We start from the raw sequence: 144,179 nt of genomic DNA, 5'->3' as shown, positions 1-144,179 counted from the left end.
TCACAGTATTGCCTAGCATGGTTACCAATCCTTAAAAGGCTGGGTTTTAAAATATAGTCAGCATTCAGAGCTTCAGTCAGCACTATGTGGGCAAGCAGCACCCTCTAGCGGTCTGGGCGGCATTATCCATTACACCACTCTTATAATGAATTTAAAAGGGGGTTTTGTTCCTTTAGTTAAAACGTTTTATTTTTCCTTGATGTGGTTGACATTTCCTTGGAATTGTCTAACATATGTATGATATGAAATTGTAATGTTATATTATATACAGTACATACTGTGTACAGTACATACACATGCGAGTTCTGTTGTTTTGATCTGCAAAAAAAGAGCAAAAAGGTTTTAGAAGTATTAAATTACCTTTTATTTCATATCAATCATCATGTTATCATAAGTTATTTTTTGTATCTTTTTTATCTTTGTATGTTGCATTTATAGTTCACTGTAACTCTCTTTAAAATTCTGGCCTGTCCATCTTCAATCGAAATTATTTATTGTTAGAACAGTAAACAAGCTTTTATGCTTTTTTGTAAATTTTTAAAGCATAATTCCTAAATAAAACAGTGATCTGATGACAAATTAAGGTAGGTGGCAAAATATTGGTATCGTTATCGGCCTATAATTTTTTGTTAAAATCGTTATCCACTAAAAATGTTCATATTGGTGAATTCCAAACACGTTCATATCGGTCTCAATCAAAAGTCTAAATACTTCTTTAAAAGATCTGAATGCATGAACCTCACAAATTTTGGCACTTTCCATCAACCAGTTAATCCTTTCGGAAGCAATCATTGTAGTAACCTTGTAAACATGACTGTTTCCTGGTAAACTGATAAAAACCTGCACACACTGAGGAACTAAAAAACTCCTGCCTGAGTGCCACGTTCCTTTCACCGATGTTTTCCAGAGTAAGTGGAACTGTTGATTGATTTTTCATATGAGACTGATCCCAGCATTGTACACATTAAAAGTCATGAGATCCATAGTGATGTTGACACATTTTGATTAATGTAAATGTAAAACCCAGCCATAAGCCCAACTAAGATTCTTGAATATTATATTAGTATGAGTTTTATTATTCAAAAATATAAATAAAATCAAAAACTTTAAATAAAATGGCTGGTACTGACCGTCAAGCACATGTATTTTCGACTGAGTTGAAATGCAATACAACATTCCCCCACCCATCTTAGGATAGAGCGTGGAAGGAAGGTGGCCATCTGTCGGAGTCAGCTGACATTCTTAGAGGCCTAATTGGCATTCTCTGCCCATCACCTGTCATTATACTCAAGTATATATTTTGGAGTCCATTTGTGTTTGTTTTTTTGGCCTGGAGCTGCCACCCCAAAGGTAATCCAAATGCTATTACACATGGATGATTCCTGCACTGTGCCACTGATAAACTTCTCAGTATGCAAATGTCAAGCAATTAAAGGAAGTGAAACTCTTTGCATTTATAAGTGATGTACTTTGGCCATTTTACAATCCAGTGCCCCTGTAAATCTCTATATGCAACACTTTGGCATGATGATGCTGGTGCCAGATCGGAGCATTAATCAATCTTATCTATCAGACTATATCTAGAGATAACTCAAGTATGAAAATAAAGCTATTTGTAAAAAGACAAAGGCTCTGTTTGAAAATCTAGTGTGATGTCTAAGTAGGCTGCATCATTCAGGCAACCCACGTTAAATATTTAAAGGAATAGATCACCAAAATAAAAATGATGTCAATATTTACTCAACATCTGGGCATTCCAAACTCACATACTGTAATTTTTTTTCATTTCAGCCATTTTTGAATCTCAAAGTGATCTCAAATGAGATTGAGCTTTAACAGATGGGAAGATTATCACAAATTGTACAGACTATTTTTATGGTGCTTTTTTTATCCTTTTTAGAGCTTCATAGTCGCAGTCACGATTCATTGTTTTTGTATTGCAAAGAGCTGTAGAAAGATTCTTCAAAACGTCTCCTTTAGAGAGAAAAATAACACAGCATATAGGTTTTTTAACAACATGAGGGTAATAACAGTTTAATTTGTATTTGTAAAGGGATTTAGATGGCTAAGGAGTAGGCGAGAACCGGCTTGACAATATAAATAATAGTTTAATGAGAAACTTATACAAAAGATACAAACACACACATGACGGACATGCCCGTAAACGATCTCTCTCTCCCGCACCATCTTCTGCAGTCTGCCTTTATCCCTCTCAGAGGCTTGATTAGCCTGATAAGGGACTGGGTGTGTTGAATCACCACCCGCCCGCCCTCCGCCCTGTCACATTGTTGTTGTTGTTGTTGTTGTTAGCTATGCCAAGTTAAAGAAATGTTTATTACTCAAAAAAAATATTTTGACTTGTTGCGGTTTACAAAATTGCGGTTACAGTTTGGCACTTTCAATGGAAGAGAATGAGGCCAGTCCATTAACATCAAAATGCCCACTGTTTCAAAAGTATAGCAACAAGACGTAAACATTATATGTGTTAACATAATTTTAGTGTGATAAAATCATGTACTAACCTATCTGTGAACAGTTATATCCAATATTACAACTTTGTTGTCATGGCGAAACCTAATGTCGGTAAACCCTGTAATCCCAACGAGTGATACTCAGCCTAAAATAATGTAGAATCAGAATCAGCTTTATTGCCAAATATGCTTACACTTACAAGAAATTTGTCTTGGTGACAGGAGCTTCCAGTGCACAACAATAGAAAAACAATACAAAACAACAGCAAGACATAGATAATAATAATAATTCAAATAATAATAATAATAATTATACACATACGAACATACACACACAGACACACACATACATACTTACACACATACACATACATAGTGCAAATCTAATACAAATCTGCTATACAGTGCAATTATTATTATTTATTTTTTTTAATTTTGAGGAATGAAATGGCAGAAAAGGTTGAATGTGTTGGATAAATATATAAAAAAAGACTGAACTGTGTATTGCACATAGTTATTGCTCAATGGGGCAGTTTTAACAGTTCCAGAGATGGCTAGCATGAGGGAAAAAACTGTTCCTGTGCCTGACGGTTCTGGTGCTCAGAGCTCTGAAGCGTCGGCCAGAAGGCAACAGTTCAAAAAGATAATGGGCAGCCTTTTTCCTCAATCTGGAAGTTACTGAAGTACAGAGGACAGACTCAATGTCTGCTGAGTAGAACTGAATCAGCAGCGCCTGTGGCAGTTTGAAAGTACAACCTCTGCTGGGCCTTTTTCACAATGGAGTCAATGTGTGTCACCCACTTCAGGTCCTGTGAGATGGTAGTGCCAGGGAACCTGAATGACTCCACTGCTGCCACAGTGATGTTTAGAATGATGAGTGGGGTCAGTGTTGGGGTGTGCCTCCTAAAGTCCGCAATCAACGAGTTGGTGTAATTTATTCTGGATTATAGCTGGGATGATGGTGTTGAAAGCCGAACTGAAGTCCACAGAAAGGATCCTTGCATATGTCCCCAGTCTGTCCAGATGTTGCAGGACATGATGCAATCCCGTGTTGACTGCATCATCCACAGACCTGTTTGCTCGATAAGCAAATTGAAGAGGATCTAGAAAGGGTCTAGTGATGTTCTTCAGGAGGGCCAACACCAGTCTCTCAAATGATTTCATGACCACAGACGTCAGGGCGACAGGTCTGTAGTTATTAAGTCCTGTGATTATTGGTTTCTTTGGGACAGGAAAAATGATTGAGTGTTTGCATGGGACTTCACTCTGCTCCAGTGATACATTGTAGATCTGTGTGAAAATGGGGACCAGCTGTTTAGAACAGGATCGAAGACACGCTGATGAGATGCCATCTGGGACTGAAGCTTTCCTCATCTTTTGTTTCTGAAAGACCCGGCTTACAACATCTTTACAGATCTAAAGTACAGTTTGATTAGCAGGAGGGGGGGAGGGGGAGGGGTGCAGGAGGTGTTGATGTTTGTGTGAAGTGAAGATCAGAGTGGGTGTGGGGTGTGAGAATGGGCCTTTCAAATCTGTAATAGAACACATTCAGGACGTCAGCCAGTTGTTGGTCCACCACAGTCATGGGGGTAGGAGTCCTGTAATTTGTGAGTTGTTTCATGCCACTCCACACTGATGCAGGGTCGTTATCTGAAAACTTGTTTTTAAGCTTCTCTTAGTAACTTCTTTTAGCCACTCTGATTTCCTTATTCAGTGTGTTCCTGGCCTGATTATACAAGACTTTGTCTCCACCCCTGTAAGCATCCTCTTTGGCCTGACGAAGCTGCCTGAGCTCTGCTGTAAACCATAGTTTGTCATTGTTGAACTATAAAAAAGTCCTAGTAGGAATGCACATATACTCACAAAAACTGATATATGATGTAACAGTATGATGCTGCAGCCTCAAAAACACTCCAATCCATGCAATCGAAGCAGGCTTGTAATTTGGCTCTGCTTCATTGGTCCAACACTTTACAGTCCTTACTACTGGCCTGTTTGATTTTAATTTCTGCCTGTAGGTTGGAAGAAGATGAACCAGACAGTGATCAGAGAGTCCCAAAACTGCTCTAGGCACAGAGCGATATGCATCCTTTATTGTTGTGTAGTAATGATCCAGTATGTTCCTGTCTCTGGTGGGGCATGTAATGTGCTGTTTGTATTTGGGCAGTTCATGTGTAAGATTTGCTTTGTTAAAATCCCCAAGAATAATAATAACTGAGTCCGGGTATTGTTGTTCTGTGTCTGTGATTTGATCAGTCAGCTGATCAATGAACAGAGATATTATTGCACTGAAATCATGTTAATGCATATAATGTTTATAGTCAAAATTATTTTCTCAGGTAGTCAACATTATACAACAAATGCTGTCGATAACTTAACTTGTACTGAACCAGGCACATTCTTGTAATGGAAACCTTTTTAAGGAAAGCTCAATTCCTGTTACAAGGAAAGGTGTGCTACATCCTTAAAAGTAAAGTGCTGCTTTTGGAGCAACAATAGCATTTAGCTGATGTACAAAAACTCTTGGTTTGATCTTTGCTCAGAGCAAAACCTACAACACTGTTGCCGTGACCTGGATAAATGCCCACATGTGGTTTTTACTCCCTGAAGAGAGGGGTGAGGTCAAAGGAAGGGGAATGTAATGGATCACCGTTAGATGTGCCTTTGCACCGCTTGTGGAGAGCACATTCTTCTAGTTTAAAGAAAGCCCCTGCTCTACTCTCTGAATTATGTATACACTTGATAATTTCTGTATAACATTGAGGTTGTGAGTTCATTAACTGTCTTGAACTGGATTTCACACTAAAAAAATTTTAATTACAATCAAGAACATAAAAAGATGTCTGACAGCCCAATAGCACCTATTTTCCACTTGCCTACTTGCAGCATTAAGATCAAAGAACGCAAATAAATTGGAGGGAAAAAATACAATCACTGAAACATCTATTACATTTTTACAACCCAGCACCTTTTAATAGCATCATGCTTCTGTGTAATTACTCTGAATAATATTTGGTGAAGAATGTGTTGAGTTGCAAATTGCTTGAAGTTGCTAAGAATATTAAACAGCTACTAATATGGTGAAAATTTAATTTATGCAACCACCATAACTGAGTCTTAAGTCTTAAAGGGATAGATCAACCAAAAATAAAAATTCTGTAATAATTTTTCAAACCCGTATGGCTTTCTTCCATGGAACAAGAATAATCCTGTCTGCTCTTTTCAATATAATAAAAGTGAAAGGGAAAGCCAAAAAGGATAACATTATGTTAAAATTTACCAACAACATAGCCATGTATGTTAATTATCATTATATACCGTATTACCTATAGGGGTCATTTACGTGTGGGACATGTCCCTACCATGTTTTGCCTTTGGCAATTTTGTACCAACCACTTTTTGAAGTTGCTTTCATCAGGCAATTGTTTAATGCAGAAGAAACATCTCCAGTTCAAACCATGTGATTAGAGCAATAATTGGATTGCCAATACTGGACCTTCCAAACATATATGGAACAAGACTTGCCAATTTACAGTGGGTTAATTGCAGTTCCTTCTGGAATGAAGTGTCTTGCTCAAAGGGAAAATTATGGCAAAGCTGGATTGTGAATAACCTTCTAGTTGTTGGCTTACTTCCATACCTTAAATAGCTTTGGGATTCTAACCACCAATCTTGCAGTTGATGCCCCAGACCACTCAACCCCCAACAATGATGATACTTTCACTTGGACCTACATACATAGATCTGTTGCTCTCCAAAATGTGAATAATCCATCAGCCACCACAGTTATCCATTGCATTCAATTCCCAGCCATATATATATATATATTATTTTTTTTATTTTTTTTTTTCATTTGTAAGTGCTGTCAGGTTCCAAGGTCACTCTGTTATACTATAAATGTTTTAGGGCTGATTCACTATTTCATTGCTATGAGTCATAATATCTGTAGCTCAACTGGTAGAGCATGGCATTAGCAATGCCAAGGTTATGGGTTTGTTTCCCATGGAACACACACACTGATTAAATGTATACAGTACCTTGAATGTACAAAGTCATTTGGAGGGAAGTGCCTGCACAAAGTTGGGTAATGTAATCTAGCCATGAACTGCTGTTAAATAAGTGCAACACAAACGAAAATGTATTTGATTACATTAAATATATGTATTTTCTATTATAACAGTCATCTGCAGGATTATATTTTACTTATAGATTTTGTAAGACAAGAAAACATGTAGGTTTTATGATGGTCATTGTCAAATAAGGTGATCAAAATTAAAAATGGTTTAAAAATCTTTAAAAAAATAAATATTTCCTACAAAAGATTATTTAATGCTAAGTCCTGTAAACATCAAGTAAAAGGTATTCAAATACTTTCTAACATGTGTACATAACCTGTGTATTTATAACATGTGTATTTATCATCAATTTAAAAAATTTTTTTTTTCAATTTGTAAGATATGAATACAACGTTTTATGAAGGTTTCAACATTTTACCTAAACAAAATGTGCCTTTTCATAAAATTGTCAACATATCTGATATTTCAAATAAAATACAATAAAACAATAAATAAAATCCACACACTTTCATAAGGTCACATGACAACACAATCACTACCTTCATGTTGGTTACACCCCCTGACTTTGGTGAAAAAAAGGTTTTCAAATATTAATTATGTTTTAAAACATAATGGTTTCACTGTTTTTATTTATTTTTATAAATAATAATACAATATTATTCATAACTCATGAGCTAATGAACATAAGTCGTTGACAAAAATGGTTGTTCGAGATGATGAAAAAGATAAATATTTAAAATATCTAGTTTAAAAAGTATGTGTCAAGTTCATTGCAATGTCATATTTTGTCCATGTTTGTTTCATAGAATTTTTTGAAAATCATTTATAGATTGATTTAATGAAAATGTCAAGTGGTGTAACCAGTAAAGTAACATTTATTCAAATACTTCCTTGCTCATTGAACAAACGTGAGTGCACACAACTTAATTATTGACATGACAGACATTTCTAGTGTCCCCATAATTAAATTAGCTTAAAAACATACTAAATTATGTTTTTTTGAAAATTTTAAAATGCAGAAAGGTTTTTGTGAGGGTTAGGTTTAGGGTTAGGGTTAGGGAATAGAATCTATAGTTCGTTCAGTATAAAAATCATAATATCTATGGAGAGTCCTCAAAAAGTGTGGCTCTTTTAAAACAAAAAAACAAAAAACATATTGGCCTATAAACTAGAATAGTATATCACAGTTATTATTTTTTAATGAACCACACTTTTACAATAATTTTGCTATATATATATAATATGTATTAAATAGCATATAGCAAAGTCTGCTAAACTCATTAATATAAAAAGTAATTAAAATATGTTTTCATAAAAAATAATAAGAAGAAGAAATTATGTGACCCTTGAGGCTAAAGCGATCCTGCTTTTCGGCCTCCCAGCTTTCCATATTGCTGCAACCTTGACTTAGGTATTTTTATTAGCTGAAGTTCCAGGAAAAATAAATATATATATATATATATATATATATATATATATATATATATATATATATATATATATATATATATATATATATATATATATATATATATATAAGCTGGGATAGGCTCCAGCCCCCGCGACCCTGTACACAGGATAAGCGGTTGATCGATGGATGGATGGATGGATATATATATATATATATGAAGGTATTGAGCTCAGAAATTGAAAAGAAGTTCATCATAACTGATATGTATTTATAAACTTGAAGCAACATCTTTTTATTAGGACTGTCGATTTAACGCATTAATTCAGTGCGATTATTTTACAAAAAATAACGCGTTAAAAAAATGTACGCAATTAATCACAATGCCCCCGGACCATAATAAGGAAGATTCCTAAGAAATGCAAGCTTGTAGTACCACCTGTTTACTCCAGAGGGCAGTAAGTGAAATTTCAGCTGTATGAGCAACACACAGTTGTGGAAAAAACTTCAGTAGTCAGGACAACACAAACTTTAGTTACATTCTTGCGCTTCAAAACACTTGATGGAGCGCAAATCCCAACTAAGGGATCTCAAGATGTGTTTAAAGATTGAGTATTAAACTATATTGAACTTGACACAGTGACCTAAACATTTTATGTTAATGACACAATGTACCCGAGACGCTACACAAGCATGTCTGACATCTGGTGTAAATTGATGGGTCCTTAAACAAGCCCTCATAATAACTGTTTGACAAATTCACTTGTGAATTGGATTGCTGTGAACTGTATGCCAATGACTGACTTATGTTCAATAATATGGTAATAAACAATACATTGTATTCTAAAGCCGTTTTTTGTATTGCCTTATCAATGATTAACTCTTCTGCTACAGGAATTTAATGCATTGTAATTAACTGAATATTATTTAAGTCTAATTAAAAATGTCTTTTATATTACATTATCATATATCCTGTCTCACAAATAGTATAAAAACCACAAAATAATTAGAACACACTATTCAATTGCCTCAAACAACTCTGTTAGTTGTATTTATATATTATTATAATTAATACTGTTATTATTATTATTACATTTAATCATATTCTTTTCAATTCTGAAAGCTGATAAGCAGTTCCTCCAATAAGAGTTGGTGTAGAAAGACAGCTTTATCAGAGAACCAATGAAGAAAAATGAAGAAAAGAACCAGGTATATTATTCTAAGTAATATGGAAGCGAATATAATAGTGATGGGACGATATGGTTATCTCATGATTCATTTCAATATCAACATCAAGTTCGTGATTCAATATAAACTCATATAAACTGATATAGCCTAATAACACTTAAATGACAGATTTAAAATACACCTTGCATGTGCGAACCTAGACACATCATCAGTGATGTAACCTGGAGTCATCGGGTGTTTCGGGTCTTTCAACATCATACACCCTCGTCCAGGCGACCCAGCCAGGGGTGATCAGTCCCGGACTTGTCACTAGGTAGCATGTGTGATCCACGGATCACCCCTTTTGATCCACAGCCATCTAGATGCCAGTGGCATCCGTGAGTCCCCTTATTCCCAGGAGCTTGAGGGCCTTGTAGAGCGACTGGCTGGTAAACCCTCGGCAGCCAACCTCGATGGGGAGGCAGTGGGTCTTCCATCCCCTGCTACGGCATTCACCAGCTAATTCCTCGTACTTGGCCCTCTTCCGTTCAAATGTCTCTTCCAATCGGTCTTCCCAGGGCACAGTCAATTCCAGTAGGACCACCTTTCTTGATGATTCTGAAAGGAGGACTGTGTCAGGCCTAAGTGTAGTCATGGCAATGGTTTCTGGGAATTTCAGCTGCCTTCTCAGGTCAACCTTTAGCTGCCAGTCCCGGGCTGTTGCCAGAAGTCCCCCTGCTGGGTTCCTGCTCTGTGGTGGTTTCTCTCCAGCCTTGACAAATGCAATTGAGCGCTGTGCTGGTTGCTGGTGCCTGCTGAGGGAGATCCCTGTGCTGATGGCTTCTGCAATGACCCTTAGCACCTGATCGTGGTGCAACCGATAATGTCCCTCTCCCAGGGCTTTAGGGCAGCAGCTTAATATGATCTCCAGGGACCCTCTTTTTTGGCACAGAGGGCCTGGGCAAGAGGGGTGTTTATCAGGCCCCAAAAGAAGAGGTTGGTTGGGCTGGGGAGGACATCGTAGACTGATCGTATAAGGAACTGGATCCGGTGTGACTCTGCTTTCCACAACTCTGACAAAGAGATATTTTGGTCCATTATCTCTTCCCATTGAGTCTACACCCCCTGTTGTCGCATCCCCACCATCCTACTGATGCAGCTTTCCTCCACCCCTGATCGTATTTCTTCTTGGACCAGTCGACGCATGTCCTTTACCTGGGCCTTGTCGTATCGAGGTCTTTGGATACAACCAAGCCCTGCACGTCCTGACACCACTGTCCCCACCAGCTCACTGTGCCGCAGCTGCGCTTCAGCCTGATCGACTGCCTCCTGGGCCCTCCACTTCCTACCTGTCCTCACCTCTATACCAGCCGAGAAGACTTTGGTGTCAGTGGACTCTCTGTACATCAGCACCTCTCTTGCCCAGGAAACCATGAACTTGTAGCTTGTGTTGTAGCTTGTTCTTTCCCCATACAAGGCTATGACAGAAATTGTTGTTTATTTATTTATTTTTTTTTTTATAAAAATGTACAATATAATTTCTTATCAAAATATTTTTTTTTATTACACAATATAAATGTTCAATGTTTTAGTAATAAGAGTTTTCTCAAATACCCTTCTCTATAAGAACAGATCACAAATAAATGAACCTTCAAAAATAGTTACATTCAGGCTGATCAGGTCCAGAATAAAGAGAACAGAACATAACCTGTCCTGTAAAAGTATATATAATAGTAAAATTAGCTGTCCCTGCTTGAAATAATTTGTATACTGTACATTGAGTTTCCATTCATTTGTATAACAAGCGCTATAATAGTACTGTCTCTTTAAGAGTGCAACGAGCACCTTACATTGATCCAGTTCCCCGAATATTAACGAGAGATTAATAATTTGGTTTCTTTACTGCATCCATACTATGTGTGATTAAATTACAATTTTTAAAAGTTTCATTTGACTTTTCTCTCTGGCAGTAAAGAACTGCAAGGTTATTAAAAGACTCATTATTTACTGAAATTGGAGTGCGTGGAACTTATCTTTGATGGAACACATTACTGGAATAAATGTTCCTTTTTAATTTCAAGGGCTTTTAAACTAAACAAGGTAATTTTGCAGGTATTCCAGTACTTACAATTCTAAAAGCTAAATTCAAGCACTTTAAGTACTTCAAGGACCTTGTGCAAACCCTGTAAAACAGTACAGTAGAGGTAAAATCAAGCAACAGAGATTTTGATGTTTTACGGGGCATTTCATTCATGATCCCATTGACAGAATACAATGCTGAAAATTTCTAAATATTGAGTTTTGCCTTAGTATGGTTTTTGGTTTTGCAACATTTCAAAATTCAATATATTTTCCTTCCCCTACTTATCATATATGTATAGATTTTTTTTTGGCACCATTCGGAGAAACTCTAGAGACTCCTGAAAATTCCAGGAGATCAGCAGTTACAGAAATACTCAAATCAACCCGTTTGGCACAACAAGCATGCATGCAATTATCTAAGCAGCCAATCATGTGGCAGCAGTGCAGTACATAAAATCATGCAGATACAGGTCAGGAGCTTCAGTTAATGTTCAAATCAACCATCAGAATGGGAAACAAATTTGATCTTAGTGATTTGGACCGTGGCATGATTGTTGGTGCTTAAATAACTGCTTTTTTTAATTATCGCAATAAAACATTTTTAAAACATGCATGGATGTCTAGTAATGTCTTTTAACCACTTCATAGTATCTTATGGATGTTTAAAAGAAGGCCCAGCTTTTGTTACTTTACTTAAAGCACACAAAGACCACTTATAAATGAGTATGATCACATTATAAGGCCTTATATGTGTTTACATTAGGAAATTGATTTTGTCTCTTTACTTAAAGTGGTCAAAAATGACTCATAAGATGTAGTAAGGTATTGTGCAGGTTTTTATCCCTTGTGGTTATAAAGTACACAATGTCAATATAATTGAGACCTATAATACATTATAACTTGTGGATGAAATGCGGTTTTGATCATGTATTATTATGCATCATGCTCTTAAATGTTATAACCACAAAAATGTAAGTATTATAATGCATTATAACTGTGGTTAAAATTATTTATGAGAAGACACAACATATTATAAGGTTTATTATAAAGCGTTATGCATGAATTATATATAATACATTAAGAATACAGTACATTTAACATGCACAAAGCGAAATCCTCAATGGAAATGCTTGATATGCAAATAAACAAAAACTTTTAATACAATTGAATGCGCTAGGAGGAGGTGGATTCTCTAGAGTTCTGCATTAGTTAAAATGCACATAGATTGTGATGGAAACGGCTTATTCTCAAGAACGATGATGTGTCATGGCCATTTGTAATGCACGATGGCAATGCGCTCATCAGAAGGTATAGGTGTGCGAGAGCTTGAGGTAACTGGCACAACTAAAGGCCAGACCATGGAACATAATTCTTCAAACGTAGCCCTGGTTAGTCCTTACCCACAGATCATTGTTAAAGTGGGTCCTTACAATCCACCAGAACAGTTTTCAGTGTGGGAACTTCCAGGTATATGGAGGCTGTTGGTGAATGGGAATAGCCATTTGAGCCCTCATTATGTGAGATATTGCACTAATTCTGCAATGTCTCCTGGCAGCATTTAATAACATAATGTACAATAGCTTAATTACAGCAAAAGTACCAGGTACCAGGTACTATCCACAGTGAAAAACCCCCAATAAGCGAGCAGAGTCGAGTCGATTCGAGCTGTACCTTGCAGTGGAAAAGCCCCATAAACCTACCTGTACCTCAACCTCAGTTGCAGGAAACTTGAATATTGTGAGAATTTTGCAGAACAACATGTAGTTACACAATAACTACATTTTATTGTATATATTTTAATGTTTGTACATAGTAGTTAAAGACACCTAATATAAAGTGTGATCCTCCTCTTTAAAAAGCTACCAAACAAATTACTTACACCATTAAATTCACATGATTTCACTGACAGGTACTGTCCTAATTACTTTGAAAGATCACTATTACACGATACATGCCACATCTGTGCAGTAATGAATTAAAAAGGGTCCATATGATCAAATTGTATTTGCCTACATGCACCTGAAAGAGGAAGCTGTCAAACAATTCACCAGGGTAGAAAAATGTTCATAGAGTCTTTCAGTATTCCAATGAAGTCCAAAACACGGACAATAACATTGTTTATTTGCGACATGATCACTTCTCATTCCATATGCAAAGTCAACTACTGCACACATTTGCTCTTGTTTCATGGCCACTGAAGAGTAGTACAGAGTAAAAGCACAGTGTTGTTTCACACATTTAGATAGTGTGTAATATGTAGCTGAACAAGACTGTTTGTGGGCAGATGAAATCAGTTATCGTGCTACTGTATATAAGCTATCTTCAGACATTCAGGCTGAATTCAGCTCTACCATTTTACACTGAAAGTTGGCACAACCTTGAAACACAATCAGAGCCAACTGAATAAACAATCCACTCCATGTCAAGGGCCACACAACAATTTGAGATATGAGCAAAGGAAATGGGTAACTTGACTCTGGAAGATCTGAGATTTGCTGGATGAGACAAATGAACCATGTTCCATAAGGCTTAGAATGTATAATGCCAGTAGGTCCATGTCAGAGTGTGTTCACACTTGTAGTTCAGTTCTCTTGGTTCTCTTGGTCTGGACCAAAAAGAAAATGATACATTTAGTTCTGGTTTGCTGAGCGTTCACACTGCCATTTTTAACACCGAACCTAATGATACAAAACAAAAGGCATCAGGAAGGCATCAAAGGCATTGATTAAGTATACTTTGTGATGGAACTTGCCGAAATAAGGCAAAACAATGCTGGCTGCTGGGAGAAATGCGATCGTTGGATTTATATATGTATATATGGTGGTATTTTTACCCGCTGAGAACAAACGAATAGCTAATAAAATGTGTAGTCAAAAATGTGCCAGGAATTCCTCCGTTGCACACACAAACGAAGATATGCTGCAAGAACGGTTGATGGCGGTTCCGACACCTGTACCCAACGGCAATGGGCAACATAGCTCCTATGATGAGAAGAACCAGGTATGCTTGATGTCAGTATTAGTCAAATGACTTACTGTTATTGGTCTGTTTATACATCTTTGGTCCATGCTGCATTCTTATATCAATCAAACCACACCAGAGTTAATTTGGAAGCGGACCGAGACCCAATATTCAGGCGGTCTCGGTCTGCTTGTTTGGTGCGCACAAAGGTTCGGATGGCAGCGTTCACCACTTGTTCAAATGAAACGCACTAACACAGCAATCGCACCAGAGTTAGTTTTAATCGAACCAAACCTGCCAAGTGTGAACACACCCTTAATGTCAGTCAAAGATACCATGCAGCAATTGTGAAAAGTGATATGCACACATTGCAGAGGTTCACTGTGATTTTGATCAAGCTCACTACTGGTAGAATGTGAGAGGTTTGTTTTGGTGGATTTGATTTGAGGTTTGTGTTTGAATCAAGTGCGGACCCATCTGTCTGGGCCTGTGAGAGGCCGGATAAAACAGACAGGAGTGTTAAATCATGATGGGATAAGAATGGGACACCCAAGACTCTGTGAAAATGAAAACTGTAAAAAAAATACACACAAAAAACAGAAAGCAAATCCAAAAAGATTTGAGTAGTTTTAAGAATCACTGCAGAGAATTATTATGAATATGGCTTTCAAGACATTTTGTGCCACATTCTGCAGTTTGTAATAATGCATTTTAAAAGTTTAAAAGGTTAGGGTTAGTTCGACAGTTTGTCATATTTTCTCCTCAACATGCATTGCACCATTATGCCGTTATTTCTCCACTTATAAACAGCCCAATGCTCGTGGCTTGTCACACTTTACCTCTCTAGCATCCTTAATGTGCAGTTAACTTTCAGTCTGACACAAAATGTCATCTTTGATGTCGATTTCACTTGCTGAAAGTGAACTGAGACCCAGAATGCAACAGCATTGAATGCAACACTTTAAGGTTAGCTCTTGAAGATCCCAACAATAGTATGTAAAAATTGTAGGCTGTACTCAAATTACATACATATTATTTGTTTTTCATCCACTAAACAGCTGGTGAGCACAATTATTAGGTGATTCATTAATAAGCAAATCACTCCTTTGAACTGTTTCTTTTTAATGAACCTATCGTGTCAAACAAACAAACTATTCAACCTTTCAAAGATAATTAAACATTTATCTGAATCGAAGCTTTAAAGTTGTTGTAAGGATTACACAAACCTATTTACTCAATGAATAAGTCATCAATTTCATTCATGTCTGAATCAAACGGCACTGAAGTCAGTAAGTGAGCTGATCCCAAGAACACTTGTAGCATTTATCGACTGAAAGAAGATTGCTACTAAAATTAGCCAAATAGCAGAAAATAAGAACATATCATATGACATGCTCAGTTATTGAAATACATACGAAACGAGTCTAGATTTAATAAGAACACACTACAATGAAAATTCCTTTATAGCATATAGATGTAAAAGCTTTGTATTGGTTTATTGGTATTGGTTTATGTAAATGTGAATCATGTATAGGCTATAATTGGCTTTATGTTTTTAAAAATGCACTATTTAGAAAAATAGTTTTTTAAAATGAAGAATTTTTTAGAATTGATTGAGTACATAAACAATTAGTGTTAAAAACAATGTCCTTACCTTACCCTGATTCACTATGGTAAGCCTATACAAATTATTTGTATTTTGAGCTAAGGGACGGATTTGGCTCGAAATCGCGGGCTTATGAAGTTAATCCTTGCATCAATACATCATGTCCGTAAACACAGGAAAGAAGTGCCAGCCGTCATGTGTTCCGGCTGGAGAAACTACGTTCAGTTCAGTCAGTCACACTCACACAGTTCAGGACAGCATAGCAGCTATTTGGATGAATGTTTATCTTTTATCCATTTGGCGAAATTGTTTGCCTGCTATAATGCTTGGATATGTTTTCTGGTAGGGTTGTTGAAGCTTATATTGGTTGTCATGCTTTTATGAATCTAGCATTACTCATGTGTTAACCGATCACTATGTATTTAAGTTCTTGAGGGAAGTTACTGTGACATGTTTACTAATGTTTATGACTTCTGAAATTGACTTCTATCAGGAAGACTTGCAGACTTGAGTGAGATTTAAGATGACATTTATTTGATGAATATAAAACAGAAAAGTAATGTCTCTCTTTAGTGTAGGCCCCATTTGGCGGTCCGAAGAAGTTGTACTTGGAACCGTCCAGTGGGGATTTCTTTAAGACTGCAAGGGAAGCTCAGCTTCCCCTATAATGTCAAAAAAATAATGGTCAAATATGTACTATTGTGTAAACAATTTATTGACTAAAAATGCGTTAGAACACGTTCATCTCGAAGACGAGTTCGTTCAGAATCAGCTACATTACATATAGCAGGTCGGCTGACTCGATTTACTTCTCATACATTCCCGTAGCGTCAGTGCATTTCCCTGTTGAAGCCGAGCGTCCATTGACTTCAATGGGGCTGCTCTGAACAGTTTTTTTTAGTGCTCCGAAAATAGACGGTCATTGGATAAATGCTGCGATTATGTCCCGCCCACGGACGCTCGGCATCTCTGGGGGTGAATGAGGAGTGGGCTGGCCCGGACTCCGGGCTTCCGCGTGATGACTGGAGGATCTGTCAAAAGACTGCATCTCCTTTTGATTGACAGCGAATCTGTACTATAAGAAGTCACTGAAGCTATTTCGCGCTCAGTCCCATCGCGGATTTCTCAAGTGTAGTCGAAAGACAAACTGCTGCAACCTATTTCTTTATATTTGTTTGGCGAAATTGCTAGTCAATTTGCATAATACATTTCACACAATTATACACCACATTCCTTGTTTCAGTTTTACCAAGTTTAATATAATTTGTTTTAGAGCGTTCGTTCGTTCATTCATTCATTCATACAGTAGGCTAGGCTAGTGTCGTACGGGTGAAACTGCGCACGATGGCAGACGGTGCTAATATTGTCGCCCTGATTTTGGCGAAGCCATTTGAAAGTCTTCCTTACGAGGAAAAAATTAGAATTAAACAGCAGGGCAGATCAACACCTAAGATTGAGTTAGTGCAAAAAATAGGGTAAATAAGTTTATAATGTAGGCCGAAAATGAGCTTCCCCTCTTTGAAAGACCAGCAGCCGCCACTGGAACTGTCATATCCTGCCGGAGATAAGAGGCAGGGGCGAGGAACATACCCCCGTGCAGGACGGGACTCAACTTGTGGTGGTGGGGTGGTGGAGGTTGCCGTGTTAGCACACTGAAACAGCAATGTGATAGATTGTGAGCACACTTATAAAGCAACGGCTTACATGTGATCGGCTGGGAATTACCCAGCTAATGGTGCGATGATGTACAGCTGCTAACCTTCCCACTAGAACAACCCTGCGCTTACATTTCTTGTAATTGTTATATTGCTTATTTAAGCATATTATTTGGATGTTTAGTAAAGTATATTTTATCCACGTCGTTACTGAACTTTTGTTTTATGTTTACTGTGTTGTTGTGTGCATTGCACATACTAACTATTGCAATATTATGGTTAACTTTTATTATCAACTAAGGCTATACAAAATATTGTAAAACTAAAATAAAAAGTCTTCTATTAAACTTGTGTCAGCCATAAGACGAGATTCACCTCCTAAATTGATAAGTATAGTAAAATACAAACATTATAAGTAGATAAAACACTTGAATAATCCTATTAAAATATACAGGTATTTGAGTCCCTTGTTCTCTATGTAAATTGCTTTGAGTGTAGTGTTAGAAAATAATTATATGTGTACATTTCCTTCATTCCAAATATGTAAAAAGGATTATATTTTATCTACATCAAAGCAAGTAATATTTCAGTTTTAAATGTATAGAACATGCTATATAACATAATATAAACATGAAAATAGCATGTTATGACTCTGACTGTGAATATCTTCTAGAGATGATGGATGATGGACAGGTGATGTCCAGGTAAGCTCAAAACATGAGATGCATCCGCTAGAAGAGCTGTGCCGAAACACGACTGACGTAAAGCGTTATTCTGCAAATTTCTTGCAATTTTAACTTTCAACCACAGATGTCGCTAGATAGCACAAAGTTACATATTGAAGCCACACTTTGGTGGTGCATCACCAAAACCAGGCGACTTTGCCAGGACATTGCTAATCTGTTCCAAGTAGTTGTTAGCGTAATACTATGGGGTTGCTTTGATGTTTTTGGTTTTCAATACAAGTCAATGGGGGTGGTCAATGTAAGTCAGGGGTGTGTGCTTACACAGTAAAAGTTGTACATCTCTTTAAACAATTTGAGGTACCATTCATTTTCATAGCACAAATGGTGCAGTGGGAGTCTTAATAAGTCAGAATCCTTTGTGCTGACTGTGGTGTGATAAGAATAATTTAATACTATTACATCTTGAGGAATAGTTCTGTTTTTCCATTTTACCTAATCTTTTTTGGAACCCATTCTACACTAAGTCTTGATTGATGTGGTTAATGTGTAAAATTGATTGACTTGTCATTGAAAGACTCACTAAAAGAAAATGTATTGCTTTGATAGATGATTTAGGTATGAGAAAAGGAGAAACTAGATTTTCACTTTCTCTCTTAACTGTAAGTCCGATTTTCCCTATCATGCACCCTTTAAAAATAAAAATGAAAATTCTTCCACTTGAGCTCTAACGTTGTTTATCTCCCCACAAGGTGACTATGGTACATAGATAATGAGCAGCGCCTTGGGACATTGCAAAGTCGCAAAGTTAGATGGTCGTTATGACCTCTGCAAGGGTTAGATCTATCAATACTTTCTCCTCCCCTTCTGTTTGGTAGTCTTATGACCATTATGACACTTTGTTTCTTCAAAGGCATCAATCAAAGCCGTCTGGCTGGGCATTGATTGGCCAGGCTCATTAAGTCCTATCCAAAGCCCCTTTGGTCAGTGAGCACAGAGGAGCCGTAGACCACAGCCTTATCAGTCTCGCCACAAAGCTCCCTCCACCTTGTCATAAAATCCACGGTGAAAAAATACAGCTGCCGTGCTATGTGATAGAGGTCAGTGTCTCTATAGCTCACAGTAGAATTGTTAGATATGACGCAGTCATCAGAGCTTACCCTTCAGCAAGTTATTTCTGTTTTTGTTTTTTATACAGAAACTCAAGGGAAAAATCTCCATCTGTTATCTATTTTATTGGATCATATAGCAAGAATGATGTTGCGACATATGGCAATACGAGCCAGGATGTGACACATGGTCAGAGACACAGAGTCTTGTTATTCTAGTGCCAAACAGAAAACACAAGTGTCATTTTTGTGCTGAAGGCAAAATTTGGCTCAACTAAATGGACTCTTAATCTGTAGTGCTTTACAGTAATGTATTCTGGTTAATCGTCTCAGCTAAATGACTTTAAAACAGAGTTTCAACGGGCTTTGCTTCAAGACCCAGATTTTAAGTTGGACATCAAATGGCAACCCAACCCATTGTAAACAAATTCTGAAATGTCCCTAAGATTAAATATTTAAATGTTGTAATATTACCATAAACTGCATAAGCCCAAACATAAGCAAATTCAGCACATATATCAAATTGTGGTCAGCATAAACCATGTTTATCCTCGCTCAAGTGAGCCCATATTTAATGTAGCCGCCCTGTTAGAAAATCACTAAAGGAATCAATATTAAAGTAAATTCTCACATTTTTAATTCTGGCATGAATGATATTAAAATGAGACAAATAAACCATATCACAGCTTAAGAGTACAGTTCTGTGTGATAATCCAATACATCTAAAATACACTCATCACATTTAGGATCAATGATTTGCATTGAAATACGATAAATGATAATTGATTAGAATATTCTAATTTTATTCAATTTAACGTCACACATAAAACACACAATTGCAGAGATTACTGCTCGTAATCATCACAACACATCATTATGCATGTATACTTACAGATATTGTGCCCTAAAAGGCTTTGAAAGAAATTATAAAGCACATTAAGAATTGCTGCACTGAACAGGTAATCACTTCCTCTCAGAACAGGAAACTACGAAAATTCTATACAAAGTAAGGGAGCATCATGTCAAAGTAAAAGTTCTAACCCAAAAATAAGCAAATCCATTCATCTATTTATTTATGCATTGTTTTGTTCATGGTCTTTAGATGTCAAAAATAAAAGAAATGGGAAGCTGTGGCAGGGCGGAGGGCGGGGCCGGGTCGTGATCATACACACCCGGCCCCACCCTCCGCCCTGCCACAGAAGCATTTTCTCTGCACTTTTAAAAGTTGGTAAGCCTAGTTTTATGCTATGCTAACTGTGCACGATTGTATGGTTAATTTAAAGATTAATTTTTTTTTTTTTGCATTTAGTATTGTTTGATCCATAGTGAACAGACTTATAACCCATTTCTGGGTCACAGCCCACCATTTGAGATACACTGCTTTAAACTACACAGAAATGTTTGGTATCTGATGGCTCGCTAATGGGGCTTTTCCACTGCACGGTACAACTCGACTCGACTCTGCTCGCCTTTTGGGTGTTTTCCACTGTCGATAGAATCTGGTACCTGGTAAATTTTTTAGCACAACCTCGGTCGAGGTTCCAAGCGAGCCAAGCAGATACTAAATGTGACGTCAAAACCCTGCAGATCACTGATTGGTCAGTGAGAATCGTCACTACCAGCGTCACTAGATTTTCGACAAGGGACATCAACCCGCTAGTTTTAAAGTTAGCAACAGCGATAACAATATAATTTGTTCACGCGACTTTCGAATTGTAAAAAGAAATGGCTGTGCGCAAAACCATGCCGTGGTCAATAAACGAGGTGCAGACGAAGAACGAAACGAAAAAGTCTTTCAGGAAGTGTCTCAGCTGTTGGTCTCACAGATGGGACACGGCTACCACCAGACCTACCAACAGTGTAGGGAAAAGTACAAAAAAATAAAAACTTAAAAGTGACTATAGAACCATCAAGGAAAAGTGGAAATGGTTTGACCAAAAGGATGCTATCTAGACTGGCAAGTAATGGGAGGGAGAGTGCCCTGGACACCACGATGGAGTATGGTATGTTAACTCTATAATCTGCTTGAAAGTTTCACTTTAGTTAGTTGAACAGCTACTGGAAAGCTTGCTTCTAAAACAACCAGGCCAATTTAACTGTTACACTTGTGTAAAATCACCATGCAACAACTGCTTTATGCAGCACAATGAGCTAGTAGCTAACAACTAGCTGCTGTGTTATTGTTTATTGTTTTGTGTCGTGTTTAAGATGATGTCATGGCAGTTGAGCCGGTGCAACTATGACGATCAGCCAATAATCTCACCCACGTTGAGGCGGCACTAAACAGCAAGCTCAGAACAGTAAAGCAATTAGAGTGGAGTCGAACCGTAATGTGCTGTGGAAAAGTGAAATAAGTGGAGTGTTTATTTTTGGTCTGAAATTTCAAGACTTATTTGCATACCTTTCCTGAAGGCGTTGCTAGGATTTGACAGCTAGAATCAAGAGGACAAAACACTAATTAAAAACGCTTTAATGACCTGTTTATTATCCTCACAAGTGCTGGCCTTGCCATCTTTGCCAGGGGTGAAACTGCAACACGGTGTGATCCAAATAGCAATTGTCCCAACTTAAATCTCAAAAATATGTGGCACAGAGTTCACTAAGTCAATGCTTAGTACAGAGTTTGTAGAGAATTAAATCACAGGGAATTACCAGTGCCTATAAGGCAGTGAAAGAAAAGTGTTAAAGTTTTAAGCAAGTTTAGGTTCTGCCTCAATGAAATTGTCATTAATGGTCTGCAGAATTTGCCGTATTTAAAATTGTTTTGTATTTTAAATACATATATAGCCGTGTTTCTCAGTTGACAATTAGCACTTATAATAAACCAATGCTAATTTCTTTCCAACTGACATTAAAATATGAATAACAGAATTTCTGTGGAGCAGTGGCTATTTCTTTAAGACTGCAAGGGAAGCTCAGCTTCCCCTATAATGTCAAAAAATTAATGGTCAAATGTGTACTATTGTGTTAACATTTTATTGACTAAAAATGCGTTAGAACGCATTCATCTCGAAGACGAGTTCGTTCAGAATCAGGTACTTATAGCAGGTCGGCTGACTCGATTTCCTTTTCATAGATTCCCGTAGCATCAGTGCATTTCCCTGTTGAAGCCCAGCGTCCATTGACTCAACAGTTTTTTTCAGTGCTTCGAAAATAAACAGTCATTGGATAAATGCTGCGATTATGTCCCGCCCACGGACGCTCAGCGTCTCTGGGGGTGAATGAGGAGTGAGCTGGCCCGGACTCCGGGCTTCAGTGTGATGATTGGAGGGTCTTTTGATTGACAGCGATTTAGTACTATAAAAAGTCGCTGACGCTGAAACTTCAAGCTATTCGAGCTCAGTCAGTCCCGTCACAGATTTTTCAAGTGTAGTCGAAAGACAAACTGCTGCAGCCTATTTCTTGGTATTTGCTTGGCGAAATTGCTAGCCAGTTTTCATCATAGCCTACATTTCACACAATTATACACCACGTTCCTAATTTCAGTATAACCTAATACCCACATTTCCTCCGTCGAGTTTAATACCTTTTTTTTAGATCGTTTGTTCATTCATTCATAGGGAACTAGCCAGCTAGCAAACTGCATGACAGACAGTGCTAATATTGTCGACCTGATTTCAATTTATTTATTTATCAGCAACCAAAAAAATAAACAAAAACTATAATAAAATATATTATTTATAAATGAATTAAGAAAACGGTTTATGCACACACACACACACACACACACATATTTGTATATGTATATATATATATATATATATATATATATATATATATATATATATATATATATATATATATATACTAACATGTATGGGTGTACATATAAAAAATAAATAATGATGTATATTATTTATAAATGAAATAATGAAAATGAGCTTCCCCTCTTTGAAAGACCAGCAGCCGCCACTGCTGTTGAGGTGACATTTTTTTTAATGTTTCCATTTCTTATCTATTAAAATTACAATTAAATCAACAAAAATGACATGATACATCAGATAAATAGAATGCATTTGTCATTTCATGAGATAGCATGCATCAAACATGAGCAATATTTTACTCATTAAAATGCACTCAACTTCATCTCATGTGATTGCTCATGATTTTATACCTGTTTCAAAATTACTATTAATTTATTTAAGAGTAAAACGTTTTTTGTGCACCTTTAAAGTTGTTTAGCTTTGAATGTTGCGCCAACTCGCAACTCTTAGCAAAAAGAGGGAATAAGCAGCAACACAATACTTTATTTACTATTTTTGTATTGTTATTCACATACATTTTAGAGCTCTTTACTCTTACTGTATTCCAAGAATTGTCTAATGTGGGTCTACTTTTATTTCTCTTAAGAAATATCTGAGACAAGGTCGATATTTATGTAGGACCTCATGTATTCCGATACAAGACAAAGGCAGGCCTAACACAGTCGTAAATCTTACTGACAAAATTAAACAAAGGGAGTACAAAACAGACTACAAATCCCAAGAAGCCTTGCTCACTTTACAACTGTGTGAAATTCCAAAAGATCGAACTCTCAACTCCACAGGCGCTCATCAGAACGTCCCTCAACCATGATGTCATTGTGAGTAGAAATACCTCTGAGGTCCTTCTGAGCATTGCTTCCAGCGACTTTGCGTGCCGTACGTAGACGCAGCTCATCGCTGCTCTTAGGTGTAGCCTCATAGCACAGGGAAGTAACGTACAACTTGAAACTGTGGCCATACAATCTCCAGCTTGCCTGGATAAATTGAGATTACTCTGTGTTCCACCGAACACTAACGGATCCGAAGAAGACTGCCGAGCAATCCGCATCTCTGCAATCCGCGAGTAAATGCCTCCCGTCATCACCTGAGCCTCGAAGCACCAAGTCGTAGTCAAACGACGGATGAACACACATTCAACCTGCGTCCTCACACGTTTCAAGTAAGAGGTTACATCTGGGCAGAGATAGAATATTATAGTGTGTTATTCTTGTGTATCAAGGTTATTGCTTGTACAGTTTACGGACCACCGAGTCCGCTCATTGCTGTAATAATACTTTTTGTATTACTGGAACATACTGTTATCACGAATGAGATTTGCTGTGTTGTAATCCAACCACGTTGGACTGTTGTGTATTTATGCCATCGCGGATGAGACCGGCACACTGTGTTCATCCGTTAAAGGACCAAAGACCATGGGACAGGTTATGAGCCGTTCACCGCGTCTTTCAGTGATAAACCAACAGTTGCCTTCTCTCCTACGATCGCGAAACCGGCTTCGGCGACGCCACTTTATTGTCTCTCTCTGTGTTATGTAGGGTGTGAACAGGTCAGGTTTGGGGAATGTACAATTTATATTACTGATTGAAATCAATGATTAATCATACAGTGTGACCCGAACACCCATACATGTAAAAACCCCCAAACGGGCTTATATAGTCCAAGATTCTGCTTCAGAAATATATAGATAATTAAACACAACGGATTATATTTAATTAGGAATATATATTCTATGCAGAAAGGCTATATTCATTTTAATAACCCCGTAATGGAATTGACCCGTAGGCTACCGCAACCAGTCAGTTCGTCCGCCGAACCACTTTATTCGGTTGGATCAATTCTCCAGAAGGGTTATAAGCTTATTTACTAATTCATCCAAAGCACGTTAACTTACTTTGATAATATCAGCTCGTAGCTTAAAATCGCACATTAAAGAGGCTTTGTTCTGTAACCAACACACACAGACAATTATGTGTATAATTGAGTTTAATACAAGGCACTATGATATATCACTTACAATTGACAAACATACATATAACACAGAATAAGCATAAAATAAACTAAATAAATGCAGTAAGGGAAAGTGAAGAATTATTGGAGGTATGGCAAAACTTATTACAACAATTAACCCTTTAAGAGCCAGCAACTGGAATTACACACTTTAACGCGTTGGAATTTGAGGTGAAATCATACTTGCACACTAGACCTTTTGTGTTGCTTGAGCGAGACTGCGTGTCCTCGTGGCGTTCTTGAGACAGAGGACTTCGGTGCGGTGTTTCCAGAGCGTGGAGGTGAATAGTTGACGAGTGTTCCGGGGAGTTGCAGAAGATCGGGAGAAGAAGTGAGAGAGTGTTAGATGGCTTGAAGAGATCCAGGGGAAGTCCAAGGGAGGTCCAGAAGTGAAGTTGGGAGTTGGAAAGACAAGGCCGTAGCCTGGCGCACGCTTGGGAGCCCTTGAGGGCTTCCTAGTTCAGCATCATTCAGCAAGAGGGCAGGAAGCAAGAGAGAGAGAGGAAGAAGATCGGAGCGTTCGAAGAAGAGCGCGAAGGTCCGTTGTTGGTGCAATTTATGCCCTTAGAAAATGTGTCCCCCCTCTCATTGGCTCGACCAATAAGAAGAGTGGAAGTTTCAGGCGGGAATTTGGTTTATTGCCCCTTTGTTCTGAGAGGGGTGGTAGCCGATAAAGAAACTAGAAAATCTTCTTGTAATACTAATAAGTTGTTGTTATCGACATATCATGTACACAGTCATTTCAATCTTCAAAATACCAAGTTATAGAGACCAAATATGCCACACATATGATTTCGGTTAACCAGAGTATGCAACGTCTGAAACATTAACCCATTAGAGTTTGCAAGAAAACATAGATCAAGCACATTTAAGGGAAAATGTGAGATGGCACATTAGATACATGTCAATATTTTTATCACGTGGATTATATATATATATATATATATATATATATATATATATATATATATATATATATATATATATATATATATATCGAATATATAGGATTAAAAGGTGTTCATTTCTCCTTCTCAGTAAGAAAGCAGTGAGAGTCTGCACTCTCTAACATTCCTTTGGGGCCGGAGAATGATTCCTTTGTCAAGGCTCATTTGCATGTTTATGACCGGGTTTATGACAGTAAGAGATTTTGGGCTGAATGACTCAAAAGATGGTAAAAACCTAACAGAACACAGTTCTAAGGTGATCTTATATTTATATTCGGCTAGGGCAAGTCGTAAGGTTTAATTACCAAGAAAAGTATATTTGGTACCTTTAAAAGTGGGTTTAACATTCTTACACTCAGGCTATTAAATATAAAGCCTCTTATTAAATATAATGAGTTTTACTACACTACTAAACAATTCTACTAATTTTGATCTAACACCAAAGATACACAGTACACAGGCATTAAAACATATTTCATTAAAAATAAGCCCTTTTAGGCTTTATAAGAAAGACACACACATTTTTACGTTCAAAGTTTCCCCCTTTCTTTCCACACGATAAGCACGTGGTGAGCATGCGGATGTCACATGCGGTTCTCTGTCAATAGTTCTTTGTCCTCTTTGTCAACAGTTCATTGTACTAACACAGACCATTTCCGTGATCTTACAGAGGCTCTTTTGTCTCCAAAATAGCCGAGTCCATGATTGTCCGTTCATTGATTCCTCCAGACGCTACACATACTAACCACACACATGCGACCCCTCACAAACATTTGGCTAGTAGATAACTTTGTGATAAAGCTCAGCTTTGTCCCCAAGTTATCATACAAGCAAAGACACGCGGTAAACGGGCAGACGCCATTAACCGGCTTCTTTCCGCCCAAATTCTCGGCCATACTCTCTGGCCGGAAATCTTGCTTGATGTACTCTCCATGAGAGTCACGTCCGCCATTTTGTGTGCGTCACTCCTCACACACACACACACACACACACACACACACACACACACACACACACACACACACACACACACACACACACACACACACATGTTGTGTTTCCATGTTTTATGGGGACTTTCCATAGACATAATGGTTTTTATACTGTACAAACTTTATATTCTATCCCCTAAACCTAACCCTACCCCTAAAACCCTCACAGAAAACTTTCTGCATTTTTATATTTTCAAAAAACATAATTTAGTATGATTTATAAGCTGTTTTCCTCATGGGGACCGACAAAATGTCCCCACAAGGTCAAAGATTTCGGGTTTTACTATCCTTATGGGGACATTTGGTCCCCACAAAGTGATAAATACACGCTCACACACACACACACACACACACACACACACACACACACACACATACACAAACACATACATAGCTTCCTCATGTGTTATATGCTTATTTTTGGTTACTATATCTAATCATGTCACTGTTTAGTTTGTAGTTCGGAAGTTTATTGACTGCATTGTACTGATTATTAATTTATATTACTGCATCAATACATTTTGTTATATTTCAAAGAGAAGTGGTTTGGTTTGGTTTGCATACACATGTGTCAAAGGCTGGCAGGTGATGCCAGTGCTCGGATTCAAGCCTTCATTTTTCCCCTTTTGAAAATGTATATTGTCCTAAGAGAACAATCTAATATTGAGACTGTTATACTGTCTGGTTATTAGTCCCTGATTCCAGGGTGGTTCCCCGGCAATATTAATCCTTATCAACATTCTATTGATTTTGATTATTGACAATTATCTTTGATTATTGTTGAATTTGAAGGATCAATAAGCTAGTGTTAATTCTATCAATGTTCCATTAATTGTAATAATTGATGATTATCTTTGATGATAATTAATATTCTATTGAATTTGATAATTGATGGTTGTCTTTGATGATTGTTGATTTAAAGGATTATAAAGCTAACATTGATTCTAATCTGTGTTCTATTGATTTAATAATTGATAATTATCTATGATAATTATTCATTATTGATAATAACCAAACCCGCTCCTAAACATAGAGCCCTACATTTAAATGGAACATAACTGAGAACTCCAAGAGCAACCTTATGAGCAATACAGTTTTCCTCCGGGATAACACTTCCCTGTTATGTCGAGAATGTGAGCAACAAGGTCACTTCCTGTAAAGAAATGCTATGATGTCAGTCCCATCATTCCCTAACTTTTCTGTTTAATGTGATCCATGCCAGGGTGGCTGAAGTGTGATGACAAGCTAAACATCTCTGTTATCCCGGTCGTGACGCCAAGTCAAATGAACTAATCGCTGATGATTCCCCAGAGGAAGGGTGACTACACACGCATCAGGCGCTTGCCGGGATCTTAACAAGGCTTCGTTCTCAGAGTGCCGTTCTCAACTGTTCTCCTCGCTGCAGATCAGCTATATTGTCAGTCTGGATTTACATCAGTGGGGCTGTGCACCCAGGGAGTGTTTTCCATCTCTGATTGGTGATTAGTTAATAGGAGATAATGTGTGCCATCAGGCCCTGGGCTGCAGGAGAGGAAGATGAGAAGACAAGGACAGTGTCTTATCCTTTACTAATCTCAGAGAGACAGCTAGAGACTGCGGCAGCTCTCAACTGGACTGCAGTTGTGGAAGTTTGGCAAGAACAGAAGCCAGTGTCAAGAATCGTCTCCACTCTCACAGTGCAGTGCTAATGGGAAAAGCTGAGGGTCATCCGTGCCCATTTTTATGCTCTGATGGATGATACCCTTCGAGGATTTAAAGAGCTTGAGTCATTTTCTCCATTGGCTAAGGATTACCTTAAATTTTGATGTAGCAAGTACAATCTGGAATATTGTGAGCTTTTTTTTTTTTAGTTTAGCTAAAAAACAACAACACATTACAATGAGGCTGAATTTGTTAAAATTAGTTAATGAATGCATGAACTTATATTTTTTTCAGCATTAATCTTAGATAATGTTAATTTATATATATATATATATATATATATATATATATATAAATACAATTATTCATTGTTTGTTCATGTTAGTTCATAATGCCTTAACTAATGCTGCGTTCCATTCAAAGTCAGATGTGGGATATTCCTACTTGATATCTCCAATCTCAAAAAGAGATTGAACTATAGTCAAAAGGAAATTTTATTTACTGTGTTGTACATGCCTGTCTCTGTCAACATTTGAGAACAACTTTTATTATCATTCAATGTGGAAAATTTGCATAAAAGTGAATGTTTATCATTAATAGGTATGTCCTAATACCAATACTGGTGCTGGAGTCAGGTCCGATGCCGCGCTTATGTACTTGTACTCATGCTCATAAAAATGCTCCAATCCCAAAAACGATACCATCTGAAATACAAGGTCATTACATAAACATTCAGCGTACATTTTTAAATCACGTCATGTCAAAGTAAAATTATTAAAAAGCAAAAGCTGCGATTTAACATTTAACATTAACAAAGTTTGCATGTGCTGCGCTTTAAAGGTGAGTGCTTGTGAATGTGTGGAGCTGGTGTTGTGTTGACATAAAGAAAAAAATGCTTATAAAAAAAGCAGGCAGAGCACTAATTCACATTTTAGCGTGAGTCATATACATACTACATGTTTATTTATTTATAAAGCAGACATTTGCATTTTAATAATCAATTTGAGTCACGTAATGACTGGATTTTCAGGAATGGGATGTCATAACATCAAAGCTACATGGCCAAAACAACACAGAAACACTTCAAAATAAAAGCTGCACCAAAATAAAAGCTCAATTGAACAAAGAACTACAGAAATATATCACTACTGTATAGTTATCTAATATCCACTGTAATACTACTACAACTAATAACAATAATAAATCAATAAAAAAATTTATTATGTTTAAGCAATATCTCACATCTGTGCTGTTATGCAGCACTTTATTTGACCAAAAAAACTGAAATGTTGTATTAAGGATTTAGCTGTGAGGTTATGTATAAGAGCACTTCAGTTGAAACAAATAATTCAATATCATGTTGAAAAGTTTTAATACATGACTAAAAACACAAAGTTGCATACTCTAATATTTCATTGGACCCCCTTTGATTACGGTGTGCATTCGTCTTTGCATAGCTTCGACAACCTTATGCAATGTCACAACATTTATTTCCATCAAGAGTTGCATACATTTTTGGCAGAGATCTTGTATTGATGACGGGAGAGTCGCGCCACTCCGTAAAGTCTTCTCCAACACATCCCAAAGACTTTCAATGGGGTTAAGGTCAGGACTCTATGGTGGCCAATTCTTGTGTTAAAATTATTCCTCATGCTCCCTGAACCACACTTTCACAATTTAAGCCTAATGAATCTTGGCATTGTCTTTCTGGAATATGCTCGTTCTGTCAGGGAAGAAAACAATCCATTGATGGGATAACCTTGTCATTCAGTACATTCAGGTAGTTAGCAGACTTCATTTTATTGCCACATAACATTTCTTAGCCTAGACCTGACCAATTGAAGCAACCAAGATAATAACACTGCCTCCAGAGGCTTGTAAATTGGGCACTATGCATGACGGGTGCATCACTTCATGGGCTTCCCTTCTTACCCTGACGTGCCCATCGCTTTGTAATAGGTTAAATCTGGACTCATCAGACCACATGACCTTTTTCCATTGCTCCACTGTCCAATCTTTATGCTCCCTAGCAAATTGAAGTCATTTTTTAGCCTCACTAACAAGTGGCTCTCTTGTCCCAATCCTGTAAATTCTTGTTGAATTGTGCATGTGGAAATGCTCTTACTTTCACTATTAAACATAGCCGTGAGTTCTCCGATCATGATCATTCAAGATTTTTTTCTGAGCACATTTCTTCAGCGGATCTGACAGTTCACCACTATCCTACCAGTTTTTAATAATGCGTTGGAGAGTTCTTAATCAATTCCAGTGATTTCAGCAATCTCCTTAGTTGTTTTCTTTGCTTGCTGCAGGTGAATAATTTTACCCTTCTGAAACACAGTAAAAAATTTTATCACAACCACAGAATACGTCTTCCAACATGGTTGTTTAAGAAATGAGCTACACACTGCATCAGTTATGGTTAAAATAATAATTGCAGATGAAACACATTAATCACTGCAATAATGGTCCAATCATAAACTCTTAAGTATCTGTTTATTTAAATCCAAAGAGCAACATTTATTTAGTTTTGATAAAACTAATGATGATAATGTTTAAAAAAAAAACTGTTGATATGGAAAAAAACAGGTATCAGACTCTGTATTGGTGAGTAAAAAAAGTAACAGTACTCGTACTTCTAAAAAAATGGTATCGGGACATCCATAATTTGTACATCTCCCTGTGTAGTGATATGTTGGCGTGAGGTGTGGCGAAAGAAGCTGACCCTCAGTCTCATCATTGTTGCCCCGCCTCTTAGGGCCGTCCTTCAGCCAGACTCACGACGGGAGTTGGGCAGGAGAAGAGAAGGCGCATCATTTATAAGCCTCATTGGGGCAGCGTTTGCTGAGGCTCACCTGAATTGGATGGAGCCTCATCAACACTGGCATAAAAACGGAGAGCGTGCCTCTTCACTGGGAGATGACTTCTATTCTCCATGTGTCCACACACTGGTATCTTAGCAGGCCTAGGATCAGAGCAGGGAGGGTACCGAGTTAGATGCGTTGCTGGACCCGCTCCTCTTATCCCTGGCTAAAGTTTGATATATCACCGGGAAGGACAGCACGCATTGCGATGGACAGGCTAGAGGCCAGGCTGCTTTCCCCTTTTCACCTACTGCGGGCCTGGGAAGATAAGCCACAGAAGATGCCGCCACCCCACGTACCTTAGACCCAGGAAGGGAGTGCGTGCGGCCATCGGACGATTTTGCTGAGATGCGGTTGCTTGACCTCTGTGGCGGGGTAAGCAAAAGACAGACACAGTGCGTGTTGAGTCAACCCTCAGAGAGGCATTTATTGAAAATAATACTAAACATAAACTTCAAATGGTGTTTTATTGCACTTTTCCATGTAGAAAGTTGAATGGAACACAAGGCAATGTGAACATATACAACGTTTAATTGTATGTTTAAAAAAACTAAAAAAAATATGTATTAGTAAAAGTTGAAGTTAAGATTAATCAAGATTAATAAGGGCTGTAAAGGTATTGCTAATGTTAACAAATACAACCAAGTGTTACCAAATCATCTTGTCCACTTGATAAAAACTCAGTACATTCCAATAATACATTCAATTCTTATTCACATTCACAAATTCACATTTAATACTCTCATAAATGGTTGTCTTTTAATTATAAAACAAAAAGGTCCAGCTGTACAATCTGATTGGATGAGCCGCGTTCAAAGCCAATGCATATATGGATACAAGGGTTGTGTATTGCGATTACTTTTATTATCAAATAGATGTGATAATGGCACAGTAGCCCAACTGATAGAGCGTTGCAGTTGCTATGTAAGGACAGAGGTGTAAAAATGTAATGTAAAATGTAAAAGTCCTGAAGAGCATGTGAGTCAACAAGTGAGCCAAAAGTATCATACTGTAGAAGCACTATGGCATAGAGTGGTTGCTTTAGCAATTATTAACTGTATTTCCATTATCGGGCCAAATGAGGGCATGCTAGTGCATGCCAGGGCCAGTTTTGGGGCCAAAAGGCAATGACCTTTGGCCCACCGATTACCCTTGGGCCAAAAAAGACCAACTGGGGATTGAGCTTCGTTCATCTGGCCAGGTTGTGTATCCAGAAATGGCAACAATGGTACTAGTTCGGGGAAAAATAAAACGTTGCGGGTACAGTACAAATCCATTTAAAGGACAATGGACAAAGTGATGCCCAAAGGAAGAACTTTCCATGGAGTTGAAATCATGGATGGTGTGCTATGATATCGTCCTGCTGTTAGTAATGAGGCCAATCGGGACACCATGGCAGTTATAACGGTGAGTTGTCAACACTAATTTATCTTGCTAGCTAGCTTATGTTTACATACAATATAAACTCGATATTCTAGATAACCTCAGTTTGAGCTTCACTCTTGCTTGTGAAATGGACATGGTGTGACGTTAGCACCAGGGTGGCATGTTAAGGGTGGGTTTTAGGGCAACACTGTGTGTGCTTTTGGACCAATGGTGGAAATGCAGATTGATTTGGTATCACGGCTCGAGGTCAAAGACTATTTGCCATTACTGGCCAGTTGATAGCCCTGGCTCACACTGGCCCTATAGTGGAAAATTGGCTATTTACTCACCCTCGTGACATTCCAAACCCCTATGACTTCCATTCATCAGTGGAACACAAAAGGTTACATTTTAAAGAATATCCTTGATGAACTATTCTTTAAAGAAAGTGAATTTGGACCTCTGCTGTTGAAATTATATTTTTGAGTGAACTATTACTTTACATTTTCTCAAGATTGTAAGAACTGAACACTTGAGGTGAATTAGGACACAATACAGTTCATTAAGGACAGATGTTTGTTCTGCAGCCAGCTGTAATAAATCTTCCTGAAGTCCTTGTTTTGTATCAAACAAAAGGTGCAGGGGCCATCTGATATGGGAATGTAAATATTCATTCTGATCAGGCTGGTGTCTTTGGGTTTCTAAGAAGAGCGAAAACAATTGCTCAGCTCGCAGGGGGTGCCCAGAACACAGCGAGTGATGAGAATAGGACTGCATACATAATACGATTAGTGATGGGACAACAGCAGAACCAGCGGGACACAGGGAGAAATGACATGTAATCCACGATACAGCGACTGGGTCGGAGGGAAAACAACACATCCCAGGCACCAAACCGCACATGACACAACAGTGCTTCAAGACAGACACAGACACCTTGGATGGAGAAATTAAGAGTTTTATAGCAAACAGTCTATCGATTGTCATGTGATTTATCAATTGAGAAGAGTTTTATTTAGACAAATGTACAAAAAGGTAGCAGAATCATTTAGAAAAAGGCTAATAAACACAGCAGATTCTCAGTTGCTTCAACCTGCTGAATGTTTATGTAGCCTATGGGTTAAACATACTTCAAAACTTAAAAAATACACAAGACATACGATCTTGATTCTATTCTAACTATGGACAATATCTGTGGCATGCTGTCGATTACCACAGACAATATTTTTGATTTGTTCCATGGCCAGTAAAGATGAAAACGGCACACATTTACAGTAAGGCACAGTGGAATCCTAGTAGGCAAGTGGGTAGGAGGGTTTAAAAGCAGAATGTAAAGCTTGTATTTTTACCCTTCTTTGTTACTTTCACAATTCTTTGTTACTTACATTGTTGTTATATGAGCTGCAACGTTGTCTTAGTTGTCATAATAACCACCAGCATCAGGAAGCCCTTTACCTTGCATCCTTTTCTAACAAACTAGTAACTTATGTGCAACTCAACCAAATAAATGTGCTTAACCTCTTCCTAATCCTGTAAAATTAGCCTAAAATGCCTAATCAAGGCATACCCAAAGTAAATTTAAAGCTGTTCTTGAACCGTTTGGAGTACATGCATGTAAGTGCTACTGATTTTGAGTAATAGAAGTTTGAACACAATGAAATAGAAGTTTGTTTTTCCGCCTGAAATTTTTTTTTGCATACAGATGCCTGCAGATGACTATAACTTGTAGCTATTAGCTTGAGAACACAATGGGATCACAGCATGAAGCCTTACCTAGTCCAAGTTCAAATGTTATAACAATACCATAAAAAATGAATATTTTACACGTTTTTCTAAGGGTACACCCAGGCGTTTTACAAAAGTGCCTTTTGGATACTCCAAAAGGACCCTTTGGTAACCTAGGACAAAAAGGCTACTACTTTTGAACGCTTCAACGTACAGTCATAATTTTGGGCTCTAATGAAAGATGACACTTAGAGCTATCATATTCCATATCCAGATCCACTATTAGTTTTTCTGACACAGAGTAACTGATGCATAAACACATTAGAGTGCCTTTTCCTTCTTGAAACTAAATGTTGTGCATATAAAAGAGTCAAAACTAGTGCTATGGTGGACAATTTGTTTATATAAAAAATACACAACAAACTATTTACATGAATTTTTACACAAAGTATTTACAAACCATTATAAAATTGTACATGTTTCTAGCAACATGCCAGTCATTGTAGCAGTCACATTTGGGTACAAAGCACAAAGGCACATCACAGGAAGAGTACTTCACTGGTGTCTTTGCATGACACTGCCTGCACTTGAGACGACCAGCGGTGCAAGATTTGGTGATGTGCAACGGCCTGTGATGTGCTCTTACGTGGAGCAGGAGATACGGGTCTGGCTGTGGAGTGAGACCCCAACTCTGCCAGCTCCTCAGCAAGGGTCTCTCTGAAAGCCCTCCTCTCTTGATGAGGTGCTGTCCTGCTGCTCCACTTTATGTGGCCCGCATCCGGCTCCCAATCGCTATCTGATTCAGTGAGAATAAATAAATGTAATTTACAAAGCTAGACACAACTTTTCCATCTCTTCTGTATTCTCTCTCTCTCTCTCTCTCTCTCTATATATATATATATATATATATATATATATATATATATATATATATATATATATATATATAGTTTTCTTTTCGACTGTGTAAATATGTATTATTGCATGTATATTTACTGTAAATACTGTATACTTTGCCAATGTACTATGGAACAAATAGATGGGCCTACACCTCCCCCCATGAATTCAGCATTGTAACAAATAGATGGAACTACCCCTCCCCCACCTCCCCGCATTGTAACAAATAGACTCTCAAACACGACATATATTCTTATTTTCAACTTATATTTATTGATTTATTTATATAAATATATAAATACATATTTACAGTAAATATACAAAACATCTATATAGCATGTCAATAGATCTGAAAAAAACAATGAACTAAAACCTCACACACGCACAAACAAATACAAAAAACACGCACAAACGGTTCAAACACTCACTGAGGAAACACACGACAAAGGGTAATTACAAAATGTGTATTCATTATTCAAACTAAAGCTTATTTATGCGGAATATACAGTAATATATGTTATAAAACACAAGAAAACACTTACTTGTCCAGAGCAATGTCTCATCTCTCCATAAACATTTCCTCTGCCTCCGAATTATCCGTATTGTTTTCAGAAATTTCATCTCCAAACTCATCATTTGCACAGTAAATGCCTTCTTATATCACATCCTGGGGTGAAAATCCTGTTTTCACGTCCGTTTCACCATATTTAAATCGCCAAATGTGTAAACAGTTCCAAAAAAGCTCTCCAATATTTTCGCAGACGCACAAAACACTCCGTAATGGCAAGGCAATTTTGCGCACACACATTACAGAACCGTGCTCTAATCTTCCCACTAAAACCGCATATCACTGTTTTCAGAATTTCATTCGCTATACGATGCGTCAGTCATTTCCTCTCTTCGATGTAATTGGTTTGATCAGTAAACAAAGGAAAGTGGGTATGCCCTTACATTCGACACAGACTGTGGTTGGGTATTGAAGGCTTTGGACAGGACATGGAAGCTCCTATTGGGTCAAATGAGGTGTCAATCTAAAGGTCAGAGTGCGTGCTTCCATTTTGATACCGGATATAGGAAATGTTTACATTTGAACTGAAGTTATTACCGATAATATGTGAAAGATTAGGTACAGCTGCCAGGTGCTTTGAAATGATGCAACAAGAGTCTGTGGATATTTATTGATGTAATAATGTGATTTGGACTAAACATTTTACTTGATTTGATCGTTTGGACATTTGACAATGAAACAACACCGTTTTTGTCGGGAAGTTATGGATCAGTGGAATACTATGAGGCTTCATAGGTGAGTTGCCTAAATTTTGTTATTGGTTGTTTATATGTTGGTGGTCTGACAAAGATATAGATTGTACCTGCTGTTGTGATTGTATCTTAAAATGGTTTATATCAATAGAAAATCAAGAAATGTAGCTTTCCAAAGATATGTGACATGTGTACCAATGTACACACAGCAGTTTTGTTTATCGCATACTTTTATTTTGTACATTTAAGGGCCCGTCCGCGGGCTGTCTCAGTCCATAAAGTTAATTGTGCGTAAATGACGACAAATTTGCATCTGACAGGTCATTTGTTGCATAGCAACAGCTGAGGTCTTTAAATAACAATCACATAATAAGCGCCTTCCAAACAAAACTGAAAAACATTGGTTATAAGAGATAAGTAGAGAAAATTTGGCAATTTGTTGGCTTCTATTTTGAAATGTATGTAATTGCAGATATTTGCACTATCTTTACTGTTTTATATTTCATTAGATATCATTAATTGTCAAATGTTTGTCTCATATGCAGTATCCCTGTATCACCTGTGACTTAACTGTGTCTTTAGTAATTCATCTTTATACATTGCCTTAGTGTTCATAAGTTTTCTTTGATTATCCTTGATATTATGACAAATGTCTGTTTGTCTGCCATGAGCTCAACGCTTAGATTTTAACAACCATGTTAAAAATGATTTATTGCTCATAAAAACTTAGTGTCAATGTCTAGACTTAAAATGTTAAAATATCAAGTTAAACCAGAATTTTGTTTTAAAAAATTTAGATAACATACTTTATAATGTTAACCTCCTGAGACCTGAGCATGACTGCTATGTGTATATTACATTTCCCTTTTTGATTTTTAACTATAAGCAGCTAATAAACATGCAAAAAAAAAAAAAAATCTCCTAAAAATGTATGTCCATATATGTGGACAGTGAGTCTAAGTTGTGACATTTTTAATAATACCAAGCTAAAAAAAAAAATCAGATTTTGGTTATTCATGTTTTTGAGACATTACAGACATTACAGCTGATTTTCTGTAAAGTTGCTTTAGAAAGTGTATTGAGAAAGCACAAACCAAAAACTATAGAAATACAAATTATTTGACTTGATATGACTTCCATGTTACAGTGATTTTTTTCTACTTTGGCAACACAATCTCAACGGGCCTCATTCATGAAACTTTTGTAAATATATGAGTAAATACAGAGTAATTTGCGTGTAAAATGGACCTTCTCTAAAACTTTCTGCCGGATTCACAAACACTTCATACTCCCCAGATTTGTCAGTAAAGCATGTGTATATTAGTTAATTCCAAACATTTGTAAATAGGGGGCATGTGCAAGTTCATTCACAATAATCATAATCCACGGCCATGAAAACGCCATATAAGGAGGGCACCAGACTCACTAGTAATGCTTTTAACATCTATGCGGAACAGTAATGAAATTATTTTTATGAATGAAGTGCATTTACATAGTCACATTTTAATTTAGCAAGCACAATAGCATCTCAAAGAAAGTGAGTTATATGATGCTGTTTTGTGAATCAAACAAAATGTATAAAAATATATATATATTTCACACGGGGAGGAGGATGTTCTCCACCATTAACCTTCTCTGGTTCAGTTCACAGTGCATCGCCAGCATCATTTGTGAAACTTCTCGGGTAAATCACGATGGTAACAGTGATATTCTTGCAACTGGAAGAATCTTCAGGGAAATTAATAGAATGCCTGAATTCACTAAATGATGAAACCTAAATTATAGGGCTCATATCAAATAATAATGAAAATATTAAATACAGAATTACTTTTTTCGAGAAAAATCAAGCACTTCTGGAAAAAAATTTAAAACAGTAAAGAAACGTTTAGAAATAATAGGCTAAGAGTGGAAAGAAAACAAAGCAAATTATTTTTACTAATTTTAATCTATTTAATCTATTTTTACTAATCATTTTACTAATTTTATTATTTGTAAATTTTTTCATTACTTATTTTATCTAAATTCTATCAAAATGTAGCCATAGCAGTTTGACTGAAACAATGCAACAAGCACGTAAAATTTAAACATCGTCAAGATCAGGTATAAATTTTGTTCGTAACTAACATTCCGAAAATACGAAAACATTAAGGGATCCGAAAATTTTGCTCAGAATGGCTTTCCGAACGATTTTTATGAACAATTTTTTAAGAACGTGGCTCTTTGTTAAGAATAAAGTGGCTCGCCGGGTGTCTCACCATTCACCAACACATGATCGTTTAAATCTTTCTAGAGATGATTTTCCTGCAGAAAGTGTGGGTGCAATTGCAAAGCTTAAAGTCAACGACGCTGTTTTGATTTCCTTTCTTTTGTATTTGTCGTACACCTTCCTGGTAAAAAGGTATGAAATGAACACCCACCAAATGCATATTTTTCATGCTGAGTATTTTGCTGATGTACCAGCCACTGTGGAAGGCGACCTTTAAGACTTCTCGGAGTGATATATTACAAGCAATTAGTCACAAAGATACACATTTGACGAAACATGTGTGATTATATTTTGAAGAACAGAAGAAAGTAAAGCTGCCAATGCATGTCTGATTTGATATGTGTGTGCAGTGAAAGCACTTCTCCTAGACATGCACATTCATAGAGTTATGGGACTCGTTTCCCAATAACTTTTGATCTTAGCAGTTAAGAGCATTTTCTACGAGCAATTTTATGAACGTTCGTTATTTTTATGTGCACCCAGGGTGTGAAATAGCACCCGCCACCCGCAAAATGCAACAAGGCTAAATCCAGTTCCAGCTTGTGTAATTTTGTTCATCTACCCGCAACAGGCAGGTGGCATGTAAGACGTCTCGGAGTGACACATGACACAAAATGCTGTTAGTCAAAAAGATGCTGTGGCAGGGAGGAGGGAGGAGTGTGGTAGGGAGGAGGGCAGGGCCGGGTCATGATGCTGCACACCTGGCCACTAATCAGGCTAATCAAGCCCTTGAGAGGGATAAAGGCGACCGGAGGCAGCAGTTCCAGAGAGAGAGAGTTATGGGCAGCTGCCCGGCATGTGCTTGTGTTTGTCTTGTTGTTTAAGTTTATTAAACTATTACTTATATTGTTAAGCCGGTTCTTGCCTCCTCCTTTCTATTGAACTTTGTTACAACAACAACAACTTACATTTATATAGCGCTTTTCTCAAACTCAAAGCGCTTTACATAGTATAGGGGGAATCTCCTCAACCACCACCAGTGTGCAGCATCCACCTGGATGATGCGACGGCAGCCATAGTGCGCCAGAACGCCCACCACACACCACACACCACACACCACACACCACACACCACACACTGGTGGAGAGGAGATGGTAGAGTGATGTAGCCAATTCAGGGATGGAGATTATTAGGAGGCCATGATAGATAGGGGCCAATGGGGGAATTTGGCTAGGACACCGGGGTTAAACCCCTACTCTTTACGAGAAGTGCCCTAGGGATTTTTAATGACCACAGAGAGTCAGGACCTCGGTTTAACATCCCATCCGAAAGACGGTGCTTTTTTTTTTTTACAGTATAGTGCCCCCGTCACTATACTGGGGCATTAGGACCCACACAGACCGTAGGGTGAGCACCCCCTGCTGGCCTCCCTAATGCCACTTCCAGCAGCAACCTTGGTTTTCCCCAAGAGGTCTCCCATCCAGGTACTGACCAGGCTCAACCCTGCTTAGCTTTAGTGGGCAACCAGGTAATAGCTGCAGGGTGATATGGCATGAAGGAGGAGGGATGCACCGTAGTAGAGTCCTCGCCACTACCAGCCACCTCAACGGAGCAGCCGCGGCCAACCGCCAGGGGACGGAGGAGTCCGGCCACCTGTGAGCGGAGGAATGGCTGCAGACCGCAAAGGGAGGGGCTCCTAGCCGACCGCCTGGAGCGGTCAGGACCGCTGCCAGGGACGGGGAAGATCCCTTCCATCCACCGAAAATGCGGCGGGGTGTTCTGTCCACCAGGGGCCGTAGGACTGGCTCCAATCTGCCCAGGGAAGTGTGGTGTCCACTAGAGGGTGGAGGAGTGGCCAAGGACCAAGCTATGGTGTATCGGAGAACCGGCGAGTAAATTTTTTTTCTCTCTCTTTCCTCTCACCTGCTGTCGCTCCATGTTGATATTTCCCTCTAATTTTTTGTTGTTGTTGTTTTTTCCTCCCCTTGTCACCCTCCCAGGACTGAAGAGGTGAGGATGACCTGCCGGCATGTTAATAACATAATGAATTGCTTTTTCGTTTCGTTTAAAGTGCAATTTGAATTTATAAATGTCTTCTGTTTAAGAATTTAGTGTTTCAATCAATTCATTTAATTTGAAAACAAAATCTTCACGAACCTTGATACAGTCGGATATCGTGATATTTTAAAGGTGATTATCAATCAAATATTGTTTACATATCGCCCAGCCCAAAAAGGTAAGTTACATTTTTCATGAACAATTAAGTAATTTTATAGAGAACACTTGTACTCAATTCTATATTGCTACATGTTACCTATTCATTTTTGCATATTTGTTTGTTTTTGAGAAGTCTATAGGCATAATAAAAATGTTATTTGATTGAAAATAGTATATTATTAATAGTGCTATTGCTCTTTCGCAAAAAATGCATCAACCAAAAATATAAAAAATGGCTCCTAAGTGAAAAAAGGTTCCCGACCCCTGTCGTAGGGGAAAAGTAAATCCAGGTTGTAGTGCTGTGGTAACAAGGGAAACCAGGACTGATCGGACCGAACAGGGGGAATCAAAAACTGGACCAGGCAGGGTATGACGAAAGACAGAGAGACAAGCAGCGATACAGAAACAAATCAAAGCCACGTGCTCACACAAGACAACAAAACACCCGAATGGCAAAAGCGCACATCACCAAGACAATAAATAATTATATGCTCATGCCAACCAACAGAACAGACAAGAGAATGCATAGCAACACCAAACAAAGCGATTTCCACACTAAACAATTCCTGTGCGTACATCGCATGTCAAACGCCATACAATGCATGCAATGGGCAACAAAAGGAGACAGGACACCTGTGCAAGAATTCAGCCATACACACACCCGACACCTCATACCGAAGTGACCTAACCTCATCACAAAGTGATGACGGCTCACGACCCGGGAACGCCTCGCAAAGCAAGCACAACGCTGTCCCAAGTCGTCAGAGACAGACATAGATTATTAACGCGAGTGCATCCCACCAAGATGATAAGCGCAATGCACTCACGCTAATACAAGACAAGACATGTAACATGAGTGTCCGGATCCTGACACTAAAACCGAACCAGATAGAATGGTCAGGATCCAGACACCATGCTCCGGACATGAGACGCGAGACGACCAAAGAGCACACGACAGCGAAATTAAAACCTCAAGCCATGCGCTCAAACAAATACAGACAGAATATGAAGCATGAGTGTCTGGATTTCGACACAGACCGAAACCCAAACAGACAGGTCAGGATTCAGACACCATGCTTTGGAAATTAACAAGACAGACCAAAGAGCGCACGGTGGGAAATCACAACCAGACCCGTCCTCTCAAAACAAAAACAGCACACGAAACACAAGACAGGCATGGGACGAGGTTGTCGGTTGTTCGCTGTCGTTTTCTGCATATCGTGCCGCCATTTTGTGGTCCGTTCTGCATAACGCGGCGGCTCATTTTTGCTTATCATGGTCCATTCGTTTCCCAGCACGTTTTGCGGCAGACCCATCGGCCTGCTCGACCCATCGACCCATTGGTTCTCCCGATGGCCAGTACGCCCCGAACGGCCCCAAAGTGCGTCGGCTCACTGGGAAAATGCCCAGTATGCCAGATTGCCAGTCCAGCCCTGATGTTTGTATAAACAATCAGAAACATGATAAGGAGGTTGTATTTTTGTCCCTAACATTGCATTTTGTCTTCACTAATGGTTAGGCTTCGATTTGGGTTTTAGTTGGGGGGGGGGTAGATTCAATAAAATAAGCATTTCTCTTCACTGTTTTATACCCTGTTCAGCTGAAAACAATTATTTTTACAACTTGCTTCTGGCAACCTCTCCTAGATTTAAATGGATGGCACAACTGTTTACATGCTCTGAAACACTTAATGCTTTAGCCTCTGGAGGCAGTGTTTTCGAATTCGGTCAACATGTACCGATTTCAGCTGAAGAAAAATCAGCACACACTTGCTGATTTTTATGTGAGATCAGGCTGCCTTATCACAAAACAACCTTCGAAACATGTAGAGACAGAATCATATTCAATGGCCTGCCTTTGTTGGCGTGAGTATCATTTCAGGGCCACAAGGGTATACTAAGTACACTAAAGCAGCATGCAAGGTGGATTGTAGAACTAAGGCCCTCTCATAAGTTATGAGAGGCTGGAGATGTTTACGGCGAGGCATGATGAATGTACATCTGGAGGTGTTTATTTAGTGCTCAATAATAAATGCATGAAGATGCCCAAGGGGGACTGTGACCTCAGAAGTGCTGTTTATTTGTCGGGAGATATTCTTGTTGGAATGGACTGGGTCGGGGTTCAAACCATTACAAAAACGGTGCTTAATTAATTCCTCTGAATGTCACCTTAACTGAATGCAAGGAGAATCTCAATTGAATGTACATACTTATGTGTGATATGAGCATTTACAAACTATTCACACAGTCTGAACTGGTGGTAGTTAAATGGGGTTAAAATTATAAAAACTCACGAACACATATTCAAAACCTCTTTCTTCCGCAGTACACAACAGGACTTTTTAGAGTACTATCCTAGTTATGTTTAGGGTCTGGGTAGGTTGTGATTTTCATCAAAACACATTTATTGTACCAAGGAATAAAGGTAATATTGTCGTTTATAACAAGCCGAGGTAAGTGAATGTGATTGGTTGGCCTAAATGTGGTACGATTTCACCATTTCAATCAATGCTTATACTATGCATACTACTGCTTTCTTCTCAATCTCAGTAACTCAGGAGTAGAGGTGGACAATATCATAGATTGCTAGACTGTTCATGGATACTCTAAATTGTGTGCAACATCAAGACAGAATGAGTAATACCCAAGAAACAACGAAATGAAAAGCTACAGATTAGGGTCATTGCATAATATAATTTAGCTGAAAAGAAGCTATTTGTCTCATTCTTCTCGATCCTTTGTGGTGGCCGCCCCATCATTAATATTTCCCAATAAATAGCATTTAAGCAAGGTTTTATATTTATTTATTTCCTTTATGATCCGAGAACCTTTGATGATTAATCTGCATTACTGAGCCTGAGACGTATTACCTGCTTAATTAATTTAATATATGACACATTAATCTTTTTATCTTGCACCTACGCCCAGGCCCTTCCACGGTGGAGGAAACGTGTGAGTGGCTCTGTTAGTGCTCTCTTTTTACAATTCTCTTTTAGAATTTATCTACCAATTGCTGGGCATCACCAATGCCGCATTCATACTAATCTGTTTTCAGGTTCTTTAAATAATCGTTTTACAAAGTATTTGGTTATGGTGAGTCTTTTTGAGTGGAAGACAACGTTATTCCAGTGTTGATGAGAGGCATAGATGAGCAAATGAACAAGGGGGAAATATAGACTTTATTTTTAATTTGTTGAGCGGAAACACAGAAACTTTTCCGTGAAGTATTTTTTAGAAAGTAATTAGATACTTGATTACATTTTTAGAAAAGTAGTTTGAATTGGATTACTATTGTTGAGTGCAAAAATCTGTCGATCCTTTTTAATCATTTAGTAATTTCAAAATAAAGAGTCCCCAGTGTGTTTTGTGCTTGTTTATCCTTAAAAGTCCCATGTTCTGTACCAAACCTTCATTTTTTCTAGTTATTATTAGGATTTTGGTTAAACAAAAACTGCATCTGGGATTATATTTATTTTGGACTCTTTGGCTGTGTCTCGTTTGGAAGTCTGCGTCCTCCGGAGGTCGCATTTGTCGGCCGCATACGTCATCGAGGCTGTCTCGTTTCAGAAAAGAGAGTAGGACACTTCGAATGCAGCCTTCAAATGCAACCTTCTTTCACGGGAATTCGAAGGATGCATGAGGTGTATCCTTCGTGGGCACTCACAACCCACAATTCTTTGCTTCAATGGAAATGTCTAAAACAAATTACGCCAATTTGCCCATAAATATGATGTTCAAATGCAAGTTATGTTAATTCCCAAGTTGAAGTACCTCAGTAGATGGGTGCAGAGTAAATAATATACATAATTATATTAATATATAATTAAAATAAAGTATTACACTAAAAGTACACATGTAACATCTATTTTCTTTTCTCTTAACATCATAACTCTCCTAAAATGTACTTCATGCATTCCCTTCCAGAGGGACTTTGTTCCCTTCTCACTCAAAGCACTCGTGCTTGTTAAAGAGTGGCATGCTGGCATAGCATCCATGTTATGTTCTTTTTCCGTTTGTCCTATGAAGGCCTTCTCGTTTAAAAGAGGCTTGTTTAAAGGAGGACACTTGAAATACTGCAGCCTTCAAAGGACGCGCCCTACCTAGCACAAAGCCTTCGAAACAAGACACAGCCTTTGTCTTTGCCCGCCATGATAAAGAAAGAAAAAAAAATTGTGTTGGTTTTTTACATCCTATAAATCAATTTGAAAAATGATTGGCCGATTAATCAGTTATCGGCCTTTCCCACCACCTTAGCTATCGGTATAGGCAAAATCCACTATCCGCCGACCTCTAGTGAACACAGCATCAGTCTTGTGTATCTAGGCTTTTGATTATTGGCATAAAGTCTGGTCCACTTTGCATCTTATATTAAGCCAAGAACTGCCCACTTAGACTGGAAAGGTCTGGTTGATTGACATGAATAGTAGCCAAGCATAGTTTGTTTTATTTTTACATGTCGTTTAGGGGCAGGTTTATCTAAAGTTGGCAGGGAAAAAAGTCATTAAACAATTACTAAAAACACGGTATGTCCATGATCGACTGAAAAGAAGGAATTATGTATTTAGATTTAGAAACAAATCAGAATGTACAGGCCTGTTTGTGGATAGCTGACTTGCTACTCAGCATATTTCAATCTATCTTTCAAAACTTCTGGCAAACTTTTGCAAATCCAGTTATTAGTTTCTCCTCAAAAGTGCTCGTTGTATCAGCCTGGAAACCTACTAAACAAGACTTTTCAGGCAGACTTGTCTACCATCTTACTTCCTGAAGTTGTGTAACACCAAGCAATCAAATTGGAACTTCCAATTTCAGCCAGTGAACAACAACAGCATACAGGTTTGAATGATAAAAACAGTTAGTTCCGGTCCTCAAATCTGATTGGACGTTCCATGAGCAATTATGGTCTGACAGTATCAGCACTCGGATGCTTCACTGTGTGTATCACTCCGCTTGTGTTCGTGCTGTTCTAAAATAAAGTGTAAGAGCAGTGCATATCTGTTAGGAGTTACTGTCTTTATTTTTGAAATTACATATGTTAGCTAGCAGGTGGTGGCCAAAGATAATTTTTGTGTGTAATATGAGCCAGTTGGTGATGTAAAGTGAATCTGTCATTGTTTACATAGAACAGCGTTCCATGATCGCTTGTATTACATTACATTACTTAAGATAGGACATTGTTTTAAACGGCTTTAAATGAACTATTTCAGGATTAAGGCTCATCACAGCTGAGACACACAAGATACTGTTTGATTACAGAACTCGAGGCACTTACCAAGTTTCCACATTGGATATACACTGTTTAAAATGGCAGAGGATATCGCTGTTTCTATAGTGAATGACTCTTGCGCAGCTACCACGAAATAGGGAGAAATATCCCCGCTTGGACGCTATTTTTCCACTGAGAAAGCTGACCATCAGAAAGCTGACAGCATATCTGCTTGGGAGTGGCAATAGGTGATCGCACACTCACCTTCTCTCTCTCTATCTCTCTCTCTCTCTCACTCACACACACACACACACACACACACACACACAGACACATAGACACGCACACACTCATCAATCCATCCTTGTTTATCCAATAACTAATTTTTCATATATTTAAATATTGAATTACTAATGAAGGCTTGAACGCATCATTTGTTTTGAACCAGCAACGGCAGATTCTGATCCATCGCGTAAGAAAGTAGTTCCATGCACAAATGCATTTTTATGACCGTACTCGTTTTTAAAAAAAAAAAAAATTAATAAATTTTTTCATTGAACTGTTGGCCTGCGGCCTCGTGCCTGCAGCCGAATCACAGCAGTGCTGATATAGGGCCATATCGCACTCTTGCTCATGTGATATTACTTATATATATATATATATATATATATACAGGTGAAACTCGAAAAATTTGAATATCATGCAAAAGTTCATTAATTTCAGTAATTCAACTTAAAAGGTGAAACTAATATATTATATAGACTCATTACAAGTAAAGTAAGATATTTCAAGCCTTTATTTGATATAATTTTGATGATTATGGCTTACAGCTTATGAAAACCCCAAATTCAGAATCTCAGAAAATTTGAATATTACATGAAATCAATAAAAAAAAGGATTTTAAATACAGAAATGTCGGCCCTCTGAAAAGTATAATCATGCATATGTACTCAGTACTTGGTTTGGGCCCCTTTTGCATTAATTACTGCCTCAATGCTGCATGGCATGGATGCTATCAGCCTGTGGCACTGCTGAGGTGTTATGGAAGACCAAGATGCTTCAATAGCAGCCTTCAGCTCTTCTGCATTGTTTGGTCTCATGTCTCTCATCGTTCTCTTGGCAATGCCCCATAGATTCTCTATGGGGTTCAGGTCAGGTGAGTTTGCTGGCCAATCAAGCACAGTAATACCATGGTCATTGAACCAGGTTTTGGTACTTTTGGCAGTGTGGGCAGGTGCCAAGTCCTGCTGGAAAATGAAGTCAGCATCTCCATAAAGCTTGTCTGCTGAAGGAAGCATGAAGTGCTCTAAAATGTCCCGGTAGACGGCTGCGTTGACTCTGGACTTAATAAAGCACAGTGGACCAACACCAGCCAAACCAACACAGACTGTGGAAACTTCACACTGGACTTCAAGCATCTTGGATTGTGTGCCTCTCCATTCTTCCTCCAGACTCTGGGACCTTGGTTTCCAAATGAGATGCAAAATTTGCTCTGATCAGAAAAGAGGACTTTGGACCACTGAGCAACAGACCAGTTATTTTTTTCTTTAGCCCAGTTAAGACATTTGACATTTGACATTTGAAGCCCATGTCCAGGACCCGTATGTGTGTGGTGGCTCTTGATGCAGTAACTCCAGCCTCAGTCCACTCCTTGTGAAGCTCCCCCACACATTTGAATGGCCTTTTCCTGACAATCCTCTCCAGGCTACGGTCATCCCTGCTGCTTGTGCACCTTTTTCTTCCACACTTTTCCCTTCCACTTAACTTTCTATTAATGTGCTTTGATACAGCACTTTGAGAACATCCAACTTCTTTTGCAATTACCTTTTGAGGCTTTCCTTCCTTGTGGAGGGTGTCAATGATGGTTTTCTGCACAACTGTCAGGTCAGCAGTCTTCCCCATGATTGTGAATTCAACTGAACCAGACTGAGAGACCATTTAAAGGCTCAGGAACCCTTTGCAGGTGTTTAGCTGATTAGAGTGTGACACTTTGAGCCTACAATACTGAACCTTTTCACAATATTCTAATTTTCTGAGATTCTGAATTTGGGGTTTTCATAAGCTGTAAGCCATAATCATCAAAATTATATCAAATAAAGGCTTGAAATATCTTACTTTGCTTGTAATGAGTCTATATAATATATTAGTTTCACATTTTAAGTTGAATTACTGAAATTAATGAACTTTTGCACAATATTCTAATTTTTCGAGTTTCACCTGTATATATATTCTGTTTATACGAGATTCTGATTTCTTTAAAAGAACATATAGAAGTGAATTAATAAATGAATGTAGTCACTAAATATTTTGCTGTTATCAAGTGTCTAAGGATGTGAACAGCTCTGAGTAGAATCTATGAATTGTTATCACTTAATTAGCTGTAATTTCAAAAGGAAGTGAACACTAGAGCTAGACCGATATATAGTTTTTACCGATTAATTGGTGCTGAGATGGTTGCTTTTTAGAACTATCGGTTATCATCAAAAATCTGTCAATAGTTTTATTATTTTGTAATATCTAAATAAGAGTCCTCTATTGTGTTTTGGGTAAAACAACACCTTTGATAGTCCAAATCACCTACCATGTTGCAAACACTCAGATTCTGATTTCTATTTTCAAATCTATTTATGGACAAATTTACGAAGCAAAACGCAAAGCACAGAGACAGCTGGGCCACTCTATGGCCAACTCCAGATGTTAATTCTCCGATGGAAATATCAGAGGATAATAATTATTGTCTGAGACTTGTACAAATACATGCGCACACACACAGGCTGTAAACATTTAAAACAACATCACTCCCCTGATACCCCTTCATAAATCGAATTTGCATGACAGAAGTGACGTGATTGATGTGCAGCTTTCCCCAAAGTGTTTGATCAGAAGACAGAAGGTACAGCACTGACATGAAAGAGATAAATATTACAGCCGTGGATTAACATCCCAAGGTCACAGAGCCTGGGCATTTCAATTAAGGACTTTTCAGAGAATGAGATTTCGGCCTACAGGAGCCAAATGACTGTTTAATGAGACTGTCATTCCTGACTGAGCTTTGGAAAAGAATGGGGGGGGGGAAGGCAGCACCTTTAGAACATGATAGAAGAGGAGTATGTTCCTAAAGTGGGGTTCCAAAGAGCCAACATGGAAAATCTGGGATTCAAAACAGAAACATAGGATTTTTTTAAATAAAAATACCTTTATGACATCAAATAAATACGAAATATGTAAAGCTGAATTTTGAAACACCTGTGCCTTGTGACCAGAGCTCAACATTAACTTTTTTGCCTCACTGGCTATTGTTGCTAGTGCTGTTCCAAACTCAATAGCCACTCAGCATTTTCACTAGCCAAAATCCCAGTCACACAAAAAGTAATAACTATAAACCGGAGACTGTAACTGCATTAATTTGTTTGGACATTGTATTTGAATTGGAATGATATGGTTTTAGCAGGACACTTGCCTAATTATTTCAGACATGTCCTGGAATGTCTGACGTAAAACATGGGCTGTTAGAACAGGAGTAGCAAAGAACAAGAGAAAAGCTTTGTCAATAATTTGTTCATAATTCATCGAAATCCAGACTTTAAATCCCTTCATTCTAAATTGCACTTTTCCTTAATGATATTTCAACACTGTAATTATTTAACAGTGACATTTGTAGTATTAAGGCCATAACCTGAGTGGCTAGTGACTTTGGGTAAGAGCATGGTTGGCTCCTCATTACCATGGTTAGGTCAATGTACTGTAGATAGTCTTTCTTAGAAAATAACTATATTATTTGTTATTAAAAGCTAACATTCTAAACACATTTAGAAACTTGACATTCAGAGCTGAAAATTAAGTCTAATAGATAAAAAAAATCTATTATATCTATTAAATCTCACTTAACTCGTCACTAACAAAAAATAAATAATAATTTTGCACTTGTATATTTTTTTAATACTATTCTCCTATGCTAGTGAAACTTTGTAATATGGCACTTTTGTACCACTGTCTCCTTAAGATGATTCGCTTGTGTTTTTCCTCTTTTGTAAGTCGCTTTGGATAAAATCGTCTGCCAAATGAATACATGTAAATGTTAATGTAACTGCATTTAATTACATCTGTAGTTACACTGTTAACATTAACCTAAAATCCTTAATCTAACCCTATCCCAACCTTTACCCTAAACCCGTACCCTAATCTAAACCCTAACTCTACCCCTAAACGTACCCATACCTGAACCTCAGTAGCAGCAAATGTGAGTCTTGTGAGAATTGTGCAGAACAACATGTAGTTACACAATAAATTAATTGTATTGTATTTATTTTAATGTTATGACATAGTGGTTGAAGACACATAATATAAAGTGTGACCACATTCTCTGTAGAATTCAAATGGATCCCCTAATATTTGTGGTCTCTGTCACAATATCAGGTGAAGTCTGATTGAATCAGCTATCTCAGAGCTCTAGCTATCCTGTCTCTGGAGGACGCTACATGTGCTGTGCTGCAGCGGTTCACACAAAACCACACTTCTTTTATAAGAGATGAGAGTTATATTTTGTGCTTGAGAAAAATATAATAAAATTTGCTTCATCTGTGGCCTGACATTCACATCAATAGCATGTTGTGCAAGCAAGCTCAGAGACAGGTTATATCTAGTCCTGTGGGAACCAGGAAGTGACTGTGAACACAAACAATTGTTACGTTCCTGTGTTGTCTGCCCTCTGTTCTTTGTTTCACTATCACGTTTATTCCACGTTTTCTTGTTGTCCGCTCCGTGTTTTCCGTTTCACCCGTCACCGATCCCGTTCCTTGTCACGTTTTCCCTGTTGTCCGCCCTGAGTCTCACTGTCCTTGTGAAAAACTACACTTCCCACAATTCCCAGATCTTCTCACTGCCATCACTGTGTCATTGTTTGCACCTGTTTGTCATTTGTGATCCTCCTGTGTCTGTGTATATAAACCCTGTGTGTTTTCCACTCCTTGTCGATCGTTGTATGTGTTAGCTCCTTGTTTCCTGCCCGTGTTTCCCGTGATTACTCACCCGTTCGAGGTTCCTGTGCCCTTTGTAGATGTTCCCGTGTCCTTTCAAAGGTTCAGTCTCTGTTTTCCCATTGTGGATGTTTTCTTTTGTTCCTGTGTTTTTATGTGATTTTTAGTTGCCATAATAAATACCGCATTTGGATCCGCACCTCTGTCTGTCCTGTCCTGCTTCCACACCCAGCATAACAACAATGGTGTGTATGATACGAAAGTTGCATTTTTACTCTAAAAAGGTTAGGAGGTTGAGTTAATAAAATATGCATTCCTGTTGACTATATTATATAATTTACAAATAAAAAGACAACTCCCCTCTCTGTGTACATTTCACCCGGAAACTTGAGCTCACAATTGTCTAAATATTCAACAACACTTTCAGCTTTGGCCAGTGGGGGGCAGTGATTTTAATTTCAGTAAGCACAGACGGATTTAAGCAGCAGAACATTTGTCCAACTGCTGCCAAATTTATGGTACAACACACAAGGGGAGCCCATGTTCACGTGACAAAAGGTAGGGTAGTATTCCTTATTCATATGGCAAAAAGTAGCATTCCTAATTCAAGTAACGAAATGTAGTGCCCGTATTTGTGTCAAGAAAAATAGCTTCCGGAATTTGTTTGTAGAAAAGTAGCGTCCCATATTTTTGTGATAATAGCAGCATCTCTTATTCACTTGATGAAAATCAACATTCTGTATTAGCATGACGAAAAATAGCTTCCCCTATTCGCATAACGGAAAGTAGAATTTCATATTCATGTTACAAGAAGTACCATCCTGTTTTCGTGTGACGAAAAGTAGCCTCTCTTATTCGAGCGAAAAAAGTAGCACCCCTTAGTCACATGACGAAAATTGGAATCCTATATTCGCATGACGAAAAGAAGTATCCTTTATTCACATGTTGAAAATTAGCATCCTGTATTAGCATGACTTAAAGTAGCATCCTGTGTTTGCATCACGAAAAGTAGCATCCCGTATTTGCATAACGAAAAGAAGCTTCCCGTATTCATGTAAAGAAAAGTAGCGCCCCTTTTCCGCATGATGAAAAGTACATCCCATATTCACGTGATACAAATTTGCTGACCTTAGTAATCTCACGCTATTGGTTGATCCAAAGTTGCTGTGTCGGGCTGGTTGGGATGATCAAACATACAGAGCAATATTTTGAAAGCACCTCAGTTTTTATATTTTCAGGAAAGTCAACCTAAAAATGGCTTTATTGTAGTTTCTGCAAATTAAGCCGAGAACACTAAAATAAGTGTTTCTACATCAGAAACAATTACATGCATTCAGAAATTATTCAGACCCCTTAATTTTTTTTCACATTTTGTTGTGTTGCAGTCTTATGCTAAATGCTTAAAATTATATATAAAAATCAAATCAATCTGCACTCCATACCCCATAATGACAAAGAAAAAAGCTGATTTTTGATAACTTCGCAAACGTATTAAAAAGAAAAAACTAAAATATCACATTGACATTATTATAAAAACCCTTTGCTATGGTAATTGAAATTTAGCTAAGGTGCATCCCATTTCTCCGGATCATCTTTAAAATGTTTCTAAACTTTGATTAGAGTCCACCTGTGTCAGTTTAATTGATTGGACATGATTTGGAAAGGCACACACCTGTCTATATAAGGTCTCACAGCTAAAAATCCATATCAGAGCAAAAACCAAGCCATGAGGTCAAAGGAACTGCCTGCAGAGCTCAGAGACAGGATTGTGTCGAGGCAAAAATCTGGAGAATGCTACAAAAACATTTCGGCTGCATTGAAGGTTCCCAAGAGCACAGTGGCTTCAATAATTCTTAAATTGAAGAAGTTTGGAACAACCAGGACTCTTCCTAGAGCTGACTGACCAGCCAAACTGAGCAATCGTGGGAGAAGGGCCTTGGTAAGAGAGGTGACCAAGAACCCGATGCTCATTCTGGTGGAGCTCCAGAGATCATGTGTGGAGATAGGAGAAACTTGCAGAAAGACGACCATCACTGCAACAATCCACCTATCTGGGCTTTATGGCAGAGTGGCCAGACGGAAGCCTCTCCTCAGTGAAAGATACATGAAATCCTGCTTGGAATTTGCTAAAGTGCACCTAAAAGACTGTGATGAAACGAAGATTGAACTGTTTGGCCTCAATTCCAAGCATCATGTCTGGAGCAAACCAGGCATCACTCATCACCTGCGCAATACCATACCAACGGTGAAGCATGGTGGTGGTAGCATCATGCTGTGGGGGTGTTTTTCAGCGGAAGGAACTGGGGGACTGGTCAGGGTTGAAGGAAAGCTGAACACAGCAATCCTTAATGAAAACCTGGTCCAGAGCACTCAAGACCTCAGACTTGTCCGAAGGTTCGTCCTCCAAAAGGACAATGACCCTAAGCACACAGCCAAGACAACACCAGTGACTGTGAATATCCTTGAGTGGTCCAGCCAGAGCTTCGATTGAACCTAATCGAAAATCTCTAGAGAAACCTAAAAATGGCTGTCCACCGACAGTCCTCATCCAACCTGACATAGCTTGAGAGGATCTACAGAGAAGAATGGCAGAAAATCCCCAAATCCAGGTGTGCAAAGCTTGTCGCATCATACCCAAAAATACTTGAGGCTGTAATTGCTGCCAAAGGTGCTTCAACTAAGTACTGAGTTATGGGTCTGAATACTTCTGCCAATGTGATATTTCAGTTTTTTATTTTTAACAAATTAGTAAAGGTCTCAATAATCTGTTTTTTGCTTTCTCATTAAAGGGTATATTGAAAAAAAATAAAATAATTTAAAGCAATTTAGCATAAGGCTGCAACAAAACAAAAAAATAAGGGGTCTGAATACTTTCTGAATACACTGTATATACCTCAGCTCATAGAAGCATTTTCAACAGTGGTCTCAGACATTTGGACCCCACTTTAAATGTTATGACTATTATACTATTACTCTATAATTCAAACATACACAGAAAACTATCAAACAGCAGAAAGTATTGAGGGGTGGAGAATTAATTGCAGACAGAATGCTATCTACAGAGAACACTGGTTGATTTTAAATCACAACAGTAGTCAGAATTGATTACTGTCCGGCATAAGGTTTGTGAAATTCTGGTGTCCTTGCTTTGCCTATGTGCCATATGTTGATTGATTACACCAATTTGTCAAGCTTGAGATGTAACTGTGCGAAAATGTCAAAAGAGATCCTAAACCAAGATAGATATATATATATATATATATATATATATATATATATATATATATATATATATATATAACAGGAAAAGTACACTAGAAAATGTAAAATCTGTCATCATTTATTCACCCTAATGTAATTCAAATTGTGTATTATTTTTCTTCTTCTGTGAAAAACAAAGTACGATGTTAGGCAGAATGTTTTTCTGTCTGTGCTCAAGTCCTCTGAAAACATTCAACATGCTTTTGTATGGAACAGACCAAAATATAAGCGGTTAATCTTTCCCTCCATCAGAGTTTTCAAATCTAATTTGTGACAGAGTTCAATTTAAAATTAGCACCTTTAGATGCGATGCACCAGGGTTTTTTTTGCCATTGGATGGGTGTGGCTGCAGGGGTGTGGTCAAGCATCCATCTGGAGAGAGAAAGCATTAAGGGCACTTGCACCTGAGCTAGATTATGTTTAACACCTGTTTCTAATTCCAGTGAGCATGGGGTGAGTGGCATATCAGCAACCAAGCCACCAGCAGAGAAGAGAGAGAGACTGGCACAAGGAAGGCCACATGGACATCGCTTTGTATCAGTCCTGGTGGACAATGCTATGCGATATCTGGAAACAGTGCCTCTAATCAACATCTCAGCACGTAGTGTTGCCGAGGCAAATTATCTCCCGGGTGGGAACTCCAAAAGAAATCCTCACCGATCAGGGCACAACCTATATGTCACGGACACTTCGCGAGCTAATGGGCATTAAATCGATCGTACCAGCCTTTAACATCCACAAACCGATGGCCTGGTGGAGCTATTTAATAAGACTCTTAAACATATGATTCGTAAGTTCGTGCCCGAGGATGGTAGAAATTGGGACAAGTGGCTCGACTGCCTGTTGTTTGCATTATGATAGGTCCCGTAAGCCCATACTGGGTTTTCCCCATTCAAGCTGTTGTATGGGCGGTGCCCGCATGGTGTGCTTTACGTCATCCACGAAGCTTGGGAGGAGGGACCTTCAGATAACAAGAATGAAATTCAGTACGTTCTTGATCTTAGAGCAAAACTCCACACCATGGGGCAACTAACACAGAAGAATTTGCTCCAAGCTCAAGAGAGACAGCGCCGACTCTATGACAGAGGAAATCGGCTGTGAGATATTTGCACTGGGAGATAAGGTACTCGTATTACTCCTCACATCGAGCTCCAAATTACTCGCCAAGTGGCAACGACCCTTTTAGGTCACACGACGAGTGGGGGATCTCGATTATGAGGTAAAGCGAACCGATAGAGGGGGTGCACGTCAAATATATCACCTCAACCTCCTGAAATTGTGGAGGGAGGTAGTCCCTGTGATGTTGGCTATGGTAGTTCCGGAGAGGGTGGAGCTCGGTCCAGAGGTGAATACAAAACACAATCATTTCACCCCGGTCACTTGCGGAGACCACCTCTCACCATATCAACTGGCAGAGGTTGCCAAGTTGCAAGAGGAGTTTGCAGAAGCGTTTTCTCCTCTACCGTACAGAACTCATCCATTACCACATTGAGACCGGGGTTGGTGGTACGTAGCCATCCCTACCGATTGCCCGAGCACAAAAAGAAAATTGTCCGGGAAGAATTGGATGCAATTTGTCTAATTGGGGTACGTTAAAAAAAGTGACCTGTAATGATATTTCGAGAACATTATCATTCAACGATAACTTCATATGGAAGAAAGAAAATAACACTTGTTGGAATGTCAATGGAGAGTGTAAATGACAAACTTTTCATTTCGGGTGAACTACTTCTTTAAGGAAGGTTGCATGAATGCATTTGGAATAGAATTATGTTTTCTCCTGTTTTTCTGCAGCAAAGAATGTATGACCTACAACGGTGGTTTCTATCTGAATAGGGCTGTATCATATCAGGTCTTAGTCAGGGCTGGCTTAATTGATTAGTCTTCTGCTCCTCCTTTTCTCATCAATTTTGTCTAAAATATAATCCATTTTAGGCCAATAATTTGGATCTACTTCCATCAAACCTAAAGATGACACATTTTATATAAGGAGAAAAATCTAATTTGTTGGAGGACAATCCATACATCCAGCCATCCATACATCCATCCATTTACCTAGAACTGTATTGTTCTATATATTTTGAAGAGTACAGTTTTGACTGTGTCTGAAAGATTGCAAATTAAATATTTCATGTTACTCTAGAGGTGTTAAAAAAAAGCTAATTAAATTAAATTGTACATTTCAAGGAGAAATTGTCAAATCATCATGATAAGCACTGGTTTTCCTCAAATTGTCAGTTTTAGAAGACAGAATAGATTTAAATGAAGGGAAGCAAAAAAAAAAAAAAAAACGCACTTATACTGAATTATTAAATCAATACTTTTTTAATTTGCACAAACTTTATCACTGCTGTGGCAGAGGGGGTACAGTGAGAAATTTTAATCAAGTTTGGAAAAATATTCTTGGATAAAATCGACTGTAAAGCCATTATTGTCAAAAACAAACAACAAAAACTCCTCCACTCCTAGCAATACTGTCATTTGTAAACTGACTGACTGGACTGATTCTTCATAAATCCTTTTGTGACCATTTTCAGTCTTCAGAGCTTCAACATCTCTTCCTCTGAGGCACTCTGAAACTGTTTGTGATCAGTTCATATTCCTGTAAAAGTCTATTGTGCAGATCAGGCATAGCCAACAAAACATGTTTAAGGCTGAAACATACTCTACACAAGTACGTGAACACAGATGCTTCTAGCTACGCAATCTCGATTTAGTGCATAGTTGCATTCTAAAATGTTTCAGACCACTATTCATAACACAACGTCAGTACACGTTGCATTCTCAACCTCGCCGCAAAGGGTGCAATAGCAAACATTAGTGTGAACTGTCTGCTTTTACAGTGGATGAGGGAGGGGACAAGGGGAGGGAAAAAGACAAAATTGGCACCTACAAGCCATAACGGCGATGGTGCCAAATTAATAAAACATTAAATAAAAAGAGAGGGAAAGGCCAACATGGAGCGGCTGTGGGAGAGAGGAGAGAGAGAGAAAAAAAAAACACTTACTCGCCGGTTCTCAGATACACCGTAGCTTGGTCCTCGGCCAATCCTCCAAACTCTAATGGATGACAGCCACATCTCCTCGGGTGTATCGGAGGTCAGAGCCCCTGGTGCTCAGAATACCCCGCCACATTTTTGGTGGACGGTAGGGGTCTCCCCCTCCCCTGGCAGTGGTAACCGCTCCAGGTAGTTGTTTGGGAGCCCCTCCTCCCCTGGCTGTTGGTGGCCATTCCTCCGTATCCAGACGGCCGGGCTCCTCCGTACTCTGGCAGATGGCCGCGGCTGATCCTTTGGGGTGGATGGTAGTAGCGAGATCTACACTACGGCGCATCCCTCCTCCTTCCCGGGTTTCAGCAACAGTGTAAAGGGATTCACAGAAAGGAGGAGGCAAGAACCAGCTTTACGATATAAATAATAGTTTAATATAAAACTGAACCAAAAAGACAAACACACACAAGGGTGTTGGATAGCTGTCCGTAAACCTCACTCTCTCAGTTGCACTGCAGTCTCCAGTCCGCCTTTATCCCTCTCCGGGGCTTGATTAGCCTGATTAGGGGCTGGGTGTGCAAAATCATGACCCGGCCCCACCCTCCACCCTGCCACAGGCATCTTATTGGTCACTTATAATTACGATGCATGCAACATTTTTTAACTCATAGTAATTGAGAAAGATACATGCATTAAAAATTCCCTCGTTACACTTGACCATTTAAAATGATCTTGTGGATTTAAAAATGTGTTTAATTTTTTTTTAAAGAATCTCAAAGGAAATGGTGACCATTTACAAGACCTGTACATACTAATAATAGCCTACTGATTCAATTCTAATCTTAAATATTTATGTAGGCTATCATTCATTTTACCCAAGAATTGTACTTTATTCATTTATTTACTCATTTATACATTAGTCATTCTAAAGAACAGCATGGCAACATGGCTTAAAGTTTGTGGGTAAAACCAGAATGTTAGTGTATATTGACTATTTGAAATATTTGTCATGAGCCTGTATATTTAAATTAAAATTTTTAAATTGTATGTCCGCAAATATTAAACAGCAAATGATGTTTTATATGTGTACAGGGGACGTTTAAGGTATAATACAATTGCCACGCTACAAGCACTTTTGTGTATTGTTATAAAGATTAGACCATGTTTAAATGCCATACAGAAATCCAGATAATTCACAAGGGATCACAAAATTTTTCCATGCAACTTTAAATAGTGCTCTTTTAATTGGAGAATGTGTTTTCATATTCAGCAGATCACAGTGTTTTTCCAGAACTTTCTTTGCATTTCTTTCTCCCAATGAGGAAAAAAAAAGACATACTATGCAACATTTATTAAATGCCAGCTCAGCTACAGTTAACACAGCCAATCCTGACTCTAATGGCATTCCCTAGTCTCACACAGCATCACCATTTACATTAGAATGAATGTTATTTGCTCGGCGTTTTTTCCCCCCAGCAAAATGTCTGGTCATATTTCCACGTGGTTCTCTGGCACAGATTTATGCTTTAATGATACTTGCAAATAAGACTTGAAGGACTTCTCTCCAAATGTTTAATATTTCAAAAGTAATTCACATCCATAGCACTGGGCATGCTCTTTGGGCCTAATAATTTTCACAGACGTCCGTGCAAGAGCAACAAACATGAAAGCTTGCTTGTTCAAAGCACTTTGGATGTGCTGCTGCTATGTATCTTTTATTAAACAACAAACAACAAAAAGTAGTAGTGTGTGTTGCTAGATGTTCATAGCAACTCATGCTGTTGAATGAGTCATACTGGCTACATTCACACTGTCAGTGTTTGTGATTGGTAACCGCATTTACTAACAGGAGTCATATTTACTGCCCCCAGTGGCTGAAGCTGGAAGCATTTTTGAATGTATGGCCATGTGTGAGCTCCAGTTTCCAGGTGAAATGTACAAGTGGAGTTGTATTTTTAGTAGTAAATGATGTAATACAGTCAACAGGTATGCATATTTTATTAACACAACCCCCCAAACCCCAACCCCAACCCTAAACCTAATCATCAGTGTAGTAAAAAATATATTGAGAGTGAAAATGCAGTGAAAATACCTCAGAATCATGCTCACCTTTATTTATGTGAATGTGACTACTTCCGGGTTTACGTGAAAGCGACTACATCCTGGTTTCCATGGGAATAGAACCAATGTTCTGGAGGTTGCTTGCCAACTTGCTATTAATAGTGCCACAGGTAAAGGTAAACACAATTGAATTGATGCAAAAATGTAGGATGGGGTGTAGCACTTGTCAGTAATTCAGTATAATGTGATCGATTTCTGGGTACTGGAACATTCGGTAGCAACATGTTGATTTCCCGTGTGAGCATGTTGACCAAATTGTGGTCTGTGTAAATGTAACCATATTTAGCACTATTTAACACAATTCTGCTGCTGTGTGTGAACATAACCACCCTTTTTCCATTTGCAACTTATCTCTAGCTAAGAGAGCTCCATATGTTTGTGTGTCAAACATCACTGCTATTCAAGAGGAATAAAACTTCTGTTTATAAAACCCAAAATGATCCTTCAGGCTGTGATTAATTACACCACCTGTGTCAATATGTTGCATTTCCTGGGTGTTCTTTCTTTTTTCTTCCTCATTTCATGCTAGTCAAAGTATTTCTGAAAATATTGGGCTGCGTTATTATCCCTCTCTAAAATAAGGGTGCGCTTTCATGTGCAAAATCTTCGTCGGAATGAGATGCCGACTGGTTAATGTATCCCATCAAAGTCTTTGATATCCCCTATAAACAAGCTTTAATAAGTAAACAGACTGGATGCTACAGTATTAAATCTGATTAGGGCCTTGTGGTCAGAAATGTCAGCACTTTCTTTCAAAGCTATCTAGGATCAAAGGCTCTAGGGCTCCCTGACTGGATTTGGCATTAACTGTTCATGCTCAGGGAAACCTGACCCCAGCATTATCGATAGCCAGTTTGTCCTGAATGATTAGCCTAATGTCAGCTGCAGTGAATCCAAAGCCGATGTAACCGCAATGGCCCACTATTAGTGCAGAAAGCTATGATTTGTATTGGCAATGAACATAAAAGAGTCTAGGTACAGAAATTCAATACTGAGGATAACTGTCTTTGATTTGCAGAAATAAATATCATAGTGTAACATTTACATTTAGTCATTTAGCAGACACTTGATGCAACAAAATTAAATTATTCTGATTATAATTGTTCTGTTTTACGACAGCTGCACGCTGTCACTCGAGTCACGTTCAACACTACAAAAGCAAGCATGCAAAACAAACATTTCTTCACTCCACAAAAGGCCTTCATTTTACACACCAAGACAACAATGTATTTCAAAATTAATATTGCAGCTTCAACTTTAAAAAAACAGAGTGAGGTAAGTTTTAGAGATTGTGATAATATGGGTGTGACAGGGCGGAGGGCGGGGCAGGGTCATGTTTCCGCACACCCGTGCCCTAATCAGGCTAATCAAGCCTCAGAGATGAATAAAGGCCAACTGGAAGCTGCAGTATGAGAGAGAGCGACATATTTACGGACAGCTGCCGACACCTGTGTGTGTATGTGTGTTTGTCTTTGTGTTTAAGTTCCTTCTTAAAATATTATTTATATTATCAAGCCGGTTCTCGCCTCCTCCTTTCCCTCAAATCCCTTTACACTGGTGCCGAAATCCGGGAAGGAGGAGGGATGCGTCGTAGTGGATTTCTCTGCACTCCCATCCACCCCAAAAGGACTGCCACAGCCATCTGCTGGAGGAAGGAGGAGCCTGGCACCCTGAAAGCGGAGGAACGGCCACCGACCGTGAGGGGAGGAGGGGCTCCCAACCTACTTCCTGGAGCGGTTACCGCTGCCAGGTGCTAGGGCAGACCCCTATCATCCACAAAAAATGCGGCGGGGCATTCCGTCCGACAGAGGCCGTAGGCCTGCCTCCAATCCGTCTGGGGAGCCATGGCTGTCGCCCATTAGAGTGTGGTGGAGTGGCCGAGGACCAAGATACGGTGTATCGGAGAACCGGCGAGTAAGTGTTTTTTTTCTCTCTCTCTCTCTCCTCTTTCTCTTCCACTGCCGCTCCGTGTTGGCCTTCCCTCTCTTTTTAAAAGGTTTTGTTAATTTGGCATGATCGCCGTTACGGCGTGTTGGTGCAACACTTTTTTTGGTTTCCCTCTCGTTGTCCCCTCCCTCATCCAGGTAGACGGGGATGTCCTGCCGGCAGAAGGTGCGGAAGGCACGCCCCTCCCCAGGGAAAGGGTGGGGGGTGTACGTCATGCTGGGGGCTCCCTGGCCTGCGAGAATGAGGGAGGAATTTGACAGGGTGGAGGGCGGGGCCGGGTCGTGATTCCGCACACTCGGCCCCTAATCAGCCTAATCAAGCCTCAGAAAGGGATAAAGGCCGCCTGGAAGCTGCAGTGTGTGTGTGAGAGAGAGAGAGATTTACAGATAGATGTCCGATGCCTGTGTTTTTGGGTTTGTCTTTTTGTTTAAGATCCTTATTAAAATATTATTTATATTCTCAAGCCGGTTCTCGCCTCCTTCTTTTCCTCAAATCCCTTTACATTGGGCTTGTCTATGTAATGGTGATACTCATTCATTTTAGGTGTGAATCTGTAACTATGGGCTCTTATGGCTTCAGTAAAAATGTTTTGCCCTGTCTATCATGATTGTGAGCATTTCTGCAATTGCAAGGTTGCCGTGGGCACAGCGTTTGACAGATGCGGGCATCTTTGTCTTATGGAAAACAAGCTTCCAAACGCAGAGAGAAGGTGCAATTTACCCTTTGTGTAAATACGAATTATCTTAATTCTTTTGATACTAAAAATGCTGGAACTACAATGAACTAAATTCACACAGGATGTAAAAAGCTGTGAAATAACGACAGAAGGCATGAATAAAGCATGATCTCGCTTCAGTGTATAATTAAACGTTATATATAATTTGGGACTGTGTGACATTGTTCACGTTTTTCTGTGGAACCCAAAATACATAATATTAGGGACTGACAGTCATGCCATCCCAGATTTGTATGTTTTTTTCTCTTCTTCTGCTAAACACATTTTTAGAAGAATATCTCAGCTCTGTTGGTTCATAGAATGCAAGTGAATGGTGAACAAAACTGTGAAGCTCAGAAAGCACATAAAGGCAACATTAAAGGAATTAAATGTTCACTTGTCTTCAGAACAGATCTGATTTGTGGGTGAGAAACAGATCAATATTTTAATTTTTGTTTACAAATAAATCTCCACTTTCACATTCTTTTTGTGTTTTGGTGATTCAATTATTTGTGCATATCGTCACCTACTGGGCAAGATGAGAATTAATAGTAAAATTATAATGCTGTATGTATGTACCTGTTTCTCAGCCACACCTATCATATTGCTTCTGAAAATCACTATAGTCATATAAATTACTTTTGCAATGCCTCTATGTGCTTTTTGGAGCTTCAAAGTTCTTGTCACCATTCACTTGCATTGTATGGACCTACAGAGCTGAGATATTCTTCTAAAAATCTTAATTTGTGTTCTGCAGAAGAAAGAAAGTCATACACTAGGATGGGATGAGAGTAAGAAAATTAGAGCATTTAAAGTTTTTGGTGAACATTCTCTTTAATTTGATGTATGGGAGAAAGAATGCATATGGGTTTGAATCAACATGGTGGTGAAAGATGACAATTTCCATTATTAACAATGATATAATTATTATTATGATTATGATTATTAATCAATCTGTAATGCATGTTAAATGTGTATCATGTACTGGAATATAGGAGAGTAAACATTACGTTATATGTGTTAGTAACAAGTTACTCACTACTTGAGTATTCTTTTTAATTTTAAACATTATTACTTTTACTTCTACTTGAGTAAGTTTTTGGCTACTCTTCCCTCCTCTACATGTATGCAGCCGACCATGCCTGTTTTTACTATGCATTACCTCATCTACATATAATTACATGTCATTATATCTACAATATATCTTATTATTATATCATTCAAGTGTCTTATCCTCACACAATTTATTTTTTAGTGTATTAAGCATAAACATAACCTAACTTATGCTCATAAATCAGTCATTATCATCAAATATTCTAGAAGCGCTAATTCTGCTATTTTCATTCAGAGCTGCATGCATCCGCATTCATTTATAATCAACTAATTTATTTGCTTAGACATTGATTTCGTGGACATAAGTATAATGCATGAATCAATTATTCATGTTCAGCGTTACTACTAAAGTGCCCACAATTGGCAAGTAAAAATTAAGCTTCATTACATTTCCGCAATCCATCTGTAGACAGAGGATGCAACATCTGCTATAATGACAAGATGTGGAAGATCAGAATCTTAGTTGCACTCTTTTGCCAGTGACATAGTTAATTGACCAAACACAACAAAACGTTTTCACGTCAAGTTTACTTTTTATGAATTGTAAGCACGAGGAGCCGTATGCAATTTTAAATTTTTTTGCTAAATTGTATGCAAACATACATTAATTCTACATTAATTGTCATCTGGTCTATACAACAGCATTTTACTCCCATTAAAAAAAAAAAAAAAATACTTTGATTTCCAGAATATTGTCGTAACACTACACAAATAAAGTAGTAATATTTTGAGAATAAAGTCAAAATTACGTGAATTAAGTCATTATTATGAGAATACATTTTTAACATTATGAGATTAATGTAGAATATTTTGACAATAATGTAAAAATTACTAAAATAAAGTTATAGCATTATGAGAATAAAGTCGTAACAAGATTAAAGTAGCATTATTTTAAAAATAAAGTCAGCAATATGAGAATAAAGTTTACATTATGAGATTAAAGTAATATTTGGAGAATAAAGTCACAATTACGAAAACGAAAAGTCAGAATTATATGAATAAAGGTGGAATATTACGAGATTAAGGAAGTAATGTTTTGAGATAAAAACAAAGCAAATTACAAGAATAAAGTTGTAGCATTACGAGATGAAAGTGGTAATATTTTAAGAATAAAGTAATAATAATAAATTTTAAGGAAATCTCATTTTTCATCATACTTCACAATGATGACTTTAAGACATTACATCTTAATTTTCTGTTATAGCATAATTTTCTGTAAAGCTGACATAAATATATATATATATGCATATATATATATATATACATATATACAGTATATATAAAAATGGACTTGACTTGAAAGTCATTATAATGACAATTAAGTTATATTATTATGCAAATAAAATTGTAATATTACAAGAATAGTGTAGTCAAATTGAGAATGAAGTACAAACTACGAGAATGCGGTCATAGCTTTATGAAAGTAAAGTCGTATCATTGCAAGATTAAATTTGTAATATTCTGAAAATAAAATTGTAGGACTATGAGATTAAAATAAAATTGTTTGGACAATACAATCATAATGTTAGGTAAAATATTATTATTATTTTTTTTATAGTGCTAATTGATCCGTGTTAGTGAACATTCTGAACTAACATGCATTTTTTATGTTAAATGTAGATAACCTCAAGCTGTTGTGATGTGAATCATCATCTGTCAATTTCTTGCAAACATAGTGTAAGGATACCGAAAGCATTGCTGAGAATATATACAGTAATGTAATTCAAAATGTATGCTTGAGTGTAAATTAAAAGTTTTGAGGAACGTTGTTATTAAATTAGTGTGTTGATGGTGCTGGGGAAGGGAACTTGAATCTCAACACATTAAATAAGCACACTAGAGTTCAGACAACTCCATTATTTTAAACTTCTTGACTTCAAAACACACCACATGGCTCCCAAACATGATTTCCTCCTCTGTGTTCAGGCTGAACTTTGACTTGACCGACAAGGCTGCTCTCTAAAACAATTTTTCTTTTTTAACAGCAATGTGTTGACCTCTGACCACCACTTCAGCAAAAAAAGTGAACGAAAAAGTGCATTAAGACTTTTGGGGCTTTTTAGCTGATTATTTCACCTCCGGAAGCAAAGGCATCATAATATGAGAAACCCAACCGATGGAGAAAGCCATCAATCAAGTCTAATTCACTCTCTGAGGCAACTCCATTTACAAACTCAATGCAAATCCAATACATACAATATTGACCCTGTGCTATCTCACAGCTAAGGACCTGGAGTGTCGATCACTACTTTTCCATTTAAAGGTAAAGTGTGTAATTTCTCTGCCACTAGCGGCACCAAAGAGAATTGCAAAAATAATAACTTTTTTCAAACAGTTTTCCAGAACACTCCACTGTATGTCAGTGACCTCTTTTCTTCCCAAATTGGAATGCCCAATTCCTACTACTTACTAGGTCCTCGTGGTGGTGCGGTTCCTCACCTCAATCTGGGGGGCAGAGGACAAGTCTCAGTTTTCTCCGCTTCTAAGACTTGTGGCTTGTTGTGCATGACACCGGGGAGACTCCCAGCATGTGGAGGCTCATGCTACTCTCCACAATCCATGCAGAACTTACCATGCACCCCACTGAGAGCGAGAACCACTAATCACGACCATGAGGCAAAGACAAGATACAGTAACAACACATTTAGTCAAAATTGAGTTATTAGGTTTATTAGGGGCCATTCAGACCAAAAGTTTTCTTGCACAAAAAAGAGAAAAAAGCCATGCAGCTTAATGGATGGAATGCAATGCAGGCATCTCACGTTTTTGTTGTTGCTGTTGTTTACTTGACTGTTTCAAGACGCAGACGGATGCAAATTTGTTTTGGTGTGAATGGCCCCGTAGACTTTGATCTGTCCTGTGAGACTATGTGAAAAACAAAAAAAGCAATTTCTCTCAGATTCATTGTTAGTATAGTTGCTGTGTTTTGGCTTTGTAGGGCTTTGCATATTTAACTAGTGTAGTGCAAGTATCATCGAAAAAAAACTTACTTTTGAATCCTATTCCAACAACATTGCTGGTTAACCATTATTTCAAAAGCCTGGGATAATACATGTACATTGTACTCTTGAAATCAGAGAATGCAGCATGAGTACTCTTTGTATGCAGTTGCACAATGTTTTGTGTATTGTGACAATTCCCAGTCTAATCAGACCTTTGCGTACACCACCAAGAAACAAAGAATATGCATGTATTGTCATTACTCCCTGCTAATCTTAACTCAGAAATTATAAATGAGAGGGGTTTTGATTTATTGATGAAACCAGCATAGTGAAGTGCTTTTTGCCGGAGGCACAACTCAAGGCTAAACCAGTTATAACAAAGATAAAAGCGAAAAATGATGTTGAATTTCAAGCTATCCATGACAAATGAGATAGCCCCTTTTGAATTTCTGCCATAGAAAATGTACAACAATTGATCGCATTGCGATTCCTTTTCAAGTGCAGGTAAAAATACGCAAATAAATCTTCAGAAGGGTGAAGGGTGAAGCAGTGAGAACTGTTACAAGCTAATAGAAGTAATACTTTCAGCATTTATGTGTTCATTGGGTAGATCAGATTGCGATTAAGAGTTCCCATTAGCTAAAAACCTAAAGGTGTATTTAAAATAATAATAATAATAATAAGTTTGTTGCAATAAAGGTGCAGTATGTACTAGTCAGAAACCCTTGTTATTAATGACACCTGTGGCCGTTAAGTGAACAGTAGCCAGCTACCTGTTGCTCATGCTTGCGAACACACTCCATAGGGATGCGAGTGAGCATCGATCAAAACAATGATGTAACGTACACAGAGGCTGAACGTGATTCACCGACATCATGCTGACAGATGAGGTAACATAACTAAAATTACACAGTTATGATTCTTTTACTACAAACTTTGAGACTGTATATTATATTTGACTCTCCAGTGGCTCAACAGGGCTAATACAAAGTGTGGACATAGGTCTGACTTGGCGAGACTTTAGTTTGAAGTTATCACTTTTCTTTGCATGATACATTGACTGCATTTATATGGTAGCCTATGTTGGCGTAGCTAGCCAGCTTTATCAATAGCTGGTTGCTAAATTTGGTGGATGATGACAGTAGCTGTTTATAAAATAGACTGTACATTATAAATATGTTGACACAATTAAGTATTGATGTGATTCCATCACAACTGTCATTTTGATAAATCAATGTGCTATTTTTATAATAAAGTTTTATAATAAAAGAATTAATGTATTTTCTATATAACCAAGTTACATTATGCTAATGAATGGAGCTTTTCGCATTATCTTGAACATTGTCTAGCATTCATTTCATGTGCTATTGCAGTTTACCTTGCTAAATAATTACAGATTATCATTGATATTAACTTGACTTTTAGTATAAAGAGAAAATCGTTTAAATTATTTGAAAGTTATAAAATTATTTGCAAGGTAGCATGCAATTCGTCAGCATTAGCAGGCAAGATCAAGTTAGCTACACAGATCAATCCTTATGGCACTATATTTCACATACTTTGTAGTTATGTAATCTTACCTGTCCAATAAGAACACCAATTCAGGGTCGGTTTTGATCCCCAAAACCAAACGTACGTCCCTCCAGGAATAACCTGCCAATGTTCACTCTAGTTTTCGCTCGACCACAATCATGTTCACTCTTGGCCAGATGGGATTCAGTAGATCATTTTTAATTTTTTTTGGCTTACTCTGAGTTTGTGTAGGAGTCATTGTTGTGCTGGGAGCCGGACATTTGCTGGATTCCACCTCTAAGATAATGTTACCTAGTGTTGCAGTTTGTTGTCGCTGTTGAATAGCGGAAGAGAAGCACTTAGGCTCTCGGGAGTACGCATAAATGTCACATCCTTTGGAGTTTCCTGGCAAAAACGACCCACTCCCTTCATATGAAAATCAGTCTACAGGTTTAATAGGCAACCTAGGAAGTCTGGGAAGGGCTATTTTTTTTAAGTTAAGTTACAAACCATTAACACATTGGCAAAAAAAGGCGAATATTACATAAAAATAGTTTTACATATTGCAGCTTTAATTATTAATGAAATTATTGTGTTGTATTCAGGGGGCACTGCAACATTATTATGCAAACTGAGTTTTACTGGTATATCTATGGAAACGGAACTGGGCCATGTTTGTGACTTACCTGTAATCCTAGTAAGCATCGATTTAAAAAAATTGCACAGCTCAAATAATAGAACAGAAGCCTTAATGTGTGTTTATAAAATTATAAGCTTCACACTTCTGCCCTTAAACCTTCCAAAAATTGGCCCCAATTTACCTATTAGTGTTGACAATTTGAGCATTTCGCCTTCCTAGCAGTGGGAGGTGGGCCTGGGATTTATTAAAGCATTTTGCTGCTTAAATATGTGACAGAGGGGCTTCTTTATGAAACTTATCAGAAAACAATTTGTGTAAATGCACTCAAGAATTGCTTAACTAACTATTTGCACACAAATTTGTAGTGCTAGAGTTTCATGAATAAGTATGCAGCCTGTACGGAACATCTTAATTTCGGCAAGATGGGAACCCTAGAACCTTACTAAATAACAAAAATAACCCTGAACAGACATGCTAATGCTAATGTCTGAGGCCTCACAACAAAAAAGATGTGACCTGATTCAGCTGGTCTTCAAGCCTGACCAGCTCACAAATGCTCAATATCCATCTGAAACCATCAAACGAGACCAACCTAACCAGTTGAAACCATCTTGATCGTCATCTAAAACAAGCAAACAACCTCAAGCTGTTGTTTTAGCGTAGTTAGCATCTGTTGGTGTCTATTAACTTAATGGAAACTTGAAATACTTTCCACAACTGCTCTGCAGACCGCTCCCTAGTCTCCAATAGCACTTCACAATGCTCTCTCAGATCATTTACGTTTGGACTATGAACTGCTAAATTAGTCCATCTTGCCAGGCAATTAATTTCCACCCGGCCGTCCTTGCTGGTTGGGAAAGGCAAAGGCTTTGGAGGTCTTTTCCACACCCGCTTCTCATCCTCCCAGTCCTACACCCCTCCCTGACTCTCCCTGTGTCCTCCTCTTCAATTCCAGAGATGAAGACTGGAGGCTGACACCAGAAGCTCTGGTATGTTGGGTCATTACTCGAGCTCCAATCAGAGAAATCAATCGCCAAAATGCAGCGTGCTCAAGGGAGAGGTTGTGTGATAGCGATTGGGAATGCATGTGTGCTGATGGCGATGAGGGAGGGAGAAATGAAGGGGGCTATCGCTTCATAAGCTCTAGATTGCTTTCACCTCCGCACTAATTATGATGTAACTGGAACAACAGCGTGAGGTGAGTGTGTGTGTGGTGATTAACCTCGGGTGGCTGAGAAATGAATCTAATGAGGAGAGCGGGACATTGGAACTGTTCAATCAATTCTGCCTTCCTCTCCCTCCCTCTTGTCTCCTGAGCATTTAAATGCATTTGTGACCTTGTAATGGGTGACAGTGACAGTCTCTTGAACCCATTTAGCATAGCACGTTTTCTTCATTTGTCTCCCTGGCCTGCTGCATAAAGGGAATGGCGGCTGGGTGGGACTTAGAGTCATGTGACCGAAGATAAAACTAGGGGTTTTTCCCTCTTCAATGGTCAGTGAATAGAGTTAGATGTCCAACCCTGCTGTTTCAAGATTGGTGTCATTTCCAGGACAAGAGGAAACAAAGGTGTTTAGCTGGTGCATTTATTAACGGCCTTTCAAAAATACAATCAGGCTTAAAGGCTGTATATTATTACACATGCATTCTATAAAAATCTTAAAGGAATATTCCGGGTGCAATACAAGTTAAGGTCAATCCGCAGCATTTGTGGCATACTATTGAGTACCAAAAAATTTCAATATTTTAACTTGTCTTTACTTTCTTAAAATCTGGGTTACAGTGAAGCACTTACAATGGAAGTGAATGGGGCCAATCTGTTAATGTTAAAATACACACCATTTCAAAAGTATACCCACAAGACATAAACAATGTGCTTGTAACATGATTTAAGTCTGATAAAATCACTTACTAAACTTGCCTGTGTAAATTTATAGCCAGTTCCCTTTACAAAAGGCTTCACTACGATGTTGCGCTGCTAAGCGCTACGGGGAACAGCTTTCGCTGTGAGCCGAGCTGAAATATTGTGTGAAACACGTCAATGAACATTGACCGGAATTTATAGCCTCGGCTGATGTAATCATTAGATGCACCTGAGGCCAGGCTATAAATGGATACGTCACCAGGTGTCGTCAGAAACTCTTTTTCAGAGCGATTCTGTTTCTGTGTGTTTCACACACCCTGTCAAAACTTTCTTTCCTCTGTTAGGAGTTAGAATCAGTTAGACAGTGTGCAGTGAACTTTGTTCTTTGTTCTCTTTTCTCTTCTGTTTAGAAAATATTATATATATATATATATTTCTAAAAAAAGAGAATGACTGAAAGCCGCAAATGGTGCGTGTTCCCTCTTCTCGCTCTATAGCTGAAGGCGACACACATCAGTTTTTGCTGTTTGTTTGGGAGCACGCTGCTCTCGCGTTGCAGCAGGGCGGGTCGCGAGCACTGCGATTTGCTTTAACAGGCAGAGTGCGTCGTGCTCGCCTCGCTTGCTTCCGGAGTCAGCACTCTCGAAAATAAGATCGTTCGTGGGGCTCATGCATGGTTCTGGCTGAGGAGCAAGAGACGGGTTGATCCCTTTCTCTCACTCTCTCCCCAAACCCAGCTGTTTCTTCACATGATCTCGACGCTTCTCGGATCATGAGGTGGATCGCTATTCTCTTCCCGACTCCGAGCTTTCCGTCCGCGATAAAAAATCTATGGAGGAATTGCTCGATGTTGTTACTCGTGTGGTTGCCAGATTGGTCTGGCCACGCGAAAAAAGACCCCAAACGCTCCAAATTAGGGGATAGATTTTATCTTCCAGTCTAAGAAAGGGAACGCCTCATGGGTTCCTTCCCTTCTTTGATAAACCTCCATTAAGAGCTTTTTCGCTCATGGAGAACCCCTAAAAAATAAATAAATAAATAAATAAATAAACATATATATATTTTCTTCCCGTGTTCACATACCCTCGACGTCATTATATTCGACTGTCGTGGGTGCTGAGGCACGGCGGTATTCAGTGATGCCGCGGGTCGAAGAGACAGCTATGGGCTATCTCTCGCCGGGCTCGGCATCGTCACTTAAAGCCCTCTCTCCCCTCAAAGCCTTGTAGGACAACCTCCACTTTAGTGGGAAGGGCTTATCAAGCAGCAGGTCAGGCTGGTGCTGCTCTGCACACTATGCTGCTCTGCACACTATGCTCTTCCTCCCAGTTGGGTGTTTTCGCTGTTCCTGCATTTTATTCAGGACTCGAAACACTCGAAAACCCCTCAACAGGAAGTGTTAAAATATAATACCCATCTCAGAGATCCTGGCAGCGTGGGAACTTCTGCCGGATATATTATTTTCTGTGGGTCTTATAAAGGCGTCAGGATTTAATTCACTCGCCGCTTTTCCGTGTTTCAACGGCATGTTCTCACTACCGTGAACCGGATTTCTTTTTATGTAAAAAATATATAACTCAATCTCCTGGTTAAAGGGGCCATGGTATGTGTTCCCCTTCCAGAGAGAGATTAGGTTATTACACTAAATACTTCCCGTTTCCCATGGAGGGTGAGGGGTGGCATCTGGCTTAGATCTTAAAGCTTGAACTACCCGTGGGTGTTCAAGTCCAAGATGATGCCTGTCAAGACGGTCGTGTCTCAAGCCCTACAAATCGTTTGGCTGGTCACCATCGATCTTATGACGCACTTCTATACTTCATTTAGAAGTTCTGCCACAACATGGAAAGTTCCTGAGGTTCACTTCTGGGGGCAAAGTCTTCCAGGGTCAGGTTCTTTCTCTCAGCCTAGCCCTTTTTACCCGCACATTCACAATGCATGATGTAGCGCTGGCTCCTTGCGACTCGGGGCATCTGCATTCTGAATTATGTAGGCGACTGGCTGATCCTAAGCGCAGTTCCAGGAACTGGCAGTTCAGCACAGGGACATCGTCTCAGCTCATCTGTTTCTCTGGGGTTGAGGCTCAGCGCCAAGAAAAGCGTCCTCTCTCCCACTCAGAACACTGTCTATCGGGGCATCGTATGGAGTTCAATCTCAATCGCGGGCACAACTGTCTCCAGCTAGTATTGAGTCCATTTAGATCACCCTGAGCAAAGTCAGGCTAGGTCAAGGTTGCACTGTTATCAGTATCAATGATTTCCAGGTCTCAGGGCTGAAGGCGTCCACAGTGATCCCTCTGGACCTTCTGCTCATGAGACCGTTTTTGTTGTGGCCAAAAGCCAGGGGATTTCTTCCAAGGGCCAAAACCCCTAGGCTAAATAGGGTTCACGCGCCTCAGGCTTCGTTCCCTTTCTATGTGGTTCAGACCCGGTTCTCTGCCTTGGGTCCCACTCTAGGTGCGTCTTGTTGTCGCAGGCTGCTAACGACAGGCGCCTCCCTGATGGGCGGGGTAGCGGCCTTAAGTGGTCGATCCAGCTTAAGGAGATAGGAGGGTCGTCAGCTCGGTTGTCACAGTCACTGTCTCGGGTTGATGGCTGTATTTCTGGCCCTGAAATACCTCCTCCTGAGGCTGCCATGTCTTGGTGCTTGGTGGACAATGCAGCGGTAGCCTCTTACATAAATAATCAAGGAGACCCACGTTCTTGTCAGCTGTATTTCTGACACGTTGGGTTCTCCTTAGGGCCCAGGGCAAGCTCCTGTCACTCAGGTCAGTTATATCCCTGGATGCCCGTATATGGGAGCAGATTCACGGTCCAGACAGAAAATACCAGCGGGGAGTTAAGAACTCCACCCTAAGGTAGTAGTTGCCCAGAGTTCGCCAGCAAGGGTTTTTGCCTCTTGCTGATAGCACCGCGCTGGCCGAACAGGGCTTGGTTCTTGGAGCTAATCTCTTCCCTCGACGGCTCGCCTTTGGCGGTGCCGAACAGGAAGGATCTTCTGTCTCAGGCACAGGGCAATATTTCATCCCTGCCCCAAATTGTGGAATCTTTCATGTTTGGCCCCTAAGGGTACCAACTGAGGGACACAGGGCTCTCTCCTGAGGTTATCGAGACCTTTTTAAATGCCGGGCTTTTTCCACTTGGAATAAGTTTGGGTGAGATCTTAGGGCAGAAGAGGACCTCTTAGCCTCTATGAATAAGCGCAATGTCTCCTCTACTTCTCCCTGAAATCACCCAGCCCCTTGGGTCTGGACATTAAAACACATACATGACCCAGAATGCATCTGTATGCGTTTCTTTCCCGGTTTCTCTGCTCCGGGAGTCTTGGCAATGTTCACCAGCAAGGGTCTTGCCTCCTATTAATGGCTGCGCTGGCTAAACAGGATATGGTTCTCGGAGTTAATATCTCTCCTCAACGGCTCGCCTTAGGCGATTCGAACAGGTAGGACATTCTTTCTCAGGCTCAGGGGCATATTCATCCCGGCCCGAGTGTGAAACCTTTCATGCTTGGCCCCTGTAGGGTACCAACTGAGGTTCACAGGGCTTTCTCCTGAAGTTATCGAGACCATTGCAAGCGCTAGGGCTCCCTCCCTTGGAACTGATCTGGGTAGATTTTACAGGGCAGAAGAGGACCTCTTAGCCTCTGTTGATAGCGCAATGTCTCCTCTACTTCTCCCGAGTCACCCAGTCCCCCTCGGGGGTGCTGATCGTGGTGGCGCATACATGGCACAAATGCGCCTGCATGCGTTTCCTTCTAATAAGTTCAAATTACAGAACCAGCTAACTGCCAGTTTGCTTCAGTTCTGGATTTTCTGTGGAAAGAACTGTCAGCGGGCACTTGCCTCGCCACTGCCGGGTTCTATGTGGCTTCCACTTCGGTTTGCCACGCCTTGGTGGGCGGGGTGCCCTCTAAGAGGCATCCTTGCTAGGACCTCTTCATAGGGTAAGACCCCCCTTTTTAAAACCTCTAGAGTCAGCGTTTGGTAGACTTCTGACTCTCAAGATGGTTTTTCATATGGCAATTACATCTCTAAGGAGACTTGGGTACCTACAGGCTCTGTCTCTTTTGCCGGCCTGTTTTGAGTTGCCCCAGGTAGGACCAAGAGCATTCTTTGCACCCTCACCCTGACTACCTGCCCAAGGTGCCTTTCTCGACCCTTGGCCAGTCATTCTCTAAGCCTTCTGCTCCCTGCCGTTTGTAATGCTGGAGCAGCTAAAACTACTCAGACTTTGTCCAGTCTGTGCCCTTCAGAATTATGTCCACCGCATTTGCTAGTGGCGTAAAGTCAGGGCAGCAGTTCTTCACTTTGAAGCCGTGTCCGGGTTGTCACTTTGGGTGAGGGACCTTACTGCCCGGGCCTACGAGGCGGCGTTCAAGCTTCGCCAGTAGGTTTTAGGGCGCACTCTTCCAGAGGGCTCTCCTCCTCTAAAGCCTTGGCTAGAGGTCTCCCTCTGCAGCAAGTTTGTGGTGCGGCAGGTTGGTCCTCTCCGCGCACATTCATTAAACTTTTATAGTTTGGATGTTCTTGCCACTCTTGGCTCTTACGCCCTTGAGTTGACACCGAACAAGTTTGTGGTGCGGCAGGTTGGCACTCTCCGCACACACTAATCACATTTTATGGTTTAGATGCTTTGCTACTCCGAACTCTTATGTCCTTGAGTCAACATCTCAGCCCATGCCTAAACAAGTTTGTGATGCAGCAGGCTGGTCCTCTCCGCTCACATTGATCAGTTTTTATGACAAGTTTGTGTTGCGATAGGGTTCTCTTCGCACACATTCATCGAACTTTATGGGTTAGATGCTTTGCTACTCTGGGCTCTTATGCCCTTGAGTCGACATCTCTGCTCATGCCTGAACAAGTTTGTGAAGTGGCAGGCTGGTCCTCTCCGCTCACATTCATCAGTTTTTATGACGAGTTTGTGTTGCGATAGGGTTCTCTTCGCACACATTCATCGAACTTTGTGGGTTAGATGCTTTGCTACTCTGGGCTCTTATGCCCTTGAGTCGACATCTCAGCTCATGCCTGAACAAGTTTGTGATGTGGCAGACTGGTCCTCTCCGCACACATTCTTCAAAAAAAAATTTATGTTTTAGATGTTTATGCTACTCCTGGCTCTTATGCCCTTGAGTCGACATCTCAAGCTCATGTCTGAGACCTCTCGCGTTTTTGTGAGTACACTGCACAACCGTAGGGGTCCGGACAGCCCCAAGTCTTGGCGGCGTGGGTATTGCGTTCCCGTAGCGCTTAGCAGCGCAACATCGTAGTGAAGCCTTTTGTAAAGGGAACGTCTCGGGTTACATGTGTAACCCTTGTTCCCTGAAAAAGGCGGAACGAGATGTTGCACTGCTTTGCTGCACTGGGACGTCCGGACTGCTCTTCAAAAAGAAGTATCTGATGACACCTGGTGACGTATCCATTTATAGCCTGGCCTCAGGTGCATCTAATGATTACATCAGCCGAGGCTATAAATTCCGGTCAATGTTCATTGACGTGTTTCACACAATATTTCAGCTCGGCTCACAGCGAAAGCTGTTCCCCGTAGCGCTTAGCAGCGCAACATCTCGTTCCGCCTTTTTCAGGGAACAAGGGTTACACATGTAACCCGAGACGGTTTACATCTTTGTTGCCATAAACCCTAAAAAACTCAAATTACTATAAAAATGACAATTTAAACCACTTTACAGGTAAAATAACCAAATCATTATTGTAAGTGCTTTTATAAAACAACAGGCTGCACATTTCTGCCTTTAAACCCTCCAAAATTTGGCCCAATTCATGTCCATTGTAAGTGCTGCACTGTAATTTAGATTTTCTTTCTATCTATCTATCTATCTATCTATCAATCTATGAACTGATTAATTTGTTTTTAAAATTCAACATGTTCAGCTTTAAAGATATCAATACATTATTAACTGTTGTGTAATTTACTCAAGGACTCAAGATGGCAACGAGTATGGCTGCTGCATTCCGAGCTCCGACCCAACCCTGAATGTCAATACAGCATACACAACCTACTGTATATTTTATATACAGTATACTATTTTTTATTGTATAATGTGTATTCTATATTGTGTGTATGTTTATTCTTATTGTGTGTATTGTATGCTGTACATTGCTTATTATTTGTATATTGTGTTGTGTGTAATTATGTGTATATTTGATATGTAAATTGTATTGTGTAAATCTGATGTTTATTGAAAATTGGTACATGTCTCATCACTGTCATAACTGCTATGTTGCTCGGATCTGCACCCAAGGCTTTTACCCACTGTTGGTACTTGTGTATATGGTTGAGTGACAATAAAGGGATTTGATTGATTTGATTTGACAAGTGCTCTACTTAAAACCTACAAACAGATATATAGTTCAATTAATTCATAAGCTCGAATTTAAGGAACGTAGTGTCATCTGCTATAGAAGCTTACAGTAAAATTGCTAATTATTGTATAAAGGTCCTGGTCCTGGATTCTGATTGGTCAATACAGCATTCCATCTGTGCTAAAATACATAAATTAGTAACAGTTATGAGTTAAAGTGTCACTGCGCAGCATCCATAGAGGCAAATTATTGACCTCAGTTTACATACTTGAAGTTTAACGATTGCACTTAATTTGAAAAATAATTGAAGTTTTAATGACATTTTTTTCCCTTAAATTATATTTATGTAGTAACTTTTCATAAAAACACAAATGCACATATTGCTGTGCAATGACAATGCATATTTACAATATAGCACAGCTTTTCATACAGTATATATTAATTATAATTAACAGAAGTGAGGGTCTGTTTCCCCTCAGTGCTTTCAAAATCATGCAAAAGCTTTACTTGGATATTTATATGAAATATAATGAGAAACAGTAAGTAAATAAATAAATAAATTTCCTTAAACAAGATTTTGAGATACATCAGATACATGAATTCACAATGGTTTTGATCCACGAGTGAAATTTTTCCTGGAATGTTAGCATCAGTCTAATGTGGAGGACTATGTACTTTACTTGTCTGCTTATTGTCTGAAAGCAATACTTGATGATATTATATATTTATTCTCAAGGATTCTGTCTTATAATCCTTGAATCAAATTAAAGAAACATTTGCAATGCTAACGACTACAAAAGCAAAGCTCTCCACAAGAACAGTGCAAAAAGCATTCAGTGTCAAATATTTTTGCACACTCTAACCGTAACAACTTTAAAACCTCTTCAACAAAAAACTGTTTTCTGAATGGAAAACATTCAGAAAACAGTGCACCGATGAAGACTTCATCGGTGCACTTTTTTTCCCAAGAAAGAGCTAATTCAATCCACGTATTATTTTTTATTTTATTTTCTGGAATCAATAATCCAGATTTCTGGATCATGATGTTTTCACCCACTGGGTACTTTACAATGGCTCTGTAGATTTCCTCATTCTTTTCTTGTGAGTGTGGGAACCGCAATCATTCACATGTACTTTGCTTTAAGAAAAGGAGCATGTCCTTTTGTTGAGTGTTCAACAATAACACATATAACACGTGCTTATGTGCAAATCTGTGGTAAACGATTTGTTCACAATAAACCACTCAAATCTGAAAACTCTGGTCAGTTGTTTCACTCTCTAATAAGAATGAAAACAAATTGTGGCAGGGCGGAGGGTGGGTCGTGATTATACACACACACACATGACGGACATGTCCGTAAACTATCTCTCTCTCCCGCACAATACTCCGCAGTCGGCCTTTATCCCTCTCGGAGGCTTGATTAGCCTGATAAGGGACCGGGTGTGTATAAACACAACCCGGCCCCGCCCTCCGCCCTGCCACACAAATGTTTCAATAGGATTTTTTAATTTTTATGAATCAACTTAGAATCAAATATTTTACTCAGTAGCCCCAATAGATCAGTTCAATAGGTCAGTTCAAATAATGAACTCTTTTGAGTGAATCATTTCAGTGAAACAGTTCTGTGAATCAGTTCAGGTAATAGACTCTTGCGAATGAATCCATTCAGGTCATCCACTCTGACAAATTTTCTTACCACTAAGTTGATGACACAAGTGATTCTGTTCACAGGCTATGGAACAGTGACTTTTGAAATGAATTTTATCAAATAGGAAACAAGAGTGTAGATGATATTAGATTAAGCTCCTCCCCCACACCAGGTTCTCACATCGCGCTGGGTGAAATGCTTTTTTTTGCCTCTGGACACAGAGGAGAGCAGTCTTGCCTTGCTCGAATTTACCTCCATCCGATCACAATTAGAGTTAAAGATTAATCTGGATAAACTGAGTTTTCCATATGCTTTCTGTAAATATGCAATGTAAATCAACTGAAAAATGACAAGATGGTGAAACCTCTAATCGAGGATTCCCGACGCTAAAAACATACTTGGATAACTTGGAATTACTGCTACTTTCGGGGGTCCACACACACACACACACACACACACACGTGCGCGCGCACACACACACACTCACACACTGTTGGTTTTCCATGTTTTATGGGGAATTTCCATAATGATTTTTATACTGTACAAACTGTATTTTCTATCCCCTAAACCTATCCATCACTTAAATATATAAATGTAAAAAAATGTGGTATGTATGATTTACAAGCTGTTTTTCTGGTATTGATAGTAATATCAAACACACACACACACACACTCACATAGTACTCACATAGAGGAAAGTATTGGGTCACTCTGTTTGTGTCTACAAGTGTTGAACATCCTAAATATTTTCAGAAAATAAAGCTTAAGTACCAAGGAGACAAGATACAGTACCATGTGTCTGTTACATTAAATGCTGAGTTTAGTTACAAAAAAACTCACATTTACAAAAAAATACATAAAAGAATTTCACACAGTACTACCAGAGAGGAAATAATTTATAAGTGTTTATAAGTGTTGAACATCTCCTGGCAGCTGTGACTCACTGTCTTTCTCAGAAAAAGAGGTCTCTGTGTCATCCCTTGATACATCTTTTTATAACACAAGAACAATTTGTGTATAATCACAATATAAATGCCACAGCCATCAACCACAAGAACACACATGAACCAACATTTTAAACGTCCAAACCTGTATGACTGCCATTCTTCTGCTGAACACAAAATATATTTTGAAGCATGCTGGTAACCAAACAGTTTTTGTTCCCAATCACTTCCATAGTATAGTAAAAAAAATACAATGGAAGTCGACGGGAACCCAAAACTATTTGGTTACCAACATGCTTCAAAATATATTTTGTGTTCAGCAGAAGAACATTGTCAAGCAATGTTGGATGATGTCAATTTGTTCATTGAAACACTTCACCATGATGTAGCTATTTTAATGTGATTCACAATGAATCTTTAAATCTTCCATTCCATGTTCCCTTTACAAAAAGCTTCACTATGATGCTGCGCTTTTGCTAAGCGCTACGGGGAACAATCCTGCATTGTGAACAGCTGTGAATTTGTGTGTAACACGTCAATGAACATTGACCTGAATTTATAGCCTCGGCTGGTGATGATCATTTATGTGATTCGCGCTATGGTTTCCATGGGACCAGGACCTGAATCTCAGAATCAGAGACGCTAGAAAGAATTTAAGTAAAGTTTAATTGAGGCGAAAATGTCTGATGGCACTTGTCAGTAATTTGGGGTTGTTTTCATGGAACATGAATTTTCTGAAGCAACATCTCGATTTCCTGTGTGAGCAGCAAACCAGCCCTTCAGTAAAAGTGTAGCAATTCGCTGTATCTAATTCCACATGCAATGTCGGCTATTACATAGAACCCATTGACACTGAAGGTTTATGTGTCAGTCTGCGCTCTTTTTCCAATTTTTTCTATGTAAATATGCACTTGATGGTCGTCTTTGACCATTGCATCGCAGCATCTCATTATGTTTCTTAGAACGCAGACATCTGCATCGAGACTGCATTTTGTTAAATACCTTGCACTGCATTTAGCGTGACAATGTGTTTGGTCTGAATGGCCCTTTAAATGTACAGCAGCAAAAACAGCATGTTTCATTCTAAAAGTCAGAGTTTTGTACACTACCCCTTTAGAGGAGAGGGGAGGATTTTATTCATTTATTTTTTAGTTTTTAACTTTGTTCGCAATAAGTTTTGCATTCCCTCACAGTACCTTAATCCATCCCTTACAAAAAATTAACCAAGGTTTTACTACAGTAACCATAGTTGAACTGTGGTTATTTTAACCATAGCAACCAGTAAACCATGGTTAATTTTTTACATGGTTTTAAGACCCTTTTAAATTCTTGTTATGTTTTACAACAAATACCATAGTTGATCTACAGTATCTGGAGTAATTTAACCATGGTCCATTTTGTAATTATTATGGTTTTACAAAAAATACCATAACTTCAGTAAAACATAGCTAATTGTCATAAGGGATGGATAAAGCCTTTTTTCCTAGGTCCCATGATGCTTAGCATGAAATGTGGTCATTACTTCCGTCACCAAGTAAACACAGTTGATAGTAATTGAATGGTTATTTCCTTTTAAATACACAGGTAAATTTAAACTTTTGTTCAGTGCAGCGGCTGATTGAGAGGTGGTGCTTCACTGTCTAATGGGACGCATCATTCGGGATGGTGTTTACACCTCAAATGCAATGTAGTCAGTTTTTGACTACATCTGTATATGTTTCTGTGATCCAATCACAAAATGTTTTGCAACCTGTTTAGAACTATATTTAGCGCTGACCATTTGCAAATGTATATGGTATAAAATGAATGCAGCCAGAGCTTATAAATTCTATAGAATGACTTCCGGCAAAAGTTGCACCCACATCCCTTTCCCCAGTAAGTCCCCCAGGAAAAAGGTGGATAAGTGGATCTCAAGGAAAAAATTTTATAATAAAAACATATATGACCAATTTAATGCAATTTTTGTGATGTAGCATTTAATAATGGTCTTTTAATCTCATAATGTGTTTCCTCTCATACTCATCCACCTGTTTGTTTCATCTTTACTTCTGAAACCAAGAGAAATGGAAAACTTTTAAGCAAAGGTGGACTGAATGTAAGGAGTGCACATTGTGATCAGCATGGCCCCATTTCTCCAATATTCACTCTTTGGGAAGGCCTAAAGTAATTTAAGCTTTTGATTCCTTCATTAAGTTGCCACCTCACTCCTTATACTCTTTCCTGGGGCTCCTGGCAGGACTCTGTCCTTGGACACTGCTGAGCAACATCCTTTGAATAATCAGTAAGTTTGAGTTATAGTTCCACAGCCCGATGCTGACATGCCCATCTAAAGAAACAGTGTTTTCTCCTTGCAGCTTGCCTTTCTGTCCTTCCCTCACTTTTGCCGTCTTTCGGAGAGGAGCTTGTGTGCGTGCCTTCACATTTCAACTTGTCACACATAAATAATCACCAAAAGCTCTGTCGCACCCCAAGCATTTGGACGTAATGTAGGAATTTAGCCTGCATGGCCAAAGCACTAATGATGTGGTAAGGATGACATTTTTAAAACATCTGTGCCGTCTTTAAGGAAAGAGGTCAGAAATTACGGTCTGTCTGGGCGGTGTGTTAAACAGATTCATTCATGTATTATTAGCATGATTAGGTCTTGACCTTGTTAACCTCCATCATTGTTTCTCCCTAAGCGCCGCCGTCTAATTCCCCTCCTTGTCATAGCACACTTAATTATTCAGGAAATATAATTTTCTCTGTGCATATTAACAGTTTCTCTGGGAGGAAACTTGTGTCAAAGTCAACATGAAATTAAAAAAATGGGCTGTATTTACTTTTCAATGCATGTTACTCGTCTTTTTTATGTATGATTCATCAGTGCAAGTTACTACAAATAAAAAACGATTGTCTTCGTAATATTAATCAAAAAGTAATAATTTGCTGTGCCACTGAAATAACTTTCTTTTTAGGATGGTGTCAAAAATGCCTCAAACCACATAGAGACCATATACGTAAAGTCATAAAGAGAACACTTTTCATGATTACGGTTGAGGGGGGGTTCAAGCTTAAAATTTGACATTACCGATCAGGAGTCCATTTCCCAAAAGCATCGGTAGCCAATTATGGTCACAATTTCCATCGTTACCAACATACAGTAGTTCAACGACTTTGTGTTTCCGAACCTATAGTTCTAATGAACATTTGCATACTGCATCGCAAAGTTGTGTGGTTGGTACAGCTCTCCACCTGTGGTTAGAAGTATAGTTCATTGTTAGTTTGCTGTGTGGACATTGTTTTAATTCACTGAGGCTTCTTAACCTTTTAATCCATATATATTTTTAATTCAATTAAGACTTTGACCATGTTTACATGCACTTAAAAAAATGCTTATTCCGGGGTTTTGCAGGAAGCAATGTTCTCAAACTTTATGTAGACATAAATGCAGTTGTTTAGGGAATTAAAGGCTGTTAAGAGAAAGCACTTTCACACACATCGTTTCTGTCCATGTTAACAAATAAGTGAAGTACTTATGTTTTTGCACATGTGAGTATATGCTCAAGTGTGTCAATGGAACCCCAAAGTCCGATGTAAAGGGAAACCCCTATTACAGCAATGTAGGCCCATCTGTTGCATTTTCATAGTGCACACAGCCTCCATTTCAATGACCTAATATAATTTAATATCTGCAGAAATTATTACTCAACCCACTGCACAACATCATTAACAACAATTCTATACTGTTGAACCAACGTGGTTCGCACGATGGAGGTGCGACATAGTTACTATTGTTCAGTCGTGAAACAGTCGTGACAAGCTATTTAATTTCTCCAACCATGCATTGCACTTTAGGTGTTAAGCAGCGAGTTACGTAGATGTACGGAAAACCCACCACAGGTAGGGTCACATGATCTCTTATATGGGCTGGGTTTGGGTTTAACTTGATGCCTGTGCAGAACTCTAATCAGAACTATCCAAAAGATGTGTTAAAAGCAAACTAAAAGTTGCCTTCATGTGGTATATTGTATTGGTAAAAGTTGTTGGTTTATGCCTGGGTTGCCCGTGTGTAATGACTGGTTAACACAAACCAGGGTAGATGTAGCACAGAGAGCAATGCTAAATCTGACAATCAGTCTCCATTAATCAAGATCTTCTAGGCAACAGGTTGCAAGCAACACCAAAATGTACTTTAGGCTATGTCAAGTGATTCTAACACTGAATCCAGCTCTCATCTTCAGTCACCTCTCAACCGACATAACACGCCCGATTCAACCTGCTCGACACCACCAACAATGTGGGCAAGTGTGGAGTGATGAGGAACATATCGCCTTTGGCAAGTGTTTCAAGTTGTGCGGGTGTAAAGTAGAGAAACCTGTCACATACCATGATCCTCAGTGGAGGACTCTGGTGCCTTGATTTTCCCGTTGCCTTATCTGCCAGCATCATTTGCAAGGAGTAATTGATGGTGGCGTTGACAAATGCGGTGCCCACCTTGCATAATTAATAAATGAAAGCGTGTTGCTTTGCAGCAATTCCTGTGATGTGTGTGAGAGGTGTGCCCGCACTAGACGCAGTTATCTTGGGACGAGCCTCATTTGCATTCCTGAGACTGAGCTAAAACCCTATACACGGGTTCTGATAAATGCTCGTTTGCTGTGACAAGAAAGTCATCTGCATTTGATAATTTGACAGAAAGGTGTTTGAAAATACATATAAGGTTGCGATGCAATCAGGAAGAGCTCATTAGTATTTGTAGGTGTTTCGAACTTCAAGCATGATTCTTTATGAACGTTTGGATAGACAATAAAATGTACAATATCAATATAAGCATCTAAAGCATTTAAAATGTAAACCCCAGTTTGGTTTTATTGTATTTATGTATATACGGTATATTTTATTGTCACAATGGACAAATAGCATTATTGTTTCATCCAATCAGAACTGTCATACCTTAATTGAATTTAGCCCTTTGTAACCTTTCTCACTAGCCCTCACACGGTGGTAAATTCATATAAGGACATCTCAGAATTAAAAAACAAACAAAACACAAGCATGCAGTTATCAACATGCCACATGCACTGCCTACTCTGAGACAAACATGAAGGCGGGAAGCTTTCCTTTGTTCCTTTAGCGGTTCATTGGAAGCGTTGGACGAAAGCCGTTCCAGGCGATCTGGCTTCATGCAGCATTGTCTCGGGTTCCAGACTAAACTCCAGACGCAGAACTGGCTGCTTTTCAGAAAAAACAAGGTTTCAAAGGCCACAGCCATTTACAGCGATACACAGCATCATGCCTACAATCCCAAGATCTGTGTCCTAAAAATAAAAAATTGACACTGTGACCCAAAAGCAAGCATACAGACATGCCGTTTCTGCATTCAAATTAATAAATAGCATGAACAGAAAACAAGTTCAAGGTTCTAGTTGGGTGCAGCAAGCCAAAACAGCTGGCTTGGGAGCATTTAGAACCAGGCCGCCATGGCATTGTCTATTTTATTACTAGTAATGTGCACTATTTGTTCCACTCAATGTGCAGCGAGAAGGCGATTTAGAAAGATTGATCTTTTCGCTTTTGTTGAAGACCAAACTCTGAGGCATCAATATATGTCCTGAAACAAAACCTTGATTAGTTTTCACAAACCACAAGACAATATGTGCTACAACAAAGATGCAGCCTTGCTTTATTTATTGCCATGTTGCTGTTAAGTCGTGGTTGAGCAGCCATTTTTACAACATTAATAAACACATCGACACAGCTACAATTATTACATTGTAATTACAAGATATATTCCTCTGAAAAAATGGTGCAATATAACACATGATAAAAAAAGCAATAATGTATGATATAAACATGCCTTGGCACTATTTTTCACTTTTTTATTCTTTGGCTTAGAAACTGCAGATTCAAACATCATTAGTCAGTTTTACTCATGTACATTATAACTATAATTATAGCTTCATTAACACTGGCTGAAGGGTTACGTAGCAGGAGTGACCTGGACATTTAATTATAATTTACTAATGAACCTCATATAAATTCTTTCACAGAATTACTCTACAAGGTTGAATATTATCATCATTGTGTGATATTTAGCATCACATTAAGGTTAGAGAGAGTGACACGGAGATGGCCAAACTGTTTATGCAAGTCAGGGCTTCATTATACTTCAAAAGGCCTTTTAATAAATAGTGTCATCACACCTGAAAGTAATGCTGCTATGTTGGGTTCACACATCTTATAATGTCAAATTACAATTCAGAAGAAGCTTCGAAAGTGAAGATATGCACTTTCTCCACCCACTAGCAATAGTGACTCCACCCACTAGCAATATTTGAAAAATGCTCGAAAAGTGGGAAGACCCCAGCGGGGATAGAGGGGACGAACCGAGGGTGGGGATGAGAGGGGGGGGGCGTGCACCTGAGACCCGTAATGACAGATTAATTGACAGCTGCTGTCAGACTCTAAAATGGAGAGTGACTGGAGTGACGCAAGTAGCTCTGCCACGGAGCGGTCTTTTGAAGTCGAGGACCTTTCTCCCCCACCTTCACCTGAAGTGGAGGAGGGTGAATTGTCTGTGGACACAGGGCCGGAGCCATATCAATTCGAGCCGCTGGCTCAAACTGCGGTTTTAACTCCCTGTTGAGCATCCGAGTGCGCATTCACCTTCACTCGCGTGCAGGAAAAACAAACGAAACGCTGTTCAGTGATGTTTATCCTTTTAGCAGGATTTTTATTTAGCAAGCTTCACTTGAACATAACATCAGTTAGCTGTTCTCTCAGCTTAGAAGAATGTGACGTAAAGCGTAACGTCATCATGTACAAAACCATATACCTCCAAATAAAACTATACAGGTAGTCAATACCGTAATACAATTTAACTCTTTCCCCGCCAGCGTTTTTAAAAAAAAGTTGCCAGCCACCGCCAGGGTTTTTGACGATTTTCGTGAAACTTTAATGGCCCGCAGAACATTTTCTTCCATGAATATATGAAGATGCTATATATCAAAATAAAGATCTGGGCCTCTGCATTTAGGCAAAAAAAACGATTTTATTTTATCTTCATTTGTTCTTTTTTTATTGCGACTTGAACAGAGGTAGGTTTTGTCAAAAAACAACATTTCAGACAAAAAGCTGAGAAAAAGGCATGTTTATGTCTGATATTTTGAGCTTCTCATACTCCACTTCTTCATGTTTGAGACGATCGCAGTCTGTTTCTTTGATCAAAGAGTTGCGTACTCTTTCAAAACATGCGCACGGGTCTTCCTTACCGTATAACACCTAAAACACGGAAACATGGAAAATTCCGTGTTTGGCGGGGAAGCGTTTTTTCATAAAACACGGAAAATTCCGTGTTTGGCGGGGAAAGAGGTATAAGGGTGCAATACGTTTAACACTCCCGCATCGCGAACGCGCGTTTGTCGGCCCCAGAGGATTAACTTTAGCCTAACCATAAATTGTGATTCAAATATATATGATCACTCACCTCAAGACTGCTGAGGTGGTGGAGTCCATGCAGGAGGAGCAGCGTTTGGCGCTGCGTCAAGCTTTCAGCTGAGCTGTTTGGAGAAGCCCATTTCCACCTCCATTGCGTTGGAGAAGCAATCCCGCGTAAAATGCAGTTTGCACACTCCTACAGCTCTAGGCGGGAACTCGTGGTCTTCCAGAACAAGGACGTGCAATCCCTGGCGTCTAATTTCCAAGTCTATATGGAAAGCAATACAGTCCAGCAGTGCTGTTGCAACCAGCAACATTACACCTACGTAACATCCTGACCACTGTACTAAATACAGATAATCTACGCTAACTTGAAGCTATCCTAACTGACCTTAATACTATGCTACTAACTAACTATGCTTCTAACAACACTACACTAACAAATATGCTAATTAACTACCTAGGCTACACGAAATAATCTAAATAACTATATAAATGCTATGCTAAATAGATGCTAAAATACTCTATCCTGATCGTTTTCAATACTCGCAATTCCAACTCCTGACTCGCTACAGTGGTTTTGATGAAACGAGATGGTTTTTATACTGCCATGGGCGTGGTAGCTCGTACCAAGGGCGTGGTGAGCTGGAACCTGCTTACGTCAGCTGTCACCGCTTACGTCAGGAAGTACCGCAAACAGCCAAAAGGAAAATTCAATTGCAGTAGCCACCGTTCAACCTGAAGTGGGCAGCACTCAGATGTTTTTACACCATATATTGTAGAATTAAAACACTTTATACACAAATGTCAAAAAAATTACTTGAATCAATGACCAGTACTAATAAAGCCCCATTCTTACAGATCATTAACAAAAAAAAGTTGGTTTAGGGTTTAGTTACCCTTTAATGAGATGAGCTACACTTGTGATTACTCAGCTAGGACACATAAAAAAAGTGTCACCTTGAGACGAATTGGTTAAAAGTCATTGCAAAAATGGCTCAGATAACTTCTAGCATCATTTAATGTCATTTGGTTTGATATTGTGTATCTAATTCAATGACATTTATACATTTTTAAATGTGGCTTTACCCTTACATAATATCGAGAGTTCATGGCAAATCTGCCGCAATTTCGCCACTGATTATGTTTTATTTTAAACTTGTGTAAAACTGTCGATTGTTGCCAAAGGTTTTCTGCATGTTCACCACTATGAGTGAAGAGCTGCAACCATTGTGAGTGGCAAATTTGTCATGGACTCTCGTGTTTTTGTAAGGGAAGTGTTTATATATATTTTGGGACTACGGCGTGTATGTTGGATAGTTTTTCAGCCTGATCTCATGAAAATTATGGGACTGTGGCAACATTTTCTCAAATTTAAATTACTTGGTTTCTTACACGTAACGTGGAAGTTCCAAGTTGAAATGTCACAAGTAAAAAGAATGGTGGTGGTGGTGTAGTGGTCTAAAGCACATAACTGGTAATCTGGTAATAAGAAGGATGCTGGTTCGAGCCCCACAGCCACTACCATTGTGTCCTTGAGCAAGGCACTTAACTCCAGGTTGCTCCAGGGGGATTGTCCCTGTAATAACGGCTCTGTAAGTCGCTTTGGATAAAAGCGTCTGCCAAATGCGTAAATGTAAAACATTTTGGTGGGCACTAAAAGCCAGTTTTTAATTTTCTAACAAACATATGTTGTTTTAAAACCTCACTCCCTACCCTAAACGTTAAACCTAAAAAACGTAATTGCTGATGCAACCACGTCATTTTGTGGTGGTGCTTTGACACTTGTGGCTTATTTTTCAACTTGCATTCTCTTCAGGACTCGTACCCTAGTCCTTTTCATCGCAATAGCAATGACCTATCATTTGAGCTGCCACTTAATTTGATCTCAAGTTATGTTATGCAAACGTTAAAATGGATAGCTTTACAAGTCATGCACTATAGTTAAAGTGTTTTGATGTCGTAAGATAGCACTGTGTGGGGAATAGGGTGAAAATTATAAATAAACAGATATTGTACCTTTTAACTTGTGATTTGTGCGAAGTCATCATTGTTTTAGTGCTTCTAGTGTTCAATACACCAGGAAACTGTTGCAATAAGTACAACAAGCGGCCCCACCCCCTTGATGTGCAGCCGGTATCCCCCTTAATATGGTGCACCTATGCGTTGCATATATTGTATAGATGTGTTTTGTGCCTCTGGGTCTGGTTTAGGTACATAACATATCTGGTTAATAAAATTCAAGACAAACAGTCACAATGCAACAGCTGGTGTTGGTGATGTTGATCTTGTTGAAGCATGTACTGAGCTACAGCAAAAAGTTCTACTTTAACATTCAACAAAAATCAGATCTTAAAATGAAAACTGTCTTGTTTTCATTCTCAGCTAACGCTATGTGCAGCCGTTGATTGTCAGAAATTGATTTTAATGTAATCAAGGCCAGACTGAATCTGTGCAGCCAGCAAAATGGAAGCTTGTAAGATTCCACTCGGATGTACAAGGCTAGAAATATCTCGGCTATAAAGCACAATGAATGCAGACAGGCCTATTGAACTGCACATTTCTGACTGGTGCTGGGACGAGCCATGAAGTCAGCCACGTAGCAAATAATGGTGTGCTGAGGAAACCTTTCCTCATCTCAAGAGTGCACTCTTCATATTTCCTATTGTTCTTCAGCTGTTTGTTTGGTTAAGTCTTCACTGTCATTGTTTGAGGAAGTGTTCTCCACTAAGCGACGGGTTTCTCTCGCTCTCTCTCTGATAATCTCCTTTCATGGTCTGCTTAGCACCACATTCACTTCTGCTCATCCACACAGTGAAGGAGGGAGGAAATCGACTATATCGAGCTTATTCACGTATTTATTTTGTCAGCAGCGCAGATATTGTGATTCCAGTCGCTGGTTTTGTGTTTTGCATGAATTCATATGTGTCTCTGTGTACATTCTGATTATCAGCCATCTGATAACTCTCGTCTGATTTTCCATTTTGTTCTTTGTGAGGGAAATGGGGTTTATTTATCCTTTGGCTCTTGGTGGCCCTTCAGAACAATTGAAAAGGGTCCCAACAAATACAAATGTATAAATGTGCATACATTTATAGAATATATTGCCAGATCTTACAAAAACTCTAAAGAAATGTCTGGGTCATGTTTAATTCCAAAATCAAAAGAAATATATATATATATATATATATATATATATATATATATATATATATATATATATATATATTGCACTGAAGGTAGCCCTCTCTTAGAACCATTTTTTTTTTTTTTTTTTTTTGCATTGTGGCAAGCACATTTCCCCTTATTATAATGGTTTTGTTTCATTTCTGTAATGAAAAAAAAAAAAAAAAAAAAACAACAACAACAACAACAAAAAAAATCTTATTCTTATTACTGTAATGTGAAAAACTCTACAGTACTTTTGTTAAGGACGATTGCATCAAAGTAGTATTTCTTGTACTTCATTTAAACTTCACTATTCACACACAGACACAATGATTTTCATTATTGGATTACATTAATGAGAATGTGATGCTTTTAATAATAATAATAAAATAATATTCATTAATTGTCCTTCCAAATACACAGAAAAATCTAGTCATTTGCTCAACCATTAAATCCAATGACTATGCCTTAATATGCTAGTTAATGCAAAAGGTCTTCACTACTCAAGCACACTGATGTTGAGTTTGTTTTTCTCAAGCATACAACCCAGAAGATTTTGCAATCTTGTTTGTATGCTTGAGCTTGTTGTACAGAATATACATATAGATAAATAATTTTTCAAAAACAGGAATCAACTGACTTCCTCACAGAATCTACTGTAATAAAGAGAGTGGTAGCGATTCAATACTACCTTCCCCCATCACCGTTTTAATCTAATCCTAAATATACATATTTATTGCAATAAAACTTATGAAACTGAAATCCACACATAGTACACAGAAATGACTGGCAGGTAATGTATACACTTTTATAAACGCAGGGACATTTTAAGCTAAAATTACATTTTTATGATACTAAATCTGAATTATTATCTGATTTCGTGTTTTTGTATCTGCTCAGGGTGATACGTATGTTTTCTGAAATGGCAAAAACCCTGAAATGTCCAACATTCAAGGGTGGGATATATGTCGTACTTTGGAGGCTTTAAATTGTCTCCAAATCTGGCTTATCCAATCTAAGGTTAAGTACGCCTGCAATAGCCAGAGAAACTGTGAAGAACTGAGAGGCTCATTGGAGTGGAATGAGATTGAATAGGGTTCTTCTGTGTCACAAATAATTCTAGGATTTATACAGTATATATTAAAGGCAATATCATTGGCCAGTAGCAGTTGTATGACAGTGTAATAACTAGACACAATGCCATACGATTCCAGTGAAAAGCAATGTAAAAATGCTACATGAAATGGCACAATCACAGCATATTCAGAGTATATTTAATGTAATTTCATCAATCAATCAATTACAAGCTTGTGGGAGAGAAAATATGTAAATCATAATTTTTTATTTTTGCAGCCACCTGAGTGAAAGACTGCTTTATATGTCCCATCATAGCTTCAGGCTTTCAAAAGTGTCCTCTTATTACAACAATTAAATTTGATCACTGTGTAATTCTCATATTCATCCAAACCACGTCACTTAGTATTGGGATTTTCAACATGATTTTCAGGGAGGGAGGGGGGCTAAATTTATAAATTTTATTCCATTTGGCCACTTTCGTGCCATCTCCAAGAGCTTCCAAGTGTGAACACTCTATAAAATCAAACACTGTGCTGTTCTGTATGCATCCTGGTCACATTTTCTCCCCATTTCGAGTACCAATACCATTATGGCATTCACAGATTGCTGTGGATCGTTAGACCAAGCAGAGAAATGCAATTGTCTAATGAAATCACTAGATTTCTGTCTCCTAGACCGGAGTAATAATGTACAGAAGAATGGAATTGATTACGACTGAAAAAGAGCTCAAATTTGTAATGGCAAGCAGAACAATGGGGTGTTTTCAAGAACATAGCAGAATGGAGAGCAATTGCATTCCAATGGCATCAGCATGCTGGACTTTTTGGAAAATGCAAGGAAATGAAATTAAGAGGGGTCTGTCAAGGGCAGACAAGAAGCATCAGTCTATAAAGTGGCCATCTGTATAGTTTCTGAGCAATTTACATCTAATAGAAGAAGAAAAACTATACAGCTATTGCATTTATCTCGACCCAAAGGAAACGGCACAGTAACATTTTGAGTTTTGAACTCAAAGCCTCATTATGAAACCAGTTTATGTGGAAAATCATATAGAAATTGGATTTGGAATGTTCAGAAAAAGCTCTCTTTCAAATGAAAAAAAAAAAAAAAAAGTCTTTGCCAGTCTTTTTTTCAACTGTTTTCTTCAGGTTAATGTTACATTTTACTACATTTCCCAAACTGAAAATGTCTTACTGATAATGCTTTTTAAAGGAACATTCCATATTAAATTCCCTTTGTTTTGGTTGCTCAACTGGTAGAACATGGCACTATCAAAGTCAAGGTCATGTGTTTGACCTTTTTAAATAATTGCTGACAAAATGTATACATTCAGATGTATACTGGATATAACTGTAATATAACACATAGTACGTTTAAATGCATATTTAAAAGTTCCAATTTCAGTAAACAATAATTTTTCTTTTTAAGAGGCAATGTACCATATTTTCCATAAATAAAGTCGCAACTGAATTTTAGTTGCACCTGTTCAAAATTGCATTGTTGAGAGAAAAAAAAAACACAGATAAGTCACATCTTTGTATACTGAAAGTTACACTGACAAAAGTTTAAAGGGGCAGGAACTTGGACCAAGGAGCAGCCGCCCGAGTCCCGACTTCCCTTTAAGCTGCTCAACATCAAACGTGCTACGTTATGAAGATTACACCAGCAAATACGCATCTATATGTGTTGTAACTCTACGGTGTATACAAATAAACAGCTTTTAGTCTAGTTTAGTGTGTGTGCATTTGAATGGCCGACATTACGTTTAAATTATATATACAAGTCGTTACGTTTAAATTATGTATATAAGTAGCAGGACCTATCAAATGATGAAAAAAACATTTGACTTATATTCCGGAAAATACGGTAAACACTTTAGTCAACAGAAATCACATCACTACATACAAGTCAGACTAACGGACCTAGATAACGAGATTGAGGCTGATGCGCAACCTGTATTTAACCTGAAAAAAATAAGTGTTATTTTATGTGTTTTTGCAAAGGGGGAAACTTGTTAGTGTTTAATGTATTGTTATGTTATAATTTATAAGAGTTTCTTTTATGTTTTAGTTTTGGGGGTTACCATTATGGAGAGTGGATCTTAGGTTGAGGACCGATACCAAGTGTGTATCTTACTGCTTTATCCATTATTAAGCAAGTCACTAAACACAAGTTCACTTGGGTGAATAAAGTGATGGAAATAACGGATTTGTGTTGCACATTTTTTTTATATAAATAAATCTATTGGTTTACTCAATTTTAAGTTAATTGCCATCAAAATGTATGAGTTAGCTTCCTCAATTTTTCAAGTTAAGAGAAATTAGCATGCATAAGCTGTACAAAATCAAAACCTGACAGTTCCACTTACTTAAAATAGGAATTTATTAACTTTAAAAAAAATAATGTAACTGATTACCACACATTTTTGGAGTTCTGCTAACGTATTCGGGTTTACAGTGTGTAAAAACATTTCAGCAACATTGTAGCATCTTCTATAAAGAAACTGTAGGTTAATTCCTACATTTCCCGCTGCATTGCACTCTTTCCAAATCTTCCTAGTATCTCTGGACCTGTGTAGGCATTTAGCTCTCACAGAATGGCTGCTGCTGCTGCACAGCCTGCCTCTTCCAGATTGTTCCCGGGGGGCGAGCCACCTGCAGCAGCCTCTGGTTACACGAGCAGATTGCCATCGCTGGTAATTGAGACTGCGGAAGAGCTCGGAGACATCTCGACGAATGCTGGATTGGAATAGATGGCACAGGCTGCTTACAATGAGAGACACGAGGCCTGCCGTCCACATGCAGTGAGAAAAAAGGAGACACAACGTCAATTCTGAAGGGCTGCTTCCATCCCATGATTGCTCAAACAGGCCTGTCAGAGCTTGTCAAGAGAACATCAAGAGATGAGTTCAGCCTCAGGCTTTAACACACAGATATGGCCTTGAGAAGGATACATGAGGTATATCTGATGCACTCAGCAGCTGTTAAAATGAGGTAATGGACGCCCAGGTTTGTTGTCAAAAAAAGTAGTTGTCACATTATTTGTTATATCTCAGTAACTATAATGTTTTGAGTAAAAAGTCCAATTACACAATTTTTTTTCTCTAGCAGTCGTTTTGTATGTTGTTTCAAACACCTATATCTTGCATATTATATTCTGCAAATAAAACATCAATTACCATATATGCTGCCAGGCCAAAAAATAAAGTTGCATACTGTAATATTTAATTGTACCGCCATTAGCTTTGATTGTGGTGTGCATTCATCGTGGCATTGTTTTGACAACCTTATGCAACATCACAACATTTATTTCTGTCCAGAGTTGCATTCATTTTTGGCTGAGATCTTGTATAGATGACGGGGGAGTCGAACCACTCCGTAAAGTCTTCTCCAGCACATCCCGAATCTTTCAATGGGGTAAGGTCTGGACTCTGTGGTGGCCAATTCATGATTGTGAAAATGATTCCTCATGCTACCTGAACCACGCTTTCACAATTTGAGCCCGATGAATCTAGGCACTGTCGTCCTGGAATATGCCCGTTCTGGCAGGGAAGAAAACAATCCATTGACGGGATAACCTTGTCATTCAGTACATTCAGGTAGTCAGCTGACTTCATTTCATTGCCGCATAACATTGCTGCCCATTGCTTTGTAATAGGGTAAATCTGGACTCATCAGACCACATGACCTTTTTCCATTGCTCCACAGTCCAATCTTTATGCTCCCTAGCAAAGTAATTTTTTTTTCAGATAAGCCTCATTAACAAGATGCTTTCTTGTGGCCACACAGCTGTTTAGTCCCAATCCTGTATATTCTCATCACATTGTGAGTGTGGAAATGCTCTTACTTTCATTTTAAACATAGTCTAAAGTTCTACTGTAGATTTTATATGATGTGACTTCATCAAGCGTTTTACTGATCTCTGATCACAATCATTCGAGATTTTTTTTCTGACCACGGTTCTTCCACGAAGCTGACGAAGTGGTAAACCACTATCCTTCAAGATTTGAATAATGCGTTGGTCAGTTCTTAACCCAGTTCCAGTGATTTCAGCAATCTCCTTAGAAGTTTTCTTTGCTTGATGCAGGCCAATAATTTGCCCCTTCTGAAACACAATAACATCTTTTCCATGACCATGCGATATGTTTTCCGACATGGTTGTTTAAGAAATGAGCTACACACTGCATCAGTTAGGATTAAAATAATTGTTGTCAGATTAAACATATTAATCACTGCAATAATGATCAAATCATAGGCTCTTAAGTATCTGCTTATTTAAATCCAAACAATTACTTTTCTTTTTTTGTGTGTGTTTGCTACAGTGGTTAGGTAAATAAGTGAACACAATAAAACCACTTTCAGGTGAGGGTCTACTATATAAATTGTTCTCAGGACAAGAGTACTTTTCAGAAATGTCAAGTTGGGGAAAGTTGTCACACAGGATAGTCATCAAAAGTATCTCCTATAAATTAGCTCCTAATGTCTATGTAGGTCAGAAAATATATTTTCTCTAGTGGTGGTTTTGTATGTGGTAATATTACCTTAATTGTATCTTTTGCATGTTTTTGCACAAGTAACTTTTTATGGTATAAAAGTAAGACAATCTACTTAACTTCATTACATAATATTGATTGAAGTCAGTGAGTAAATTTTGCAATTACAAAAAATTGTTCTTACAAATCTGATGTGCATGGTACTTATATAAACTTTTTAAAATTTAAGTGAACATTTTACATTTAGAACTTTCCATAACACATTTAAGTACCACATGACATACTGCAGCCTTCCATAGGAAATGAGGTATGTATACTATGCAGTCTATTAGAAAACATCACACTGCATTACTGTAAATAGAATCAAAACTTTGCGCAAGCAAACCTAAATGCTTGGTGCACAAAACATGATGATGGTAACAATCAACAGATAATATTTTTTAAGTAATTTTGAGTAGAAAATAAATCTTAGACTTCACAAAACTCAACAATAAAAACACTGCAAAAAAAAATTGAAAACATGAAAGCTCGTTAATTATTCAAGTGTGGTGCATGCTGAGAACACCATCTTCGAAAAGTTAAATAAAATGTACTCATTGTATTTACCTGTCTAACTACTTTAGGACTGATACATGATGATGCACTGAACATATAGCAAATTATCAAAAATAATATTTACTTAAAATAATTCATTTGTACATTTCCAAATTGAGTACAAGTGTAGAATTTACTTAATATTTTCAAGTTCATACTTAAACTAATATTTTCAATGTAGAAAGGACTTAATCGTTTCTGCTATATTCACTTCAGCATAATTTATTTATTTTTTCAGTGCATAGGTTTTAAACGTGTTTAAAGGAAAATGGTATTTCTCATAAATGTCAGATCAGGGTCACATGACTTTTAAATATTATACATTTACACTTTTTATCAGTTACAAAATGTGTTGACCAAAACAATGCTTGATAAATGTGTCACTTTTTACATGTTTGCTGTTTTATAAATAAAAAGTGTTTTTATAATTGATTTACTGAATCTGAAAAGCCTATAATGGCAGGTTTCAATGTGACAAATAACCCTGATCACCCCACTTTAGGGGCATGTTGTCAGAAAAGCTCAACATGTGTTCAATGATCTTTATCTTTTTTGCTGGGCAATAACGGTGTAACTATTTACAGCCTATTTTATTATTATTATTATTATTATTATTATTATTATTATTTATTTAAATAAACCTACCATCAGAAATATTTACTGGAGCAAAAAGTGTGACGACTAGCCCCGGTGTCTCTTATAAACAGGCAAAAGAGACACAGAGCTATCTTCACCTATCCCCCCATGTGTATCCGCACTCAAAGCACCCCCTGAATGTTATTTCTGTCTGTCTACTGTTCCTCTTCGGTGTCAGTATGCCCTCCTCCTCGCCTTTCATTAATAACCACAATATGATGGCTTTAACGACAGCGCTGCATTCATTAATATCTCCCCCTTTAAATGCCACTCTCTCGCGCTGCGCCAAAGTGAAACGCCACAAAATCAAAACATTAATTAATTACGTCGCCACCTCACCAACCTTCAGCAGGCTGACATTTTCCCTCCCTGTCGCTCTGATGAGTGAGCCGGGTACGGCTGGGTCCCTCCGCAGGGCTCTGCGTAGCAACCGCGCTGCCGCCTTTTAAAAGCGGAAGAGGAGAGATGCACAGGCTGCAGTGTTTCTGCATGAGGGCGCAGTGGAATATGAGCGCCCACTAGTCGACAGAAGAGGAATTGCATAGTGAGTTATGGAGGAGAAAGACTTAGCGCTGGGTTATGGACGGAGCACGTTCTCATACACACTACATGTGTTACTAATTGTGTTGTCTTCTATTTAATTTTCATGTCCTTATAGGAGAAGTGTGTATTTTTTCAGGTGCTTAAATACTTTATATACCAGTTTATTATGCAGAGAAAATTAGTAAGCCATTTTAGATTGATTCCCCACAATAGTGTAAACACTGTGAATCTGTGGTACTTTCAAGCATTCCTGTAGCAACATTGGCTTAACCATTGATGTGACTAAATATATAATTGAGAATATGGCACCACTGGCCTGGTTCATAATCAAAACATATCGATAATTGACCCGATCAGGTTCTAATGGGTCAATTAAAGTACACACAGTGGGCTGTGTCCCCTGTTCCGGTTTTCACACCTGCCTTGATTCACCTTTCTTATCCCTAATCAATCTTTCCTACCTAAAACACACTCACAGGGGTGATACATTAACAAGGCCAGACTCTATCTGTCTGACACACACTACACACACACACACACACACACCTGCATGGGCAACCCAGATTTATGCATCTCCTTGGCATGACACAAATAGAGCATCTAATGCAAACAAACAAACAAGCAAATAAACAGCATTTTTTTCCTTGTTCCTACTGAGACCAAAGTTTGCTTTTAAGACTTTTTTATTGTAGTTCATAAAATAGTAACAGTGACAGCATAGTAACACAGCATAAACTTCATCCATAATACTCCAGCGGTTAAATCTATATCTTCAGAAGTGATATACGTGTGGGTGAGAAAAAGATCAATATGAATAGTGCAAATCACCAAAAACAAAATAAAAAATGTGAAAGTAAAAGTGGAGATTTATAGTAAAAATGTATTTAAATATTGATCTGGTTCTCACCCACACCATTGAGCAGGGGCGTGTCTAGGGGGAGGCTGGGGGAGGCAGTGCCTCCCCTAGGATAAGCTCTGCCTCCCCTGAGAATTTGAGAAATAATCTGTTCATCTGATCAGAGGCGGCGGCAGCCGATTTTGCCGGGGGCTTCAGCCCCGAATGTTTTGAGTGTAGCCCCCGAATGTATTTTGAATAGTTGACTGACAAATATGAAACCGGACAAAAGCCTATGTAAACCCCCGAAATCATAAGTTGCCTTATTTCATTGTGCTTTGGCTTTGCACATACTGCATACAGCCTGTAAAAATAGACATAGGCATAATCTAGCCTATAGAATAAGTTAATTTGCTGTCGGTAGCCTATGGGCGACTCCGTTTCTTCCTCTCTGTTGAATATGCAGCAGGTAGAGGAGGAGCTTGCACAGTCGTTGACATCAACTAACGTTACTTAGTGGCGAGTTAACGTCAATTAGCAGGAAAGACAGCAAAAATTAAGCAAATGAGGCTTTGGGGATTTTTCTGAAAGAAGTCAGTGGGTAAGAATTCACATTTGTTTTTGTCCTTAAAGTCTTAAGATCATCATCTAGCTGGCTTTCACCCACAGTAGGCTAAACCTCAAGAGTTGTAGCCTCTAACCTCCTTGCTTAGATTGACGCAGCTTGGTAGCTCGAGTTAACGCAGTTGCCGCTCACGCCGGAGACCGCAGCTCGAGCCCCGTTCGGAGCGTGCTTTTCTTGTTTATCAGGTGTTGTTTTCGCTAAGGATAACCAATAAGCATACATCATTTTGACTATTTATGTCAAAAAATATAAATTATTTATATTCAATATTTTTTTACCTAACTTTACTCACTATAATATAACTCTTTTGTGATGACTTTATGTTAATGTACATGAAAATTCAAGAATCATGATAGATCTAAGGGCAATCCCACTGATCTGCTCTTCCCAATACATTTTCTTCAATGGTATTGGTCCACAATTTGACATATGTAGCACTTGATGAATTAGTTGTTTGAAGCTGATTTGCAATAAGTTATGTGCTGTATCTGTTCTTTTGCATCACAGATGATTCAGGGAGGAGAGAGGATGTTGAGGATAGTACTAGAGTGGAAGATTTAGGAACTGTAGAAACAGGCCCAGCCAGAGCAAAACTCAAAGAATACCCTCTCACCAGCTTTGGACTACAGAGAAGTGGTTGCTAGTGTGAAAATAAAATTGTCTGGGCTAAGCCCGGATGTCCTTCAATGCTGGAAACGCCTCTGCATCTGATGATAAATTACAATTTAAAAGTGGATTGTTTTGTGCATATTTTTCCATCTCTAGCAGATGAGTGAGGTCTGACACAACAAAAATCCAGTTAAAGCCCTATAGTCTAATAGGGGCCCTGTGCCTATCTCTGGGTTCCTGGCTTAGAAAAAGATATGCACTAAAACAGATTGTGTGTAGTATAGCTTAATTTTGCGCCGATTTTTTCAATTGTTTATGTTGCCCCCCCAAACAAGCCAAATGCCCCCCCAAACATGATATCCTGGTAACCCCTCTGGCATTGAGGTCTTATGGATTACTTTTATGCTGCCTTTATGTCCTTTTGGAGCTTACCCATTCACTTGCATTTTGAGGACCTAGAGCTGAAATATTCTTCTAAAAATCTTCATAAAGTCATAAAGATCTGGGATGGCAAGGTGAGTAAATGATGTAAAACGGTTTTTGGGTGAACCACCATTTAACCTTTTCTCTTAAGGTTTGGGAGAATATTTAAGTCACTTTTAGCACCACACAGTGGACATTTCCCCTTGGACGTTTCACCTGTGGTAAGTGGAAGTCATGAACTACGTTTTGTCATTTTGCCAAAATTTTGCCAGAGTCATGTCATTTTCACGAGATCAGGCTGTCCAAACCAGTATGACTGGAGATGTTTTCATACAATGAAAAAAGTGAGTGAGCTGAGTCATGTTAGTTATTATCATGTGTATATTATGCTCATTTATGTCTATATAGATTGAAGGGTGCTAAGAAAAACAGTTCCCTGCTTTTGTTTGCATCGCATACAATGTGAATTACATGACATGAATCCCCACAGAGCTGAGCAGAGTAAATAATATGATAATGCCTTTGTTTTGTTCACATGGAAACATATTAGATGGAAAAAAAGTGTTGTCTCATTCATCATAATGCTTCCGCTGGGTGCATTTTCATATTACCTGGCCATTCTAAGTAGAACTAGGTAGCATAGCAATGTAAACATTATTCAGAATGCAACGGATGAGCACTGTTTGTGGTTCACGTCTCATATTCTACAATAATTTTCATTATTGGACCTCGCATTGGCTTTGTCAATCTGGTTGAAAACAGTAAAGCAGGAGGCCATTTTTGTGGGACCCATCAATGTATTTCACGGCACTCTTTAATAGATCCGTAAAAGGACAAGGACAAGGTTAGTCAAGGACGGGCAGTTGGCGAGACAGTCACGCTCGCATCATGAGAGGAAAGTGCCCCTTTTCATGCAGACCTTCCCAGAATGCATCTTTCCTCCGGCGCTGACACGTCCGCGGTAATGGTTGAGCAGTAAAAACGGTCAGCGTGTGTTGTCTGCGGACACAGATTAGAGGACACTAGCAGGACAGAGGGTGGCATACAAACAAAAGAACATGCGCCCCCCATATTTGCAGGGCGGCTCCGTGCAGAGAGCGAGAGAGTGTTTTGCTGTGACGGTGATGTATGGCTTGTCACCAGCAAAGCTTTGCTCTGAATACTAATGGGTCTTTCGGAGTATGAGATGAAAAGGCCGTATTCACCTCTTTATTTCACTTCTGCGTGCGGGCACACAGTAACAGAGATGCCGCATTCTAGGGAGCGAAGGTCTTGCATGTCACAGGTTGCGGGAATACCCCCACCAATAAAAGGGATAAGATGTTAACCCGGGAGCTGACACATATCTCCAACCCTATTTACTCAGCCGCCAGCCGCTTGTGGTTAGCGCTGCGGCAAGGGCTCTTCAGGCTTACGGTGATGGGAGATCTTGAACTCACTGTATCCTAAGCCCAGCTGGAATTACTTCTCTTGAATGGGAAACCAATCCAAGGGATATCTGCTTGATAGAGGGTGAGCCTACTGGTTCACAATGGGAGTTTAGGATGTCTCACAGGCCTTGCATGCATAGATATTAGACCAGTCAGTCTGTATGTGCTGATGAGTCTGGCAGTTCCCAGGGTATATTGTTACCTTAACTGTACATATGTCTGATTATCTGTCAGATCTATACCCTATCTGTACTTCATGATATACTATGTCATTCCAAATCAGTATGAATTTCTTTTTTTTCTGCAGAACACAAAAGGTGAATTTTTTGAGAAAATCCTACCCGCTTTTTTGAAGTCAATGGGGACTGGTGTTGTCAATCTGCAAAATTCCCAAAAAACACCATCAAAATATCAAAACAGTGGTCCATATGCCACATGATAGCTTTGCATAGACTGAAATTTAGCTAATGTTACAGTATATTACTCACTGAAAATCTTGCTTCAACAACACTGGAAAATTTTGACTGGACAATACCCTAATAAATAATATTCATCTGTGTTCCAAAATATAAATGAGTGAAGTTGTAGTTTTTACACTCTATTCATTTAAAAAAAAAATAATAATATATGTAGGTAAATATATATATATATTATTATTATTATTATTACTGTATTGGTTCATATAATTTCTAGTTATTATATTATACATTAAATACCTTTCTTCCTTTTGTTCATTTAGTAGGGGAAAAAAAACTCTGGAAAACATTTATTATCTTTATCTAAATAAAAAAAATAACTTTTTCTTTCATTAAATATTTTGAATGTACTTGGCTACAATACTGGTTAGAAATTATATAAAAATTATGATATAAAATCACTTTTATGTAATTTCCCCCAGATGTATATCGAAAGAGGGCCCTCGACTGGATGGTTTATTGGGGCCTCGGAAATCATAACTGCACCCCTGCCTCAGAGAGAATGCCCACAGTATGCGCACTAACCGTCTGAAGCTATTAGCACAAAAAACTGGAAAAAGTCAACGCAAATCTGGTTGGTTGGTTTGATGGAACTTCCGTGAGTACACGGACACCGGATGTTTTATCAGAGTTGTGTTCACAAGGTTCCGTGCTGATAGAATGAACACAATTTAGGATGAAATCATCTAAAATAATTTGCCCAAATTTGCCTGGTAAGTGACACCAAGTCTTTCAGAGTTTTGTTTGAGGCACGTAGCAGAAAGTAAAGCAGATATTCACGAGCAGAGCTGCTTTGTTTACTAGTTATGTTTGTAAAATTCTCTCTAATTAGGTTTTCTGTGCTGTACTTAAAATCTCTACACATTTTCTACTCTTCTCCCATGTGTTTTCTGTGCAATCGCGGAGACTCGCGTGCCATTATATAAATTATTTTCCCCCCATGTCAGTCTTTTATTATGGTATGATACATCTCTGATAACTTCGCCTCTAAACACCCGATAGTGACGAAACATACTGTGATTGGTTGCTTTATATGTCACTTAGATGCCTTTACCTGTCTAAATCAGCGGTTCTTGGCCAATTGAACCTGCTTTAGCCCCCAGACCTATGCCAAAGAGCATAACGGTCTACTAGCATGTTACGACAGTAATCACCGTTTGCGGATGCCATACAAAAGAATGAGAAGAGCTGAAATCCTACCTACCTGTCACAAAATTGTCTTTGTCTTCTCTAATTAACAGCAATTTTATCGTAGTAAATTCCACACATGGTTCATTCCAAAAGGAAAATTTTGTGCAAAACATGTTGAATATAGCAGACAGACGGTCAATTCATTAAGTGATGAGCTGTTTCCTATCAAAAGTAGTTTATTCAGCACACTAAAGCTCTTCCATAGACAGCCATAAAAATAAAAGCGGCCTCATCTCCTCGCCAGTGTACTGCCCATGGAATGTCTATGGGATTGCCACGTTATGCATTGCAATGCTAACCCTTGATAGAAGGGCTCTGCTACTGTCACCAAAGTCACTAAGGTGTTTCTTGCAAATCAAATATGATTATAACTATAGCTTGAAAATGTATAGAGTGAAAGTGAATGGCTGTCTAGTGGAAAACTTGGATAGCAGGAAATGGAGTGTTTGGGATTTAATATCATGTGCCAAATTTGTCAGTATGTTCCATTACAATTCCATAGCTTGAAGGCTTCATGAGGCAATGAGACATTAGTATGCTTTATTATTACAATCAATGGGATTTTTAAGTGGATGATAGTCCACATGAAGGAAACTTTTAGAAGTATTAACATTCAAATGGAAGATAGATTTGCCCGAAGCTTCAAGTTTCTAGCAGGAACACTTTCTGAATGGTGCTCACAAATTTATGGAATGAATAAGTGTTGACTGTAAACATTTTTTTCACAGTAACAACTGTCTTTATTAGGTCTGTGTAAATATTGTGTTTATTTATGCATTCAACATTATGCATAATACATTTATGCAATGTAACCATGTCGGTAGAATCTTTTTTTAAGCAAGAATCCAACGCAATCATCCTTTTAAATTATGGAAAACATAAACTGCAAGTGCTGCAAATGATAAATGGTATTAGTTTCACTGCCACAAATAACACATAAACAAATAATAGAAAGAAAGCACATTTTTCTTTATATAGACTTGTCGTTTCTTTAAGGTGATCCATGAAATGTATTTACTGTGAACATTTTCAACAGTATCTCATGAGAAGTTATAATAATAGTGATTGCGAAGTCGTAGGAAATCATACGAATTGCATTGTACAAAAACATATGATTTTACTCCTATAGAGCAAAATGAACTAACCAGCAATGTTTTAATTGTTAGGTCTGGGTGAGGGGTTAAAAATGGAAAAACAGTAAAGTCTAACCCCTTACTCAAACCCTAAACCTAACCATGATTTTTATAGGAACATAACTGTTGTTTACTACAGAAGTTAAAGACATTGGGGTTTTGAATGAGCATTAGTTTAACCCCTAACCCAAACCATAAAGTCTAACACCTTACCCAAACCCTAAACCTAACAGAATTTTAATAATAATATTAATAAAAACTATTGTGTACCACGAAAGATCAAACATTTGGGAGTTTGGAACAAGACAAGGGAAGCGTATATGAGTGGTTGGTCTAAACGTTGTACAATATTGTAAAATCGTGCCATTTTTTACAGCACTTTGGTCAAGCATGTTTGTTTTTAAATGTGCTTTATGAATAAATATTGATTGATTGATTGATTGATTGATTGTGTACAAATTATTAAAGGTATAGTTCACCCAAAAATGAAAATTCATTCATTGTTTACTCACCCCTGTGATCTTATAACCCCATATGACTTTCTTTCTTTCTTTCTTTCTTTCTTTTTCTTAACACAAAGGGAGAAATTGTGAAAAAATATTGTGCTCAGTGATGTCATACAACGACAATTTACGGTGACCACATCTTCATGCTTTTAACTCTTTCCCCGCCAGCGTTTTAAAAAAAAAGTTGCCAGCCACCGCCAGGGTTTTTGATGATTTTCGCTAAATTTTAATGGCCCGCAGAATATTTTTTTCCATGAATATATGAAGATGCTATATATCACAATAAAGATCTGAGCCTCTGCTTTTAGGCAAAAAAAAAAACGATTTTATTTTATCTTCATTTGTTCTTTTTTTATTGCGACTTGAACAGAGGTCGGTTTTGTCAAAAAACAACATTTCAGACAAAAAGCTGATAAAAAGGCATGTTTATGTCTGATATTTTGACCTTCTCAATACTCCACTTCTTCATGTTTGAGACGATCGCAGTCTGTTTCTTTGATCAAAGAGTTGCATACTCTTTCAAAACATGCGGAGGGGTCTTTCTTACCGTATAACACCTAAAACACGGAAACCCGGAAAATTCCGTGTTTGGCGGGGAAGCGTTTTTTCATAAAACACGGCAAATTCCGTGTTTGGCGGGGAAAGAGTTAAAGGACACAAAAGTATCATTCGAAGGTATTATTAAGCGAAACTCTTGATCTCATGTGCGTGTTCATGAGCCTGCACGAACTGTAGAGCTCCTTGCACGAGAGCAACAGCAGATACGCTGCCGCTCGTGAGGTGGGGTGATCAAGCGAAAACTAGTTTTGTTTAGCTTCAACAGGACCACCAGCGATATTAACAAAAGAAACACAACATCTCACTTGCTGGTTTAAAAACTCTTGATTTTGGCAAGAGAATGTTATACCTATCGACTGTTTTCACGGAGGTCTGATACACACACACCTGTTCAGAACAGAGGTGACAGACATACCTTTCACTCCGGTTCTTCCACTTCACTTTTGGTAAGCGAAACCTCCAAAGAACTTTGGTCTCCTGTGCTCTCTGTCTGGCTGTAGCATCTGTGAGTGTGTAGCTACCTTCAGCCTGTTCCATCACACCGTTTGAATGAGGATTCCGTTTTGGCATAGAAATGCATCTATTTTTCAACTACAAAACTATCTGATTTGTGTGCAGCTATGCTGTGTTTTCTGTTGTTAATACAGCTGGTGGACCTGTTGAAGCGAAACAAAACGAGTTTTCATTTCAACGGCCCACCTCAAGAGAGGCAGCGTAACTACTGTTGCTTTCATGTAAGGAGCTCTACAGCTCTTGTAGACTCATGAACATGCACAGGAGATAAATCGTCAGTCAATTTAGTCTTAGAATTTTCATTTTTGGGTGAACTAATCCTTTAAATGCTGTCATGAAACTTTGCTGGTATTTTTTTAAGTTAAGTTTCTAATTTTCCATAGCATCACCATACAGAATTGCAAAAGTAAAGATAATGAAAAAAAATAAAAATAAATGTGGTCAGATAAACTGTTGGACAACATCTGTTGAAAACGTCTAATTTCTGCAATGGGAGCCATTAATGGCGGAGAAATTAGCACCGAAAAACAATTGCGAGTAAGAGCTAACTGCTTAATTCTCTATGTAATCACTATTGGCTCTAATTTTTCTAAAGGGAGGTTGTATGTGTGTGAAATTGTCTCTCTTAGCGAGAGGCATACCTTTTTCCCTGTATACACAAAGCCTGATTAAATCAGGGCAGTAAGAAGGATAATTGTTTTGTGCATTAACTCGAGCTAGTCAGATTGCTTCAGGTAAGACCCAATTTAAAGTAAGCCAAATGCTCTTTGCGCAAGTGATCAACACTTGACCTACCATGCGTGGTCTACTCAAGTGCATACTTGATCCTTAAGAATCATAAATGCTTTTACACTTTTGGTGACATGAAAAGAGCTCATTCTTAAACAGCAAAATAAAATTAATTGCTGCCTCCCCTGAGAGTCTGTGTACTTCTCCACATTAGTTAAATATGTATTATAAAACTAATAGCACAGACTGTAGATTCTGGTTGGACAAGCCATGTTTGAATGCATAGCAAATGTGAAAATGTACAAAAACCCCTTTAAAATCTATTTGTTTATTTTCTACTTTCTGCAGGTGTTTCTAGTGCAATGTGAATTGTGCCTGGGAATGAGACATAATCTATAATAAGTCTAATTTACATAGAAAGGAATACATGTTTGTGCTGATAAAACATGATGCATTGTGCCTAAGAAAACACCTAATCATAGTAAAATTACTGTAAATTTATATTAGTTGTAAGGTGAATTTGGTTGGTTTTACCAGGTGGGAACGGCCAGCAATCAATGGTCATATTGTCATGTTCCCATCTCTGTGCTGGTTTTTATACTGTGAGAAATGCCGTAGAACTTGTCTGATTATCACTGCTGCTTATGGTCTAATTCAGGTCACTGTGCCACCTGCTGCTCGTCTGGCCTCCAGGGTCGCTCCAAATCAATGCCATGGCCCAGAGGAAATCACCCATCTCTCGTAATGCTCAACTCGCGCTGCATTGCACCTTCTCCGGTATTACATCAGACAGGCCGGATAAACAACAGAGAGAGCGAGGGGAACAGATTTGTTTGTGAAGACGGAAACCATGCTTGTTTTTTGTGCCATATTGTGCTCTTGTTTTGGGGAGAATTGCAAAATTTCCTTAATATTATATGCAAAACTATTCCGTACAAGCAGACAAGCACATTTGTCTTTGCTTTATACGAAGATGAAAATAGGAAAATAACAAAACAAGGTCATTTTGGTGTTGTTGGTGCTGTACTATGACATGTGGGTTTTGCCTCAATGGCAAGACTTTTTAATATTTTTTGTATTAAACTTTCACAAAAAATGATAACATCCTTTATTTATTTATATATTTATTTCATTTTTTTTTTTCTTCTCAAAATGTGCCTGGTCATTCTTTAAAATGTGACTTTTGTTTCCTTCAATAACATATGACTTTAACAAATTGCTGATGCTGACAATTACTAGCCATTAGAGGCATTTTTTTTAACACATTAACAAAACTCAAAAACTGTCAACCCTTTTACATTTCGAATGTTTATTTTACTTGTACTGTACTGTATGTAAACAATGTCAACCCTGTTACTTGTCAAATGTTTGTTTCTTTTACTGTATTGTATTGAACAGCTGTTCACTGTTACTTTTCAAATATTTATTTTTTATTGTGATGTATTGCATTGAAACACTGTCCACCCTGTTACTTTTCCAATGTTTTTTTTTTTCTTTTTATCTTTCTTTCTTTTTATTGTACTGTGTTGTATGGAAACAGTGTCAACCCTGTTACTTTTCAAATGTTCCTTTTTCTTTTACTGTGTTGTATGGGAACACTGTCAACACTGTTACTTTTAAAATGTGTATGTTTATTTTGCTGTGTTGTATTGAAAACCAGTTCACTGTTACATTTCAAATGTTCCTTTTTATTTTGATGTGTTGCATTGAAACACTGTCCACCCTGTTACTTTTCCAATGTTCCTTATTCTTTTACTGCATTGTATGGGAACACTGTCCACACTGTTACTTTTCAAATGTTCCTTTTGCTTTTACTGTGTTGTATTGGAACACTGACCCACCTGTTACTTTTCAAATGTGTATGCTTCTTTTGCTGTCTTTTAGGTCTCTTTAATGGGTATATTCCCATTAAAGAGACACAATAACTAAGTAAAAGAGAACCTTGCAGTTTTACATTTAAGTGTTGAATGTTATCAAGAAAAGCAGATGAGATAAAAATGACTGCCACAAAGTGTCTTTTTATTCTTATTTTTTTTTTTTTTAATTTTCTTCATAATTTCCATGTAAAGCACTTTGTATTACCACTGTGTATGAAACTTGCTTAAATAAACAAACTTACCTTTTGTTAAAACAATTTTAAATTATTATTTTTACTGCATTGTATGGAAACATTCCTGTTACTTTTCAAATATGTATTGTTCTTTTGCTGTATTGTATTGAAACACTATCCACCCTGTTATTTTTCAAATGTTTCATTTTCTCATTCTCTGTTGTATTGAAACAGTGTCCATTCTGTTACTTTTCAAATGTTCATTTTTATTTTCCTTCTACTTTTATTTTCCTTCTACTCCCCCCCCCACGTTCACTCGATTCTGTTTCATTACCGTTTCATTATGTCCTGCTACTGAAAATTTAAACTACATTCCTGTTTATTTTTACTGTAAAACTTTCAACCCTGTTACACCTTTTCAGAATAGAAAAGCCTGTTGTTGTATAGACTGACCCTTTTCATCTTACATAAAAATCAATCCAAATGGACAATTAAGACATTAACTGTGCAGAATGAATAATAAAGGAAAAACTATTATTAGTATAATTTCTCAAGTAGGTTATTTACAAACCAAACCTGGATGTTGAGTCATCACCAGATGACTGCTAAGATAAGATGTAACCACTCATACATGCACACAACAACACATTCAGAGATCGCATCTAGATTTAGAACATCACTCGGGGACCGTCTTCTGATTGGCAACCTGGGTGTTTTGTTTGTCTCAAGAGGCCCTGAAAATCCCTCCCTCAGCCTTTTTTCTGTTCTTTCAATTCACTTTCGGCAGAGGCAATCTTTGTCTCTCCTCTTCCCTTGTGATCTCACACTCTGTAGCAGCATGAGCTTGGTGCTTGTGTGTCTCTACCTGACAGTGTATGGAATCTGCCTTTCAGAGGGTTTAGAGGCCTCAAACTGTCAGTCTCATGTGAATTACTTTGTTACTGACGAATTAACCTGTTTGACCAACCCCTCCCCGAGATTCTTCTGTGGTTTTGAAGAGGGATCATAATGTACAAACACGTACACACATCCCATCTCATCTCCCTCTAAACTCTTTCTGTCGTAATTTATTCAAAGTCCCCTTGGATTTGTGCTTAGAGGACGTTTTATAGAGGAACTGACCTGGATCATGTTATTTTGGGTCTTTTAGTCGCTCTGCTGTCACGCATGGCTGTATAGTTAATGTTCTTGGCTCTCAATCACGCAGGCCATTCAATTATTTTACAATTATATCATTTAATTATCTACTGTTTTTCTTTCTCTGCGCCTGGCCATCCATCATCCATCCATCTTCCCATCCGTTCCAGTGTCACCTTAAAGCATTTACGGATAGTGTTACTTCAATTGTTTCATATAAGTGGTTTACCCACAATGCTCTCTGTGTCTGTGTGTGTTTGAACTTACAAGCATGTTGTGTAAAATATCCTTTCATAAGCAGCTGTCCTTTACCTAAATTCTAGGTGGTTGTGCAATTGCTAAAGAACTGGAACGCTGAAGATTACAGGTTCAGTCCATATTGGGGATTGACCCAAGATAGATAAAGATACCTTTTTTGACCTAGCATGACATTGACTCAACCCCAGTTTGTTCCTAAGTGGCAGTTACTGTAGGTTCCCCTTTTGTCACTCACTTGACGTTGTGTTGATGTAGTGACACTAGGGGTCTCTCTTGAGAGCCTCTTATCTGTGAGAAAAGGCCAGTGAGAATTGCCGAACAAAATTTCCCATTCCCTGGACATACGGGTATAAAAGGAGGGAAGCGTGCGTCTGTTCAGACAGATTTTTTCTTTGGAGCTGAGCGATTGTGTTTCAGCGAGCTGAGTAAAAAAAAAAGAGTATATATATATATATATATATATTTCTCTAAAAGAGTAAACAATTTGATGTTGGACGTCTTTTTAAAGAAGCGTCATTTTTAAGATGCTCTTCCATCTTTGTGTCATTCCTGGATGCGGTCGTTACCTATCCGCTTATGACGGCCATGGGCGCTGCCTCTCGTGTATGGGCAGAGATCACACAGAGGCAGCGTTTGTGGACGGCTCATGTTCTCACTGTGAGAATATGACCATGGCAACGTTGTGGTCGCTGCTTTCCTTCTTCCGGGGGAAAGCCACTCTAGCCGCCCCTGCGTCATGCCTTCTACCCACGGGTATTCACATATTCAACTACTTTGAAGGCTGTCTAATCTTAGCGCACTCTCGACAGTTGCTCTGTGCACACAGGGACCTGGTGCTCAGGCACCTCAGCCCTTTTGGGCTTCGGGTCAACTGGGATAAGAGCAAGCTCTCCCCGGTTCAGAGCATCTCTTTTCTCAGCATGGAGTTAGACTCACAATCGAGCACGCGCAGTCGGTGCTGAACTGCCTTAGTACATTCAGACCAGGCACAGCGGTTCCACTGAAACAATTTCAGAGGCCCCTGGGTCATATGGCATCCTCAGCGGCAGTCGCACCGCTCTGGTTGATGCATATGAGACCGCTTCAGACTTGAGTCCCGAGATGGGCATGGCGCCATGGCACATACCGTTTGACACTCACCCCTTCCTTTCACCACTTATTCAGCCCCTGGACAGACCTCTGTTATCTACAGGCCGGGGTCCCCCTACAGCTGGTGTTCAGATGCGTCATAGTTACTACGGAGGTCTCCCAGTTGGGCTGGGGCACCTTGTGCAATGGACATGCAGCCACTGGCTCCTGGATGGGGCCCTGGCTGGGTTGGCACATCAAATGCCTAGAGTTGCTGGCTGTATTTCTTGCCCTGCACAGATTTCTGCCGTTGATCTGCGGTAAGTACATGTTGATCGCTCAGACATCACAGCGACAGTAGCGTATATAAATCGCTAGGGTGGCATTCGCTCTTGTCGCATGTTGCAACTCGCCTGCCATCTCCTCCTTTGGTATCAGCAGCAGCTGAGGTCGCTGCACGCCACTCTTATCCCGGGCAAGCTAAACACCACTGCGGACATGCTGTCACAACAGGTAATGCTCAGCGGTGAGTGGCGACTCCACCCTCAGGTGGTCCAGCTGATTTGGGTTTGGTTCGCCAGAGCACAGGTAGACCTGTTTAACTCCCTAGTACTGGTACTCGGAAGGGGGCTTCTCTGATAGAAGCCCCCCTCGGCACCTGGGGCTGAGCAAATACACATTTCCCCCACTGAGCTTACTTCCACAAGTCCTGTGCAAGGTCAGGGAGAATGAGGAACAAGTCATTCTCGTGGCCCCCTTCTTGCCCACTCAGACTTGGTTCTCAGATCTTAAGCTCCTCGCAACAGCACCTCTCTGGCAAATTCCCCTGAGCAAGGACCTTCTTTCTCAGGGACAGTGCACCCTCTTGCATCCATTTATGCATTTGGCAGACACTTTTATCCAAAGCATTCACACCCAGACCTCTGGAACCTCCACGTCTGGCCCTTGGATGGGATGCATAAGATCTAAATGGTCTACCACCAGCCGTCATAGACACGATCACTCAAGCTAGAGCTCCCTCTACCAGGTAAATTTATGGCCTAAAGTGCCGCTTATTTGCAAATTGGTGTTCTTCCTTATCTGAAGACCCACAGAGGTGCGCAATCGGGAATAGTGCTCTCATTCCTACAGGATAGGCTGGAGGGGCGGCTTGCCCCCTCCACCTTGAAGGTTTATGTAGCCGCCATAGCAGCTCACCACAATGCAGTGGACGGTAAGTCATTAGGGAAGCACGACCTGATCATCAGGTTCCTTAGAGGTGCCCGGAGGCTGAACCCTCCTAGGCCATGCCTATTCCCCACATGGGATCTCTCCATTGTCCACTTGGGCCTTCGGAGAGCCCCGTTTGAGCTGTTAGAATCAGTCGAACCAAAGGCCCTCTCCTTGAAGACGGCCCTCCTAATCACGCTCACTTCCATCAAGAGGGTTGGGGACCTGCAAGCGTTCTTTGTCAGCGACACTTAACTGGAGTTCGGTCCAGTGGACTCTCATGTCATCCTGAGACCAGGACCGGGCTACGTGCCCATGGTTCCTATGACCCCTTTCAGGGATCAGGTATTGAACATGCAAGCGCTGCCCTGAGAGGAGTCAGAACCAGCCTTAGCGTTGGTGTGTCCGATGCATGCTTTGTGCACCTATTTGGATTGCACGCAGAGCTATTGACGCTCTGAGCAGCTCTTTGTCTGCTTTGGTGGACAGCAGAAAGGGAACCCTGTCTCCAAACAGAGGCTTTCCCACTGTATTATGAATGCAATTGCATTGGCCTACCAGACCCAGGCCGTTCAAGCCTCCTTGCAGGTTCAAGCACACTCTACAAGGAGTGTGGCATCCTTGTGGGCACTGGCCAATGGCACCTTTTAGCAGACATCTGCAGACCGGCGGGCCTGGCAACACCCAATACCTTCGCAACAGGTGGCCGGGTGTATCGCTTGCGCATAGCGCCTTTCCCCTCCCCTGAGGTGAAAGCGATAGACGTGTGCTCTACTCCCCCAGTCAAGTCCACAAGTCACGGACCTTGGGTGTAATTCCTCCCTTGCCCTCTGGCTCCGAATTCAGCCCCCGGTCACTGTGTTTGTAGATCGCCTCCACGTTGAGGCAGGACCTACCACAGCGCCTATTCTGAAAGAATAGGATTGGAAAATAGCGCCTTCCCCGATGCGTGTTATAGCGTTAGATGGTCCTAGCCGCATCAAACACTCTATGGAGAGAAAACATATAGAGAGAAAAGGCCTCTCGGCTGGTGAGGCCTGCTACCATGTTAGTTACGTCGCTTCCCCCCTCAGGGATGTGGGGAACTATATGATGTATTTTGGGGTGTTGGGGAAGGTTACGTGCAGTCTGATGCACCTGCTATGTTTGCACTCAGCAGCTTGCTTGCACCTGCATCAGCAGTCCATGTAACACAGTTCAGTATTGTGGCATTTTAGATAGGGACCACTAGTGTCAATACATCAACACAGCATCGAATGTGTGACAGAAGGGGAATGTCTCGGCTATTGTCATAACCTCTGTTTCCTGATAGCGGGAACGAGACTTTGTGTCCCTCTTGCCACAACACTATACTAGCCGCTGAAATGGCCGGGACCTTACTCTCGGTTCCTCAGCTCAAATCCTGTCTGAAAAGACGCATGCTTCACTCCTTTTATACCCGTATGTCCGGGGGACGGGCATGCAAATTCTGTTCGCCAATACTCATTGGCCTTTTCTCAAAGATAAGTGGTAACCGAGGCTCTCAAGAGAGACCCCTAGTGTCACTACATCGACACAACGTCTCATTCCCTCCATCAGGGAAAGGAGGTTATGACATTTACCGAGACGTTTCTTTGTATCATAATGAGTGCGATATGATATAATTTGTTTGATTATAAGACGCAATGAAAATGAGGGTTGATGTTATTGATGTAGGTACCATATTTGATTTAAATACTTTGTTAATGATTTGATTTGAGAGTGAATAACGACATAATGAAATTATATTAATCAAACAAAGTTTTTGAACTGCTTCAGAAAACTTATTGAGATTACTTTTACTGGTGGTCTCAGACTTCTGGACTATACTGTATCTATTGTAGCTCAATTTACAATATGCTGTATTGCAAGACCCAATTTACAGAATAAACATGACAATTTACATCCGGCATGCTAAATCTACATTATACGTCAGGCCTATTATAGTATAATGCGTAGCATTCATTAACCATTGTAGTGAAAGCCTTACTCAGCTGAGATGTCTGTTAACTTCTTTCACTAAGCTGCACCATGGAACACAGATATTATGGATACAATTTTTTTCTTGATTTGCAAAACATTTAAATAATTATACATACAGCACTTTAACAACCCTCTAAAACACAAGCTTGAATCCTTAAAAGCTCCATGGACTCTTTGAATGTTGACCATTTAGTGCTGTGTCTGCAGTTACACTGATCTTTTATGAGAGATTAAAATTTTAGAGAGACACAGCATTGACGCTTGTTTCCATGTTGCTCCATTATTGTGAGATGTGCTCCTCCTCTAACTATTGTTGATGGAGAATGTAATAGTTCATGATCTGAGCCGATACGACCAAGTCACTTTGATCACTCTGATGTGTACATGCATCGGCCATTAAAGAACATGTCTGCTTTCTATCTTTGCATAGCCTGACAAATGGAAGGGGCCAAAACGAATAAGGAACCCCTGCCTTCAGACAGCAATTCTTTTAAAGGACATGAACGCTAGACGAAGTGTATAAAATAGATTTGGAAGATTGTACACTAAGTGCAGCGAAAACATTCTCGGCTGACTTGTCTCATTTTGTAACTCCTCACAAACCATGAGAGCGTTGTCACAGCATATCAAACTTGTTGGGGGCTTCCTACATGCAGATAGTTCAAGCTTGAGCGGTGCCGAGTGTTTAAAAAGGTTGAACAGGTATTGTTGTATCTTCGAATATGATGCAGGGGAGTTTAAACGTTTGGCAGACATGTCCATCTAGACTTTGAAGGTTTGAGGTCAAACTAAGTACACGGTAACAGAGAGGCAAAAGTCAGCACTTCAATATGAAAAAAATAAAAAATTTAATAATTTGAATGAAATTCAGACTTTGACGCTTCCTTTGTGTGCATGTCAACATAAAGATGAAAAGTGATGGAGTCAGAATCTTTTTTTTCTGGGAGTAAGAAGTAAAATTAATTTAGACTTGTCCTTCCTTTTCTTTACAAACAAGCAAAAATATGGGTTACAGTAAGACGTATAGTAGAAGTGAATGGGGAACATTTTTGGAGGGTGTAAGGGAAAAAAATATGTAACTTTTAATTTTATAAAAGCACGTAAAGAACATTAAGTATTCTGTCAAACTTGTGTATTATTTATACTTCCCTTACTAGTCTTTCTACTTCTGCCATGTTTATCTATGGCTGAAATAGTAATAGTATGGTAGTTTGCCTATCCAAACTCATCTAATGTGAGCCAAAATGGAAAAGCATTTCAGAGGCAGTGCAAGTTATTAGTTTATAAATCCCATGAATTCACTTGACGAACAGTTTTGTGTCCTGTGTAGAAGTATTTCCTACGTATACATCTCGAAGTTTGAGGTAGACATATTTAAATGCTCAACCCTTTCTTTAAACAGCCAATTGGCTTTAATTACATCAAAGCCATACTTGCTAGTCAGTTTCAGGTGGTATTAGGAGGATGGAAATTCTCATTCTATAGAGCCTTTGATTGGACAACAATCGGTATAATGCAAGATGAGTCAACAACAAAAAAAAAAAATTCTTCAAGGAAGAGACTGTAAATCAGGGCTATTCAACTTCATAGACAAGTGGGTCAGATGGAAAAAATCTTGTTATGTGGGCCAAGCCAGAATATTTTGTTAATATAAAGCATGTTAATATATCAGATATTGATAACAGATAATAGCCCTATAATAATTGTTCACTATATAAATAAAACATTGAGAATTTTTTCATTTATTTATTTAAAAAAATTTCCAGCTAGAAAGAAAAATAAAATACATTGAAAAGTGTTTTAAAATAGGAGTAAATTAGTTTTATGTTAAAATGTTATTGAACAATAAGAGTGAAGTTTGTTATAGATGCAATGATTTAAACTTTTGACTTCTCAAATAGAAAATTTTATTTCTTGACCAAATTAATAAATATAACTTTTTCGTTTCTCCGAACTAACGCTTGTCAGTCATCCATGATTTTAGTACTTTAACCTTCACATTTTGTCAAAATGATGGATTATTTTTAGCGCAACCTCTGAAAGCATCTAAAAACGTGACGCTTCTCCATGAGATACAAAAACACAGAGACCTACAACAACATTTGTCTAGAATGTCTCGGGTTACTTAACTGTAACCCCTGTTCCCTGATAAAAGCGGAACGAGATGCTGCGCTGATTTAGCACATTGGGAACAACTTTAGGTGTGACCAGCTGTGAATATGTGTGCAACACGTCAATGAAATTGACCAGAATTTATAGCCTCTGCTGGTGACATCATTGGACATCCGGACATCCACAGTGCGGCAGCGTGGGTATTCTCATTCCCAAAGTGCAGCAATGAAACGCAGCCTCTCGTTCCGCTTTTATCGGGAACAAGGGTTACAGTTAAGTTAACCGAGATGTTCCCTGTCAAAAAGCTACACTTTGATGCTGTGCTGAATTAGCACTTTGGGAACGAGAATGCCCACGCCCCGCACTGTGGATGTCCAGACGTCTTACGGTTGTGTAGGGGGTCATGTCTCAGACATGAGCTTGTGATGTTGACTCAAGGACATAAGAGCCCGGAGTGGTATGGTTGCCCTGACTTACGCCACTGGCTAGTGCGGTGGACATACATCTGAAGGGCACGAATTGGACAAAGTCCAGGGATATAAACTACCCTGACTGACAGGAGCTTGCCCTGGGCCCAAAGGAGAATCTGACGTGCCAGAGTGTTTAGCTGGCGTAAACGTAGACCTCCATGATGATTTATGTAAGAGATTGCTGCTGTGTTGTCCACCCGCTCCAGGACATGGCAGCCACTCAAATGCTGGAGTCTCAAATTCAGGGCCAGAAATACAGCCATCAACTCGAGGCTGTTGATGTGCCAATCAAGCTGATGACACTCCCATTCCCCTTGAGCTGGACGACCACTTAAGACCGATCCCCAGCCCGTCAGGGAGGCGTTTGTCGTTAGCAACTTGCGACGGCAAGACGCACCTAGAGTGGGACCCAAAGTAAAGAACCGGGTCTGAACCACATAGAAAGGGTACGAAGCACGCGGCGCATAACCCTTATTAGCCTTAGGGGACTGGCCCTTGGATAAAATCCCCTGGCTTTGAGCCACAACTGAAACGGTCTCATGTGCAGAAGGCCCAAAGTGATCACCGAGGACGCAAATGCCATGAGACCTAGTATTCGTTGATATTGATGAACAGTGCAACCTTGGCCTAGCCTGACTTTGCTCAGGGTGTTCTGAATGGTCACAATTCGAGCGGGAGACAATTGTGCCCGCATCGTGATCGAATTCCATACAAGGCCCAGATAGGTAATTCCCTGAGTGGGAGAGAGAACACTCTTTTTGACATTGAATCTCAGACCCAGAGAAACCAGATGAGCCAAGACGATATCCCTGTGCTGAACTGCCAGTTCTTGAGACTGCGCTAGTATCAGCCAGTCGTCTATGTAATTTAGAATGCGGATGCCCTGGTGCCTCAGCACCCACGATAGTCGAATATGTCGACATCGAGGGCACGAAGACACGGGAAGTATAAGGTTTCCTCCATGAACAAGAGAGCTCGTCCTGGAGGCCATCAAAGAAAGGAAGGGACTGATATAGCATTCCCTTCCCTTTTTATATATTTTTTTGGCCACCAGACAGAAATATGTCTTCTAGTTTGGAGCGTTTGGGGGTCTCTTGTTCGTGTGGCCAGTCTAACTGTATTGTGCTTACGAGAAGGATCAGCTGGATCTGGGGAGAAAGCGACTGATAGGGACGGACCTGTCTCTCGCTCCTCAGCCAGATCTATGCGAAAGCCCCACGATGAAAGAGTGGGCGCTGGCTCTTGGAAGTAAGCGATATGAGTGTGAAGAATTTTGATTGTAAACAGAATGCAATGCTTGCTCCCGCCCTTCCCTAACGCAAGAGCAGCATGCTCTTCCCCAAACACACAAAACAAAACTGGTATGTGTCCGTTTCAGCCATAGAGGATAAACATGGGAACACACACCGCTTCCTTTGTTTATCAGTCATTGTTTTTCTCCGTATTTCTTTTAAAGAATAGAGAAAGAGAACGGTTTCTGCACACTGCCTAACAATTCTAACTCCTAACAGAGGAAAGTAGAAAGTTCTGACAGTCAAGAAGCACAACACACACAGAATGATCTGAAGATAAAAGATCTGACGATGCACCTGTGACGCATCTATTTATAGCCCTGCTACATGTGCATCCAACGATGTCACCAGCAGAGGCTATACATTCTGGTCAATTTCATTGATGTGTTGTACACATATTCACAGCTGGTCACACCTAAAGTTGTTCCCAAAGCGCTAAATTAACGCAGCATCAAAGTGTAGCTTTTTGACAGGGAACAACTTTACACAAGACAACTGCACCTCACGCGGGCCACTGAAATTTTCAAACGGGCTGGATTTGGCCCACGGGCCACCAGTTGAATAGGTTTGACACCTGTGGGAAATTATCTCTAAAAGCTGTTCTTTGTTACAGTGAGTGCTGGAGAGGTATAAGAGGGCAGTCCAGATCGGAGACAGAGACGCACAAAGCTGTGTGTGCTCATATTCAGTGTGGCTGAAAAGCATTGTTGTAGACTGAAAAGTGTACAGTACATAATAAAGAATTACGTGGACTGTTCACCTAGCCCTGCTTCCTCCTTCAGTAGAGAGCTAATGATTTATTTCAGTGTATATCTGCTTAAAGTTAATTTTGTCAACTTTTGAGAGTACACAATCATATACAGTACTGTGCAAAAGTTTTAGGCACTTTGTTGCATAGTGAGGATGTCTTAAAAAATAATGTCATAAATTGTTTTCATTTATAAATTAACGTCATACAAAGTTGAGTAAAGACAAAAAAGCTAAATCAGTATTTGGTGTGACCACCTTTGCTTTCAAAACAGCACCAATTATCCTAGGTACACCTGGTTCTTGGTTATTGGCAGATGGGATGTTCCAAGCTTATTGGAGAATTTGCCACTGTTCTTCTATCTATATTGTCTCAATTGCAATTCTGTCTCTTCTTGTAATCCCAGACGGACTCAATATTCTGTGTTGGGGGGTTGCTCTGTAGGGACCATCTGTTGCAGGGCTATCTTTTCTTCTATTCTATTCTATTTGCTAAATAAATGTTTGAGAGTCTAAAATATTCCTATTGACACACTAAAGCCGAAAATATAAATAACCATCTTAATACAAATGTTTTAAATTCTTCAAAAGTAATAAACATGGAATTCAAAACTGCAATTCTGATTTAATTGGATCTTAAATAAAAAATTCTGTTGTAATCACTGTGGAGCAAGTATACAGCTTTTGAAATGCCCAACCAAAGCACTGACCAATAAACTCCATCAATAAGTTGAACATGAAAATTCTCCTCTGGAGTCTTTCCAGGGCCACAAATAGCTTTGAACTCTGGAGCGCAGCTTTGTCCTCCAGGTAAAGATAGAAAACTCTTATCAATTAGTTCTTAGGCCACTTGATGCATCTCACCTTGTGCAGAAAATATCCTGCCAGAGACAGATTGGATTGGTTTTCCTTCCCCAGTCTTGCTCTTTCCTCCCTTATCATTTTCGCAGCCTGCTCTCCAATACACCCATAATTTCTTATCCTATCAATTCTTACTTCACTTTTAACTTTGACTGCCTAGATGCAAGAGCCATATTCATCAAATGTGACATTTGTGTCCTTGGTAACAATTATCTGCTTTAAAGAAACCAATGGTGAAGTGAGACACAAGCAGTATTTAATCAGTAAATTATTTGCTGTCTCTGCCATAGCTTTTATTAAAGATTACTCGTTTATGTTAAATGCATCATGAAGGAAGTGTAAATTGAATTTGAGCAACATGTGGGAAGTATTCGAAACAGACTCCCACTGAGGACACTATGGCTTTCCAACGTGTCTCTACTTTCAAAACAACTTTAGCTGACAACACCTGTTGGGGAGACACGGACTCCATGCAAATAGGGAGGTAAGCACCTCTATATATTTCAGCATTGACATTGGATTATATCCTCTCCGTATAAAAAAAAAGTTTTGAAGTGAGTGGAGGATACAGTAACAAGGCCTTAGAGGATGATGTTTTTCTCAGATTTTTTGGCTTTAATAAAATGTAGGGTCCTATCACATCTGCACCTTTAAGACTTTTGCACTAAAACTTGCTTACCAGAGCCTAATTTTTTTTCCTGCTTGACGAGCACAAATTCAAACTAGCATTGCTAAAAGATTTACAGGATCATGCAAGTTTTACGACACTGAGTGCCGTAATGGGTTTTAGTGGCAAAATGCAGTCATTGTGCATGTAAAAATGGAGAGAGGGAGGCTATGGCACTTACAGTAGCAAAAACGTCAGGTTTCTGTTAAAGTTGATGGAATATAGATTAATGACAGAGAGTTGAATGGGTTTTCACAAGTTGATAAGAGCACATCAAACATGATTGTAAGTGAGCAAGGGCCTACTTAAGGGAAAACTATAGCGAAGTATGAAACCTGCAGACAGTATCTGGTTGTCTGCTTATTTTCCACAGACAACTTGTTATGGTACCAAGTTCATACCAGTCAGCTCCTTTCATAGATAAACTCTTTTGGCGAAATATAAATGTCAATCAAGAGTAAAACCAACTGCCAGTTTCTCTCCCCCAGCCTTGTTCAATGATGCCACACATGAAAGTTGTATTCCATTATTGTAGGCTGGTTTCTTAATTTATTCTGTATTCATCAACATACATATCTGCTTGGAATAATCAACCAATTCTATCAAAGCGCAACACTGTTAGGAGTGGGTAAAAATCTGAATTTAAAGGAATAGTTTCCCCCAAAATGATGGTGTTTATTTGAGTTATCGTAGCCATACTGTCAGCTTGATTCAGTCTGGCCATTCTCCGTTGACCTCTCTCATCAACAAGGCATTTCCATCCACAGAACTGCCACTCACATGGATGTTTTTGGTTTTTGGCGCCATTTCAGTAAACTCTAGAGACTGTTGTGCGTGAAAACCCCAGGAGATCAGCAGTTACAGAAATACTCAAACCAGCCCATCTGGCATCAACAATCAAGCCATGGTTGGAATTACTGAGCTCCTGATCCATATCTGCATGATTTTATGCATCGCACTGCTGCCACACGATTGGCTGTTTAGATAAACGCATGAAAATGTAGGTGTACAGGTGTTCCTAATAAAGTGCTCAGTGAGTGTATTTTTCATACAATTAAAGTGAAGGATGACTGTTAAGCACCGTTCACACCACGGGCGGTATGTCACTAGACTTTGCGATCTGTGTCACTGGTGGGCGTTCCTACTGCTCTAACGTTATTGGTGGACTGCACACCTGACCATGGTATTGTTTGAAATGCTGTTTACAGATGATACTGCTAACTAAGATATCATACTAATTTGATTAGAAATCAGTTCTTTTGCCTCTAAAAATGCACATTCTGCAGGGGAGAGCGTTTTATATAACCTGCAACAGTGCTTAATGCATCATATCATTAAACAAGACGAACGTTATATCAATATATTAATCAAACTCACTCAGAATGCCAACACTGTTTCCACTTATAATTTTATTAGGCCATTACTATGTATTTGGTTACAGACAAATGATATAGAACAGTGAAATCACTCACAGAAACTTTTAACTTCTCTGTCTTGCCTGCACTTGAGTTGACTCCAGTACCTAACCCTCACCCTGCCTAGTGATGGATGATGGAAGCTCCCCTGTCTTCACTTTCATTGGTAGTCGCTTGAGAATGTCGATCATCATTTGCATAAAGTTGACATTTTCTCAACTTGTCTTGTCGCTCCCTGCGGTGATCTCTGTCGCCAATGGTCACGAGAGCTCATGTCAAAGTCGCTGAAAATGAATGGTATCTTGCCGTTTTGTTGCGCAGTGCCATTTGCGATGTGAACGGGGCATTAGGCTAACATTCTGCCTAACATCTACTTTTGTGTCCCAGATAAGGCTTTGGAAGAGTATAAGAGTAAGTAAATAAAGAAGACTGAATATTCCTGTTTGGTGAACTATTCCTTTAAGAATTGTCTCCTTTGAATTTAGGAGTTGGAATATGAACGTAATTCGCCATGTCCCACAGGATGTTGAACTGGAAGGAAAGGAAAATGCATTTACTAAATTTGAAATGTCACTGCAATTCAGAGAAATTTAACAGTCACACAAATGTGTGACAAACATGAATAAATACATCATGATTTTGATTTGATTTGATTATGCCTATTTATTCCCTGATAAGTAGAATAACTTTTGTCCTCAATTAAATAAAAACAAAAATGACTGTCCGCACACTGAAAAAATATTCAGAATAAAGAAAAAAATATTTTTCCCCCCACTAATTAGCGATATTTCTCAAAACTATGTTTAATACTGTCAAAACCATTATATATTATACATAAATAATATATGATTTATGTTGTCTTAACTGTATGAATATAACAGAAAAATACCTTTAAATTATATGTCACATATCATGTTATACATTTAATAATATAATATATTTATTTAAATTGTTTCTAGAAATCTCTCATATGTTGTAGTCTATATACAGTATATGATCACATGTTTAAGGGTAATTCATATGAACTAATGAAATGCCTTATTAAAAAATACTTACAGTGGTTATGTGAATTAAAATGTTATTTCCATTTTAATTTAACTTTTAATTAAAATGTCAAGTCTTTATCATTTTTGCTGTCTCAGTTTAAATTTAATTCATATTGAATCACTGAATTGGAATTTAAATGGAATTATTTATTTAATCCTGAATGGTTCACAACCCCGCTAAATGCAAAATCACACATTCAATCATTGTACACCTCATTTAACATATTTCTTACATCATTTATTTCAAACACTGTGGTGCTGAGTATATTGTTTTGTTGTTGGGCATACTTCAAAATTCCTTTTGTATTCCACAAATTAAAGTCATGCATATTTAGAACAATATGAGTGTGATTAAATGATGACAGAATGTCCATTTTTGGGATAACTATTCTTTTAACCCCTTGACGAAATTCTGAGAGTATGTAATTATACTTGTCAAACAAATTAAATCTAGTTTTGATTCAAATGAAGGACTCTCAATGCATAAAAACATAACCAATTTTCAACTCCTGCATCCAAACATAGCCGAGACGAACTTCCTTGTTAGTGTGTAAACTTGTCTGAGATCAGTTTGTGAAGTATTGTTTCTGAACCACTTCTGCGGCACCGTCCAGGGAGCCAGTAAATCACCTGACACTTGTCTGCCACATAGCCACATATTCTTGCAATGATTAGCAGAAGAGACTGTGCTGGAGCACTGGACATTGGGATATCAAACTGCTGAGAGAGTTTGTGTGTTTGTTTTGGATTGTCTCATCCTTTTTTTTTTGTGTGTGTGTGTGTGTGTGTGTGTGTGTGTGTGTGTGTGTGTGTGTGTGTGTGTGCGTGTGTGTGTGTGTGTGTTTCGGTATCTGCTTGCTTTTCCCATTATCCCAGACTTCCTGAGTTGTGTGTGACAAAGTGGGCATGACAGCCAGAAAGATGGCAGTGAACACAAATGTTTCAGTCAATTAATAATGCAACAAATTGCACTGGAGAAAGCCAAGTAGGGCAAGAAAGAAATATTGGGCAGTGAAAAATATCAGTTCAATCCGACAGTCCTTCATGTACATTTTATGTGTGTGACAAATGAGAAAGTCTTGTTTTAATATTGCTGTCCATTGCAGATAGTTGGTGTCAGCATTCCTGTCAGATAGGTTCTGGAAAGCTTGTTTTTGAGAGATACTAGCATAGCACTTATAATGTCAACATAGCTGATGTGCACATCTGCCCATTTTTATGGTGTAGATTATTGTGTCGGATTGGGAGGGTGGACACGGTGCTGATATTTCAAGCTAGAGCTCTGAGAATACTCGACTCTGGTGAATAAGATCATGACCTCTTGAATGTAGATAATAGTCTTGCTAGACAAGGTAGCAAAGGTCTGGTCCATATTGCTGTTTATTCTGACCATAAACCTCCCACTTAGACAGGAAGAGCCATTTGACTGTGTGACGAGGAGGAGGGCATGGCCAGCCCATGAGGGGAGGAGCGGTTGTGGGTGAGGAACATGCGATGACATGTCTGGGGACTGGCAAGTGAGTTTCTCTCTCTCTCTCTCTCACTCCCTCTCTGTCCCTCTGTCTCTCCCCCTCACTCTTTCCCTCTCCACTCTCCCTCCCCTCATCTCTCCCAGGGCTCCAGAGAGGAGGAGAAGACCTGCCGGCAGAAGGATGGCCGGAAGGGCAACACCCCCCCTACAGGAAGGGAGGGGAGGTGCTTTTCTGCAAAGCTCATTTGCATTTGAAAATAATGAGTGTCGAATTTGCGACAATTTTCAGCAGTGTGATCAGTCTAAATATGGTCAATACAAAAATTGTTGGTTTGGGCGAGGGGCCTGCTATCCTGACTCTTGGAAGAAGACCCACAGCTTTGCAGTTAGCTTACACAGTAAGTCAATGTGGGAGGACAAACAGAAAATGTATCAAAGATGGTCTAATGGGAAATACATTTAATTCTCTGCTCAAATCATGTATAAAAACAGATAATTAATACATGCGCATGATAGTCTCTTGGAGCTCTCACTCTCTCTCTCTCTTGTTCCCTGTTTGGTGGTATTTGTCTCCCAGCTGGTATAAAGTTACTAAGCAACAAGCAGCTAAGCAAAGGATGGTTAATTTCTTTTAAGTAATTATCTTCACAAAGCTCCCAATTGTGTACTCATAGAGAAGCTGTAGAAGACAGGGTATGATATTAAATAACTCGCTCTTCTGCTTGTGGTTGTTAAATATGGTACATTTACATAAATGTTGTGGTTAATGGTAAAGAAAAAATCTTTCTCTCTAGTCAAAAAGGTGATAGAATAATTTAATGGAGTTGTTTCTTGAGTGAGACTCAAGTTTAGACAAAGCTAGCACAAAAACATGATAATCATAGACATTTTCATTCTGGGTCTCCTGGAAGTTCAAATGTTCCTCTAGCAGTGGTAAATGTCACTCCTACTGCTGATCCAGCTTCAGTATGCTATGTAATTCACACTATGTTGCAGAATTATACCCACAAAGTCTACCCAAACCAACTAGAAACTAGTACAATATGAACCCTTGCAAAGCGCCAAATGAGAATAGAAATTATATAGATTCACTAATATAAGCTAATAAAACCCTCTACTGAAAAAAAATCTATCACATCTTCAAACATTTACATCACTGATAAATGTACCTGAAGTTTGCCTAAAGTTTTGGTGTTTATTTCTCCTCATACTTCATATGGTGACACATCTGTGGAATATTGACCGAGGTTACCTCACAAAAATCGAGAGTTCTGGCTAATTTGCCAAAGATTTGCAGCAAATTCACCTCTCGTTTTTTTTCACACGCAAATAAGCTTTGCAGCAAACTCTTCATTGTTGCCAAAGGTTTGCAGCAGGTTCACCACTACTGAGAGCTGCAAACTTCTGGCAGACATCTATGGTGAATTGCAAGCTCATTTGTATGTGAAATTAATGACTGGGACATTTGTGGCAAGTTTGCGTCAAGTTTATCAGAACTCAAGATTTTTTGTAAGGGAGTTATGTTGAGCTTGAATGAGCCTGAACTAAATTTTTAGTCCAATTAACACTTAAAATGGTTGTTGTTCTCCATCTGGATAGTTAGTTTTGGCATTGCTATTTTTGTTGAGCGGAACCAGAAAGCAGTCCAGCACGAGGCAGTCAGAATCATCATGGTGCAGCCCAGTGGTTGGTCAGGATTTGTGTGGATAGGAGTTAAGCATCTCCTAACCTACCACCCCTGGAGACGCAAGTTTGAATCCATGGTGTGCTGAGTGACTCCAGCCAGGTATCCTAAGCAACAAAATTGGCTCAGTTGCTAGGGAGGGTAGAGTCACATGGAGTTACCTCCTTTTGGTCACGATTAGTGGTTCTCGCTCTCAATGGGGCATGTGGTAAGTTGTGTGTGGATCGCGGAGAGTAGCATGAATCTCCACATGCTAGGAGTCTCTGTGGCGTCACGCACAATGAGCCACGTGATAAGGTGCACGGATTGATGGTCTCAGAAGCAGAGGCAACTAAGGGGACCTACTAAGTAGTGGGAAATAGGCATTCCAAATTGGGGAGAAAAGGGGATCAAAATAAATAAATATATAAAGTATCTCCTAACAACCTTCCAAACTTCTAATGACGAAACTGGACAATCAAGAGATGGCCAGGTAAGGTTTAAACACTTGGGGCAACTGGTGACCTGGAAGTACCTCTAAATGAGAGGAAGATGTGCCTTGAGGGTAGATGATAATGAGATAATGATACATGGAAAGTGAAGAACATGAGATATAAAAGAGAGGAGTGGAGCTACAGTACATTGTCAAATTGTCCACCGACCAGCAAAATCTGACACAGTCTTTTTTGCTACATCTCTCAATTGTTCGGAAGCCTCTGTAGAGTTCATCTATGAGTAACACACCATCTACTACTGCATTGAGTTCTCTCCTGCTTGGAGAAGCTGTGGGCACTGTCAGAGCCCTTTAATACCACAGAGGAAAGCAAAGCTGGATATTTCTGAGAGGTGGACAATATATAGGTACTTGGAGCTTCACCACTTTTGTCAGCTATTTCAAATGTATGTTGTCATAAGAAAACAACACTATCAACATATCTAGAGGACATAGAATTAGGGGTAAAGGTCAGACGTCACCCACGGTGGTTTGGATGCAGTGTTAATTTTGTCAACGAAACTACTGATGAAAATTATTGTTGATGATTTCTGGATTTTTTCCAGAATTATGTGAATAATTCTATTACAGTTTTTTTTTTTGCTCATCATTGTCAACTAACACATGTTATTTTTGTCAACTAAAAGCATATATGCTATTTTAGTCCAAGTCAAAATGTATTGATAATTTAATTTAATTTAATAGCTTTAATGGACATATTCATCAAAAGATTGTTACTGTTATAATGAACACTGTTTGGATGTAACATCACACCCTCAATGGTTAAAAGTGGCTTTTAAATATGTATCAGAGGGATCATTTGGGAAAATATTATTTGCTAATATATTCTTTATTCCCTAATTTTAACACTGAGTGTATTTAGAAATTCTTATTTAACCACAATTTCTTTGTTTTCAATCAAATGTGGCTCTCTCTGCATTAGAATGGTCGCATAAACATCTTTGTTGCTATGTGTGTTGTAATTTATAAAGCAGGACATCAGATGTGTGCCTGTTTGCCAGTTCTGCTCTCAGCTGCATCAGTCAGAACTCTGGCAGAACTCACGATCAGCTGAGTCCCACACAAATCTATTCAGAATAAACAGAGGTTTAATTAATTTATTGCATATATAGTAAACATAATGATAGAGTAATGGAACAAGGAATCACATATATGTGATGTGCAGAAACCAAAGCAGAAATGGACTTCAAAGAGAGAAAGTGTTGACTGAGGCTGATGACAAACAAGGACAATAAAATATGAAAAATGCAAAGTAAAATCCAGGTCAAATGTAAACAATTGAAAAAGTTTCTGAAATGATGGAAAACCACCAGACCTCTTAGTAGCTTTTAGCAACACATTACTCTTCCAAGTGTCTTAGTAGTCAAACCTAGTGTGAGTTCTAGGTTGCCTGTGCACATGTCATTTCAGTAATAAAATCACATATGTGTCCAATCGTTAACAAATAAATCTGACAGTGATTAGTACTGACAGATTAAACGGCATCCGATCACAGTCTGTCTAATCAGTGGCTGTTTACAGAGTCGGTGTCAACAAGAAACCCCAGGCTAATGATTGGTAAAGGATGAGAAGAAGAGCTTGAGTTACATAAATGCTCTAGAAATTATTATAAGCACCAAATTAGATTGGATATATGGCAGTATACTCAGTGTTTTGAATACTGTGATGGTTTTGGCACGTTTCAATAATTTCAATAATTCAATAAAGTCCCCATGAAATCAAAATGAGCGTTTATTTGTGGTTTTTCGTCCATACGTTAAGCTAGTGCCCTCTAGAATATCAAATGCCCTCTAGAATAATTTCACTCCCTTTATGATGACTAGCAAGTATTTGAATGAAAGAATTGGAATGATTTCCAAGACCATTGCTCAACATCAGAGCCTGACCTCACTGATGATCTTGTGTCTGAAAGGGAGCAAATCTCTGCAGCCATGCTCTAATGCTGCCGTCACATGCTATCGGAGTTGGCGTAAATATGAGTTTCCAACTCAGAAGTTGCACATGAACGACTCCTCAAGTTGTAATTACAAAAGGGAAACTCTGAGATAATTTTGACACCTGAGTTTCCGAGTTGAGAGGAGTCGTAATCTATCAACATGGCGGAGGAGAGAACGGTTTCTGTAGTAAATGACAGGATTTATTAAATAGCCTACAGCTAATTGTTAGCATTTGCCATTTCGGTCATAATAATTTATGTATATCAGCAACCATGTGATGCATGTTGTACATAGCTTTTATTTGACCAAAATTCCATTATTGTCAACAAGCTGAGTAATATGTATTATGCTGTCAAAATAAAGTTCCTCAATAAATATGTAAAATTAACCTGGCATAGGAGTACTCTACCTTACACTGAATATACCACATTGGGACGTCAGGGAAGACAGTTCTGTTTTAACCGGTTCATTGAAAACAACCTGTTCGAATGAACAGATTTGTGGAAATGAGTCAACACATTTAGAACCAAACATTAAGTGACACTTTTGAGGTCAGTTTACGTGCACAAATAACAACAATTTGCCATCAAACGAAAGCCTGTTTCTGTTGCCATTTGCACATCAGCAGCCAGTTCACTTGAGACAGGGATAGCATGTTTAGACATATGACACATTTCTCTCCTCCAATTTTATATCCCAAACTTAAGCTGGTAAACTGTATAACATCTTGTGTTTGGATCCATTAATATCTAATTTAAAAAGCAATTTTCCAGATAGCATGCCCAATTACAGAGGTTTCGTTGACAACAGTCAATGCCAAGCCTGTGTGGCCAACCAAGATTGGCACTGCATGGCATTACTGAAGCAAAAATATACTTGAATTCCAGAGGGTTTGAAATGTAGGGCTGGATAAAGAACCATGCGGCCCTGGAGCCCTCAAACCCACCCAGAGATGCAACCATGTGTAAACCACAAGTAATGGTAACTGCACAGTGTAGTTACTGCTATTGAGCCATACTGAATCACAAAGATCCATTGTGAATTTTCTTGATAAAAAAATATGATCGTGCCTGGTAACATGTAAAATGGCTAGAAATAGCATTTTAGCATAGCGTAAAGCTGACAATTTACATAAGGTTTATTCTATTTCTTCTGCTCCAAACATACTTCAAACGTATTTCTCTGTCTGCTCATATGAATGTAACACATCATAAGAAAGTGTTTCACCGCTGTGCAAATGCATTTTGGATCGCATCATTTATATGTAGAAATGTTTTGCATCTGAAATGACTAAATATTAAATTAAACAAATGGCAATAAAATGCAAAGTAATAGCTTGAGTAATCAAAATACTTTTTGAATGTAACTGTATTCTAATTACCAATTATTTAAATTGTAACTGTAGTGGAATACAGTTTTTTGTATTTTAAATACATAATCACATTACATGTATTCTGTTACTCCCCAACCATGTGTATATGTGACAGATACATTGCAATAGTGGTGTTGCCCATTACATCAGACTTTGGGATTCCCCGACACACTTGAGCGCATATTCACTCTTCAAGAAAATATAATATAAGAACTACACTTGACACCGTCCACATGAAAGGAACTTACATTACCTTTCAGATCCCCACTTTCTGCAAAACCCCAGCTTAAGTAGTTTTTTTTTTAAGTGCATGTAAACATTATCAAAGTCTTGACAGAATGAAAAATATACAGTATATGGAATAAAAGATAAGCCTAAGCAAAGTGAAATGATGTAAACACAGCAAAATAACAAGGAACTATGCTTCTAACCACAGGTAAAGAGCTGTTCCAACCACACAACTTTAGGATGCTGTTTGTGAATGGCTGTTGGAACTACAGTTTCGGAAATCACCAAACATTGAACTATGTTGGTAACAATGGAACTTGCGACCATAGTTGGCTAACGATGCTTTTGGGAATAGCACACCAGATCAACTGACCCAGTCTGCTCACAGGATAGAAAAAATATGCACTGGCCAACAAAACATCAAAGTACTACAGTTAGCTATTCGCCTGTTGAAAAAAAAACTTTAAAAAAGTGGTTGTTTAAGATAGTTGTTTCTTCATTGATTATCTCTTTGCAAACTCATCAACAGGAATGGGAGAGGTGTCTCAGTGCTTGTGAGTCTGGGTCGATTATATCCATCCATTTGGTAATCCAGCTCTGTTTTAGACGGACTGTATTTCAAAAGCTGGAACCAAAAAATGCCTTATTATCCGATTTGTCATCTGTGACATTTTTCAAAATAGCATCTGAAAGCTGGGACAAAGTAGAGTGCATCAAATGCATTGCCGTGCTTTAACAGGAGCCAGAAATAAAATATATAATGCTTGGTGATGGTTTATAAGTTGGAAAATCTCTGCCAAAATTGACACAGTAACAAACCTGTCCTACTTTATTAAGTATTAACCCAGCGGCAGCCACTGTGAATAGCTCAATGTTATGTTCAATAGAACTTTCAATGGTATTCCTTGGATTTGCAAAGCCTCTCTTAATTATGATGAATTAGACTATTTGGAGTAGCAGCTTGCCCAGATTCACTGTTCCTTGATGTGAATAGGCTATTGACCTATAGGTAAAACAATAAATCTTGCCTTTCATAGCAAGAGGCCACTCTCTGTGCCGCATCAAATATAATTAAAACACCTCAATCTGCTATATTATTGCAGTCTTTTTATTGTTATGGACCAAGGGACCCACAAAAACAAAATCTGTCAATATGTGAGCTAGCATGAAAAATTCCCATCTTCACAATTTCTGTCAGATACATTAGTAACAACAGAGGCTCTATAGCTAGTTTAATATGTCAGACAAGATATTTGAAAGCTGTATATTGAGAAAGAAGCACTTTTTTTATGAAGGGATATCTGGTGTGTGTAGCACAGACAAAGTTTCTATTCTTAAAAAAATATATATAATGTAAACTAATTCATTATATGCCTGCTGAGATAATCGCAACACAATACACTGCACTTTTGTGCAAGGTGCCTTGGAATGATAGACATGAATGTTTTTTTGGTTCATCACTATCAGTAAAGTTTGTATATTTGGGAGAACTGTCTTCACTCTATCAGAATAAGATCTGAATAAGAATAAGATGGTCCCTTTTCAAGCTAATCAAGCCCACAAGAGTGATAAAGGTGGCCAGAGGAGGCATTTCGGAAGAGAGAGAAGAGAGAGAGAAAAAAAAACATACCCGCTGGTTATATGATATGCCATAGCCTGGTCCTTGGTCAATCCTCCACCCTCTAGTGGAAGACAGCCACTCCTCCCCAGGTGGATCAGAGGCAGTCCTCTGGCCCCTGTGAGTCTCCGCAGTGTCATGCACAATGAGCCACGTGATAAGATGCACGGTTTGACTGGAAGAAACTTGTCCTCCACCACCCGGATTGATGTGAGTAACCGCGCCAACACAAGGGCCTACTAAATAGTGGGAACTGGGTATTCCAAATTGGGAGAAAAGGGAATAAAAAAATAAAAAATAAATAAAGACTATTTAAAGAAAGTTGATTGAAATTTGTGTTTTGCATCAAATGTGTTAAGTTTATTACAAGATGTTAAGTTTAAAAATTACACATTTCAATGTTCATAACACATTTATATCAAATTGAATGGAGTATTTATTTAACAAAATAAATAAATAAAACAAAAGTTGTATTCATTTTATTTTGTCAAATATTACACAATTCAGTTTTTTATAAAAATTTGTTATGAAACTGAAATGTGTAAATCTTAAAAAAAATTGCTAAATTATTTAATATATATTATTTTTTATATTTATTTAATATTTCAATATTTAATATTTATTTAATATTTCAATATTACATATTTATTATTTTAATATTTATTTAATATTTCAATATTTAACCCTTGTGCATCCTTGTGGACATTTTTGGCTTTTTCAGTTTTGTTTTTTTGATAACTTTGTCTGTGTTAATGCTAACTGCATAAAATTTTCCACAGGTGTGAATTTTAATTGGAATTTTAATATTTCACCCTATTTTCTTTAAAAAAATATTTTTTGCACTAGTTAAACAAAATACTCCCTCTTAGCGTCGTTTTGGACAAAAATGGCACATTGAAACCCATTAAAACTGATTTTTATGCAAATTATGCAATCTTGTTTAACATGCTTTCATTATGTTGGCAAGGCTTCAAAATTTACATTTTAAATATTTTTTATCAGATCGTGCCATTTTTTCAGGTTTGGCATATCATCGCTTTTGTTGTTGTTTTCTGCTGTTTTTGGCTTATGCATATTATAGAGCCAATTAGATACATTATGAATATATAATTGTGTGAGTGTGTTGGTATGGATTTCAGAGTGTGGTTTGTATGTGTTTGAGGCTCTAATAATAAAAATAAAAAAAATTCTGTTTAGCATTTATTAAATTGAAAATAATTATAATTATTATATTTTTTTATAAAAAACAACAGTGGCATTATGTAAACAAACCGGCGATTAAAGTGTTAAAATTATGAAAATAAATGAATGTTTGGTAATTATGATTAGAACTTATGCTGGTTAAAATATAAGTCAGTGAAAGTAGAAAAGAATATTATTCTATAATATTTTTATGACACTTTTTGACATGGCCATTTTTGTCCATTATGGACCTGAGTGGTAGCTTTTTTAAATCTGATACTGCATAAAAAATATGAAAGCATCAAAATGAATGTTGTTGTTAATCATTGACATATCCGAGGCTCTAATAATCAAAGAAAAAAAATTCTGCTTAGCATCTATTAAATTGAAAATAATTACTATTTTTAATTTTTTCCTAAAAAAACAACAGTGGCATTATGTAAACAAACCAGCGTTTAAAGGGTTAAAATTCTAAAAATGAATGAATGTTTGGTCATTATGATTAGAGCTGATGCTGGTTAAAAACATTATGTCAGTGAAAGTGGAAAAAAATATAAAGCTATAATATTTTTATGACAGTTTTTGGACATGGACATTTTTGTCCATAATGAACCTATGTGTAACTATTTTTAATTGATGCACAAGGGTTAATATTTTAGGTGTTCTGGCAAAATACCAACAATTATTATGTTAAATTATTTATAGTTTTTGAGTTCAGTAATGTGGTACATTTTAAACAAGGAAAGTAAACCAAAAACCTTTTAAAAAATACTTCATACTGCATGCAATAAAAAGGTTAACATCTCAAATGAAAAACAGGCAAATTATTTAACAAACAAAAGCTAGTTTCTTAATGACCCTCCAGGACGTGACATCATTCTGGAGTTAAAACCACAAAAGCACAAATATCAGCTTAGATTTGATTAAGTATTAGTTGGTTTGTTGCACTCTAAAACATTCCATCCTTTTTTATAAAATTACAGAAATCATTATGACCATTTAAATGATGGTTAAACAATGAATGTTATCTCTTAATCCCCAATTGAGCAATGGCTAACTTTAGTTCTGTATTTCCTATTACATCCTGTTAGGCATGCCATAAACATTTTCTTGCCCTTGTGTAGATGACCAAGACATACTTAATAAAAAGTGTCTGACCACAGCATATTTCTAGCATATTCTTATTTTATTTTTTTAGTTACTGTTGTTAAAAAGAAACACATAACAGCAATGACATAGTAAATTCACTGTAACAGTTTGATACCAATGCAGATGTCTTTTACTATCGATTTATAAGAAGATCCTATCAGTGAAAGTTATCATGTTTGTGTTCCCCCTCTGCTATGTCAGGAGATTTCAGTTCAGCTTTACACACATTAGCATGCCCATGCATAAGCAAATACCTTCCTGTTTACTTTGAGAGCTAGAAAAATGCCACCCTAGCACAATCATTAACAACCAATGTGTGTAAGCGTGAGATTGCATTTATGTGTGTTTGCTTAATTAATACTACAGAGATCTCAATGCTGGTCAGAGATGCTGAAATCTTTAAAGCATCTTTGTGATGTTGTGTACCAGGTCACATTATCATTGTTTGAATGCTGCTGAATGTTCAAGACTTTAACACAGAGAAATTAAAATGTACGTTTTTGGAATACAACAGCAATAGATGACCAGATGTTCTGGTTTCACAGGGTTTTGTTCTGATAGTGGTAAAAAAAAATGTAAATATGTCCCGGTTTAATCGTACTGACTTAATGGTTTATCAAAATAATAAAAATTGTGTCATTATTTACCCTTATGTTTGAAAGCCATATGGTTTTCTTTCTTATGTTTATAGGTATACTGTCTCTAGTTCATAGTTTTTATTTATTTATAAAACATGTTTGGCCAGGCAGTGTATTTAATACTAGTAAGAATAGTTAAAAAAGGAAGCTTGAGTCAACTATTAGTATTTAAATTGTAATGCAAAAACAAAATCCCAATCATCAAAAAACCCATCAGCATGTCATTAAAAGCATCTCAAATGTTCTCCCATCTTGCAAGTTCACAAGCTTGATCTCCCTCGTAAATCTAACAATCCTTTCTCAATTTATTTGGCCCTTATGACCTAATCAGAGTGTAATTATGAATTTGAAAATAGAGGAACGAGAATAAAGTTGGTAATAAGGCAGATTAAAATTTTGACAGTGGTCTGTGAGAGCAATGTTGGAGCATCTCCATTGGTCATGGATAACTCAATCATCTCCTTTATGTGTGCAGAAAATGGAATCATTTGCATATATACCAGCTTCAATTTGCTCAAATAGATCACTTCCTGTGGCTCGGCTGTTTGTCTCTTTGGAGGCATGCAGGTCCCTCAGTGTCTGCTTGAGGTGAACAGCTAATAGACATTTAATATGATGAACATCTTGTATCTGAAACATCAGCATCCTTGTAAAACCCTGTAAAAACCAATACCCTGTTTCCACAGTAACATTCTGAATTGGCGTTACTCAAGTCAATGATTTATAAATCATTGACTCTAATCATCCCTAATCATCTGTTTGTCCCTATGCATTGCTAAATTTTAAAACTACTTATGTTGTTCCATATTCAGTAAAATTCATGGTATTTTTTCCAATCTTGGTACACTTTGTGACTAGATTAAAGTGTATTTTCCTTACAGGGTTTAGTGCCTTACCGTGCGTTCAGACCAGAGGCGGCGAGAGTCGTCATTAATTTTCTATGACAGCCAGCGTCTCTCGCCAGCGAGAAGTGGCGCGGCGAGTCTTGGGCGGTGTGGGCGTCAGAGGATTTATTCAAGTGCAGCCAACATTATGGAAATGAGCTTTGACGGTTCGGTGGTAACCTATTGGAGTATATAAGTGCTCCGCTCTAGCGAAGTCTAGAGAACACAACCGTGTAAACTTTGGCTCCCACCAAACATTAGTTCCGAAGACAAAATGGAGGAGAAACTGATTATTGCAGTGGCGGGTTTTCCCGTAATATTTGAATCTGTCCCCGTTTGCTTATAGGGATGTAAATAAAAAAAAATAAAAAAACGATGAGTGGACAAAGGTGTCTGAAATTGTTAGTGTGCCAGGTGAGTTGATGAAGTGGATATTATGGTTTATATAATATTATATAATAGTATATTCACATATTTTATGAGGATATATGCTACTTGTGATATGTCTTCAAAAAGATACCGGTCGACATGTCTGGATGTTTTGGGGCCCCTTTAAATATAGTTCACAAAACCAAGCATTCTCAATGAACGTTGCCGCATATTTAGTGTTAGTGTTGTAGCCTAAAAAGTAATAGCTTAATATGAAGTAATGGACCCCTTTCACAGACTGTAATGATGCATTTCTTCCTTAATTTAGCAGGGTAAATCTTGCAAACGTTTTTGTTTCCCAATCTTTAAATTACCGCAATGGCACTAGATAACACTGGCATAGATATTAGATAAGAGGAAATACAGAATTTTGGATGGCATAATCCATAAACATAAGTTATAATAGCATATAACAGTGCACTGACACGTTATAACATGTTAAATGTGCAATTCCTTTTTTACTTCGATCTCATTTTACTTTCGGAAATGTGTCATTTTTCAGAGTGAAAAAGGATATTCAATGAGAAATGTTTATACATTGGGAACTGATTGGATTGTAAATGTGAGCACTGCATACCAGAATGAAGGAAGGTGGTTGAAGTGGAGAGGTTGAAAATGTAAGCAATATTTGTGAGTTTAGGCAAAAAAAAAAAAAAGGAAAGCGATTTCAGGGGCGAACCAAGTTATTGCAATTTGATAAAAGTTTACAAAGACAAAGGTTTGTGTTTAACTAGAAATAACATGTAACAATTAATTATACACAATATGAACATTAATGTAATTAGAAATTAAATTTTGATAATTTTAATGTATCTAAACCAAGATTGTTTGAGTACAGCCATGCTCATATTGTGATTTACAATCACAACTAAATAGTATGCAAGCAGCACAGTTACTGTATTTGCTTGATCAGGTCAGATGATCACAGTAAAAGCTATAGTCTAAGACAGGAAGTTTAAGAGATGTCCTTCTTGCCTTCTGATATGATTGGCTCTGCACAGTGAAAGTTAACCATGGAATCATCCCCTCAGTGCTGCTCAAGTGTGAAAAATATGTGTTAAGAAATACTGGAAGTGTGAAGTGGGTCACTGATCTTCATGTCTGGCACAGGTCTGGCAATTAGTTAGGACTGCCTTTCTCTGGGGTCCTTCGATGGTAATGAATGTTTCTCCATGCTTGCTGCTCCAGGTGCCCACATACAGTATGTTATTTGATCAGTTTTCTGCTCTTCCTTCATCCTGGTGTGCTCGAGCTGAAAACCCATGTGCAGGGCCATACTAGGGCATGTGATGTCAGTAGAAAAATTCACAAGGGGTTATGACCAATGTTCCCTATTAGTTGCATGCTTGCATAGCCGCACTCTTTAGAAATATATATATATATATATATAAAATAAAATCAATGCAGAAGGCTAAAATGTGTGGAAAAGCTAGAGGTTTCTCGAAACCATCTGGAAGCCTATTGATTTCCATAGGGTTTCACAGACATGGAAAAAGTGGAAAATTTACAATTGTGATTTTCAAGCCTGGAAAGTCTTTTTTTTAAATTTTTTTTTTAAGTTTTTGCTTTTTTTAAATATTTCATCAGCTAGAAATTGCACTTTGTGAGTGTTTGTGTAGAGTAAAACATACCTGAATTCTTGCATGAGAAGCGCTCTGTCCATTTACAGTCTTATTGGAGATATTTGTCATTGACCCTCTTCTAAGCCCCACCTTAAAACCTAACCAATCCAGCTGTAACTTTCTTTCATATTGTCAGATACGTTTTTGCTAGCCTACAAAAGTCATAAAAAGTAATCAGGCAAAAAGAATGAGAACCCGGTTTTCAATACAGAACTGATTAATTTACGAGACAAAGGCAACATTCAAGTTTATTGATGAGAAGTCTGATTCATTTCCACGAACCGGTTCTTTCGGAGAATTTGTTTCAATAAAACGGTTCAAAAAATGGATTCAGCAGTTTGTATTTAATTCTAACATTCCGGTGTCATGGTATTCATGCTGAAACATTCAAATAAAGCGATGTGTGAATGCATATTGCTGACTATTACCTTTTATTCAGTTAAGCTATAATAATAAGGGTGTTTATTGTCATCAGTATTTCATTCTTTGATCCAGCATGTCAAATAGCCTACAACAGATATCCGATTCAGCGTGTAGGTTTAATTAGTTCATTTCGAACCGGTTCTTTGGTTCAATACTTGGTCTAGAAACTCATAAGTGCCACCTAGCCTGTATGAGTCCAACTCGATCATCTCAAACTCGGTCTCAGGCTACTAGTCGACTGCATTTAGTGTTGTTTTAATATGCTGTTGCTAATACATATGTTAAAGAAATTCAGATTTCTTGAAAATGTCTGTGGCAAGGAGGAGGGTGGGGTCGGCCGTGATGATGCACACCTGGTCCCTACTCAGGCTAATCAAGCCCACAAGAGTGATAAAGGTGGCCGGAGGCGGCATTTCGGAAGAGAGAGAGAAGAGAGAGAGAAAAAAAAACATACCCGCTGGTTCTCTGATACGCCATAGCCTGGTCCTTGGTCAATCCTCCACCCTCTAGTGGAAGACAGCCACTCCTCCCCAGGTGGATCAGAGGCAGTCCTCTGACCCCTGGCAGATGGAATGCCTCTGCGCATTTTGGTGGATGGTAGGGGACTCCTCTGCCCCTGGCAGTGGTTCTCCCGCTCCAGGCGATCGGCAGTGAGCCCCTACCTGCTCGCGGATGGTGGCCTTATCTTTGACCATGCTGCATTTTACCGGCTGGTAGGGGTCTCCTCCGCCCCTGGCGATTGGCGGTCGTTCCACAACTTACAGGCAGCCGGGCTCCTCAGTCCCTCAGCGGATCGCCAAGGCTGCTCCTTTGGGGTGGATGGTAGTGCGAGGACTCTACTACGGCACATCCCTCATCATTCCCGTGTTTCGGCACCAATGTAATGTGGGTAAAAGGGAAAGGAGGAGGCGAGAACCGGCTTGCCGATATAAATAATAATTTAATGATTAACGTAAAGCAAAAGACAAACAACACAAACACATACAGGGCAGCTGCCTGTAGCTCTCTCTCTGCTGAACTGCCGCCTTTAACCCTCTTGTGGGCTTGAATTGCCTGATTAGGTGCCAGGTGTGCATCATCATCATCTGGTCCAGCCCGGACCTTCCCTCCTTGCCACAAAAGTGTTTTAAAAGCAAATTGGACATACACAAACACATTTCCTGAAGCAACCACATCATATCCTGTGGCTTCCATGGCACTTTCAGTTTCATTTTGGCTGAGCTAATCACATTTGACATGTAAGTTGGTCTGTAATAAAGTGTTAAAATATGTTGTTTTACAAATTATATGATATTTAGCATAAAAGTGTTGTGATATATGAGCATAGCAGGGTGTAAGTTGAGTGAAAAATACATATTTATAAAGACATAAAAAGCCATAGTACCCATGATTTATATAAAAAGCTAATGAAATGCATAGTTGTTGTAGCACCTGTAGTTTAAATTTCACCATCAAAACAAAGAAAGCCACATGTAAAACGTGAAAATTCCAAAGAATCAGCAAAATGAAGTGGTTGTTTCCTCAGTTGCGTTTTTCATCTCATTTGCTTTTTCTGACACATTTGTTTAGGTTTAAGGTTTACGGAAGGGAGGTAGGATTTGTTCATTTAAAACTTGATTTAGCATTATTTTTAAAAAACTCATCTGTTAGGGAGTAAAATTAACTAAATTTTAGCACCAATTTTCTTTCTTGAACTCGTTTATGAAAAGCCACTGATTACAAAAATCTTGAATTTTAAGTATATTTTGTTTTGTGGGACTTTAAATTACTATGGTGGTCCATGGGAAAATCCAGATTTTCCACAAAATATAAGAACACGAAGAAATAATGGGTAATCAAAGGTAATGTGTTGCTAAGGCATTAGGATTAAACAAATGTGACTGGAACGTCATCTCGCAGTCGTTGAATGTTATGTGACATCGTTGTTACAGCCTTTTTGCATCTTGCATTTCTACGTTGTAACAATGTGGAAAAACGTAGCGAACAATGTTTCAACAGTAAAAATGGAACATGGCAGCAATGTCGCCACAATGTAAATGTGTTTGCTGGAATTGGCTACTTATAGTTGACTGTGTTATTACTGGGATAGTGTATTTTATATACTTTAAGTTAGTAGTGTTGCTACGTTTAGATAGATATGCCTATATACATGCATGAAATGCTGACTATAGAGCTTCTAATAGCAATGTGCATCACACATTTGGGTAAAGGTGGGATTTGTTGTCTTTTGTATGTGATATTTTGAGCAGATGTTTTCCTCCGACGTGGTTCAGCTGGAAGTCACTATTGTTATTCTTTACAAAGCAAATACAGAAGGGCCTATTCCAACGCAACACCTGGAGTTCCCAAACAGTGTCCCAAATCCCAAAAGAGGTGTGCCAAGAGCTAAACAACAGACCCCAACATTTGCATGACTTTTTAACAACTCTGCATCACTGGGGGATAGAGCAGCAAAACGCCAATACTCGGAGGGTGAGGAGGACTGATGATTTTGTTAAGGGGGGCGTCACATATGACATCAACATCGTGAATCTTGCCATAAATTAATATTTATGTAGAACAGCCAACTGAGGCTGAGAAACAGCTGTGGTTGCTGTTTTTCCTTATTCAAATGCTGCTTCTTGAATCTAGCTCATGCATTAATTGAATAGTTCACCCAAATATGAAAATTCTGTCATTATTTACTCACCCACATGCTGTTTCGTATGCTCTTTTTCTTGGAACACAAAAGGAGAGTTTTTAAATAACTTTTTTAAGCATCTTCACACCATGTATCAATAGTTCATTCTGTTGTGACCAAGGATGTTAAACTCCAAAAAGGACAAAAGAGCACCAAAAAAATGTAACATATGACTTGTGAGCTATATTCCAAGTCTTTGAAGTTATACAATAGCTTGTTGTGCTGAACAAACTTAAATGAATTAGTCAGTATAAGGGTGTAAATATTCCTTAAAATTTCTCCTTTTGTGTTCCACAAAAGAAATAAAAGAAATAAATAAACAGGTTGTAACACTGTCTACTATAAGGACGACAGGAAGCAAGACTTCAGGACACGGTAAGCCTTTTTTAATTCCCCTTTTTAGTGACAATAGTATTCACAATATTCTCTGCACTCGAACGCTGAGTTCGTTGTCGGTCTCCCTCTGCTCTGTGGCTGCTGGCTCTTTATCCGCTCTCCTCGCTCTACTGAAATTAGAGACAGGTGTTAGACATAATTTAGCTCAGGTGTGAGCCCTTACCGCTTTCTCTCCCGGACGGGCGCTTGACCACGCCCCGCTGCCACATACCCCCACCGCCCGACTCAGGCCGGGCGTCATCCGGCCTGCCTACCACTCCCCCATTTCTGGAGAGGAAGTCAGCGGCAGCCATCTGCACCCCGGTCTGTGGACCACCTTGAACTTAAAAGGCTGGAGGGCCAGATACCAACGGGTGATCCGGGCGTTAGTATCTTTCATGCGGTGGAGCCACTGCAGTGGGGCATGATCCGAGCAGAGGGTGAAGGCCCGCCCCAGCAGGTAGTATCGGATGGTGAGGACCGCCCACTTGATGGCCAGACACTCCTTCTCTATGGTGCTGTACTTAGTCTCCCTTAAGGAGAGCTTCCGGCTAATGTACAGCACCGGGCTCCTCTCCCTCCACCACCTCGCGAGTACGGCCCCCAGCCCTCTGTCTGAAGCGTCCGTCTGCAATACAAAGGGAGAGAGAAGTCAGGTGCATGCAAAAGCGGCCCCCACAAAGTGCAGCTTTAACCTGCGTGAACGCCTGTTGGCACTGCTCTGACCATTGGACCGGATCTGGAGCCCCCTTTTAGTGAGGTCAGTCAGCGGGCTGGTGACGTCCGAATAATTGGGTACAAATCTTCTGTAATAGCCAGCCAGCCCCAGGAACTGCCTCACCCCCTTTTTGGTCTTAGGTCTAGGGCAAGTCGCAATCGCCGCGGTCTTATCAATTTGGGGACGCACCTGGCCATGACCCAAGTGGAACCCCAGATACCGTACCTCCACACGCCCAACCGCGCACTTCTTGGGGTTCGCTGTGAGCCCCGCCCGCCGCAGCGATCTCAGGACGGCCCTCAGATGTTGCATGTGCCGCTGCCAATCATTGCTATAAATGATAATGTCGTCTAAATAGGCAGCGGCGTACGCGGTGTGCGGCCTGAGGATCCGATCCATGAGCCGCTGAAACGTGGCTGGTGCCCCAAACAAACCGAAAGGAAGTGTTACAAATTGGTGTAATCCAAACGGCGTGGTGAAGGCTGTTTTCTCGCGGGACATTGGTGTCAAGGGGATCTGCCAATAACCCTTTGTTAAATCCAAGGTCGAATAAAATCGAGCAGTACCTAACCGATCGAGCAGTTCATCAACACGGGGCATTGGGTACGCGTCAAATTTAGACACCGCGTTGACTTTTCTGTAATCCACACAGAACCGAACAGACCCATCACTCTTGGGAACAAGAACAACCAGGCTGGACCAATCACTGTGGGATTCCTCTATTACGCCCATATCAAGCATTGCATCTAATTCTTCCCGAACGATTTTCTTTCTATGTTCGGGTAAGCGATAAGGCGGCAACGCACCACCGCGCCCGGCTCGGTCTCGATGTGGTGCTGTATGAGGTTTGTACGGCCCGGAGAGGGAAAACACGTCCGCAAACTCTTTTGTAACTCAGAAACCTCTGTGAGCTGCCGTGGTGAGAGTTGGTCTCCACAAGTGACCGGAGTGTTGAGATTGTAGTCTTTGTTTATCTCCGGTCCGAGCTCCGCCTCCTCGGAACTACCGTGGCCAACGTCACAGAGGCCGCCTCCTCCCTCCATAACTTCAGGAGGTTGAGGTGATAAATTTGACGCACGCCCCTCTGTCGGTACGCTACAACCTCATAATCGAGATCCCCACTGCGTCGTGGTGACCTCAAAGGGTCCTTGCCACTTGGCGAGTAATTTAGAGCTCGATGTTGGGAGTAATATGAGTACCTTGTCTCCCGGTGCAAATTCCGTAGCCGAGCACCCCTGTCATACAGCCGGCGTTGGCGTTCTTGAGCTTGGAGCAAATTCTCCTGTGTTAGTCAGCCCCAGTGTGTGGAGTTTTGCTCTAAGATCAAGAACGAATTGAATTTCATTTTTACTGTTAGAAGGTCCCTCCTCCCATGCTTCGCGGATGACGCCAAGGACACCGCGGGGCGTCGCCCGTACAACAGCTCAAACGGGGAGAACCCGGTGGAGGCTTGCGGACCTCTCGTACCGCAAACAACAGGGGTCTAGCCACTTATCCCAATTTCTAGCGTCATCGGGTACGCTAATTTACTGAATCATGTTCTTGAGCTGCTTCTATTAAACCGCTCCACTAGGCCATCTGTCTGAGGATGGTAAACGCTAGTGCTGAATCGATTTGATGCCCAAGAGCTCGTAAAGTTCGCGAAGTGTTCGTGACATAAAAGTTGTGCCTTGATCGGTGAGGATTTCCTTCGGGATCCCCACCCGGAGATTATCTTGAAGAGTGCCCCTGCAACACTGCGTCGCGGAGATGTTGCTCAGAGGCACTGCTTCCGGATATCGCGTCGCGTAATCCACTAGGACTAACACGGCTGATGTCCGCGTGCTGACCGTTCTAATGGCCCGACGAGGTCCATCCCAATTCTTTCGAGGGGACCTCGATTAATGGTAGAGGGCGCAATGGCGCTTTTGGGGTGGCCGGTGGGTTTACCAGCTGACATTCACGGCACGCCGCGACACCACCTGCGGACGTCACCGCCAATGCCCGGCCAATAGAAACGGGCTATTAGACGGAGAAGTGTTTTCCGTTCCCCTAGGTGACCGGCCATAGGATTATAGTGAGCCGCCTGGAAAACCATTTCCGGCGGCTCCGTGGAATCAATAATTGCGTTACTTCCTCCTTTGTTTGGGCGTCCTGCGTCACCCTGTATAAGCGATCTTTAATAAGTGAAAAATACGGATATGAAACGGCGACACCGGCCGGAGTTGTTGACCATCGATTACTCTCACTTGGTCAAAAGCGTGCTTAAGGGTTTCATCTCGCGACTGCTCCAAGGGGAAGTCCCCTCCGAGAATTCCCTGAGAGGAGGGGCGTCCACCTCGCCCCTTCCCACGCCATTCGAGCAGCCGAGGATGGCCCCGGCTCCGCCTCCCGCCAAAGCATCACACATCACACACCCCTTCACTTTCATGCAGGACCCATCCGCACAAACCCCTCCAATAATTTTCTAAAATTCGGCCAATCCGTACCCAAAATTAGCGGATGGGTGAGGCGGGGCTAACCGCTGCCTCTACACTATGCTTTTCTCCCTGAATTTGATCGCCAGAGTCACCACGGGATATTTGTGAACATCCCCGTGCACACACCTTACCCTCACCAGTTTAGCTGAGCCCAAAGCCTCGGGTTGAACCAAGCGTTGGTGGATGGTGGTCTGGTTACAGCCGGTATCCAACAAAGCTTGGTATGTACC

The sequence above is a fragment of the Xyrauchen texanus genome, chromosome 7, assembly GCF_025860055.1.
Source record: "Xyrauchen texanus isolate HMW12.3.18 chromosome 7, RBS_HiC_50CHRs, whole genome shotgun sequence".
Lineage (NCBI taxonomy): Eukaryota > Metazoa > Chordata > Actinopteri > Cypriniformes > Catostomidae > Xyrauchen > Xyrauchen texanus.
The sequence above is the reverse complement of the archived record's forward strand: the minus strand, read 5'-3'. Positions refer to the sequence as shown.